Genomic DNA, 137,630 nt, shown 5'->3' with positions numbered 1-137,630 from the left:
CGAGACCAGGAGTGGCCTCGCCAGCACACAGCTCAGCAGCCGTGCCTCTCACACGCACACACCCGGCACACACCAGGCGCTCACCGGGCACACACCAGGCACACACCGGGCACACATCGGGCACACACCGGGCGCTCACCAGGCTCACACCGGGCACTCACTAGGCATGCACCGGGCACACACCAGGCACACACCGGGCACACACCAGGCACACACCGGGCGCTCACCGGACTCACACCGGGCGCTCACCAGGCACACACCGGGCGCTCACCGGGCGCTCACACCTCCCCCAGCCCTTGTCGCAGGGCCCCGGCTCCGGGCGCTCACCGGGCGCACACCGGGCGCTCACACCTCCCCCAGCCCCTGCCGCAGGGCCCCGGCTCCGGGCGCTCACCAGGCTCACACCGGGCGCTCACCAGGCACACACCGGGCGCTCACACCTCCCCCAGCCCCTGCCGCAGGGCCCCGGCTCCGTTCTCACCAAGCACAGCCACCTGCTCTCAGCCAGGCCTCAGCCATCTCCACATGGGGCCCCCGCCATGCCCAGGCCTCCACCTCCCGCCAAACGCCCCCACCCCAGGTGTCTCCCCCCGTGGGGGCATCACACATCTTTCACTCCTCAGCTAACTTTTTGGACCCCGTGGTTTCCTGCCATTTGCCCCAGAAGGAGAAGCTCCATGGGGGTCCCTGCAGCAGCAAGGAGCCAGGGGTGGCCGGGTGGGCAGACGGAGGAGAGCCAAGCTGAGGCCTCCTGGGGACCGTGGGCAGACGGAGGAGAGCCAAGCTGAGGCCTCCTGGGGACCGTGAGGCACCAGGAGGGGCCCGGCTCGGCCTCCGTGACCCCGGCCCGTGGGCTGTAAGGCCGCTCCTTCCGCCCGACCCCCCACCCAGCCCCTCCGAGTGGCAGCCCCGTGAGGAGGGGCAGAAAGCAGCCTGTGGGGACCAGGCCAGATGAGGCCAAGGGCTGGGGGGTGCGGCCCCACCCCGGGCCAGTCAGGAACGGTGGGTGGAACCCGCATCTCAGGGTGGGCTCCCCCCACCCCCCAGAACAGGTCACAGGAAAGGCTCTCGCCTGCCTCCCCAGACCGCGGGGCACTGGCAGCTGGCCTCTGAGCCCCCAGGCAGCCCAGGGGCAGAAGGCCAGGCCCAGCGACCACGATTCGTGGCCCATGTCAGTGGCCCAGCTTGGTGGCCGAGGCCACACTGATCAGCTCCTCGTTAGAGGCGAAGGGACGATCCCGCAGGTGAGGGCGGGGGGCTGGCTCCTAACTGGGGGGGCCGTGCCCGGGGAGTTGGGGCTTCAGGGAGTGGGGGTGCTGGGGCATAGAGGTGGGGAGAGGCCACAGGACCCCAGAAGGAGTCGGAGTCGGGGGAGGGGGTGGGTCCTCTGTAGGGAAGGGCTGTGGCCTGGGCGGGATGGGCAGGGGCTGTGTGTTCACCACCCTCCCGGGAGCCCACCAAGGAGGCGGCCCCTTGTATGGACGGGTGGGCGTGGCAGCCCGCCAAGCCAGAAGGAGCTGGAAACACCACCTGTACCGGCGGGCAGGGCCAGGGGAGCAACCCCCACACACACACCTCCCAGTCCAGGAGGGCCTCGGTGAAGGATGCGGGGAGGCACTGCCGTCCCGGGGGACCCCCACTCACACGCACCCCCATCCACCGCACCTCAGGACCAGGCGGCCCTGGGATGCAAAGCCTACACCACCAGGCAGGCACGCAGGCCGAGTCTAGCTGCCCAGCCGACGGAGTGTCCCCGGAGGGGCATGGAGAGCAGCCTACTGGGTTCGCTTTCCTCTCCGGCCACCGTGGCCCACGTGCTCACCACGGCCCCACTGCCCCAGCGCGCGCCCACCACTTACGTTGAACCTTCCTGTCACATGCTGTCCTCCTGCAGCAGGTGGGGCGTAAATAAGACAGATGGACAGAGGTCTGTCAGGCTCAGGCTGTGTGGGGCTCTGCACACTGGGCACTCCAGGACCTACCCTGCCCTTGGGGCCCCACCCTACAGGGAGGCGGAGAGGGGGCAGGAAGCTCCCACAGCTGCGGGAAGAGCCCAGAGGCCTCCAGAGAACACCCAGTGCCACACCTGGGGGCAGCCGGACAAGGGCCACCCAGGCCTGGGGCTGCCTGCCCTCTGGGACGCGAGAGCGCCCCCGTCCTTGACCTGACCGTGGGGCCGTCAGCACAGCCCCGCCCCAGTCGCCACGATGACGCTGGGCCTCCACTGAGCACCTCGGGAGGCTCCATGGCCCTCGGAGCCCCGGACCCCAGTCCCACCTGCGTCAGCCTCCCGTCACATCCTGGGCCCGAGGGTGGATGGCTGGTCCACGGGCAGTCTGCGGGCTCCGCCCCGGCGCCTGCCTCAGGGCAGCGGGCTGAGGGGGCACACAACTGGACAATTCCATCTTAAGAGCCGGCGTGGGAAGGGCCAGGCTGGGGCCCGGCCCCAGAGCTGCCTCTAAGTGAAAGCGTGTTTGGGGGAGCCCGGGGCGTGCGTGGGTGCGGCCCCCCCGCGTGGGGTGACGGCCTTGCTGTGCACTCGCGGGACAGGAAGGAGACAACCAGCCGGTCTGTGGCCCACACAAAGGCTGCGGCAGGTGAAACGGTGTTTGCCTGCTTACGGGAAGAGTGATGAGACTTTAAATGAATCGCTGACCTTTCTGGAATGACAGGTGACCCGAGCCATATCTGAGGTGGGTATCGAAAATTGCTGCTGCTGCCCGAAAATAAACAATAAGACAGCAAATGTGGTTTGAAAAAATTGACTCGCTTCAACAGCGGGGGTGGGGGAGAGGGAACGATTTCGGCCCCTCCCCTGGGGCGGCAGGAGGGAGGCCTTTCAGCCCAAGTCCTCGGGGATGGCCTGGCCGTGGCCGCCCTTCTACTGTTCCGGCCCCTCAGCCTGCTGCCTTCCAGGACCCACTGGAAGCGCACAGGTGGGCTCTCAGGGCCGAGAGGAAGTCCCCTCCCATCTGCAGAAGCTGAGCTCTCCAACAGGGGCTGGGGGGGCCCGGGGACGACGGGCCGGCATCCGGGGAAGGACGAGGGCGTGGAGCTTGAGCAGAAAGTGCTGGGCGAAGGTGCTCCCTTGAACCCCATCTGTCGCACCCAGGGAAGCAGAGTTGGCTGAACCCGGCCCCACCTCACCCACGAGCACCTGCCAGGCCGGCCACGCAGCCAAGGGGGGGCGCCCCTCTGCAGGGGACAAGGGGCCCCTCGGGGTCAGGGCCGCGGGCACAGCGGGCGGGAGAGAGAGCCGCCGCCGAGGCCTGTGGTGGCCAGAGCCTCGGGCTCTGCCACCTGCGTGGCAGGGAGGCCGGACGGGCAGGACCCAGGGGTCCTGGGGGCAGGGCTGAGCCCGTGGCCACGCACAGCACAGCATCTCCCTCCACTGTACCTCCTGCCAGCCCTGGTCCCCTGGATCCCGGCACCCCCGGCAGCCCCGCTGTGAGGCCGGCCAGGCAGAGGCACTTTCGCCCCCCCGAGTATGGGGCAGCCCTGAGAGAGTGGTCTCGCGCCACGCCCCCCAGGCTTGGGACAGTCTGGCTTTGCTTCGGCGGGTGGGACCCACCTCCCGGCAGCAGTCCCGGTGGGAGGCTCAGGCCATCCCACGGGGTGGGCGTCCTTTGCGCCCAGGGCTCTGCACACCTCTACCGCCACGAGATGTGACCCAGAGGGCCCCTCAGAAGAAAGGGTTGGAGCAACCTTAAGAGTAAGAAGTCACAACATGTGCCCCCCGATGCTGGACCAAGGCCCCCCGCCCAGGGCAGAAGCCACCAGGCCTGTGGCACCCCAGCGCTCCCCCCGCTGCCCGGGAGTCCTGGGTATTGCCGTATCGCCCAGCCGGTGTGTCACCCAGGCCACACGCCCTGGACCGCTCCGGGTCCAGCCCCCTGCTTCCACCTCCTCCGGAAGACCCCACTGTGCAGGCAGGGGAGGGCGGGGCCAGGTGGGGGCTCCAGCAGGGGAGGGTCTCTCCTGGAAGGGGCCTCTGGGGCCAGGGGTGTCGCAGCCCCGAATTCACACGGAGGAGGACACGGAAGTCACTGCAGGCAGGAGGGGGTGCCCGGGGAGGCAGAGAGCCCGGCTGGTCCCGGGGTCGAGGTGAGGCCTCCAGAGGAAGAATCACCCCCAGCCTCCCAGGCCAGCACATCCCCGCCCGACCCCGGGAGGCCCCAGGAAGTGCAAGGCATGCTTTAGAGTCTCCGCCTAAAGCCACATGGAGTGGGGCCTGCATCCAACCACACGCCACACGCCCCTCGGGCTGCACCTGCTCTCTGGGCTCCTGGGCAGGTTCTGGTTCCTCCCGCCTCCGCCTCTCCTCAGCCAGACCCTCCTCCTGGTGTGCAGACACCACCCCCCAGCCCCACCTGGCCCCTAGGCACATGGGCTTCAGTAGTTGTGGCACACGGGCTCAGCAGTTGTGGCTCGCGGGCTCTAGAGCGCAGGCTCAGTAGTTGTGGCGCACGGGCTTAGTTGCTCCGCGGCACGTGGGATCTTCCCGGACCAGGGCTCGAACCCGTGTCCCCTGCATGGGCAGGCGGATTCTTAACCACTGCGCCACCAGGGAAGTCCCCACAGAACTTGTTTCACCCTCTCATTAAAACCTCTGTACTTAAAAAAAAAAAACTCTGTACTTAGCAAACGCTAACTCCCCCTCCTCTCCCTCAGCCCCTGGCGCCCACAGTGCACTCTTGTCTCTATGAATTTGACTCCTCTAGATACCAGGGCAGAATGTCCTCAGGTTTATCCGTGTCATGGCAGGTGTCGGAGTTCCTTCCTTTTGAGTGTGAATACTATCCCACCGTGTGGACGGACTTCATTCATCCCTCCCTGGACACTTGGGTGGCTTCCATGTCTTAGCTGTTGTGAGCAATGCTGCTACGAAACAGGTGTACAGACATCTCTTCAAGACCCTGCTCTCAATTCTTTGGGGTATAAACCACAGAGTGGGGTTGCTGGATCGTATGCTAATTCTATGTTTAATGTTTTGAGGAACCTCCGTACAGCTGTACCATTTACATTCCCGCCGACAGCGCCAAGGGTGTCAATTTCTCCGTTTCCTCGTCAGAACTTGCTGTTCTCTGTTTTTTGGGCTTTTTTGGTTTGGGTTTTTGGGGAGGGTGTTTGTTTGTGCTTTGGGCTACACCACACGGCTTGCGGGATCTCAGTTCCTCGACCAGGGACTGAACCCGGGGCCACGGTAGTGAGAGCTCTGCGTCCTTACCGCTGGACTGCCAGGGAATTCCCTGATTTTGTTTTTGTTTTTGACAGTGGCCATCCTCCTGGGCATGAGTGGTATCTCAGAGTGGTTTTGATTTGCATTTATTTGCCTTATTATGGAAATGTTAATACGCACATAAAAGTAGCAAGATCTGTATAAAGGACCCCAAGTACCCATTGCCCTTCAACAGCTATCAATTCAGGAATCTGGTTTCGTCTCTACCCTCACCCACAGGTTATCTGAGAGTGAATTCTCCACACAAACCCTTTCATTCGGATGTGCTTCCGGTTGTATTTCTAAAAGCCAAGGAGACTTTCAACAAAACAAAATCACTAGAAATGACGACCGCCAATTCCTGACAGACTGGTGTTTCCCAGTACCTGGTGTGTTCACATAAGGCCGAAATTGATGGTCTCCTGATTCACACGCCGTGGGGAAATCGAGTCACCCCAAGCCCCCACTGTCCCCCTCCCACTCCCCGCCTCCGCCCGGGGCCCCGCCCCGTCACACCCTGAATCGTTGCTGCTGCCGTGGCCAGGGCCCCTGCCCCGCACGCCCTCCGCTCCGCGGGGTTGGGTGGAGGCCCTGCTTCCTGGGGACGGGGCTCGGTGAGTCGATGAGTCCACCCCAGGGGCAGGGGTGCCACGTGACCCTCTGAGAACCACAGGCCGGGAGAGAAGGAGAGTCAGACAGAACCCAGACGGGCAGACAGGGGGACAGAGAGCCCCCCAAGCCCGGCCACGGAGGCCGGCGGGACACGGAGGGCGGGCGGCACGCCAGGGCAGTCCGCAGGGTTCTGGGGCACAGGGAACTTAGCGCGGCCTTTCCACCCACCCGCCCAGGTTTCCGAAAGGGGACAGAGCCCCCGGTAGGGGTCCCATGCCAAGGGTCTGGCGGTGCCACCTGCACTGCTCCGATCCCAGGCCCCTCCCAGCACCCACCTGGCCCGGTGGGCGCACAGCAGCCTCCGTGGGGGCCGGGACGTTTATCACCGTGTCCTTCACCGGCCCCTGCGCCACGCCTGAGGGAGAGCCATTTGGACCTGCCCAAGCTGAACAATACAATATTCCTGTTGAGACGTGAAGTTGATTAATAATTTGGAAATGAAATCAATACGGCTGTGCTTTTCATTCCTGGAGTATCCCTGTGCCTAGGGCCACGGGCGGGGCTGGGGCGGCCTCCACGCACCTGCTGACCTGACTTGTACTCGCCTCGAGCTCTCTGCGGTAGCGGGAGGATCACAGGGCTGCGGGGCCGGCGCCTGAGCTAGTAAATGGCCAGGACCTTCGCCTGGGGTCCTTGCAGGGACTGTCTGTCCCCTGCCTGGGGCCCACCACCCCAGGACGCAGGGCCACATCTCCCTATATCCCTCGCTCTCACCGGGAGGCCCGGATGTGCACCCACCCAGCCTCCCTCGAAGCCTGGATTTTCGCTGAGGCTCAGCCACGTTCACCGTGGCTTCCCCGAGCTGTGGTTACCCTGATCCCCAGATCATGGCTACTGAGCTCCCTGCCAGCCCATCCGTGCCCTTCCTCGCTGCAGCACGCAGGGGCCCGCCCTTCCCCAGGACCCTCCCAGGGCCAGACCACTGCCCACCCCCAGTGAACAGAGCCCAGGGGCAACCGCGCCCGCACAGCTCCCCCAAAGCCCGCTCCCCACTCGGCCTGCCAGCTCTCTGCTCCTGGTCAGGGAGGGGTGGGGTTAGTCTGCAGATGCAACCCCCCAGGCCCAGAGCTGCTTGAGGGGAGGCCTGCTGGTTCATCCCAGGGCAGAGGGAGCAGGGATGAGTGTGGGCTGAGCCAGCCAGAGAAGGAACAGGTGAAGGGACGGGGGGATGAACTGGGCTCTCAGGAAGGACGTAAGGGCTGCCCAGCGTCCACGGGGGCAGTGACCTGAGGACCCAGGGGACCCCCAGTGTGGAGGACCGGAGCAGCAAGGGACACCCCAACGCTAGGCTGGGGAGGGGTCTGGAGGACACAGGGAGCAGAGGGCTGGGCAGCAGGACCCCCCTGCGGGGTGGGGGAGGTTAGGGGAAGGGGCGCCAGGCCTGAGGACGTGCCCCCAGGGCTCACCGTGTCCGGCCCTCAGTGCTCACGGTCAGCCGTCAGCGAGGGGCCACCGCCATGTCCCACCCACCCCTCAGCCATCGCAGAGCCCCACCAGGACGTGCCCTCCCCGCTGCCCAGGCTGCAGCCGTCTGGGTGCCAGGCTGGCTGTCCTGCCCCGTCCTACTCAGCACACCGGCCTGCACACTGCCCACCTCTGCCCCGCCCCCCCGGGAGCCACCCCTAACCCACGACAGCAGCGTTCAGCAGGGCCCTCTCAGCCGCCCAGAGGTCAGAGCCCCTCGTGCCTGCGGCATGGCTCTGCAACCTGCCTGTGGCCCAGCCCCTCGCCTGGGACATGGGGGCACAGGAAAAGGCCCCCGTGCTGTCCAGCGAGCGGCCTGGCGCTCGGCCCGGCCAGGCGTGTGGAAGGGGGCACCCCCATTTACTTGCTCAGACTGGGCCAGGGTATGGGGGCTGCGGGGTCCAGCCCTTGCGCCCCCCAAGACCCTCTCGCTGCCAGATTCCAGCCCAGGCCACTCTAGTCTGATGCCTTGCTGCCAGCGATCCGTCTACCCCACCGTCTGTCCCAGAGACCAACCCTCAGACCCAGACACCGGCTACGAAGGGCAGCTCTGGCCTGGCCCTGAATGCCTTTCACCAGCTCCCAGGGGGGTGACCCACTGGCCGGCACAGGTGGCCTGGGCCCGTGAGTGGGCAGCCGGCTTCCCTGGCTGTGTGCACCCTTGCTGGGCACCGAGACAGAGGGGCACCAGGGCCCAAGGGGACAGTGGCTACACCAAGCAGAGCAGGTCCACGGAGGGGGTCTCCTCAACTCAGGGGACGGCAGGCCAGTGCGGAGGGGAGAGGGGGCCCCCGCCCACCCCGGGTCGGCGCATGGGGAGGTGGCCCCCCAGTGGGCTGTGGGATGACTCAGCCGTGCCTGCCGTGGGAACAGCTCCCCGAGAGCCAGAGTTCCTTGACCCACGCTGGGCGGGGGAGGCGTTTTATAGGAGCCATTGACCAGTAGCATTGATCCCCGAGAATGTATCGCACAAATCATTTTGCACTAAACTGTGGAATCGATGGAGAAATCTCCCGGAAAATTTATATTAAAAGTCTCTGTTTGCCTAAATGAGTTCCCTGTGCCCCGTATTGAATATTTGGCTGATGAATTGAATGGGTTTAAATTTGAACATTGCGGACCCATTAAAGAATGAATTCTTAAATCAAATCCTGCCGTCTATGATTGAAATGAGATTTCCTCTGCGATGGACCAGCCGCCGTATAAATCAGCTGTGTGTTTTATACGCAACCATAAACAAGATATAATTCTTTTAAACACACAACAGGTGCCTTAAATCTTTTGATGCATCTTGTATTTATCTGAAGTGGGGATTGCTGTATTTACACCAGGTCACGTGGGGCGTCTGATGGCACTGCCCGTGAAGGTGAAGGTCTCTGTGCCGTGGGGGTCCCACACAGGGTCCCTCCGGAGAAGCCCACGAGGGGCCAGGTGACGCCAAGCCCGGGCGCCCACCGGTGCCCACAGCCAGGCCCCTCGACGCTCGTGCACACACAGCACACTTAATCATGCACACGTGAACACACGTGCACGCACGCACACGCGAAAGTGTCCACAGCACAAAGGTGCTTGTGCGTCTGAGCGTGCTTGAGTGACCCACGTGCACAGATGTTCGTGCAGGTAAAAGGAGCAGGTGGGTACGTGTGCCTGCCTGTGTGCAAGCATGAACAAGCACGCACACACCGGCACACGTGGCACGAGCACACGCGGATCCGCACACGTGGACGTCACCCCACGCCATCACAGACCCCCGTCTGTGCACACAGACACATGAGCACGCAGCGCCCCTCATGTACGCACGCTGTCCTGCAACAAACACGCCAGACACACACACGTGCACAGTGGCACAAATCCGATAACACAGGAATGCACACGCACACACGCACTCACCTCAAGGCTCTCCCCAGGACCCGAGGGCTCAGGCCACGCCAGGCTCTCTCCTCGAGCCGCAGCATCTTCTCGGCGCTGTGGGCTCCACCCGATCTGGCCTGGTTCTGGGAGCGGACAGAAGCCTCCCCGTCGCGGTTCTGAGCTCCCGGCTGCTGCCCGTGCCTGGCACCTACACACAGGTGCCCTCTAGCCCCCTCACACCTACATGACCTCCAGGAAGAGGCAGGCCAGGCACCAGGAGCCTCTGAGTCATTACAGATGCCAGCTGGGCATCCAGGAAGGCTTCCTGGGGGAGGCGACACCAGTGCTGAGCCCAGGGGATGAGCACAGTCTTCCGCCCCTGGTTTGGGCTCCAGGCCAGCGGGCATGTCTCGCATGGACAAACCCTTCCACAAACTCTCTCGGGGCATCTGTGCCCAGCCTCCATCCATGCCCACTGGCAAGCCCCAAGGGCTCCCGGCCCTCAGCTGACCACTTGGGCTGGAGGGGGCTTTGCTGCCTGCGAGCAGCAGTGGATCCCCAAGGAAGGGCCACAAAAAGCACCCTCACCCGGTGATATGAGTGTCGGGAACATCAGATTGGGAGACTAAGGCTGGGGGGAGGGGTGGGGCCAGAGCTCCAGACCCTTATCCAGAGGCTGGCACCTCCCCCAGGAAGGGATGGCACTGGGATCCCTCCCATCAGCCCTCCTGGTCACACGTGCTGCCCCCAGACGCCCACCCATTCTCTCCAGAGCCAGATCCCACCCACCCTCCGAGTCCTGCCTGCCTGGATGGATGGGTGGTCCTTACTGCCGGACACCACGCCCCGTCCTCCCACTTCTCAGGGACTCCCCTCCCTCGCCAGCAGCCTCGCAGAGCTCAGACGCACACACCCAGCGGCCACAGGCCCCCTGCCACACCTCTCCAGCATCCCACCCAGCGCCCCCACCCAGGCTGATTCTCTGCGGAAGACTGCCCTTCCCCCACCCAAGCCCCCATCCCTCCCCCACTGCTCCCCACGGCCAGCTGCCCAGCTGGTCTCCCACAGCTGCCCCACGGCAACCAGAGCAAGTGCTCAAAGCAGCATCCAGAAAATGCGTCCAAATGGGCCGAGGTTTTGTTTGTTCTTTTGGCTGCGTTCGGTCTTCGTTGCTGCGCGCGGGCTTTCCCTAGTTGTGGCGAGCGGGGGCTACTCTTTGTTGCGGTGCGCGGGCTCTAGGTGCGTGGGCTTCAGTAGTTGTGGCACGTGGGCTCAGTAGTTGTGGCGCACGGGCTTAGCTGCTCCACGGCATGTGGGATCTTCCCGGACCAGGGCTCGAACCCGCGTCCCCTGCGTTAGCGGGTGGATTCTCAGTCACTGCGCCACCAGAGATGCCTTTCCTCAAATGGGTGTTTTTGAAAAGTACCACCTCCCCCACCGAAGACCCCGAACCCCCCAGGCCTCTCTCACTGCCTGACACAGGCTGTTCCGGAAACAGAAGAGGGCAGTCCCTACCTTGTGAACCGAGGGGATGGCCCTACACCAAAATAAGGGCACACAGACGGCTCTGAGAAGAAATCAGATGTGGAGGGGATGTGTGCAGGCATGTGTGTGTACCTGTGTGTATGTTCAGATGTGTGGATATGTGTACACATGTGTACAGACGTATGTCCATGTACAGATTTGTGTGGCACGGGCACGTGCGTACAGGTGCGTGTACATATACAGGTGTGTGTGTGTGTGCAGACGTGTGTACACATTTGTACAGGTGCATGTACGTATACAGATCTGTGTGTGCGTGGGCAGGCGCGTGTGTGCCCATACAGGTGTGTGTGCAGATACAGACGCGTGTATGTGTGCAGGTGTGTGTGTGCACACAGGCATACATGTATGTACCACAAGTACATTTTCATTTTAAATGAAGCTCTTCTAATCGAACCCAGTGGTGTGTTCTAAATGACGCCTCGTACTTCGTGTGTCAAGGTGACTCGGCTCCATCGAGGGCCAAAGGGAGAAAAATGACACGAGCATCTCAAAAGATCAGGAAGTGTGTTTGGTAAAGTTCAGCATCTATTTATTGTTTTGTTAAATCGCTTAAAAACTAGGTATGAACGGGGATTGGATTATCATACAGAGAAAAATAGAGCTGCGTTCCCAGCTCAGGCCAAACGCAAAGATCTAGGCGCTGAGGCCACGTCAGCAAAGTTTTGGAAATTGATGCGGAAAAGCTGGAGGACCCAACAGAATAACTGGGCAGACAAATCACATAGGGGAGAGCCGGTAGGCTAAGCCGTTCACCAAGACGTCGACCCAGCCAGGAATCAGATAAACGCAGAATCGGACACACTCGGTGCCCTGCGGAATAGTGGGCTTCTGAGGTCAGCCCAGAGCTGACGCTGGCAGAGCCCGGCCACCGGAGTAGCTGCGCAGCAGGTCCCAGAGCCCGTGCGGATCCCGGGCCTGCAGCCCCACTCCCGGGCCCGCACCGCCAGGGTCCCGGGAGCCCCGCCACGGGCGGGCTTGACGTTTGCGGAGTCGGAGCAGCCAGACATCTGCCACCAGGGGAAGGAATGAGGGCAGTGGAAGTCGTCCCAGAACACTGGGGGCGGGGGGAACGCAGCCACAGATGGATTGTCACACAAAGGCCGTGGGAAAGGAGGGACGTACAGCCAGAGGCCACATCTGAGCCAAAGCGGCCCTCCTCGCTGCTCGTGGCCTCCTCGCTGCTCGTGGCCTCCTCGCTGCTCGTGGCCAGCGTGCTCTATCGTCGCCGGAAGCTCGGAATCTCTGGACCCGCAAGCGCTCACCCCCGGCTCCTGGGGAAACACCGGGCTGCTTCCTGCCAGCCTCTCGGCACGGCGTTTTCCCCGATGGGTCAACACAAAAGACCACTTAGTGAACAGACACCGTCGTTGGCTCGTTAAGCACTGACGCGGCCGGCAGCGCTGTCCCTCAGCCCGGACGGAGCTTCCCCGGCACACGGGTTCCTCGGCGGGGCACGTCCCGGCCACCCGCGCTCAGGACTCTGGATGTGAAGAGCCCTCGGCCGGGGGCCGCGGAAGCCGCAGAATCACCACCGAAATCACAGGAGCGGAAACGCGGCCCCGGAGGGGCAGGAAGAGGGCTCGCTCACGGGTGAGCAGAAGCGAGAAGGCAGGGCCCGTCCATCCGTGCACGTCCATCCGCATACAGCCTCGACGGCGCCGCGAGCGTTGCCGATGATGGGACAAGCGGGCCTTTGCCAGCAGGCGGACTCGCAAAGACAGGCTCTGCAAATACCGAAGACCGCCATCTGTCTAGAACCAGCGCCTCGCCCTGCCCGTCCGAGCCGGCCACACAGCGAAGACACAGGCCAGCAGGTGCCCAGGCCGGGGAGGGGCCAGGGGCCGGCATTTGAAGGACAGAGACCAGCTGACCGCAACTCAAGGCTCGAGCTGCTGGGCCTCCGGCCATCGGGCCAGGCTCCTGGCTCTGTCGTTCACCCTCCCTGGAGCGCTGGACCCAGGGGCGCCCCACCCGGACCCCAGGAAGACGGGGAGACGGGCTCCAACGAGGGAAGAAGGAGAGACTGGATATCAGGGGACAGTGAGACCAAAAACAAAAATGAGACAAAATAAAATAAAGTAAAACATAAGAGGCAGGCCTTGCACCGACTGGGAAGGAAAAGCTCCTTGAACTGCATGGGAGACTCTCAGCTCCGCATCTGAGGCTGGACGTGGGGGCCAGAACAACGTCACTTCCGAGATTCGGCTGTAAAAGACTGGCCTCCGTTGTGGGGCGCCCCCCTTACCCTCCGAACTGGCCCACTCACGCCGGGGGCGCAGCTGCCATGCCTGGTGGCAGGGGGAGTCAGGTGAGACCACAGCCCCAGCCAGCAGCTTGACTACAACCTCGTGAGCCCTCGAGCCAGAGGCCCCCAGTTAAGCCACACACAGACTACTGACCCTCAGAAGCCGTGAGATCATAAAAAGCTTAAAGCAAACAAGTTTTAGGGGTAATTTGTTATGCAGCAACAGGTAACTAATACACGAAGGGATCCCGAAAACAGCTCCTAGAACGGACAAATGGAGTTAGCAAGGTCACAGGTCAATACACAACATGCAATTGTATTTCTGCAAGCTGCTAGTAAACAATTAGAAAATGAACATTTTTAATCTATTTAAATTAGCACCAAAATAAAATACACGAGAATAAATTTAACAAAACATGTGCAAGACCTCCACACGGATAACGGAGAAAAATTAAAGGCAAGTAAATGGAGACACCGACTGTGTCTGTGGGTTGGAAAACTCAGTCCCATCGGGATGGAAATTCTCCCCAAACTGGTGTAGCTTTAGCACAAAATCCCAACCAAAGTGCCAATGGCATCTTTTGTAAAACATGTTTGAAACCTGGCCTGAAATTTTTGAAGGGAAGGGAAAGACTGATGTCAAGACTTACTGCAAAGCTGCAGTGGGACAGACGGACCAACAGACAGCAGGACAGAAAAGAATCCAGAAGTGGACGTGTAGAAACGTGGCGTGTTTACTTTTGACGAGACACCAATGCTTATTAATGGAGGAAGGAAAGTCTTTGGAAAGAGACGGACTCCCCTCCTTCCTCGTAGCACACCCCAAATTAATGCCACACGGGTCACGGGTCTAACCCGAAAGCCAAGGCTATTGGTTTAGGAAAAGCGCAGGAGAGCTGCTCCTCGACTTTGGGGGTCGTTTACGGATTCACCTTGGTGATTTTGAGGGGGTCCCTTTCCAGAGCTTCTGGGGTGTTATTCAGACACAGGGTACCCCCAAGACGTGCGCAAGCCTTGCCCCCTTCTGTCCTCTCCTGCCCCCTTTGAAACACTGCCATCTTCACTGTTTCCTTCCCGCTCACTGGGAACCACGTGGGCCGCGTGCAGTTTGGCTCCAACCATCACTCAGAATTCAGAGGACTTGGGGGACAGGGACCTTCATGTTCGCCCACCTCTGCTGGTCTGTCCCCGTCGCTCCTCCTGCTGAGGTCCCGGGCTCCTTCTGGTCTGCTGCGAGGATTTCCTTTGGCCCATCTTCTAGGGCAGGCGGCCGGCACAACCTTCCCTCGCTTCCCCTGCATTGTGAGGCCGACAGCGCCTTGCCCTCTGCACCTGAGCAAAGGAGGACCCCTCCCGCAAGTGCACCCCCGGGAGGGGATGCGGCACCTCGGGGAAGACCCCGCAGGCTGGTGACCCCGGCATCTCCCTGACCCATGAGGAAGTGATTTTGAGATGGGCGCTCCCACATCCAAACGCGCGTGGGCGACCCACGTGGTCCCGGGAGCGGGGATGGGGCGGGGGTGGGGGGGCGGCGACGTGGAGGGCAGGGACACTGCAGAGCACAGGGCCCTCAGCCAGGCTGAGCCCAGACGGGCGGGCTGGGTGGGGAGGCCGGAGCGGACCCGGTGAGGGGGGGCCTTCCTCCCCAGCTGGCTCGGGGGAAGCTCCACCTCACTTGTCCTCTCCCACCCACCGTCCTGTCTCCGCCTCCTTTTCTCTGTCCCCACGTTTCCTTACATTGTATTAAAAAACAAGTCGAGGGCTTCCCTGGTGGCGCAGTGGTTGAGAGTCTGCCTGCCGATGCAGGGGACATGGGTTTGTGACCCGGTCCGGGAAGATCCCACATGCCGCGGAGCGGCTGGGCCCGTGAGCCATGGCCACTGAGCCTGCGCGTCCGGAGCCTGTGCTCCGCAACGGGAGAGGCCACAAATGAGAGGCCCGTGTAACGCAAAAAAAAAAAAAAACAAGTCGATGCCTCATAAAAGCCACTATGTTTTCCAGTAATAGACCACAGCCAAGTAACCTTGACCTCAGCTGTTGGGTGAAACAGACCCTCCCGCTGTAGAACGCCCCACAGGACTGGCCCTGCGAGCCTCTGCTCTGTCCCGGAACAAGTGAGGCCTCTCTAGGAGCCGCTTCCACACACGGTGGATCCGCCTTGGTTCCTGCCTCACTCAGGAATTGCGCTGGCTTCATACGCCACCAAAACACTACCAGCAACAACAAAAGTGGCTTCGGTAAGTCAGGCGTTCACGTGTCTCTCATGAGACAAGAGTTGCAGGTGGCCAACCAGGGTGGTCTGGGTCTCCACAGTCATCAGAGACCCAGGCATCTCTGTCCTTCTTCTCCAGCTCCTTGCGCATGGCTTTCTGTCTCAAGGCCGCCTCGTGGTTCAAACTGTTGCCAGAGCCCCAGCCATCGCACCTCTGTTCAGGAAGCAGAAAAAAAGCAACGCAAAGGACAGGGGGTGCTTTTCCCAGGTGAGTCAGCTACTTTTAAGGAGCCCTCGAAAGCTCCGTCCAGCACTTTTACTCACATCTCCTTTGCCAGACCTTTGTTATTTGGCCGCACACAGCTGCAAGGAATATCGGGAAATGGGGTCCAGAGAGGATATCTGGCTCGGCCAGGATGGTGAAGGCCCAGAAACTTGGGATGGGGGAGCCCTGTGGGGCAAGTCTGCCCCCCAACCCAGCAGAGAGCGAGGACAGGGGCCAGGATGAGCCCCACAGAGTTCTGGCCAAGGACACAGACCAGTGCCAACTCCTCCCTGCGGGACTTGGGCGGGACTCATGCCCCCTCCCTGGCTGTCCCAAGGCCCCGCCTCCGCAGCTCCGAGACCCCAGCAGGGTCTTCAGGGACCAGCAGGACCCACGGATGGGGGCAAACTTCTGATCTCGCACCGTCTCTGTCACGGTGCCTGGGGCGAGGTCCAGCCAACCCTCTGCAGTCCACTGACTCAGGACACAGCTCAGCCTTGGGTCGCGTTGTCCAGCCCTTGTGACGGTCCAAGCTTGGGCCTGGACGCCTGGACCAGAGGCAGATCTGTCTGGAGCGGCCCTTCAGTGGGGCTCCTTCTCAGCCCCTGCCCATGGCCTGCTCCCCAACCCAGTGGTCCCCCAGGACGGCCATGCAGATCCCACCCACGCATGTTCTGCCTCGTTCTGGCCCAGCCCAGACACCAGCCCTCGGGGTCTCTGTGTCGGGCACCATGTTTCCAAGCGCCTCAAGGGCCCCTGGGAGCCCCTGCCTAGGCCTGGGGTCAGCAGGCAGCACCCTAGCCCTGGAGGGCCCAGGAGAGGGGCCGGTCAGGAGGTCCTACCCCCTCCCCGGCAGGTCAGCAGGAGGCGGGTGGAGAGGCCTGGAGAGGAGTTGCGCTTTGCCTGAGCCCCTCACCCCAAGCCGAGGAGAAGGCCCAACGTCATCCCACGGTACCGATGAGGAAACTGAGGCACAGAGCACAGAGGTGAGCTGCCCTGGCCACGTAGCTGGACGGCCTCCCGCCGTGGCCACCAGCCCGGCATCCCTTCCCCACCCTGAGAAGCACGGGGTAAGGCAAGTCCAGCTCTCGGGACTGGCGGTGACCAGGCCTGGGAGCCCCCGCTGCAGGACAGGGATGCACGGCTGCAGGCAGATCCCAGCCTCTATCAGCAGCTCCAGGGGGCCGGCCGAGCTCTCCGGGACCTGCTGGTCAGAGCTCTCCAGGGACGAGGCCCCCGCCCTGCCCTCCCGCGGAGGGGCAGCCTTGGTGCCAGCGAGGGCGGGCGTCTAGCTGCCCCCACCCCGCGCCCTCCCCGGACAGCAGGCAGAAGGCCGGCGGCCGCGCTCTCCCGAAGGCGCTCCCGTCCGCCAGTTTCGCGGAGTCCGCTTGGCCGCCCACCTTCCCAGGCGCCCAAGGCCCGCCGGCCCCTCCCGCAGAGGGTGGTGGCTGCGCCAGTGACCTTGTGGTAACCCGAGTGCCATCCGTCAGCGGCCGGCCGCCAGGCTCTGGAACGCTGCGGCAGCTCATCTGAATTCAAATTACCCTGGGAGACGCGCGCCGTGCCAGCCATAACTCAGCGCGGCTGGAGAAGCGCGGCCGCTGCAGATTGGACATCACCATACATTCCTAGGGCGTCGGACAGGGCTGCTAATGAAAATATCAATCAAAAACTCAGCTGACTTAATGGTCAATTTAAATTAATTAACTGGGGAGGAGAAAAAAGTCGAGGGGGCAGCGCTGACGGGCTCCGTCTCCGGTGGCCGCTGAGAAGCTTGGTGCCCGACTGGTACAGCCCCCAGCCCGGCAGACGGGGCATCCCCTCCCAGGGACCCCAGGACACCCGAGGACCCAGGGAAGGGGTGTTAGGCCCGGCCTCCCTGCCTCGGCAGCTCCCGGCCAGCTGCGGGCAGCCTGTCCGACTGTCCGGATCCCTGTCTGCAGGGATAGCCAGCCACCTCCTGCCGGGTCCCCCCGGTCACCAAGGAGCAGAGAAACCCCTTTGCCCGCGGGACGGGGAGTGGCTGGCGGGGCGAGGGCGGGTGAGCCACCGTCCGCTTGGGTCTATGCCTGGATGTCCGCCCACCCCCTCAGGCCTCATCTCCTTGTCCATGAAAGGGGGTGGCGGCAACCCCCACCCAGGGTGCTGCAGGCCAGGGCGCCCCAAGGCCCCTCGGGAGAGTCAGTGAATTGTCTTCCACATACAAAGAGAGAGGTCAGGTTCCCAGAGCGCAGCCCCGCTACAGCCAGGCAGCTGGAGTGCGAGCTGTTCAGTGTCCCTCTCAGCCGTGTGGCACTGGGAAAAGCTTCCAAGGCCCCAGGTGACAGGGGAGCAGGGCTCGAGGGACACACGGGGACCCGCCACTCAGTGAGGGAATGGAGTTTGAGAGGCAGATGCCACGGCCCAGGGGCACCGGCAAACCGTTCAGCTGCCAGAGGGGGGTCTGGGGGAATCAGGATTCCGGGCAGGACCCTCAGGGAGATGCCCACCGCAGGCCCCCACAGACGGGACTTTTTACATCCTCAGAAGCAATAACAGAGCCCTCCAAAAAGGAGGGAGGCGACAGAGCCAGGCTGGCCTGGCCCCCCGGCCCCGCTGCAGGGCACCGGCCATCTGCAGACCTCTCCAAGGGAAGGCTGGCCCTGGGGTTGGGTCCTGGGGTTGGGTCCCAGATGCCAGGCGGAATATTCCTTGCCATGGGCTCTTACCCAGCACCTTTCCTGCAGGAACTGCTCGGGGACATCGCTCACGGCTGAGAGGAACCCGCCATCCAGGGTCTCAGCGCGTGCGGTCAGGGCCGAGGGAGCCCAAGGCAACGCGGGGATTGGAGAGGAGGTGGGAGGCTGGCGGGGGGTGGGGGGGGGCAGTGAGGAGGGGTCAGGACCCTCGGAGGCAGCCAGGAGGCTGTCAGTGCCAAGTTCAAGTAATTTCACAGGAAGGGGGGGTGGGCAAGTCAGGGTGAGATGTGATGGGGAGGGCTGGGTGGGCATCTCGGGCTGGGGATTGGGGACCCGTGGGGGCTATCCCTGGGCTTCGGGTTCTGGTAGTGTTTGCGGTCAGCACTGGGGCACCACCAGGGTTCTGGGGAGACCCGGACAGTCACCCCCACCCAGCCCACCTTCAAGGGGAGGGCCCGCTGCCTCTCCCGGGCCTGGTGCAGGAGGGGGGCCTCATGTCCCCCAGCCACTTCTGCCCGTGCACTGTTAGGCCCCAAGCCCCCGAGGGTCCCCCCGACCCAGCTGTTACCTCTCGCGCCCCCAGGCCTCCTGGTCAGTGCCTGGCCGGGAAGCCCAGCCACCCAGGTCCCCGTGGGCCAAGTACCGGGGACAAAGGGCCCACCTGGCCCAGCAGGTGGAGGGGACACGAGCTCCACCTCTGACCCCAGGGCACTGCCGAGACCACGGCAGCTGCTCAGCAGGTGGCACTGTTCTTGACTAATTCCGCCCACCGGCGACAGCTGGTGCAGGTGAAATGTCTGCAGACGCACGTTTCCCAGGAGAGGTACGTGCCGACATCACTCCTCCAATAACTGCAGGATCGATGGTACCAGGGGCCCCAGACCGAGGGACCCTGAGGGGCCCACCCCGCCCTCCGCCCCTCCCACCCACCCCCACCGGGCCTGGGTCCCCTATGCTACTCGCCCTCCCGTCACCTGTGCCAAACTCACTGGCCAGACAGAGCCAGGGTCTAGGCTGGGCCAAGCAGCCAGGGGCTGCAGCCAGGCCGAGGCCGGGACGTGGAGAGAGGGCGTGAGGGATGGAGCCCAGGAAAAGGGGGTCCCAGGCCCTCACCTTTGGGCGCTGGTCCCTCCCAGGGTCTCCACTCAGTGGGGTGGCTGCTCCCAAGGTCACGCAGCAGGTTGGTGGGAGCCTGGGGCTTGAACCTCAATTTCCCCGGGCTCCCCCTGGCAACCCACCCACCGTGGAGTGGCCCCTGGGGGATTCGGCTGTGTGAGCTCTGTGGCCTTAGGCGAGTCCTGCACCCTCTCTGGGCTCAGAGCCCCATCTGTAACTTGCAGTGTCCACTGACTAGCGCTGGGTTCAGTAAGCCCTGGGGCCACGCTCACAGCCACTGGGGCCACACCCACAGCCACCGGGGCCACACCCACAGCTCACCCTGCCCCATCCGACCCTGGGCTCCTGCACTCCTGACAAGCCTCCTGGATGGCTGGCCTCCCTGGGGAGGGGGCATCTCATCTTGTCCACACTCCCCAGGGTGGCCAGCGCTCTTTGGGGAACGGCATTGATCCCCTTCCTGGACTCAGCCCTCTCTGGGAAGTAGAAGGAGCCACCAGAAGCCCTGAGGACACTGAAGTGGGGGGACTGACCGGGGGACACCATCGCCACCACACCCGGGGCCCCAGGGTCTGCGCCACCTCCACTCCCACCCCAGGTTCCAGACCACCCTCCACCCCCCCACCCCACCCCCACCCCCGCAGGCTCGCCCACAGGCCGGGCAGGCTGAGGTCTCAGCCACTGCCAGTGGCAATCTTTGCTGCCACCCAGCGACCGCCAGGGGCAGTGCAGGTGGAGCCTCCGGCCACTGCAGGACCACCCAGCCACAGGGGCCTCCAGAAGCTGGCCAGTGGAAGTAGAGCCCCTCTTTGGGCCTGGACCATGCACCCCAGAGGCCCAGCCAGAGGGCAGCTGGGGACCAAGGGGGTGGGGCTGAGTTCTGGGCAGAGCAGCCACTGCCTCGGTCTAGGGCCACCTGGCCCCGCCAGCTGTGGGGAGGTGAGCATCCATCCTCCAATCCCTGCACGAGCGTCCCAGTCGCCCCGTGAGGCCAGGACCCCTAGCCCCACACACTGAGAGCGTCCAGCGTCTGGACCCTCAGGCTTCAAGCTGAGAAACAGGCCTCGATCCAAGACCCCCGCCCAGCTTGGGCAGCCACAGTGCGATGCCCACGCGCAGCTGCTCCCCTCGGGCCCTCGGCCCCAGCCCACACCCTCAGGAGGATGGGGAGGGAGGCGCCCCCGCCGGCCCTGGGCTGTGATCCCCGTTGCTCTGGGCGCACCCGCATCCAAGCGTGAGCAGCTGGGGCATCACCGGCTGCACAGTGAGCATCTCAGGGGCCGTCTGCGGCACAGCCCTGACTGTGGGGGGCCTGTGTGGCTGCAGAGCCCCGGGGCAGCCCTGCCCCTCCCTGCCCTGGTCCTGGGTCTCTGAGCCGGGTCCGGAGGGCTGCGGAGGGCGGGTGGGATGGGCCGGGGAGCCCTAGGCGGCAGACACTGCCTGACAAGGTGAGGCCCAGCCTCTCCCTCCCTGACCCATGAAGGGACAAAGCCCCCCAGGCCACAGGCTCCGCCCCCCGGAGGCCCCTTTGTGCACTGGCCTGTCATCCGTCAGGTCCACCTGCAGCCTCCCCCGCAGCCCCTGGAGAACCGCCCGGGCCCGTCACAGAGCGGACCCTTGGCAGACGGGAGCCCGACGCCCAGGGCAGCCCTGCCCACACCCGGCTCTCATGGAGGGCATACTGGGGTCTCCCAGAGCAAGTGTCTCAGGCCCAAGCCAGCCCCCCGGGAGGAGGGAGCCAGCCCTGAGTCCCTGGTAGTCCCAGGGCTGCCGTGGCTGTCCTCACCACACAGACCCACCTGGGCCACCCAAGGCAGCTCTGAGATCAGGGCCCCCCCACAAAGGCCAAAACCACGACAGAGGGGCAAAAACCGTGGCCGCTCAACACCCTCAACACCCCGCCTCGCCCTCACGCCCCGGGTCCATTCAGACAGAGGAGGTACTATGCTGGGAGGCGAAGCCAGGCCCTGGGCCTGAGTGAGGACCCGCTGCCCCATGTCCCCAGCACCCCTGAAGGAGGAGGCCTTGGTATCTGTTAACGGACAGGGTGTCCTGCCGCCCGCCTGCCAGGGCTGGTGGAGGTCTGTGCCAGGACAGCAGGCCAGAGGACCCACGCCTCGCTCACAAGGGCATCAGCCACCCCTGCCAGCCGCCCTGAGCCAAGCTGCACCCACGAGGCGGCCGTGCTCCCAGGAAGCCGGGAGAATGGGCGTCAATCCCCATTGGACGGATGCTACGCTGGGGCCCAAAGAACTGGGGCTCCCGGGGGCCGGGCCCTGGACCTCCCTCCCCTGGTCCAGCACCCTGTGTCCTTCTGTCGACAGCGAGCACCACCAGGCTAGCGGCGGCCACGCATCCAGCCAGGCGTCGGTGGCGGGGCTGGGAGACTGGGAGAACTGGGCACCAACCGCGGGGTCCGCAGATTCCATAAAGCACCAGAGGCAGCGTTTCCCCCGCGTGGGCCCGACAGCCTGTGCGGTCCCTGCTCACCTCCGCCGCCCGACGCGCTTCGCTTCGGGAACAGCCAGGCCCGAGGGCTGCCAGGTGCCGAGCCTTGACCTCGTGGACACTTGACACTCAGCCCAGGACCCGTCCCCCGCCTCCCGAGGCCTCTTCCTCTCCTGCACCAAGGGCCCTGATGTGCGATTCCATTTCCGTGAAATGTCCAGAATGGGTAAATCCACAGAAGCAGAGCAGGCTGGTGGGGTGATGGCCAAGGGTAGGGGGCTTCTTTGGGGCCACGGGGTGAAATGCCTCGGAACTGTATGGAGATGGTGGCTGCACAGCCCTGTCAATGTCGTAACTGCCACTTTAAGACGGTTAATTTTATGTCATGTGAGTTCCACCTCAAAGCAAGTTTCAAAAAGACAATTAGATTGGAGGGATACAGAGACGATTAGCATGGTCCCTGCGCAAGGATGACACGCAAATTCGTGAAGCGTTCCATATTTAAAAGAAAAAAGACAATGAGATAACTTGGATGTATAGTAATATATGAAATTAATACCTAAGTCAATAAATCTCATACACTAACAGTAAAAAGATGTTTGCAATTAATTGTGTAAGACTTTTAAAATAATAATACCGGAGAGGGAAGGCTTTGGTCCTGTGGCCGCTGCATCTGCCTGGCCCCAGCCCCCCTCTAGCCCCTCACCTGTGCCCGCCCACCTGTGCCCGCCTGGGCTCCCCACAGCCTCGCCCCAGGGAGCTCCTGGCTGCGCAGGTGTGGACGACATGACCCTCCCGCACGGCGGCACCCACAGCAAGCGTCTCTGTCACCCCACATGTCCCAGGTCTCGGCCTGGGAGCGGCAAGGCTGGTGTTCATCCCAGATGCCACAGCACGCTCTCTCCACTGCAGTCCGTGCAATGCTGTGGGGTCTCATTTGTCATCTGTCACTGTGGTTTCTTGTTCCTGGAGTGAGTTCACAGCTGAAGGGGAGCTCCCTGGGGAGGGGTCCCAGCACGGGGCACATGCAAGACCCAGAGAAAGTTCCCCTGAGCTGAAAGGGCATTAATTGAGCAGAGGGCGGCCTCTGAGATACCCCATGACCCCCGCCTCCTGGGTTCACGCTGACTGTGGGCCGCACCCACACTTCCATCAGGCTCCACAGATGGTGGGGGTGCTGTGGCTAGCTGGCCCACCGAGGGAAGCCGGCTGCTTGCAAGTTTCCTTGGAGAAGCCCTGGCGGCAGGACCGAGGGTGACTCCGAGGAAACATGTACGGTGCAAAGGGCAACAAAGAGCCATCAGGGTGGGACATACGTGGGGACACCCACAGCCACTGACAGCACATGACAGGACTGTCAACGTCCTGGGGGTAAAACGAGGCTGCCCGTGCACAAGAGGACAGAAAGCCAAAAGGGCAGGGCCGGAATTAAAGTGACCAAGGTCCTGGTGTTGCGGGGGGAGGCAAAGACCTGGGTGAGCTTCAGACTTTGCGAGGTAAGGATACTCATTATGACGGTGGGGCACCCACTTACAGAGCAGAAACAGAACTCATAACATCACGACCAGGAGAGGGAGAAGCCACAGAACCCAGTAACGGAAGACTTACAATAAGTGAAAAAACACCTAATTCTCCAGGTAAAGCTGGAGGTGGGATTAAGAAAACCACTCTGGTCTGTTCACCAAAGACCTAACATGCAAGGCTACCGAAAGATTTAACACAAAAGGATGTAAAAATATACACCCAGTGACGTCCGCTTCTGGTCAGAATGCAGAGGATGTTGAAACCCTCGGCTCCCGACAAGAAAACTCATCACATTAAAGCCAGGGACGCAGGAAAAGCAGCGCCTGCAGGGCAGCCTGAAGGATTGAGTTACACAGAGAGACGAGCCTTTCCTCACGGGCACCTGGGGTGGGCACCTGTCTGGCACGGTGGGTCTGCCTGCAGCGGTGGGGGGTCAGCGGGCTTGGTCAACAGTCCAAACTATCAAGCGTCTAACAGGCATGGAGCTGGAGGCCCAGAGGGCAGAAGAGAGAAGACTACAGCAAAAAATCTAACAACCCACTGAGTTCAGAAGCTGGCTGAAACAGCAGCAACCGTGCAAGATAAATACAAAGAAAAACCATTCCTAGGTGTGGCCAACTGCTGAAAACCAAAACTAAAGAGAAAAGCTCAAACCTTCCAGGAAAAAAGAAAAAAGACACATCACTTACAGGGATTCAAAATAAAATCACTTCTGACCTCTCACCAAAAACTATGCAAGCCCGAAGACAATGGAATTGTTTCTCTAAAGAAAGAACGAGACAAACTAGAATTCCATGTATGGCAAAACTATCCTTCAAAAATAAAGGTGAGGGCGTCCCTGGTGGCGCAGTGGTTGAGAGTCCACCTGCCGATGCAGGGGACGCAGGTTCATGCCCCGTTCCGGGAAAATCCCACATGCCGCAGAGCAACTGGGCCCGTGAGCCACAACTACTGAGCCTGCGCGTCTGGAGCCTGTGCTCCGCAACAAGAGAGGCCAAGACAGTGAGAGGCCCGCGCACCGCGATGAAGAGTGGCCCCGCTTGACACAACTAGAGAAAGCCCTCGCACAGAAACGAAGACCCAACACAGCCAAAAATAAAAATAAATAAATTAGAAGAAGGCTCAACATTAAAAAAAAAAACAAAACAAAAAAGACAACAGAAAACAAGCGTCAGCCAGGATGTGGAGAAACTGGAGCCCTGTGCACGGCTGGCAGAACGTGAAATGGCACAGCTGCTGGAGAACAGTGTGGAGGTTCCTCAAAAAACTAAACAGTCACCACTGAACCCGGCAATTCCATTTCTGGTCACACGCTCAAAAGAACTGACAGCAGGGTCTCAGTGGGGTATTTGTACCCCCACGTTCATAGCAGCGTTACTCACAACAGGCAAAAGGTAGACACAACCGAAGTGTCCATTCACACAGTGGAATGTTATTCAGCCTTAAAAGGGAAGGAGATTCTGACACCTGCTACAACATGGATGAACGTTGAGGACATTGTCCTCAGTGACGTAAGTCAGTTAAAAAAAAAATACTGTGTGATTCCACTTATATGAGTCCCTAGAGGAGTCAGAGCCATAGAGACGGAAAGCAGATGGTGGGGGCCGGGGGAGGGGGACGGAAGGTTAGTGTTTAATGGGTGCAGAGCTCAGTTTGGGAAGATGGAAAAGTTCTGGAGATGGATGGTGACGGCTCCACAGCAACGCGAATGTACTTAATGCCACTGAACTGTGCACTTAAAAGCAGAAGTAGAGTCATGGATGTAGAAAACAAATTTATGGTTACCAGGGGGTAAGGGCGGGAGGGATCAATTGGGAGACTGGGATGGGCATAGACACACTACTGTATATAAAATAGGTAACTCATAAGGGCCTACTGTAGAGCACAGGGAACTCTACTCAATACTCCGTAATGGCCTATATGGCCTAAAAAAGAGTGGAGATATGTATAGGTAGAACTGATTCACTTTGCTGTACACCTGAGACTAACACAACGTTGTAAATCAACTATACCCCAATAAAAAAAATTTTTTTTAATGGTTAACGTGGTAAATGTTATGTTATACGTATTTTACCACAATAAAAAAAAAATTGGAGACAGGGTCTTTAAAGAGGTGAATAATGTAAAATGAGGTCCCAAGGGTGGGCCCTGATCCAATCTGACTGGTGTCCTTATAGGAGGAGGAGATTAGGACACAGACACACACAGAGGGACGACCCTGTGAGGACACGGGGAGGAGGTGGCCGTCTGCGTGCCCAGGAAAGGCCGCCTCAGGAGGACCCAGCCCCGCGCACACCCTGAAATGGGACTCGCAGCCCCCACAGGACTGGGGGGAGCAAATGCCTGTTGTCTGAGGCCCCCAACGCACCCTCCTCAGTCTGTAGTATTTGCTGCGGCTGCCTTAGAAAACTCATGTACAGATTAAAGGAGAAACATCGTATGATCATCTCAACTGACGAATAAACGAAAATTCAACGTTCGTTCATGATTTTTTATCATTAGCGAACTAGGAATAAAATTGGACTTCCTGTGAATCTGCCGGGTCTTCCCCGCGCTCTGCTCCTTGTCTTTGGGGTTGGAGGGAGGACCTGGGGCCACAGGACGAGCCCCACCCTCTGCCACCAGCACAAGGATCCCCAACAAGCCCTTCCCAGGCCGCCCGCCTGGGGGCCTCCAAGGTGTCTTTTCAGCCTGTTAACAAGCAGTCCTGGCCATCGAGACCCAGCAAGGGGCGCGAGATCAGGGATGTCGCCGTGAGCATCTGGGGATGCCAGCTCCAGCGCCCAGACCTCAGCCAGAGACCCAGGACCGGGTGGACAAAACTGGAAGGTGGACGAGGCCTGAGTCCCCTCCTGGACGCCCTTGACTGGACAGCCCTCGCCCGGCCAGAAACCACATAACATTCCCCACACGTGTGCGTGCACACACGTGCACGTGAGCACAGCCCCACACGTGCATATACACGCCCATGCATGCACACACACATTCCACATGTATACGGCCATACGTGGGCAGGCACACAGACCCAGGCATGCACATACACACACGTGGGCCCACAGGTGCACACGTGTGGGTGCACGCAGGTTCATGTGTGGGCACGTGGGTGTGCACGCTTGCATATGTGTGCACGTAGGTACACACATGCAAGCATGCCTCACCACATTCCAAACGGTGAGGCATTTATACGCCTCATTATTTAAACCAATGCAGTGACACTAAAAATTGCTAAAAGGATCTAAAAAAGAAGCCAGACGATTTGGAAATTCAAAGCTACTCTCCTAAATAACTCCTAGGTCAGAGAGCAAATGAAAGTTGCCGTGACAGAGGATTTTACAGGTGTTGGGAGAGAGACTGCACATCCCCGGGGCCAGCTTCAGGAAGTTGTCAGAGAATTCGCAGCCTTAAATGTTTTTATTACTGAGCAAGAGAGACTGAAAATAAATGAGCTCAACATTCGACACAAGGAGGGAAAACAGAACGATAAAGTAAATCCGCGGGAGGCAGGAGCGAGGAGTACAGATAAAGGCGGATTAATGAATTGGAAATGAGGAAAATGGGGGAACTCAAAAGTAAATCCAAGCGCTGGTTCCTCAAAATAAATAAATAAAATAAACAAACGTCTGACCAGGCTAATCAACAGAGCGGGAGAACCCAGACGCCCTGCGGGCCCAGAAGAGGGGACCAGAGAGCCCGGATTAAAAGTGACAGGTTAGTACATGGGATATTCTTGATGAAACTGACAACGTTCTAAGACGATATAAATTACCAAAATCAACTTAAATAGGTTTTTAAAAGCTATATCCACAGCTGCAGAAAAATAGGGAAAGGTGCATGATCGGCAGGCACCTCCCCTCCCACTCGACACCAGGGCAGAGGCCCACGGTCGGGATGGGCTGCGGGCACCCCGGGAGGGGGGCCCAGCTCAGTAGTGGGGTGGCGGAGGGGGTCAAGGTCAGGGGGCCCGGAGAAAGGGAGGAGGGGCTTGGCACCTACGGGCTGGTGGCCACTGTGAGGGGACCAGGGCCCTCTCCCTGCTGTCCGGAGGCCTGGGGTGGAGGCCAGGAGACGGACCCTGCTTGCCCTCGACCCTGACCACTCTGACCCTTGACCCCGACCACCGCTGAGCTCCACCCCACCCCCACCGCCCCTCCACGCCGTCGTGTCAGGGCCTCCCTGGCCACACTGGATTCTCGGGGGCGTGTCTTCTCCAACTGGAATCTCCTCCATCTTGGGTATTTTGTAGGATTTGCCCAAAGTCTTCTGGGGTGGGTGTGGTCTTTGCAGGAAGATGCTCAGCCACGGCCCGTTTTGTTGAGTGGTTGCAGGACTAGCCCTGGGTTCTGACTTCCGGCACTGGCTTCTGCACTATTTTCCTGGGAATTCGCCCTTTCCTCCCCGCCGCCCACCTCGCCCTCTCACCATCGGCAGTGGCCCTGCTGCCCTCAGGCTCCGTCCTCTCGTCGCCCCTGACTGTCCCTCTGGGCTCCGTCCCGCTCGGCCCGTCACCTGAGTCCATCAGAGGCAACACTCCCGTCTCCTCGCTCTGGCTCTGTCTCCTCGCTCTGGCTCTGTCCGCTTCCCTCGTTTCTGCTCTTACTTTACCATCGATTCCTCTTTCTGTCTTTGACTTTATCCTTTAATTCCCCGCATTCAGGCACCAGCAAGCGACCCCTGAACGGTGACTGCCCGAGAGAGCTCAGATGGATTTTCCACTTCTGCGGGGAGAAGACTGTACGTGACCCTCCAAATCCAAGGCCTTTACTATCTGGGGGCAACCAGCATGGGGGTCACAAGGCACTCACCTGGAAGAGGTCAGGAGGCTGGGAGCTGCGGAGCAGCGGTGCTCACCTGGGCTCCTAAAACGCCCCTCTGCGGCCGCCCAGACCTGCAGGCTGACCCCGAGCAGCTTGGAGTGACACAGATGTGCTCGGCCTGGAGACCCACAGCCGGCCCAGCTGGACAGGGTTGTGGGGAGCTCTCCCCTGCCCGCCCGCCACCTGCCCAGGGCCCCCCGGGGCTGGGCCCGGCTGGGCTCACTCCGGCACACAGCACTGCCCCTGCCGTCGCCGACCCTCTCCCGCGCTTCCCCGCCTGGGCCCTACAGTAGCCTTTGCCAGCCAGGGTCCCCTCCTCCAGCCCCTGCTGAAGAGCCATCCTGGGGGCTCTCCAGCCATCCCAACACCACCAGCACCACATCCCCTGCAGCCACCTTCCCGTCTCGCCCCCACCCCGGCCCTCTCGGCAACTTATTTTTGTTCTTTTCTCTTTCAGATAAACCTGGGCAGCTTCCAGGGCTTCCCTGGAGGTCCAGTGGTTAAGACTCCACGCTCCCACTGCATGGGACAAGGGTTCAATCCCTGTCAAGGAACTAAGATACCACACGCTGCGCGGCGTCGCCAAGAAAAGCCCAAAAAAGGGCTTCCCTGGTGGCGCAGCGGTGGAGAGTCCGCCTGCCGATGCAGGGGACGCGGGTTCGTGCCCCGGTCCGGGAGGATCCCGCATGCCGCGGAGTGGCTGGGCCCGTGAGCCATGGCCACTGAGCCTGCGCGTCCGGAGCCCGTGCTCCGCAACGGGAGAGGCCACAGCGGTGAGAGGCCCACGTACTGCAAAAAAAAAAACCAAAAAAACAAGAAAACCCAGGCAGCTTCCAAATCCCCGCTGTCCAGGTGACACCCCAGTTCAGAAAAGGCAGGAGGCCCCTCTGCATCTGTCTGCGGCACAGACATCCACCCGCCCCCCACTTCCCCAGGAGAGCAACCAGGAGCCCAACTGTGCCTCTGAGGACAGCGGGGCCCGCAGGCTGCCGCCGAGGTTTTAAGAGAAGAAAGATCTCTTCGACACTGATGGGAAAAGAAGGCTTTACCGCCACTTCAGTTCTGCAAGTAACTGTGTCAGAACAGGTGCTGCTGAGTTTCCCAAGAGGCAAGAGGAGGGTGGGTGCCCGGCAGGCGGCCGCGCAGCACTCAAAGACCCTGCTCCCCACCTTGCAGGGCAGGGCCAATGGGGGGCCCATGGGGAAGAGCACGCTTCCCAGCCTTGCCCGGCCCCCAGCTAAGCCCAAACCAGTTCAGAAGGCGCTTCCAGTTAACAACAGGGCCCCACGACCATTTTCTCAGGAAAGAAAAGCAGGAATATTTCTCCAAAGATTATAAACGTCTCCTTTCGCTATCGCAAATCCTTCCTCTTACCCAAAGTTCCTTAGATCAACGTGTTTGGTAGAAAACCTATGATTTTATTGTTAGAATGAACAAAAAGAGACGCGAGGCCAACCAGGCCTACGTGACCTGGGGAGAAAAGCGAGCGAGAAGCCACACCGCAAAGCAAATGAATGCCTTTTATTGAAGTGACAGAGCAGGGCTGCCAGGACCACGTCCTCACGGCCCGTCCCAAGTCCCCAGCGACGCGGCCCTGCTCCAAACAGCCCGGCACACAACGACCGCGTCCACAGAGGGGCCGGCCACGCGCCCGGTGTTTCCGAGCAGCTGAACCACGCGCAGTGCCCTTCACAGCAGGCGTTTCACCAAAGGAACGCAAACCCACCCCAGGGTCTGTGCACAGACCCTGTTAACAGAATGCCCTCACAAAAATTCACTTCAAAACAGAGACGCTTTCTCGGAACCGTAAACGCCGTAAAAATGCAGAACACTTCTTTAGGAAAGACTGGATCAAAGCGACACCTCGAGTTCAAAACAGCGCGTTCGCGGGGAAGAGCCGGGGCTCCCCCGCCTGCCGGTCAGTTGTTCTCGATCTGCTCCAGGTCCAGCTCGCCGCGGCCCAGGGGGAAGATGCCCTCCTCCCCAGCGCTGTCCCAGTCACTCGGGTCCCCGCCACTCCCGCCCTCGCCCTCACCGGCCACCCACCCCCGCCAGACCCCCGGGCTGGGGCCGGCGTCGCCGGGGCTGGGCGCAGCGGTGCTCATGGGGCCGTGCGGGTCGCACGGGGAGGACACGGCTGTCTTCACTTGGGCGTCTTCCTCATCCTCGTCTTCATAATCGAGGGAGCAAAGGCTTTTTGAATTTTTTAACGTCTGCAACAGAAAAGACACGGGCTTGAAGCATCTCCAGGAGGCCACAGGGGAGGTGGCATCCCACCAAGAGGGGTCCCCGAGGTCACAGAAGGCGCCCTCGGTCCCCTGGGCCCCGCCACACGCCCTCCCACCCTCGGGGCCACTTTCTCAGAGCCCTGCCTGCCCGCGCCCCTGCCTTGCCCAGGGCCATGGCCCCACTGAGACCCGGCTCATGGGGGACAGGGGCCCGGGGACTCGAGGCCGGAGGTGTGTCCACGATCCCATCAAACACCTGCGGAAGGACTGGCCGGAGGTCCGGGGTCCTCGGGCAACAACGGCCCCGCTTGTCAGCCCAGCCGGCGCCCGCCTCCACAGCCTGCCTCAGGGGACCCCCGCCAGGGCCCCCAGCTCCTGCCAGGCGAGCCCCACAGCCACCCCCGGGGCCCACCTTCCTCTCCCCTCAGCCCTCCCTCTTCCAATGGTTCCGCTTTCAACACCGACACGCCGCGACTGTCCTCACCTTAGAACGCCTGAGACGCACACTCTACACAGGGGGCCTCCCCTGAGCCTCCACCCCCTCCAGCCTGGCGGGCAGCTCCCCACCCCGCGCCCCTGAGAGCCGCTCTGCCGCTGGTCCCTCCCTGAACTCCTGGTCCCGCAGCTTTGTGCAGCGCCACGTGCTGTCCACGGCGTGTCCAGGCGTCACCCCTGGGCTGCCCACCCTGCCCCGCAGACACGTCACCACGTGTTTTTGGGCTTCTCAGGGCATTGGCAGAATCCGACGTGGCGACGTGTCGGGGGGGGGTGGCGGCCACGGGGCGAGGGTGCCCCCAGGCCTCCCGCAGTCAGGCTCCTGGACACACGTCTCCCTGGAACAGGCCCCGCAGAACCACACACGCAGCTCCCTCTGGAACCAGCGCTTTCGGGGGTGCCACTCAGCTCCACCAGACCAACGGCCTTATTTCGGCTGTTGTCCTACTGTAAAGAGTGAGCCACCAAGAAGTAACACTGAAGAATCAAGTCCCTGAAGATCTGACAACTGGCCACAAGCCCTGGTCACAAAATGAGGACGCGTGAGATAATTTCTTCTTCATTCAAATCAAGGCGGACGCCACAGTCAAGGTCACTTTCGTACGCAGACCCCACAGCACGGCGGGCCCGGCCCTCCACCCACAGCAGCAGAAGCCGACGTGTCCTTCCTCACATCTCCACCTACAAAATTCTCCTTCTGATTCAGAGCACGGAAGTCGAAGCCCTACCCAGACGGTAGTAACCTGACAGCTGGCAGGAGGACCACGGCCCACAGGTCCTCTCGGTGGCCAGGACGGAGGCCCGCCTACGACCACAACTGCGGCTCAAGCGTGAATGCGGCAGCTCTGGACACTCCCGGCTCAGGCCACGCACAGCTCGAAGCCACTGACACTTCACACTGAAGAGCCCAAAAGGGGCGTCACAAAGCTCCAGAGGGCCGGGCCTGACCTGACACGTGTGACCCTCGCTGCCGGACGGTCCTGCTCTGGTCTGACGGTGACCTGCATCTAAGCAGATGGACAGAAAATATCTTTTCAAAATCAAAGGTCAGGACTTCCCTGGTGGCACAGTGGTTAGGAAACCGCCTGCCAATGCAGAGGACACAGGTTCGATCCCTGGTCCAGGAAGATCCCACAGGCGGTGGGGCAACTAAGCCCGTGCGCCCCAACTACTGAGCCTGCGCTCTAGAGCCCGTGAGCCACAACTACTGAAGCCCGCACACCTAGAGCCCACGCTCCGCAACAAGAGAAGCCCCCGCAATGAAAAGCCCGTGCACCGCAACGAAGAGTAGGGTCTGCTCGCCGCAACTAGAGAAAGCCCGCGCGCAGCAACGAAGACCCAATGCAGCTAAACATAAATAAATAAATAAATTTTACAAAAACAATCAAAGGTCAAAACTTTGAGATCTGAGTCAGGGGCCCTCAGTTTTAGAGGGTCTTTCACCTTGTGTGCAAAACAGCCTAGGGGACGCGCCCACCACAGACCACCCAACTGACGCAGGCAAGAGCTCACGCTCAACCCCCCGCGGCTGGAGCGAAGAGGCCCCGTGAGACTGAGCCGCAAGCTTCTGCAAGAACAGACACCATCCTGCCAGCAAACGGCCGGCCCGGCCCAGCCGCAGGCTCGTCAGGTCTCTTCCTGGAAGCACAGCCCAGTGTCCATGCTCGAGACCAGAGCTGGCCCTGCCCACAGGCCATGGCCACAGCCCAGGCGGGAGCCCCCGGCTGCCCGGAGCCCCTGGAGCCCAGCACCCGGGTGCGGGTCCAGCCTGGGCTCCAGCCGAGGAGAGGAACCCGGACATGCACCGCGGCCGACCTGGCCGAGCCAAGGCCCTCCTCACCCGCCACGGGCGGAGGCCGGCCCGGTGGACATCACAGGACTGGGGGGACGGGGGGGGGTCCACCACGAGCAGGACACATGTGGAAACGGGGGCCACCTGAGGGTCGGCACCCCGTCTGGACTCCCAGCCTCCCCAGGCAGCACTGGAAGAGGCCTCTCTGTGGAACTGGGGGTGAAGACTTGGGGGGTCACAGCACCCCACAAAAAGCTCACAGCCGAAGGGCCACACCCAGGCACATGGGGCCGCCGATCAGCCTTTGGGTCCCCGTCTTAAACGCAGGCAGGCGTCCCAACGTTACCAAACACCTGGGGACAGCATCTTCTACGTAAGGCAGCAGTGAGGATAACCCAAAAGAGGAAGCAGTTTGGAGGAAACAGGCGATGCAAGACAAAGAAAACGTCCCCAAAACCAGACCCCCGACACCCAGGGATAAGATCCTCCATCTGCGAACCGACAAAGGGAAAGAGGGGACCAGTCAGGAGGCCACCCTCTGAGGACGGGGGCCCCAGAAGGCAGACTGAAGAAAATCACGCCCTGAAATCATCTCCCCAGCAATGTGGGAGCCCCCTGGACCCGACTGACCCCCAAGGACCCGGCACAACCGACAAACACAGACACACGAGGTCTGTCCTCACGAAATGCTTGGAGGACAGAGAGGGGATTGGGGAACCAGGACCAGACGGGATGGTGCGGGGCCCGGAAGCTGAGGGCAGCGTCTGGAGTGTGAAGGGGCCGGTCCTGGGCAACGGGAGAGGATGTGCAAGGCCTCTGAATCCATGCCACCCCCCTCCTTCCTCAAGAAGCCATGCGCTGAAAGAGATGGTGACAAGGAAGGCTGACTCCTGGGTCTCGGGGTTGGCGAGTCCACTCTGCAGTGGACGGCCACCTGTCTCTGGGTCTCTCTGGAGGCCCAGACACCGGCTGGGGGGGCCATCACCAGGTCGCACAGCCAGGACGGCACCACCGGGGTGTCTCCTGCTGGGCGGCCTGCAGTGCCCGGGGACCCTCATTTCACCAGCGAGAGCCCGTGGTGACCTCAGCGACAGGGCTGCGGGGGCCTTACGAACACAGCCTCTCTCATGCCTCGTGCCCTGGGCCCTGCGTGTCTGGCACCTCGCCTGACCCCAGCACTGACCTTCTCAGAAGAGGGGAGAGAGCATGGCCCCGAGGCCACTGGGCACACCTCCACCCACAGTGCCACCCACAGCGGTAACAGCGTCCCCTCCGCAAGAGAGATGGGTGTACCCGCCACGTGCGGTTTTTACATTCATCACCTTCCACGTTCGTCTAAAGCAATACGCTCACACGAGAGTCGGTCGGGAGAAGCGAACAGGTTAAAGCAGACTAGACAGAGTACGTCTACCATGACACGGTCTGTTTATTCAACTTGGGGGAAACTAAAGCACGAATAAAAAGGACGAAATGAAAGGCAGACACGAGCTGCTCAGAAAACGAACTTGAAACATGTGGACAGGGAACTAGCCTCACAAATACAGAAGCTGCAGCTCAACCACCACCACCCCGGGTCTTCCCCGCCTCTGCGGGACCCTCCCACGGTGCCCTCCCCCACCCCGGGCTGGTGGACGGACGGCCAGGGCGAGGCCCCCAGCCCCACCTGCTCACCCTCTGCCCCCCTCAGTCCAGGAGGCCGTGAAAAGGCCGCGACTGCCTGACCTCTCGGTGCCGGGCCCCCCGCCCTCTCACCGGCCCAGTGACATCCACACAAGACTTGGGAGTCAGGGTCCGGCCGCGCCTGTGGCCACTGGGGAGGCACATCAGCGCCCTGGCCTCGTGGGGGGCCCTCCCCAGGGAAGGCTCACAGCCACATTCCGGCCACAATCTCTAAGGCACTGTGTGCATGACACAAAAATAAGGACAAGAACCAAGAGGCTGCTTCTGTGAGAAAGCAGTGGGAACCCAGCTGACCAACAAGCTTCCAGGCCTGGCAGCTCCGGGCAGCTGCGGGCGGCAGGCCCGGGGGGGAGCCGGCCTTGGACAGTGTGGAGCCCCAGCGCTGTGTCCAGGGACCTGTGCACTCTGACCTCTCGGGGCTCCTCCCGCGCCTAGGAAGCCTCGTGGAAGGGAGACGGACTAAGGGACAGGAAACCTGGGGGTCTCCAGGTACAAACAGACAGAATTCGCCAGATGTCCAGGCTGAGCGACGGGCATTTCCCCGAGGCGACGTCCTGCGCGGAGGGGACGCCTGGTGACAGCGGGTCCTCTATGCCCCAGCCGCCCACAGAGCCCAGTGACCGCCGCGGCCAGCCCAAGGGAGGGACCGGGACCAGGAACTCAAGTCACTCCTGCAGACAGCGCTTGCAGCCCCGCAGCAAACACCCGCGACACTCTCAGCTCGCTCCTCGCACAGCGTGCCGAAGCGGGCCTGCCGCCCTACAGGCCCCACACCCCAAACGCAGGGAGGCCCGCACCTCGCCACTCAGACCCCGTGACTGCTTGGCCACTGTCACCTCACTCCCCTGACATTTGAAATAATCGCGTTTTCTAGGTACGTTGTAACATCGTGATGGAGTACGGAACATACTTGGTCTTCTTGCAGGTGCCTGGCTCAGAGCTCTAAACTCCTCGGGGTTCCCTGAGTGACAGGGGCGGGGGAGCCCCTTCCAACCCCACCCGAGTTCACGCCGACACGACTCGACCCCGCAGCAGCCTCAGGATGGGGGCTGGTCACCAGCGGAACCAAGCCTGGGATTCCAGGGTCGGACTTTCAGCCCACCCCACCTCCACCTCCAGGGACCCAGTTAATCACCAGTGGCCAATGGCTTAATCAATCACACCGATGCAACGAAACCTCCATAAAATCCCCTCAATGGTGGGGTTCCTAGGTGAGCTCGTCAAGGTGCTGGGAGCGTGGTGCACCTGGAGAGGGGTGTGGAGGTTCTGCGCCCTCCCTATGCCTTGCCCTACGCATCCCTTCCATCTTGCAGTTCCTATGTTGTAGCCTTTAAAATAAATGGGTGTCATAAATAAGGTGCTTTCCCGAGTTCTGTGAGCCATTATAGCAAATGATGGACCCTGAGGAGGGGTCGTGGGAACCCCCTATTTATAGGTTCAGGAGGCCCTGGACTTGGGGCTGGTGCCTGAAGTGGGGCCGTCTTGTGGGGCTGAGCGTTGACCTGCAGGGTCTGCACTAACCCCAGGTAGTTCGTGTCAGAAGTGAAGTGAGTTGTTGGACACTCGGCTGGTGTCTGCAGAGAACGGCAGGCGTGTGGTGGGAAAACCCAGGCATTCAGTTTCAGAGGCGGTGTGAGTCCACACAGGTCACAGTCACGTCGTCTGGTGAGGGATGGAGGGGCTGCCGACCGGCCGAGGGGCCCGCTTGGGCACTGACCTCTGCACCCGGCCCGGAACTGACCCCACGCCTCAAAATGGGGATCAGAACTGGCACGGGGGGAAGGTTCTTCACCAGACGCTTTTCAACAGGTGGCCGCTGTGATCTGTTTGCAATGTTCCTAGCCACACACACTTCATCATTCACATTAAAGATAAAAAAGTACAGACTACAAATTTTAAAGGCCTGAGAAATACAATGAGCAACTTTGTACCCAAAACTGAAACCTTAACTGTAACAGACAAGTCCCCAGAAATACTCAAAACAAACTGAAGAAACAGAAAACCCTACTAGATCCTGACTGGAGAAAGTGGGTGCGGGTCTGTTTAAATCCACATCCACCCCAGGCCCAGATGGCTTTCCAGCAATCCCACCAAACCTCCTCCACGTGAGGGAGCTGGGAGGTGGCTCTCCCAGCCCCAGTCCAGCCTTAGGTGCCCACAGCCCTGGCCGACAGCATGGCCGTGACCTCAGGGAGTCCCTGAGCAGAACCGGCCAGCTGAGCCGCTCCTGGATGCCCAACCCACAAGAACATAGCACAGACGTGTGCTGTTTACGCTGCTAGATGTGGGGTGTTTGTTACGAGGCAACAGATGACTGACACACTATCTTATACTTTCATTTCAGAGATGGCTCTGCTGGGGACATCAGGGTTGAATCAGAGGCAGACACCGATGAGTACGAGAGAGGTTGCCAGGAGCCTGGGGCAGGATGGCTGGAGAAGGAAGGGGACACAGGACGAGACTGCTGGGCCCGGGAATTGCGTGGTAGGGACACAGGGGAGCTAGCTCTAGGACCACAGCCACGCGCCCGTAACAGGAGGAGCCATCCTAGGAGACAAGCAGCCTCTGCCCTCCCCAGGCTTGTCCCTCTGGGGGGCGGCACCTCAGCCCTGTCCTGCCCACACCCCAGCTCCCGTCTCCTCTCTGCTCCCCCACCAGCCGCCCTGCACGGCAGCCTCTCCATCACAAGGCGATCATGACCATGCTTGGCCCAGAACTCAGCAACCCGAGAGTTGCCAGGCTGGGTCCACACACATCTGTGGTCAGTGGTCCTGACACCCTCCTCCTCACCCTATCCCTGCCCCCTCCCTGGCCTGAGGGGTTGGCACGCCCACCCAGCAGTGAGGGCTCCCCCTGCTTTGCTCCCCCTGCCTACTCTGGAGTCCCTGGTAGGAACGTCCCCACAGTCCTGCCCCCTCGGGGCCCGCAGACGCTGCAGTACACGGAGCTGGGGGGTGCATATCGGGCTCACGGCCAGCTTTCCTCCGTGGCACGTGGCAAAGCTCGGAACATCCCCTTCCTAAACCCCAGCTCTCCGCGGAAACTTCACAGCCAGCAAGTGTGGGTTGGGAGCTCCCTCCCCACCACTGGGAAGAAGCTTCCAGAAAACCCACCAGTCAGGAAAGGTAAAGCTGACAGTGAGGTCGAGAGTGGGTGTAGATGGCATCGTGCAGCCTGGATCCCACCTGGGTTCTGTGGACCACGGAGACCTCAGTCCCACCCTGCGGGCTCCTGCGCCCCCGCCAGGACCCCAGGCACAGCCGCCTCTGTGATGAGGGGGCCTGGCAGGCTGGCCTCTCCCTTTTCTCACACCACAGCCCCGTCCTTGCTCCTCAGCACCCCCAGAAGGTCCTGCCATCCCCCTGCAAAGATGCACAGGTCAGACCTCTGGAAACCGGCTCTTTCCTTTAACTCTGCTCTGAACTGCCCGCGATCAGAAAACAGCATGGGAGGGGCAGGCGGTGGCCCCGGACACCAGAATCTTCAAGCTGGTTCACAACCCAAACTCGGAACAACACCTTCTCCAAAGAGGCATCACTGGTGGCAGGCTCCGCGAGGGACGGCAAGGAAAGGCTTGGTGGCGGACGGCGCCCGCTCAGCCTCGGCGCCCTGACCGACGGCTCCTGTCTCCACCCTGCAAGGGGCAGCCCAGCCCGCGTGGGGGGTGGATCCCCCCATAAGCACCCCGCCCCGTGGAGGGGGTGCCTGCACTGCACGCAAGAGGGAGCCTCACCCGCGTCATTTTCAGGAAGTCCAGGGCCGGGCGCGGCCAGCGGGCATCCTCCTCACGCCTGCGCTTCCGCTGGCCCTTCCCGCCCGCGCGCACACACGGCTGAGAGCGGCAGCGGAGCAGGCCCCGACGGCGGCCCAGCTCGGGCGTGGACGCGGGCGTGGACGCGGGCGTGGACGCGGGCGTGCTGCCCGCTGAGGGTGGAGCCGCGTCCACTGGCAACAGGTGCTCCTGTGACAGGGACAGGCGGCGGCGCGGCGAGGGCAAGCGAGGTCCAGCGGGTTGCCGAGCCGGGCCCAGGGCCAGGAGGCCGCTGCTGGCCAAAGCCGAGGCCGGCCGGGGCGCAGGGGGTGAGGCGGAGCTGGCAGCGGGGAGGGCTCGGCCCGGCGACCAGGCGCTCCTGGCCTGCAGCGTGGTGCTCCCGCCACTGTGGCACCGCCTCTTGGAGACAGGAGCCCAGACTCTGGAGCCACCGGGGCGCCACGGGGACCGGCAGCGCGCCAGCTCGTTGGGCTCCGACAGGGAGCGGCAGTGTCGCTTGGTGGGTGGTGCTGAGGGCGGCCCTGCGCCGTCCCTGAGGTCCCTGGCACTGACCGCACCCAGGCTGGCGCTCGGGCCGCAGGGGCCAGGAGGGAAGGGGATGGCAGGGCCCGTGGCCCCCTGGCTTCCAACGGGCTGTCCTCCACCGACGACCTTCCAGGGGTGCTTGTCTTCTGGGGAAACACGAAGGAGAGACGGGTGAGGGGCGCACGCCCCCCGCGCCCTCAGCCCTACCTGGCCTCAGGGTGGGCCCAGCCCTGCTCGTGGGATGCCCCTCCTCCCCGCCCCTGCCCTGCACAGTCGCAGCTCACACCACGGTGGGGACGCCTAGGGGCACGGGGAACCTGACACCACAGACCCAGCTTCCTCGTCGTCAGACGGGGGCATAAGGGTCACTCGAGAGGCCGAGCGTACAGGGGTCAGCAGCTCGACACAGATGGGCTCACGCAGGCAGCATACCTGGGCAAGGGGGCAGCCAGGGGAGTGGGGCCAGGGCTGGGGGAGCCCAGAGCCCTGATGACCTGGCCCGGGGGCGGCCAGCAGCCCCTCCAGCCCAGCTGCTCTGCGGTCACCCCCAGCTGAGGGGCCTTGGCATGGAGGCCAGGACCCGCCGCTGGGAGAGGCACAAGCAAAGGCCCTAGGTGACCCCGGGTCACGAGGATGCACAGTCAGTCAGAAAGGACGGCAGGGCCGGCTCCGTGGCCTACGGGAAGCCCGAGGGGCTCCGAGCCAGGACTGTCCCTGTGTGGGACGGAGACGGTGCCCAGGGCCACGTGCGGGCCCATACCACCCGAGACCTTGGTGACAGCTGCACCTGAGCAGCCTGGAGGGAGCCGAGCACAGCGTCCCCGTGGAGGTGAGCAGGGCCGCAGGGGAAGAGCCGGATGCCACTTGGACTGTCCGGCCTGAAGTCGCACCACTAGCACCTCACTGCGACCACGGACACCAGCCACGGTTCGTCACAGGGGCCACGGCGCCCACGCTCACGCTCACGCAAACAGATACGCTCGGGCGGCCAAGCCTCCTAGGCCCATTCAGACCACAGGGCACACGTGGCAGGGGCGTGCAGTGCAGGGAAGGGGTCCGGCAGACCCAGGCCCTCCAGGCACGCACAACCCCGGCTCCCACCACCGGCCGGGTGTGCGCCACACCAGCGCTGTGGCACAGGCCGTGCGTACCGCCGGACCCCCGTCCTTTCCCTGGTGGCCACAAGACCCCACCGGGCGGGCCTTTCAGGTCTGCACTGCCAGGCCGCTTCCAGAAAGGAAGCTCTCCAACCCGCACCGCTGTCCAGAGGAGGGAGAGGCCAGCAGAGGAGGGGGCGCAGCTGGGGCCTCGCGCTCCGTGTCAGCCTCCCCGTCCAGCCCTGCTCACGGGGTCCTGGCCCACAGCAGCCCAGAAAGACCCGCTGGGGCTTTTAAATACTTACCGTCGGTCTCAGAAGGGAACGAGTGGCCACTTGTGTTCAGTTTCTGGGCAGAATACTGAAAGTGAAGAGAAAGAAATTTCAGTACTGTGGGTTTACACATGCGGATTCAGAAAGAGTTCCAACTCAAGAAACAGGCCTGTGTTTTTATCCCTGCAATAAACTTGTTTGTCCCCAACACTGTCTTTCTTGGTGATTAAAAAGAAAAACATGGGCCCCGGAATACATTTCTTTTCTTAATCAGGAATTTTAAAAGCCTCACAATTACTCAGTTGAGTAAAGGACATAGAGAGCCACAAGCGGACTTCCCTGGTGGCACAGTGGTTAAGAATCCGCCTGCCAATGCAGGGGACACGGGTTTAATCCCTGGTCCGGGAAGATCCCACATGCCACGCAGCAACTAAGCCTGTGTGCCACAACTACTGAGCCTGCATGCTACAACTACTGAAGCCTGTGCGCCTAGAGCCTGTGCACCACAACAAGAGAAGCCACCACAATGAGAAGCCCACACACTACAACGAAGAGCAGCCCCTGCTCGCCGCAACTAGAGAAAGCCCGTGTGCAGCAATGAGACCCAACGCAGCCAAAAATAAATAAAAGTTTTTTTAAAAAAGAAAGAAAGTGACAAGGCAAACCATGGGATAGGAGAAAATACTGGCAAAACACACATCCAAGAAAAGACTTGCATCCAGAATATACAAAGAGTTCCTACAAACCAGTGAGAAAAATGCACACAACCCAAAAGAAAGATGAGCAAAAGGACAGCAAAAAGGACATACAGACACCCAGTAAGTACAGGAAATGGCCCTGATCTCACTGGTCATCAGGGACACGCGGTCAGAGTCGTGAGCAGACGCCACCATTCCCGACCAGGGAGACGGCACGGCTGGGGCGCTGACGGGCCTCTGGGCAGGACTTCGCTTTACACAGTGGGAACAGACTTCCACAAAAGGCCTGCACGCGAACGCAGTCAGCGGTGTCATTCTTAACAGCCAGTCGTGGACACATCCCAAGTGTGTCCTCCTGGCAACAGGAGACGCGGACCATTCAACAGAGTAAAGGAACAGCTCCTGATGCACCGTCCACACAGTGAACCCAGGGGCACTCATTCGCCTTGAGTGGAGAAGCCAGTCTCCAGGAGTACACGCTGCATGTTGGCACTTCTGAGACAGCAAAGCCACGTGGGGCCACAGGGGACTTCCTGGGGCGATGGAGAGGTTTGCAGTGACGGTGACAAGGTTATCGCGTACACGACTGGAAAACTCACCCAATCCACACCAAACCCCATCTGCGCATTTTACTAGATGAAACGTACACCTCAATAAAAAAGTATTTTTTAAACTCAAGGCTTTAAAAGCTGAGCTCTCTGCCAACCCAACTATACCTGCACAGCCGGACGTGCTGGAGGACACACACAGCACGCTGAGGCTACGTCCACGGGGGCCAGCACACGCTGACCCTCCCTGACCTTGCACCCCCCCCTCACTCCTCCACCTGGCACCCTTCCCAGGCCCCCAGCACAGCCCTGCAGCAGAGGGGGCCTGCTCCCCTGACCCGAGTCATGGCCTCTGCTCCAGCCCTGGCCCTCACTGAGAACGGACGCCAAGCACCTGTCCCCACCAGGCTCGTGTCCCCACAGGGCTTGCGTCCCCACCAAGCTCTGGGGCCTGTGGGCCCTGCTACCCTCTCACTCCCGCGTCCGGCCCAGGGTCCAGCTGGCTCACCGCCCACAGCCTCTGCTCCGCCGAATTCCAGCCCTGTGTCAACTCCCAACGCCCCTCCCCACTCTACTTGTCCCCAAGCACGTCATCTGCTTCGCCTCGACCCCAGCGTCGAGAACAGGGTGCCCCGAGCCCAAAATCAAACAGTGATAGAGATGACGGGGACTTTCTTGCTCAGAAAGATACACTAAATTGTGTCTTTCACTATGTAAATTACACCTCTTATTTTCTTTTTTTTCTGGCTGCGCAGCTAGCAGGATCTCAGTTCCCTGAACTGAGGCCCTGGGGCAGTCAAAGCGCCCAATTCCAACCACTAGGCCACCAGGGAATTCCCTCCTCTTTTTTCTTTTAAGTGAACGTTAGAGCAGGTGCTCTAAGCCACGTCTATGCACCCACAGCACAGGAACCCCACGGACGCATCAGCAAGCCTCACCAGGAACTCAGTGAAACGCCCACTGGTACAGAAAGGCATTATTTCCCACACACGTGCATCCTGTACGAAGGACGTGTGGGGAAGTCACACAAGGTGAAATGATGTGTCACGACGGGAAGAGTTATAAGTGGGACTTTTCTTGTCATGCTCTCGCTACAGCGAAACCCGCTCGCGTGCCCCCTTCCCTGCAGGAACCACAGGCGACAACAGGCCGAGGGCTGGGTGCGGGTGACACGACAGCGCTGAGCACCCGCCCGGGGAGACGCTCAGGCACAGCCCCCAGCACCAGGCAGGTGCAGATGCTCAGCCGCCTCCCTCTGGACCTCCAGTTTAACCAGGCAGGGCGTGAGCTGAAGGCCATGGCAACACGGCCCTAGGAATCGGCTCCACCTCGGGCAAAGCTGACCCACAGAGACAGAATTCAAGAGGCGCTCTCAGGAGGGGCGGCGCCCGGAGGCACGGGCAGCGTCTGGTGGGCACGGCTGCCGACCAGGGTGGACGTTTGCCCACTCCGCACCCAGGACCATACACGTTGATGTGTAGCTTAGGCTTTCAAAGTTTGCTTTTAATGATGCTGAGAACCCACCATCACGACGCTGACGGGCTCTCGGGGCTGCGAAGGCGCCGGAGCCTCCCTGGGATACTGACCCCTCCCTCCTCACCTCCCCCCATCCTCTCCCCCAGCTGGGGCCCAGCCCAGGCAGTGGCCCCCAACACGGGCCGGGCAGCTCACCGGGCCGGCATCGTAGCTCTTGCGGGCAAGGTCATCCAGGCTCTGGTTCTGCAGCTTCTCAGTGATGAGGGTGACCATGGTCTGGGGCCCGTGCCCTCTGTCCGCGCCGACAGGCCCTGGGGTTCTGGAACATCAGGCTTCAGGAGGCCCGGGCCGCTGCTGGCTCTGAGCTAACCCTCAAGGGTACGTTTCCATTTTAAAGACGAGCGATCCATTTCCGAGGGTTCTTCAGAGCTTCGTGCCTGTTTCTGGCAAAGAGAAACAAACCATCATAAGGATTACAGGCAAAGCCGTTCAGCTAATGACTCTGTCACCCGCCAGTACTGCGTGTGTGAATATTCTGATCTCGCTGCCTAACAAGGACCCTCCCGCGTGAAAACTACCACAAGAGCTCTCTCCTGGAAAATGTAATAAAAGCAGCGGTCCGGGTGAAGGATGGCAGGTGGACACGCGTGAGAGCCAGCGAGGGAGGCCTCCCCACCCCTGCTCCAAACACAGGCGCCAGACGGGAGGAGGCGCGACCGCCACGCTTCGGACTCGAGAAGCTGCTGGAAACCTAGTCCTCAGCCAGCGGCAGCGAGACCCCGGAAACGAGCTGGCCATGAACGGCTGGACCCACCTGGCCGCTGACCAGTCACCGCTGACCACTGACCGCAGCAGTTAGACACCCCTCCGCCCCACCTGGCCAGTGAGGGCCCCGCCCCCAACTGAAGCTGGGGTTCCCTCCTGGGAGGGGGGCGGGGGTGCAGAGTTGGCAGCAGACCCACCTGGCGGCGGCCCGGGGAGGACACTCGGAGGACCCGGCTCCCCGCAGACGCCGACGGGAGAGGGCCGGCCACCTGCCCACCACGCAGGCACCCCCTTCTCAGTGGCCCGCTGCCGCCCGTGAGCAGCAGCCGAGGGCCCCCAGCCCAGGAAGCCACAGACAGAGGCGGACAGACAGGAAGACCCCAGCAACTGGAGAAAACAGATGATGCCAGAGGACGAGAGCTTCCGAGCGAGAAGGCGCCATACCTACACAGTAAGCTCGCTAAAAGGGAACATTTAGAGAAAACTAAAAGAGCTGCTGGAAATTAAACACGACAGCAGTGATGGAACCTCCATAATCTTCAGAGCCCGGCTCCTAACTGCCTCCCAGAGGCCGTGAGCTCGCCCCGACCAGAGGCACCATCCACACCCAGGACTGGTTCTAGGCCAGGAGAGCTGCTCTCCATCCACAGCGCCCACGTCTGCGCCCCTCAGCCTGAAGCCCATCCACGGGGTCTTCAGCACCCAGCATGCTTGGCGCCGACAGCACCCCTGGGCTCCCCCTGTCCTAAGTAGAGATGGCCATCTCTTCCAGCACAGCCGGGGACCCCAAGGCCCAGACAGGAGGGTCAGGGCCAGCAGCTCCCCAGGGGGCAGCTCTGCACCAGCAGTGGTTCTGCTTCAATGCGTTGCGAACCCGGGAACCGGATCAGAGCTGGCCACACCACACGCCCACCGCCAGCCCCCAGTCCCTGGGCAGGACCAGCCAAGCCACAGAACAGCTCTCCCTGCCGCTCCCCACAAAGCCACCTGGGCCCCACTCAGAAATCCCTCAAGAGAGGGGCTTACGAGGGCTCCTTCATCCCAACACGTGACAGATCAGCCTCCCTTGCTGCAACCCCCCGACGCCCACGGCACTGCCCTCTGACAGACGGCAAGGGGGCAGCGTCCTCCTCTGCCCTCTGCCCCGAGCTGACCGCTCGGGGGTCTCTCAGACCCTCCTGTCAAACCCTCTTGGTGGCACACAGCACACAAAACCCTAGAAAGGTTAACAGCAACCACGGCAAAATTTGAAAAAAATAATAAAACAACTAGTACTTTAAAAACAGGCCCCACGGTCCTTGGAGAGATGGCTGATGTCCAGGGCTGGGGCAGGGAAACGACCAGAGGAGGCTGGGGCATCTCCAGGTGCCAGAGCACCAGGACAGGAGCAGAGAGTGGTGACAGGTCCCCCAGGGCAGCTGCGAAGCGAACGAGGCAAGTGGACTATACTCCACAGAAAAAATAAGATGCACGAATCCACACTGAAGTAAATAATTGAAAAGGTGGGCTTCCCTGGTGGCGCAGTGGTGGAGAGTCCGCCTGCCGATGCAGGGGACGCGGGTTCGTGCCCCGGTCCGGGAAGATCCCACATGCCGCGGAGCGGCTGGGCCCGTGAGCCATGGCCGCTGAGCCTGCGCGTCCGGAACCTGTGCTCTGCAACGGGAGAGGCCACAGCAGTGAGAGGCCCGCGTACCGCAAAAAAAAAATAATGATAATAATAATTGAAAAGGTAAGGAAATTGGGGAGGGGGAAGCTCTTCCTTTTGGTAGAATGCCAACTAAGACATGTAGACGGAAGGACGGAATGTCTTTTAAATCACCACCTGAAAAGCACCGCATAAAGTTCCAGGCAAGAATCATCGCTGAAGTTAAAGCCAGTGGGTGGAAGCACGAGGAGAGGCAGGGTATCACGGGGCCCCAAGGGTCTCCCTGCAAGGTGCTCCATCGTGGACCACACAGCACAGGCGCCTGGAGGCCTCACAGGGCCCCAAAGGGTCTCCCTGAAAGGCTCTCTGTCATGAATCTCACAGCACAGAAGCCTGGAGGCCTCACAGGGCCCCAAAGGGTCTCCCTGCAAGGCTCTCCGTCGTGGACCGCACAGCACAGGAGCCTGGAGGCCACCGTGAAAGCCAGAGACCAAGGTGAGCACAGCCTGTTCCAGGGCACAGTGACAGCATGGGACACGGGATTCCTGTCAGAAACGCAGAAGCTGGATTTAGCTGTGAGGAAAAGTCAGACAAACCCAAATGAGGTGAACTGTGCAAAGTGACGGGCAGCAATCAGCAGTGTCAGGGCCGGGAAAGATGCACACGAGGGGGTCCTGCCCTGTTGATGACCCTGGGAGGACACGAGGTCCTGGGTCAGAAAAAGGGCTCCAGGGGACAACGCCCGACATCTGCATCAGCACGGCGGTCAGAGCCAGCACCTCGGGTCCCGATGCGACCCTCGCGCTGCGCCACGTCCGACACGGACGCCAGGAGCCACGCGGCCCCCAGGGGGCACGGCCAGCTTCCACGTGGAATGGTCCTCCGCCACCACTGCAGACGTGCAAGAAAGGCAACAAAACAGTGTCAGGGCAAACACGGCTCCCGGCTGCTGCGGGCCGGTGTGCGCAGGGCACAGCAGCTGCGGACAAAGTAAGAGACGCCCAGTGGGGACGCCCAGCTGCCCGCCCGGGGCTGGGGGTGGGGGCTGAGCACCGGGCAGAGGAGAACGACCGTCCTGGGTAACGTTTTCATTTTCGTCTTGGGGAAGGAACGCGTGCCACTCACAGTTGTTAATATGCAGATTCAAATCCCAGCTCCCCGGAGCTGCCCCCACGAAGAACCGAAAATGGGGGGCTTAGGACAGCAGAAACCTACTTCCTCCGGGTTCTGAGACCCAAAGCCAGAAGTTGAGGTGTCGGCAGGGTTGGCTCCTCCTGGGGCCTCCAAGGGGGGATCCGCTCCCTGTCTCCCTCCCAGCCTCTGGTGGTGGCCAGCGGTCCTTGGCATCCTTGGTTGTGTCGGCATCACACCCCCCTCCGCCTCCATCCTCAGGCAGCCTCTCCTGTGTGTCCTGTATCTCTGTATCTCTTCTTATCAGGACACCAGTGATTGGGTTGAGGTCCACCCTAATCCAGTATGACTATATCTTTTTTTTTTTTTTTTTTAAATATTTATTTATTTTTGGCCACGTCGGGTCTTCTTTGCTGTGCTCAGGGTTTCTCTAGCTGTGGCGAGCGGGGGCTACTCTCCGTTGTGGTGTGCGGGCTCTAGGTGCCCGGGCTTCAGTAGTTGTGGCTCACGGCCTCCAGAGTGCAGGCTCAGTAGTTGAGGCACATGGGTTTAGTGGCTCCGTGGCATGTGGGATCCTCCTGGACCAGGGCTCGAGCCTGGGTCCCCTGCATTGGCAGGCGGATTCTTTTTTTTTTTTTGCGGTACGCGGGCCTCTCACTGTTGTGGCCTCTCCCGTTGCGGAACACAGGCTCCAGACACGCAGGCTCAGTGGCCATGGCTCACAGGCCCAGCCACTCCATGGCATGTAGGATCTTCCCGGACCGGGGCACGAACCCGTGTCCCCTGCATCGGCAGGCGGACTCTCAACCACTGCGCCACCAGGGAAGCCCTGGCAGGCGGATTCTTAACCACTGCGCCACCAGGGAAGTCCCCAGTATGACTACATCTTAATTTACATCTTAATGTAAAGGTCCTGGGGTCAGGACTTGAGCAGACCTTTTGGAAGGACACACTGTGTCAACCCTCAAGGCCAAGCCAGTTCCCCTTATAAGAAATCAAACGATCAGGATGGAACCTCACGGGCACAATGCGTAATGCCCTGCACGTCCCTGCTCAACGGTTAGCATGACGAGCCAGGGCTGGAGCAGCTCAGGACAGCGTCCTGGCCCTGAGGGAGGCAAGCTCTCCTTGGGAACAATGCCAGCTGGTGGCAGGTGCTAGAAGGAAGCGAGCAGGACCCCATCCACGGCAGGGCGGCCTGTTGGGAGGACGATGGAGCCAACACTGAAATCTGAGCAGGAGGTGCCAGGACAGAGGGACAAACCCAGGACCCTGGGGGCCCAGGTGGACGCAGACGCCAGACGTGAGAGGACTAACCGGCCCTGCCGGCCGGGCGCTGAGGGCCGGGGAACAGAGGATCCGTCCCACAAGCCCCAGGACGACTGAGGCAGACGTGTGGCCAGGGCTCCTCGGCACCCCTGGAAGCACAGGTGACCTTTGACTCCACCCACAGCCCCAGTTCAGAAGCTCCAAGACCCCACGCACACACACTGGAGCATCCCCTGACCAGGGGACAGTCTCCTCCCGTGTGAGGCGGACCCGCCGCAGAGGAGGCTCGATTGTGGACACCTCGCCACTTTTCCTACCGTGAGAAATTCAAAGCCGCTGTCCTTCCTCCAAAGCCGCTGGTCCTTCTTCACAAGCAAACCAGTGACCCGGCTGCCCACCTCCCGGGGCTCCTCTCCCTGCCCACCCCTGTGAGCCTGGGCGGCCGCAGCAGCAAAGCTGTCCCTTCCCGTCCACTCAGCAGCCCTCAGCTGGCCCCAACAAGAAGTAGCCACAGGGCTCCAACCACCAGAAACACCCTGCGTGGCTGCAGTACAGAGGCCAAAATCCTCACTCTGGGCCTCCTGGCCCCTCACGTCCCCACACAGGCACCCTCCAGGCCCAGGGGTGTCACGCACACAGTAACTGCTCAACGGGCAGCCCCGCGCGTGGCCCGACCCAGACTCTGAGGGCCTCTCGGCCGGCCGCTCTGGCCCATCTCATCCTCTGGACCCCACCCTCCACAAGGGCGCCAAAGTGGCTCTGCTTTTCTGTTCTTTTCATTTCAGTTTATTGACATAGAGTCAGACAGCATTTGTAAAGCCATATATGAGTGTCTGAGGGCGGCCACACGCTGGGGGCTTAAGCAACAGACACTTACTGTCTCCCGACTCTGGAGGCTGTGCTCCCCCTGAAGGCGCGGGGGGAAGTCTGTTCCGGGCTCTGCCCCGGCTCCTGGTAGCTCCTTGGCCTGTGGCAGCCTCACTCTCACTGTGTCTGTGTCCAAAACCCCCCTTATTATAAGGACACCAATCGTTTTGGATTAGGGGCCACCCTCCTCCAGCATGCGTTCACCTTAACTAATTACATGTGCAACAATCCTATTTCCAAGGCACTGGCGTTTAGGATTTCAACACAATTCAGCCTACAACAAGCCACGTCTATCGTATCACGGCAACGCGTAGGTTTAAAAGCCAACACTGCTGCGTTTCTGTAATGCAGAGGACGGGCGCCAGCGGTGCCTCTGCCAGGGCACTTCCCCGCAGCTCTGCACTCGTACCCCGAGTCCATGGTGGACGGTGCATGCGCACAGCTGTCCTTGGTTGTCTCTGACTTGGGGAGCATCAGGGCTGAGGTCTTGCCAGCACGTCCCCACACCAACTCCCTGCCTCCCCCGCCTCCCAGCCTCCCAGCGCGGCCCACCAACACTTCCGTAAGTCATCGCCGACATCACTCTGTCATTGTAAACAGCATCCCCAGCCGAGCCACACAGGGAGCCCGTTTCCTCAGGTTAATACTTGCCTCCTTCTTCTCCTACGCAAAGTTTCTGCCCGATACAAACTCTTCCCTCAAACTCCCCCAAAGAATTATCAACTCGGCAAGCAAGCTTCATTTGGTCAAAGACGTCAGGACGGCCGTTAGCCCGTGCGCTCCTGGACCCCCGGCCTCTGCTCAGGCCGGAGTGGCGCTGGCCAGCTGGGCGCTGGGCCTCACCCTCACCTTGCGGCGTCCTGAGCAGGGTGCCTGGCGGGCGTGTGATGCCCGTGCCCCTTCTCTCCTCCCTGGACGCCTGCCGGACTTTCTGACTCTTCTGTCTCCCAGGGCTGGGAAACATACACAGGGCCTTGAGCAGGGTCTTCTTAACCAGGAACCCGAGCCACTGGGGCCTCGGAGGTTCGACGGCGTCACTGCCGAGCCCCTCCCGTCCCCCTTCCCCTGGTCTGTTTCAGGGACAGCCGGTGCTCTGCGCTGCGCTCCTGGGCTGGCCCTCCCCGATCGTCCGTCTCTGTCTCGTTTTTGTTGCTGTCGATCTGTTTCCACAATGGCCAACACCTCATCTTCCACGCCTTCCAGTGACATGTTTATTTCTGCTCCCCTGTTTAGCCCGAGGGCCCCAGCGCGCCTCGCCTCTGAGCGCCGTGAGCCTCCGTGTGTGCTCATCTATGAGGCTCTGACCCAGCACAGGGCTCTCCTCCTAACAGTTTCTTCGTCCTGTCCCTGCTATAGTGTCTCGGTTCCCTCAGCCAACTCTGCTCAGCTGGACTCAGCTTCAGGCCGGAGGTGTCCCCTGTGCCCATCACCCTGCTCCCCTTTCACGCTGGGAGGGGCCTGCACGGCGTCTCCATCGAGGGCCACCCGGCACTCGGGGAGGTCAGTGAGGACACGCCGAACAGGTGGATCCGCGTGGACAGCAGGCTGCAGACGGCAGCAGCCCGGGCTGGGGGCGGGGGAACAGGGCCACTGGAAATGCAGCCTCCCTCCAGCCCTCAAGCCGGACCCAGCCCTGGCTGCAAACCAGACCCCGGGCCCGAGCCTGGGCTCTGGACAGGCTGCTCCAGCTCCCCCGCCAGCTCCTGAAGCACGAAACGGGGAGAAAAGTTTCCAGGACCTGCTCAGTCAGTGGTGCCAGAGCGCGGGGAGGCCAGAGCCAGGCCACTTTAGACCCAAAAGCATCGGTTCTGGGGTTTTCACAGAAAAGACAGCACGGAGCCCTCAGCGCCGCAGACCCAGCAGCGTGTCCCCAGTTCCAGGCACGTCGTGCAGTCACAAGCTCGAGGCCGGCACAGTGGTACCACCCCCAGCTTCTCAGAGATTTTCTTTCATTTTCTCACCAAGAACACTCGAACAAAACTTGGAACCTGACTGGACATGAGTTATTAACTGGCACCGTTTGTGTGCTGGTCTCAGCGGCCCCCAGGAGAAGGTGGAGCTGAGGTGCCCCTCGATCGGACAGAGGCGAGGTGACCTCCGGGCGCTGCAGAGGCCTGGTGCCTTTAGGGACACACCCTGGAGGCACCACACACGGGGCGATCACAGTGACGGAGAGGCCAGCCACCCCGCTCCCCACGTCTTCCCAGCCCCGGAGCCAGAATGTCCCCCGAAGGGATGCTCAGCCCCAGCCCCCGGCCAGTCAAGCTCCTCCAAATTCCGGGCCCTGAGACCCTGAGCAGTAATAAATGAGCGTTGCTGTTTGAAGCCACACAGGGAGCCCGTTTTGGAGTGAATTTGTTGCGCCGTCATAGTAACCAAAGCAGTGACACTTAGCAAAGCGAAGGGAGCCGAGCGTCCCCCTCGAGCTGCTGGAGCCAGTCACGGTCCCCCTCCTGCATCACATGGAGGCTGGGAAGGAAAGGGGAGTGGCCATGTCCCCAGGCTGCACACAGGCCACAAGGGAAAAGTTACTGCAGCCGCCGCAAACGCCCGATGATTTTCAGTTGGCGGGGTCTGGGGTACGACTCCACGTCAGGGGTTCGGTGCCTTCCCTAACAGGGCACATTCGGTGCCACACTCATGACCCCTGGGAAAGTCTGAGGCAAAGACAGCCCCGTGTCAGTGCCACCGAAAAACTGTGCGCAAGGCCACCGAAGTCTTTTTGAAAAGACTTCAAAACAAAACGAGAAAAGAAGAAATCACCTGTCCTAACTAACCAACATCTTGCTAATATTAAAATACACAACTGGAGGGTTTAGACAACAGGAGTTTTAGTTTAAAGTTGCCCGGAAACCATGTTTGAACTGTGACCTTTGCAAGGCAACAAGGAGAAGAAACTTACATGATATCAATAAAAAGGAGACTATGCCCGTCACCTCCCTGCTAGTGCGTGCAGAGTGCACCGCGCTGCAGAAGAGACCCCACACCCAGAAAGATCGTTCTGAGAAAGGATGTAGGGTGGGCCCTGATCAGCTGGACAGAAGGCCCAGGGTCAGACCCCGGCTGGCCTGCTTCGGGCTGGGCTCTCCCAGGTCCGTGACGTCACGTCTCTGGGAAAGAACCAGCCACATCATGAGGCTGCAAGGAATCAAATTAAGAAACACGCGTGAAAGTGCTGGGTCCCCGGCACACGTGTGAAATTACGACCACTTATAACAAATGCTTAAAAGACTGTGAAAGTCCACTTTCCTTTCAAAAATATTACAGCAGAAAAAGCCAAAAGGGTTTATATAAAAATTTTAATTTGCTTTAAAAAAAAAAAAAATTGTTTTTGAATGTCTGCAATGCACCTGTAAAAAACACCAGACTGGGGCTTCCCTGGTGGCGCGGTGGTTGGGAGTCCGCCTGCCGATGCAGGGGACGCGGGTTCGTGCCCCGGTCCAGGAAGATCCCACATGCCGCGGAGCGGCTGGGCCCGTGAGCCATGGCCGCTGAGCCTGCGCGTCCGGAGCCTGTGCTCCGCAGCGGGAGAGGCCACAACAGTGAGAGGCCCGCGTAATGCAAAAATAAACAAAAAACACCGGACTGTTGCCCTGGTTCTTTTATCTACCAGCAAACAAACAGGCCTCCTCTGTGCCTGCTCCCTGTGCACCCATGAGCAAATGTCTCCATAACCAGGAAAGGTCCTGATGCACCCACTTAAAAAAGGAAAAAAAAGACAATAACGTTGGCAGCCTCTCCATTACACATTCCCAGCAGCTACAAGAACGCCTCTCCTCCCCCCAAATCCAAAGTAAGTCAAAAAAATGTAGGGATCCACCCAAAGAGCAAACCCTTTACACCACACGTGCCAGCCACCCGTGATCCTTAACCAAGGTCTAATGGTTCTCTGGACAGTGAACCACGGAAGGAGACCAGTTTAAAGAAAAGCCACTGTTCCTAACCAACTGCTATCTCAATTTCAACTGGGGGGTAATATTCCAGAACTTCAAAATCAAACTGTTTCCCGGCCTTCTACCATCAGACTGCTAAGGCTGCGCTTCCCTGTCCGGACCTGCTTTGATAAGACAGCGAGATGAAGAAGCAGAACCTATAAGCTCAAGTTAACTTTCTTAAATATTGTGAAACTGAAGCCATTCTTGAAGTCAAACTAACCTATCTAGAAAAGCTCTCAATACAAAGAGGTCATCATAAACTCAACTAAATAGTGAGTGACTGAGTTAAAAACAAAAGTAAAGTTGTGGAAGCTTAGAGTCAAGTACAGGTAGCCCATGACCAAATGCAAGCAACTGGAGTCAATTTAGCACAGACATAACACTTCAGATCTGCGACTGTACTTGGAGTAAAGGGAAAATAAAGTAGAAATAAAGAAAAACACACTCTACCTAACGCACCTCTCTCCACTCCCAGGAAAAGTCTGAGAGACTCAACCCTCGTCTGTGCAGAGAAAGCAGCTTCGGAATCCACTTCCAATCACCTTCCACAGTTCGCCGAGGAGGGTCTGGTCTCCCCCGTCGTGCGGGTCCACCTTTGGGCTCCCTTGACGCACAGTTTATCACGTCCAACTTCCTGCTTCTCCCTCGCTGCAAGATGACAGGCACATGAGTCCCGGGAACCGCTCAGGCCGCGCGTCTCGGCACCGGAACGACGACAGCTCGCAAAGGCGACACCCAAAGTCGGTTCAGCAAGTGGCAGCGCGCCCCAGGCAGGGCCCCTTACAGCCAAAGGGCGCGTAGAGTGTACGGGGCCCCGGGTGCGCAGGCTCTCGGGGCGCGCGGGGGTCCCGCGGCGCGGGGCTCTTGGGGAGCAGGGATTCCGGGGCGCAGGAGTCCCAAGGCCAGGGATTCTCGGGGCGCGCGGGGGTCCCGGGGTGCGCGGAGCTCTCGGGGCGCAGGGGGCCCGGGGCCCGGGGCTCTTGGGGCGCGCAGGGGGCCCCGAGGTGGGCAGAGTCTTGGGGTGCAGGGGGACCGGGGAGTGGGGGGCCCGGGGCCCGGGCCGGTGGGGGGGTGGTGCGCGCGGCAGGAGTCCCAACCCCAGGTCGCGAGCCCCCGGGTCCCCGCGCCCTCAGCGACCCGCCCGCCGCGCTCTCCGTGTGCAGCGGCGAAAACGCTCGGCACCGACGCGAGTGGAAAAGCATCGGGCCGCGCGGGCCGGGCTGAGCGCGCTGACAGGAGCGGGCACCCTCTGGCCCAAGTTCACGCGCGGCCCCGCGCGGGCGGGCGCACGCACGGCCCCGGGTGCGCGCACGCACGCCCCGGGTTCTCGCGGGCCACGCCGGGCCCTGCACCTGAGCTCGGCCGGGCGGGCTGAACGAGGGAGGCGCCGGCCCTCAGGCCGCGCTCCTCCCTCAAAGGACGTCGCGCCTCAGAGGCAAGAGGACCGCGGCCGGCGCCCCGCCCCCACGACACAAGCCCCGCCCCGCGCCACCGCCCCGCCCATCAGCTGGCCGGCACTCGCCTTCCCACAGCCGCGCCGCTCCGAGCGCATGAGAGGCGGGGCCTATGTCGTGGGGGCGGTACCTCGTTCGGCGAATGGGCGGGGACTTACGGCGGAAGGGGCGTGGCGTGTGAGGCGGGGTTTCAGCCGAGGGGGCAGGGCCTGCGCATGCCGGGGCTTGTTTCCGCGGCGGGCGGGCGAACGGCGCGTGCGCCGTGCTGGCCCCGGCCCCGGGGTCGGGGCTACACCCACCCACCTATCTGCGCGCCTGCGGGCGGTGGGCGTGAGCCAGTGTCCAGGAAGGCGAAGGCGGGCGGCGACGGCGACCTGAGGCAGCGGGAGGGCACGCTCGGCGCAGGGGCGAGTGGCCTCCCCGGCGCGAAGGGCTCGGCCCCGCCGGCGGCCCGGCCGTTCGGGGTCCCCACTCCCCACACCGTACGGCCCCGAGCCCTGGTTCGGCCTCGCCGCCCACCGCGCCCTGCCTGTGACCTGCTGTGTGACCTCGAGCAAGTCTCTTGCCTTCTCCGGTCTCCCGGCGACTCCGCCCTGTGCGACCGGCAGGGCGGCAGGGGCTCAGAGGCCGTGGTTAGCGCTCCTGGCAGGAGAGAAGTGTGGGCCTTCGTCCGAGCACAGTGACGGCTGAGATCGGACCTCTGGGAGGTGAGGCTGGCGGTCAGGGGACTGGCCCTTGGAAGGGGCCCTGCCTCACCCTCCAGCCTTCCATCCTGGGGGCCGGCTGGGGTCCTGACCCAGGCCCACAGGCCCACTGGCCCCCGCATCAGACCCGCCCTGCCGGCCCAGCTCAGGGGGCAGCTCTGAGGCCGGGCGTCTGCGTGGGCTTGTTTCAGACGAGATGGTTCATTAAACGGGTAAGGGCAGGCAAACGCTCCTCACTCGTGGGAGGGGGGGGGGTCACTGGGGCTGGGAGAGACCTTAGGGACCCTGTGGTCCACAGTTCCCCCGCTTGAGTCTCCAGGCCCTGAGCTTTGTGCAGGTAGTAAGAAGGGGTTCAGATGGGAAAGAGCCACCTGCCACCTGTGTGCTCACTCTTGGCCTGGGGGCAGGGGCATTGACGAGGGGGCTCCACGCTGACCAGGCCCTGCAGTGGGCCCTGAGGCCAGACAAATGCATGACAGGGATGGGGTGGTGGTTCTTTTAGGTGGAAAAGGGCGTGGCATTGGGAAGAAACCCCGAAGGAGGTGAGACTGTAAGCCTCCTGGGCATTCCTGGGGTTGGGTGTTGGGGGAGACATCAGGGATGTGGCCCCTGAGCGCCAGGCCAGGGCCTCCATGCAGTTTCTGGGCCTGGTGAGGCCTGTCCTATACAGGTTTTAGAGCCGAGCCAAGCCACCTGTCACCAGGACTGGCGGGGAAGAGTCCCCCTGCAGGCACCTGGAAGAACTGGAGCCCCGGCATAGCTGGTGCAGGGAGCAGGGCCAGCGATAGACGGGGGCGGGGGGCACGGCAATGTGGGCGCCCAGGCCGCTTCCACGGGCATCCACACCGCCATCCTTTAATCCCCTCCAAGAGTCAAGCGGTGCTGGCCAGGTTCCCCGAGGACAAGTGGCTCTGTGATCCAGGACGGAGCAGGACACAGACACCTGGGGGCACCTGTGTGGGGGAGGGGAGCTGGGTCTTCTGCTGTAGCCCATCTGGACCCGTGATGACCACCTCAAGTCACCAAGGTCACCTTTGTGTTTGTCAGAAGCCTCCGGACTGATTAAGTTGTATCCCCCTGCCGCTCAGCCCTTATTTGCATATTTACTGAAGGTTTCCAGTGGATCAAGAGAGGTAGTCTGTGCCCCATTAATGTCTCTCATTGGATTTAATGATTTCACATAAAACTGAAAAGCATCTCAGAACCCTCCTGCAACCGGGGACAAAGTTGTGGGGATGGAGTTACAGACCAGAGGTCCTTGCCAGCTCTTGCTGGCTCCGGCCGCTGTGGCTGTCCCATCAGGAGGGCTTGGCCCACACTAGTGCCCTTTGTCAGGCCTTGCATGGATTAGCCCGAGGGAGGGAAGGTGCTAGAACCGACCCTTTCAGATCGGGAGGCTGAGGCACAGAGCAAAGGGACTCGTCCCACCCCGGTGCTCTTCGACTCCCTCTGCCGGAGCCTTGTTAGGAGTGAGGACGAGCCCCCTCAGCCTGTGACCCCGCCCAGAGCGGCCAGGAGCAGCAGAAGGGGCACACCGCATGCACGGTGGCTCTTGACCTCTGCTGGGTGGGGGAGGTGCGGGGGCACCCTCCAGGAGGCGGAGCTGGAGCTGCCTTAAAGCCAGCAGCGCTTTCACGCTTTCACCAGGAGCCACAGGGCTGGGCACTGGGCACAAGGGCGGACGAGGGCAGATGCTCACTCTACAATGTGCCCTACGTAGGGGCCGTGAGGCCCGGGACCTGCCACCGGCCGGAGACACCCACGCACAAAAGGTAGTAACCGGTGCCCAGCCGCGATGCACTGTGGAGCGAGCTAAGGAATACAAGGGCGGGTGGGCTGGTGGGAGAGCTCCTAATCTGGGCTAGGAAGGGCCTGGATGAGGGGACGTCCCTTGGGGGTTTAAAGCCCAGTGGAAGTGAGAGGAGGAGCAGGCAAAAGTCAGGAGGTGAGCCCTGGAAGGAGAGTCTCCAGGAGGCCCCTCTCGGCCCCAAAGCCTGAGGGGACATCTCCACCCTCCACCCAGGGCCCTGCCCCGTCCCTCCCTGGCCTTCCTGGCCCAGGGTGCCCTTCGCTGACGCCCGGCACTCAGACTGGGCTGAGGAGAGAGCCTTTTAGACAAGCCTCTCTGGGTCCCCAGGGGCCTGGATGGCTTTCTGATGGGAGGGCGGGAGTGGAACCCCTCTTTTGACCCAGGGGCTAACCTCCAGTAGCGAGAGCCTACCCTGGGCTGCCCTGGCCTGCCGTCCACCAGTGTCTGCCTCTGGGTGTGGCCATCCTGTTTCCAGAGAGTCCTGGGTCCAGTCCTTCCCTTCAGGCTCAGCTCCCACTTCTCAGATAAGAAAACCGAGACCCAGGGAGGTTGTGACATTTGTGCCAGAGATGGGTCTGGAAACCGGCCGCTCAGAGCTGGGGTCCGGGTCCTCCTCCGGCCCAGCACCAGCCTTGACAGCCACCGGGGTAGTCTGGACCGACGGGCTCAGCAAGTCAGGCAGCCCGACTCCGGGGTGCCACTCATGCACCTGAGCCACCTGGTGGCCCCGGGGCCTCCCTCCTTCCAGAGGGGTCTGCCGGTGCCCAGGCCCCGAGGTGCTCCGGGCTTCGCGTTGGGAGAAGGGCAAGCCAGCAGGGCCACTGCGAGGAGGCTGCGTGGGGTGGCTGAGTGTCCCTGTGGGGCGGGGGAGCTGCCCCCTGGCTGGGCCGTCGGGAAGCCCCAGGGGAGCAGCTGATGGTCAGAGCGGGGCCTCACGAGCAGGGCCGAGGGCAGGGGTGGAGCCGGTCATCGGGCCAGGGCGGCAGGAGGCCAGCACGGGGGCTCTGAGGAGGTCCAAGCAGAGACCACGGGCCAGGGCCGGGCGCTGGGGGCGGCGGTGGGACAGCCCAGCCCCAAGTCAGGGGTGGGCTTCGAGGAGCAGCACGAGGCGAGACAGACGTGCAGAGACCAGAAAGGGGGTCACGGGCTGCCTGGGGCCGGGGCCAGGGCACAGCGGACGCGTGCAGGGCTCTTTGTGGATGTCAGACGTTGACTGTGGCGAGGAGCACGCAACTCTGTGGCCCTAAAAGCCACTGAATTGTGCACTTTGTGAACTGCAGTCTGTGAACCGTTCTCAACGATGCTGCTTAAAAGAGAGAGATCGGGACGTAGGCAGCCTCCCCAGGGGGCTCGTCAGGGCCAGAGGCACACCCTCCCCCAGCCGGACCAGAAACGCTCCTTTCCTGGACCTTAGAAGCAGCTGACGGACCCTGGGGGCAGCGCCCAGACCCCACGGGAGCTCAGTCCTGCCCGTTTCCCTACTCGGAGTCCCTTTGGCATCTCTGATCCCAGATCCTCCATCCCTTTCCCTTCCTTTCCACGCAGTTGCAGAGCCGGGACCACTGTGCCATCCCTGGAGTGGTCCACGGTCTGCACGTGGCTGCTGCGGCCTGTGGGCAAAGCCCAGCGCCGGCTCCTTCCTCTGGGTTTCCTGCCGACCGGCAGTCAGACCCAGGGCTTCAGTCAGACTCAGCTTTGGTAACTGGCCAAACTACAGGTGGTGCTGGGCAAGGCTGGGGCGGCTCAAATGCCTGGCTGTGTCACTTGGAAGTCTGAGTGGCCGTCCCAGGGGAGACACTCCACTGCCTTCTTTGTCACTGATCATCGGAGTCCTCGTGCAGACACCGTCCAGTGTGGGCCCCGCAGGGTGCAGCTTGGTCCGGTGGCCGCCGGAGAGACGCTGGGATCATCCCCTCCCACCACCGGCTCTCACGAGTGAGGTAGCTCCCACCAGCCTCCAGAAGTGGCCCATTTCTCTTTTTCCAAGGTATCATTCTGAACTCGTGAACTTAAACATTTTGATGGGTTTTAATCCATGGCATTTTTTATCCCCACTGAAGACCAGGTTGTCACAGTCTTGGCCAGTGAGGGGGTCTCTCCAAGCCACTGCCAGCTGCTTTGGACATGACGCTACTGGACCTCAACGCAAGGCCCCCGGCCTGATGCCGTGCCCAGGCTCGCGGTGGACACTCCTGCCCCATGCCTCGGACAGGCCGCTTCTGCAAGAGGCCCTCATCGTGAGAAATGCTATTTCAAGACGACGATGTGGGGCTTCCCTGGTGGCGTAGTGGTTGAGAGTCCACCTGCCGATGCAGGGGACGCGGGTTCGTGCCCCGGTCCGGGAGGATCCCACATGCCACGGAGCAGCTGGGCCCGTGAGCTATGGCCGCTGAGCCTGCGCGTCCAGAGCCTGTGCTCCGCAACGGGAGAGGCCACAACAGTGAGAGGGCTGCGTACAGCAAAAAAAAAAAAAAAAAAAAAAAGACCACGACATGGGGGCAAGGGATGGGCACTGCCAGGTTGCTTACTGTTTCTAGACCTTCAGCACAGAGCTAGAGGGAGATAAGGATGATATAGATATCGGTTAATATAGGTCACGTATAGATACACAATACATACATAGGATCTCTGGCAACCACTGATCTGCTCCATTTCTATAACTGTCTCTCCCCCAACGTTACACAGGAGGAAGAACATAGAACACAGCCTTTTAGGTTGACTGTTTCCGCTCAGCCTGACCCTCTGGAGATACGCTCGGGGCTGCTTGTCCTAACAGTCCATGCCTTTGTGATGTGGAGTATTGGGTGCTGGGGCCACCGAGGGTTTACCCTCACCCGACAAAGAACGCCGGGTCCTTACAGGCATGGCTGTTACAGGTGCGATGGTGCCCTCGGGGCTCCCCGTGCGGCCCAAGACCCAGAGCTGTTCCGGAAGATCTTCTCTACTTTCGACGTGTGCACTCTTCTTCAGCACAGAGGACCACACAGGAGACGCGCCGTCTGGAAGATCCATCCCACAATTACTCATTCAGTTTTCCCAACAATATGATGACTAAAAACATGAAGTGTTTTTGCACCTCTGCCCTCTCTCCCTACCCTCCTCCAGGCCGCTGCAGGCCCCACTCTCCCATCGCAGCCCTGCCGGCCCGGGCCCCGAAGTAGCTGTACGTGTGACACTGTCCTCGGTGCCCACGCTGACGCGTCTGATCACATCAGCTGCAGATCATTTTCCCGAAGATTCTCGGGAAGGGCTCACAGGAACAAGATCTCTGAATTCTGAGCTCTGCCACGTGGATGACAACTTTTCTGTGCCCTTTGTACTTGCAAGTGAGTTTTTTGGATATAAAATCCTTGGTGTACACTTTCTTCAAATATCTGAAACATGTTACTCCACTGTCTTCTGGAATAAAGTATTGTTGTCAAAAAGTATGATAGTCTAAAATCAAAAAATAGAATTTTTTTTAAAAAGTAAAAACAAAAATAAAAAAGTATGATAGCCTAATATTCTTTCCTATATAAGTAACATGCTTTTTTCAAGATGCCCAAAGGATTTTTTTTCTTTTCTCTTTAAAGTCCAGTAACTTTTCTAGAATGTGTCTGTGTTGGTCATTCTGAGCCAATATATCCAGGAACATGGTGTGCCCTTTCAGCATGTAATTTTGCCTCTTTTGTATTCCAGGAAAATTGTCACGAATGATCATCTCCCCCAGGATTAAGTCTTGCAAAACTCCAGTGCACTGTCGTAACCAGTGAGCGCCCATCCACACTGGGGGTGGCCTGGGCTTTGCTTGGCCACTGCCTGTAAAAGGACATGTGGATTGTTCTCGTCTGGGGCTGTTCCACACTCGACCGTTAGGAACATTCACACCCAGGTTTCTAGTGAACATGCGTTTTCAGTTCTGGGATAAATGCCCAGGAGCACAGTTACCGGCTCCGGTGGTAACTGTCCGAGTACCTTCCAGAGGGGCTGCACCACCTCCCCTGCCCGGTGTTCACCAGCCCTCGCTGTGTCCCCGCGCTGACGTCAGCACTGGTGGCTGGTTCTCAGCCACGTTTCCCTAACGAGCAGTCTCGCTGGACACCTTCTCACACATCCTCTGCCCCTGTGTCCTCTCCGTGACTTGCCTCCCTCCTCACGCCCCCTGCTCCTCCTCTAGCTGGACTGCTTTTCACTGTGACTTTGGGGAGTTCTCCTTTATCCCAGGCGAACCCCTGTCAGATACGTCCCCCGAGCCCACCACCTGTCCTTCCGCCCTCTCAGCAGGGCCTTGCCCAGAGCAAGTCTTTGAGTGGGATGAGGTCTTGTTTAACCATTTTCCCTTTGCGGCGCATGCTTTTGGTGTCCAGTCTAAGCACTGCCTCGCCCCAGAGCCCAGTTTTCTACAAGTTTTATACTTTTGCGCTTTACACTTAAGTCTGCGGTCTGTTTTAAGTTAACTTTCATGTAATAGGAGACTGAGGTGCCGGCAGACATCCAGCTGCCCAGCAGGGCCTCTCACGGCATGTCCCCAGGTGGCTCCAATGGCCCCTCTGCTTGAGGGTGGGCTGGCACCATAGCCCAAGACGGGACCCCCACCATGCCATGTCTGCTGGCACTCTCATTTGCTCTGGTGAAGCAAGCCCACCTGGCAAGGAGTGAGGGCGACCTCTGGCCCATGGGGCACACACTGACCACAGCAGTGGACATGGCTCCTCCCTGGTCGAGCCTTCAGAGGACACCCCAGCCCCAGCCGATGCCCTCTTTTTTTTTAATATTTTATTTACTTATTTGGCTGCGCCGGGTCTTCTATATGGCACGTGGGATCTTTAGTTGTGGCAGGTGGGATCTAGTCCCCTGACCAGGGATCGAAGCCAGGCCCCCTGCACTGGGAGCGTGGAGACTTAACCCCTGGACCACCAGGGAAGTCCCCCCCAGCCGACGCCTTGACTGCAGCCCCTTGAATGCAAGGACCCGACCGAGCCACAGAAGCTGGGGGATAAGTACCGTCTTGTAAGCCACAAGTTTGGGGTGACCTGTTCCACAGCAGCAGGTAACCAACACGGCTCGCGCCGCCTGCCCGCATGGGTGGCAAGGCCCCACTTGGCACTCCCGCCCAGGGAAGGGAAGGGGCTTCCTCTGCCTTCTTCCTAAGGAGCACAGCAAGGGCACCGATGGCCACCACACCTGGAAAGCCCCTCAAGATCGCACACACCACGTGCCCCTCGCATGGCTTGGCGTTCACGCAGGGGAGCGGCAAGCACTGGACTGGCTCCAGGGCCCCTCCCTGGGCAGACTGACCATCTCTAGGCCTCCAGGAAGCAGCTTCGATGCCCGTGTGTAGGGGGTGCCCACTTCCTAAGTGCCTGAGGCCCATCCCTGCCCTCCCGTCAGTGAAGGAGTTCGTGGACATGTGGGTTTTGTCGGCACCTTAAATGGGGCCGTCGTCCAGCATCATTAGCTCGCGGCATTCATTCTCTCCTCTAAGCCTCAGAGCCAGCCTAGGAGGTAGCTGCTACTGCTCCGGTCTTATCCACGGGGACGTGAAGGCCCCGTCACACAGCCGGAAGAGGCAGAGCTGGCACCGCAGGGCAGGGCCGCATCCCACATGCCACACGTTGAATGCGCCTGCGATGTGCCAGGCGACAGGCTCTGGCTACACTGTACAGGGTCGGTGCCTTTTGGAAGGTCAGTCACAGAGCCTCAGTGCCAGCGTCAGAGGCTTTGCTTCTTCCACCCTACACTGAGGGAGCATTTTTCCGGAAAACTTCATGTGCATCTTCGAAATGTGAGTTTTCCAAAGTGGCTTTGATCCCATTAAAGTCTGCACGTTACAAAGCAAACAATGACAACAGAGCAACAAAACTCCAAAATAAAAAACCCTCAAGACTCTTTTGTTTTGTTTTGTTTTTTGGTCACGCTGCGTGGCATGCAGGATCTTCATTCTCCAATCAGGGATCGAACCCGAGCCCCCTGCAGTGGAAGCACTGAGTCTTAACCACTGGACCGCCAGGGAAGTCCCCCCTCAAGATGCTTAAACGTAAAATATACAGACTGACGATCGAAAAGGCACACGTCCCCCCCTCCCCCCGACCCAGGTTCCAAGAAGACACATTAACTGCAAGGTACTTCCGGTTTGTCAAGTAGCGTCACATGACTCTACCTGAGCGGCTTTTCGAGTTTGCCTACACGGGCAACCACGCTCCTGTAACCCCTCCGTTAACTAGAAGAGCCACCCACACGGGTGGAAGAGCAGCCTTTTGGTTCAGGTGGGCTGCTGACTCACCTGGGAGGATCTGTCACCATCTTCCTCTCAGAGGCGGAGGGACCAGCAACCTGATGTCAGGATCCCGGCGGGCCGGCAGGAGAGGACGACATCACGGCACAGCAAGGAAGCGAGTTGGGGATGGACGATGACAGCCCTGATAAGCTGCCCACATCTGCACTCAGGAGACAGGAAAATGAACCTCCACTGGGAACGAGATCGCGACCAGCCTGGCACCGTGCAGAATTAATCATGCTGGACAAACGTAATGGAGTTCTGACACCTCTGGGTTCAACGTACGAGAGTCAAGAATAAAGACCCCTCAGTCCCAGCCGATGGGCTCCTTGTTACACTCACACGGAAGAACCAGCTTACGTTAACAGCACTGAAGAGCAAGAACTCAAGCCTGAAGACTGACTTCCTTGGTGCTTAAGAGCATTCTAAGAATGTAGGTGTGAAGCAAAAGCCAGTAGCCGGGGTGATTCTTCCAGAACCTGAGTCAGATATCATGGCCCCTGCTCAAGAGCCCCTGGCTGCCCACCCCAGACTGCACCCGTCACTCCCTGCTCCAGCCAGCCTAGCCTAATGCCCACTACTTAGGGCCACCGCAGTCCACGCTCTGGCCACAAATGATCTACGGCCTTCCCGAGGCCCCCAAGTCTCATTCTGCGTCAGCACCAGCCCGACGTCCCGATCCCGTCACAGGAATAGGCTCTGATGGAGGAGTCCCCCAAACACAGCTCCTGGGGTGAAGGTCCTCTCGGTCTGAAGAGAGACAACTTACGTGCGCTCTGTCCCCAGGACCCGCCACACACACACCAACATACGATGGGCCAAGCCTGGGGTAACTGCTTCGGCCGCTCCTGTAGGGGCAGGGGGTACGGGGGGAGGGCTGGGCAGGTCTCAGTCCTGCTGCATCGGTGACTCTCCACGCCTCTGGGATCCACCTGTGAATCACGCTCCCTCTTCCATGAAACGCAGCCTGTGTTCGCAGCTGTGTAGTTTCTTCAACCTGCCTCCTGACACTAGAATCTTGAGGCTCCAAAGGCCTCTTTTCATTCTATACTGCCCGTCCATTTCAGTCCAAGCTGGCAGTGTTTCTGCCAATACGATTCTTTCGAAAGCTTTCTGAGTCTCCTGTGACTCTTACTGCGGTTCGATTCATTAGACAAGAGCCACACGCACAGGTCTCCTCAAAATAAGCCCTTCTCTGCCTTGGGCTACTGGGGGACATAAGCTTCTTAGACGTCCTGTTGTCTGATACAAAGGCTCTCGAACTTCCGGGGTCCTAACCAAGCATTTGACAGCCACGGCCTCAGCTTCACTGCAGACCCGTCTCCCCCGGCATCCTCTGGGTTTGATCTTCGCTCTGAAGCCGTTTCTTCACGTTCACCTTGCTTGCCACCCAGGAAGGTGCACATAACTGAGACCACAAAGGGCTCCCCCCATTCCCGCAATTAAACAGCCCTTCCCTCTGTGTTCTCGCCTCTCGGAATGAGCCATGGGAAGTCAGAGGCAGCTCCGAGGGTCTGCCTAGAAACCCTACCAGCCCATCCAGGCCATAGGTCAGTGTTTTCCACCACCCTGTGCGCAACAGGGCTGCCAGCGGTCACTACGCAGCAGGGGTCCACTTTGCTTCGGTTCCCAGTGTTCTCACCCGTCCTGGGCAGCCTCCTCCAGGCCCCGAGGCGTCCCCTGCCCCCCTTCACAGCTCTTGTCTTTCTCAAACAGGCTCCAGCCCACACCAGCTGCCAAGCCTCTCCCATGTCGGAGCACTGCTGGGGTTCTGTACACCATATTCCTACCCCAGGGCCTTTGCACTTGCTGCCCTCTGGGGTGAATGCCCCCGCCCCACCCCGGCAGCACATCTCTGCTCACACACCACCTAATAGGGCATCTCCCAGCCGCCCCCTGCCCTGCTTCGCTGCCCTCCTACCCTGTAACCTGACACCATATTTGCTATCTTCTGTCCCCAAGAGCGTGAGTGCAGACTTCGGGGCACCCTGTCTCCTGTGTCCCAACATCCACGAGGCTGCCTTACGTACTACAAGCTCAACACATGTGTGAAGCCAACAGGAAGGGCCTCTGGCCTTTCAAAGCACCTTGAACAAAGTGACCGATGCCCACCCCTTGCTTAAAGGGAGCTCAGCATCACTTCAAGGGGGTGTCCACAGGGCACGAGCTGCCAGGGGCTACGCGTGCCGCTGTGGGTGGGGCAGCCCCTCAAGCGGGCCGTCGGCTCTGGCGTGGACTGCCCGGCCCTGGTCTGTCTCAGGACACAGGGAAAGGCCCTGTCACCCCAGCTGCCAACCAAGCAGCAAGCCGAGGCCCCTGGCTTCCTAGTAAGTCTGTGGGCACACACTCCCTTTAACCAGGAAAGCCTGGGTCCAGGGAAAGCACACACCGGGCCCACCGCTGACACCAGGTCTGGACCCGGCTCCAGCCCAACCAAGACCCCAGGCCAGAGCTGCAAACCTATCAAAATGTAGGGCTCCTCGCCGGGCAGGGCGGGGCCACAAGCCCGGGCACGACGCTCCCACCACTGCGTGCCACCCTCCCTGGGCACAAGCCAAGGGCAGGAATCACCACAGCAGGCAGCCTATCTGGCAAGGTAGTAAGTCAGTTAAAGAAGGTCCTTTTTATTTTTGCAATGTCATTCCATACAAAAGCAACAGAAACATAACAGTCTTAACAAGAAGTTTACAATTGAATATTTGAACAGAAAATCTGTACACATTATCATTTACAGCAATTGTACACGGTAAATTAACTGACCATAAAAAAATGTTCTTTCTAAATCCTTCTGCTGTCTTAACTCTTGGAGTAGTATAGGTAGAAGGGCTACTGAGTGCTATTTACAAGTACCAAATTAAGACCGTATAACTTACATAAACCCCATTAACCTACCAGCTCAATTTAATATCTGACTATTCAGTGCTCTGTACGAGGAAAAAAACCCATCTTGACATACTGACAAACGGCCCAAACCCTAACCCTTTCCATAGATATTAAAGGTATCTGATTATGAGAACACTCGGCCAGATACCAGTAAAGAAGACCCCGTGAACATATGCTGAAACCCAAACCAGCCCTCTGACAAGCAGCAATTAACGCCTAAAAAACTTGTGGAAAACCAGTTACGGTACACTTGTCAGGTTAACTTCAAGGATGTGGAAATTAAACAATTAAGATTGTTGCAAGATTGCCTCGAGTTCAATCTTCCTCGGATTTAGTTCCATTTACAATTTAAAACATGCAAAATGCATTCCCTATACACAAAATTAACGTTTCTTAAGAAAATAAGGCAAGAACATCCATTCACCAAGAGACTGTACACTGTGACAGAAACCCCCAGTTACAAAGGCAGGACGCATGCTTGGTGGGCCACCCCGCCCGGGGAGGCAGCGCTGCTCCCAGGGGCCTCCAGGTGGCGCCGGTTAGCTCATGGCTGAGAAGTCTTTCAAGGGTTCAGTTAAACAGGCTTCCAAGTCAAACTCATCCCCCGCGTGGCAGTCCACGTGCCTAACTTTCGTAGGGGTGCCACAGTACATGTCCTAGAAAACAGAAGCACGGTCACAGCCGGTCCCTCGGGCACACTGGACTTGCTGCTGGCGGTGCTGAGCAGGGGGCTGCGCGCCTCCCAGGAACGCAGGACATGCCCGGGAGAGCATCCAGCAGATACTGACCGCCAAGCTTCCCTTCAAGCATCTGTCAAACTCCCACCCCCCGCCCCCGCCCCATGAGTGACCAAGTGACCTTTAAGGCCCCTGAGCCACAGCCGCTCACGCCTAACAGGAGCCACCGTGTGGACGGGACACGCCACCGTGGCTCGTGAAGCAATCACGTCACACCGCCAAGCACTTGGCGCTGGCGCTGGGCTGAGGACCGCCCCACCTCACCCCCAAAACGGGGGCCAAAAGGTTCCACCTGAATCTAATCCTCAAGGAGACGGTACGACAACTCCCAACTGAGGAACACCCTGATTCATAAAAACGGGCCTGAACCCTTCCAAAGAGGCCAGCATCCCGGGGGAAAGCAGGAAGACTATTCCAAACTAAAGGAAACTTAAGAGACATGGCAATTAAACGTGTAATCCTTGATTAAATTCTGGGCCAAAAAAGAGAAAAAAAGACCCGTGACAAGGACATTATCGGGACAACCGGGAAACCTGAGCGCGGCCTGGTCACGAGGTAGCCGTGTTTTACCACGGCTGCGTTTCGTGAGCACAGCAGTGAGGCTGTGGTAGTGGCCGGTGCTCGGCGGCGAACGCACTGCTCCCAGGTGCCTCAGGCTCGAGCAGTGCAGGCCCAAGCCGGGGGGCTCCGCTTCGCCACCCGGCCTTCTCTCCTGTCCCCCGAACGTCCCGCCAGCTCCCACCTCTCCTCAGCGCCCCAGGACCCCCCCCCGCCCGTCAGGACCGCTGCCTCTGATCTTCAGGGCCTGGCCCCCGACCCGCCCGTGCAGTCGCCACCCCCTAACTTCTGTGACCACGAGCGGCACATTTAGACTCGGCTTCTTGAGCCGGGACAGCGGCCACTCTTAATGCACACCAAGGATACCACCTGCTGAGATCGTCGTGGGTTTTAGTCCTGCCTGCATATAAATACCCACAAAACTGGGATCATCCTGTGGTTAGGTGTCCTGTTTCTATTTATCTTGACGACTTTCCACGTTATCGGTCTTCAAAAACAATCTGGAGTAGCTGTATTTCTTATGAATGTAATTTTGTCATTCCTCTCTCTTGGACATTAGTGTTACTTTTTTTTTTTTTTTTGGCCACGCGGCTTGCAGGATCTTAGTTCCCCGATCAGGGACTGAACCCAAGCCCGCTGCAGTGGAAGCGCTGAGTCCTGACCACTGGACCTCCAGGGGAGTCCCTGTGTTACTTCTAACACCTCGAATAGTCACAAAGAGTATGTGGGATGCAGATGGTCCCCAAGACTGGAAGGGCACGTCCCAGGCTTATCAGGGTGACACAGATGGAAGGCAGGCAGGAAAAGGCAACTACGCACTTTCATTTTATATGTTCCTGAGCTGTTCAGATACAGTACAGGTTGATCTTCTATAAAGCATGAGTTTTTCAAACAAATATTTATGAGTTCTAGTTTTTAACCTGTTTTTTTACTTAATGCGCAGAATATTTCCACACGTAAATACTGGGGCCGTCTCTTTTAAAGTAACGAAGGGATCCTCTCACTGTAAAGTGCTGCTGTGCATTTGGCTTGTATACGTGCAGAGAAGTCTGGAAGAACGTGCACCCAACCCGTAACTAGAGAATTAGAGACGAGGCAATTCTGTACGTCGCTTTTCATCTTTGGAGGTTTTTTCTTCCGAAAACACGTAATTTTTTAAAATTGGCAAATGTGGGGAAACCCCTAGGCCCAAAGCATTCCTCCACTTATAACAACTAGCAGATGATTCCTATACTAGCAATTCACCAGAACTAGACAGCCTAAAATTAAAAATAGTGACAAAGCCTGCGAACCAGAGAAGAAAAGGCCTTTTACTTTTAAATGAAAATGGTGGTACTGATTAGTTGGATTGAACCCAAAATCTAAAATAAGGCCACTACCTACGAACTCCATCAAATCTGACACTTCAATAAAGTCAGAGAAAGGGGTAAGGGAGCCCCTTTTTCATAAGTATCAGAATCAAATTTCAGCTTAAACCTCAGTTTTCAGAGGGGCATATGTTGTCAACAATTAACCTGTAACACTCACGCGCAGAGATGAAACAAAGGAAAGGTACTTACAAAGTTATCCTGAGAGCTCGTCCGGGACTCAGAGCTGCTCTCCGCAGATTCCGTCTCCATCTCCCCGAGGTCTACAGGACGTCTGTGCGGTCAGAACAAGCACGTCAGTCACCGCGGAACAGAGCCAGGAGAAGGCAAACGCCACCACGGCCTCGCTGCCCGTGAGTGCTGACACACATCTCCTCTGCTCCCTGAGGGACCCACCAGCTTTCAGCGACTCCCCGTGTGCCAGACGGACCCTCTGTCCGATCACCTGGCAGAGGTAAAGCAGGCCCTGCAGGCAAACAGGTCCACCGGCTCGGAGCGCACAACCACCTGCCCGCTCCTGCCCATGGCCCACTATCTGTACACACCCACAGGCATCCTTCCAAGTAGGAGCGTCAATAACAGAGCCCAGTTTTGGGGGGAGACAGACGCTGTGACAAGCCATACTACACACCATCACTCATCTGTCCAATTTCCTACCCATAGACAGAATGGGACAATAGTGACACCGGGAAAAAAATCAGTGTGTGTCTGTGAGGCCAAACTTCTTTCTAAAGAATTTCCCTAGCACAAAGCAGAAACTCCAACACTTGAATGAATAAATGTGTCTCTGAGGGCAGGAGAGTCTCAGGTCGAAGGAGCTGAGAAGAGAGGCCGCACAGACAAGCCTCTCCACCTCCGCACTCAACCGGCATCCCGACCACGTGGCAGAAACTCAGGCCTGAGACCTTTCCAACTAGACACAGTTTAAAAAGATAAAAGCCTTCCTTAGATTAAAAAAAAGACCTTTCATGTTTATAGCTCAACATAAATTACTCACATGCTTTTTAAAATGTTATCTTAAAAACAAACAAACCCCACATATCTCTAGGTTTCCTAAGATGAGTCTGTCCGAGCTACAGACAGTAAAGCCAGCCCAGGAAGCACACCCCTCCCTCCAGCCTCTCCCGGAGCCCGCCTAGCCGGCTTTATACACTCGTGCAGAGAAAAAACACACACGAAGCTGTGACCACAGGCGGACGTTATGCACGATAACCTGCCACACAGTGACAGAGCCACTGCAATCACCGCCCGAACTGCAGACACGGAGGACGAGAATGCGATAAAGACATACATTTCTTGCAAATCACATCCTTCTTCCGCTGGAGGATCCCAAAAATGCAGAGCCACCTTCCAGAGTTTGATCTGCTGGTCCCACGATCGTCGACTATACTTCTTGAATTTGTTGGGGGTTTTGGGATGAATGCCAGGCTGTCGAAGGTGCCTACCGGGACAGAGGGATTATCCTGGCACATACCATCCACATTTGCAGGTGAGCTTAAAAGCACTACCTCTCTGCCTCTGCTTTCCTTCGCAGTCCATGCCCCAGAATAGGACATCTGCACTTCAATCCTGCCAAGCAGCTGGTACACTCTCTAAAGCTCCCTTTGTATCTTTGCGTACGTGGGGGGAGGGGGGATGCTGCTTACACAAAACAGGGCAAGACTCATACCTTTCTCTAATGAAATCTTCACAATCTGTAACTTGAACTTTACATTTTCCCATCATGTGTTTTAATAATCTTACATTTACAAGACAGCTATGAGTCCTGAGAAATGAAATGTCATCTAACATTCTAAATTATGAAAATGTTATTTATCTTCACGTCCTTGGTTTCTCAGTCACCAACCCATTCTTCTTTATTTATGTAAGTGCCTGAAAGTCATTAATAATTAATAGTATACTTCTTAGTAGAACTAGGCCCAGAATCAGATTTACCACCAAAGCAACTCTTTAGACGGCAATGCCACATGACCTGACCAGGACATGCTGGCGAAACAAGACTACCTTGGGACTTCTTTAATATAGCGATCGTAGGCAATGGTGTTCTTCCCATAGTTGATCTGCTTCTGTCTCCTCATCAGGACACTTTCATCGGTCTCTAAGTCGGCTGGCAATGCTGACATAGACTCCTTCGAATCCGAACTGAAGAAAATGAAATGCACGGCACAAGCCTCACTTACAAGATCACGACGTAGGAAAACGTCTGAACATGATACAGGAGTATCTGTGCTCTGGATTCCAAACCATACTAACCCCACGACAGTCCAGGATCTTTGAATATATGGGAATTTAGTACACGATAGATACACGTTTCTAATCAGTGAAGAACAGAAAAACAGTAAATGCTACTGAGACACTTAGCATCTCATGTTCAGTTTTTTTTCATTAATAAACTACAGATCTATTAAATTAAAAAAGAAATAATTACACAGCATTTACCTTCCTGATGATGATTTTCTCTCTCTTCCAAAGTCATTTATGAGGAGTTTCCTTTTATATCTGAGAGCAAAGTAAATGTTGCTGTTTTTAAAAAGGTATAGAAATGAACACAAAGCTTTTAGAGCTAAGAGAGCCACAGGGAACAAAGCCTCCCTGAGACTGCGGTCTGGTAAGTGGATTAAGTAACAGTAGGTGGCTTCTTTTATTTTCAACCTCCCTCAATCACCTTTGAGGCAAAGATAAAGGTTATGTGCCAAGATCATACAAGGTGCTTAAAACAACCAGGTTCTAAAAAAAAAACTACTGCCACCAGTTAAGTAGTGAGACCCAAACGACATAGAAATTTACATCCCTCTAACCCGGAAGGCTTTAGAAAAAAATAAACATGAGTTGAGATACAAAGCTTTTATTTCTAATACCACGATTACTTATTAATGAGACGTGTGCCTGTTGGGACTACTCACCTTCTTAGAAAGACTGCACACCTTCCCCCCTCCCCCCATCCCTTGTGGATTTCACCGTGCATTTGCCTTCTATCACAGCAATGACCAACACCCAACTTTGCAAAAGTACGTCACCAAAAAAGCATAGTGCAATCTAACGTGGAAACCGCGAACCACCTCTAGCTAGAAGCTCACGCAAGTGTCTAAAAGATGTCACGTATCATGGTGCCGCCTTCCAAATCTAAAATTCTCAACCTTCCCCAAGTTTGCTGGGGCACCCCAGTGAAGCCTGGATACCAGGAGATAATGAACCACCCCCTGAGAACTGCGAAACTAGTCCCTGAAATCATTTTCTGTAGAATTTCATTCTTTCTGGAACCCCAGTTGAAAAGACTGGCTTCAGGTATGACTAAAACCCATTTTCAAATTTTCAGGCCACTGGTGTAGTGTGTGCTAGCCTCCCTGGCATACAGTGAGCTGAATTCTTACCTCCCCGCTTCCTGGTGGGAAGTAAGACAGACCACCATCATCAAAAGCTCACATCACTTGGGTCTTATCAAAAGCAGCAGCTTTCCATCAGAAAGGGTGTGATCCACAGAGCGGCCCAAAACAGTGCTCTGGACAAGATCAGGCCTGCTTTGCAAGGTAGGACAATTTTTAGAAAGGAACAAAGAGGGGTCCACCAACAGGAAGGTCAAGACAAACAGGGGTCTCCCTGCAGCACGTAGGAGCTGCAGACAGTCCCCAGCAAAAGGTGACACTGGGGGTCCAGATACACAAGGACATGATGAGAACTGTTATAACCCTTGAGCAGAACACAAAAACTGCATAGACCCAGTCAAACAGCCTACCGTTACAGCTGGGAAAAATCAAGATCTATATAAACACGAGAACTCATTCAAAACACTGAAGCCCACGGCTGTCAGCTGCAGTTCACCCTTCTACCCAGGCATCCTACTCACCCACACACATGCATTCTAATGTCTGAAAGGAATTAAGTGGTCACAACCAACCCCCACGTGTGTCCGAGCCTTTCCAAAGAAGGCAGCTCTGGGCTTCCCTGGTGGCGCAGTGGTTGAGAGTCCGCCTGCCGATGGAGGGGACACGGGTTCGTGCCCCGGTCCGGGAAGATCCCACATGCCGCAGAGCGGCTGGGCCCATGAGCCATGGCCGCTGAGCCTGCGCTCCGCAACAGGAGAGGCCGCAACAGTGAGAGGCTCGCGTACCGCAAAAAAAAAAAAAAAAAAAAAAAACAAAGAAGGCAGCTCTAAATACCATCGACCACTGCAGAGGGGGAGGAAGCAGTCTGACCCTGCTTCCCTGCTGACAATGAGGACATATTTTCTCATCAGAATTAAGAACAGACTCTTGGTTCAATATACTTCAATTAATTTCGAGCCACAACATTTTAACTCAACGTTCATTCCCTGGGTTGGATGGCATCTATCAAAGGGAAGAAAGGCCCCAAAACACCAGGGAGAACGTAATCCAGGGGAGTGAGCGGTGGTGAAGGATGCATCACTGAGGAAGAGGAAGTGGCTTGGAGTCGAACTTGAATACACAGCTCTGGGTACGACTGCAAGGGGTTCACAGACCCCAAGTCAGGGACCCGTCCCCGCACGCACTCTGGCATTTCTGAGCTGTTAGCAGCGCCACCTCCCACTTACTGCCACCCTGGAAGGACAGCCCCAAGACACCGGTTCTCAAATTTCAGTGAGCAGACTCATCTGAAGGGCTTAAGCCAGGGCTGGGCCCCACCCAGTTTCCCATCCAGCAGGCCTGGGGTGCGGCCTGAAAACCTGCATTTCCAACAAGTTCCCAGGAGCTGCTGACGTGGCTGGTCTGGGGCCCACCACTCTAAGGTATGCCTCAAATTTAATATATAATTTAAAACACCAGAGATAACATTTCAAACTGGCCTGAAATGCGTACCTTGCAATTTCTTTGTTAACTCTAGTCCTCATTTCATCTTCTTCGACTGCACTTGCCCAGTCTGAACATCTAGAACGGGGCTTAGGGCCTTCGGGAGTGGTAAAGCTGCAATAAAAGGAAAACGCACATTTGAACCATGACACAACTTTCAGTTTCCTTTCAAACCGCGCATCAGGAAATGCTCTGAGGCTGTTTGGAGAGTGCCAAGAAAACGGGCTCCAGAGAAATCTCTGCTCCATGACTTACTGACTCACCAGACAGAGTCAACAGTTATCATCGGCACCAAGAAGTGTACCTACCTAGTACAACTTCTTTTATTTACAAAAAGAGGGTTTTTTTTTTTTTAGGATTTTAAAAAGACTTCAGCTAATACATTTTTAGAGCTAAGCAGAGTGACCAGCACCTAATAAATGTGGCTACTATTTACTTCTAGATGCGCACAATTAATGGCTCAGGATCTATCACATCATAGTTAAAATGGGGGAGATAAAAATGTACTTCAGAGTTCTTACTGCATTAGGACTTAGTCTACAGGTAAAGGTGCCCCCTAGAGTTGGGTTAAATTTAATCTAGAAGCTCAGTTCTATCTAGGGCTCAAGGAAATCTTTAGTCAAGTTCAGGCAATTTGAACTTGATGCCAAGAACTCTGGCAGTTAGAATTGTTGCTACATCTGTTAGTCAGAGATTAGATATAAACTTACATTTTTACTTTTCCTCCTCAACTTTCTACTGGCCATCACTGGTATATCAAAAGTGGAAACTAACTTCAACTGCGTCAGTAAGCGACTTTATACATTCTAGCTGGAAACCCAATGACATGCTTCAAAAATGCAACAGCAATAACGAAAAAGTAATCCCTTTACGTAATTATCATTTCTCCCCTTATAATTACTCCACCCACAGAAACTCAAATTGGATCCGCAAAAATAAATTTCCACAGTCTAAATATGGTTGGCAGGGTCTGAAATCAAATTAATGAACAAATTAAAATGACTCAATGACTGTATGGTAGATACAGAAGAGAACCAAATGGAGGCCTGTCTAGGGTTAGACGTCAACATCCTCACTAGTGTTATCAAGAGGTCCAGGTCTGAGTTTCCCAGCCGTGACAGATTCCTGAATTTCTAAAAGGTGCTTACAAACAACCTTTCACTCCATCTCATGCTTTGGTAGCTTGATAAAAACTACCTTGCGTGGAACTAAAATTCATTTCTTAGATTAGGCAAATTATATTCACCAACTCACCCTATCTTAGGACAAGAGTACTTCTGGAAAAGTGCTCAAGTAGAAAACAAAGCCTATTTTACACCATGAGCTAACGTCCCTCCAAAGGAACCAGTTCTTGCACCCGCGGAGACGTAAGTGGCTCCACTCACCATGCACCCCGTGTACTCCCCGCTGCCACCACAGGGGGTTGTGGGAATAAAAGCACATGCACAGAACGAAGAGCAGGGGCAACGTGCCTAGGACCGGGCATTCCTGTCAGAAGAAGGAGGCCTACGGGGTTGCTGTGAGCCGGAGGAGGACACAAAGGAATGCAAAGCAATGCAAGGATTTAACACCTCGTCTGCAGCTAAGACAGAGGCCACCGCAGGGCTCAGAGCAGGAACTCAGAGATACCATTCGATCACCTGTTCTTCACATCTAGCCCCAGGGCTGTGAGGGCCTCTCCTCCGTTCCCATCTTTTCCCAGGTAGTCTCAAATCCCAAATCTTTAAAAGCCACGTATATGCTAATTTAACATCTGCGCCTCCCCGACCAGACCGTGAGATCCTGCCCGCTATTTCCTCAACATCTCCTCTTTACTCACCTGAAAAGCTTCTTAAGCCTAATCACCAACCCCTTCCCCAGAGCAGGTCTGCTCCACCCCCATCCTCTTCATGGTGGCAAAAGACTCCACAAATGAGGAAGGTCTCCAGGCCAAAAAGCTAGTCACCCCTGAACTCCTCCCAGCTCCCACCCCTAACCCATCGGTAAGTACTTGACCTTGGCAGCTGTGCCCCGCACCCCTCGCCCTCCTCCCCGCGGGACCCCCTCCCATCTCGTCCCGACAGGGCCCTTCCCTGACCACGCTGCCCTTCACCGGCCGCCCCCTGCGCGTGCTCTTCAGCCGCTCCGTCTCTGAGGCCCTCGTCTGACTCGCTGACCCGTGTCAGGGTGCAGGCAGAACAAAAAGGAAATCTAGGTTGACACGGCATCTTGGCCTCCCCGACACACTGCTCAGCCCAGAAAGCACTCAAGTGAGCGCGTAAACACGTACATGCTGCGACCAAGACTCGCCAGGAGGGAGGCGCCTAGGGAGCGTCAGGGTAGAAAGAGAGGCGTGGAGCCGAAGTCTCGGTTTGCATCCTGGCGCCCACCTTGTGACTCTGCTGTTGACACCCAACTTTCCTGAGCTGACTTTTTAAGGGTCAGCCTAACTGCTCTGGAAAGTTCTAAGTTCGTGGTGGCCCCCAACGCCATCCCTGGAACACAGCAGGGCTCGCTGACTGAGACTGAGCCCGCTTTCTGTTGACACCGTCACTGAGACACCTCACGGCCGTACTGTGAGGCACAGGTGCCGGGACTAGTCAGGGGTGGCGACCCAGAGCCATCCCCACTAGTCACGGGTACTGACACAAAGGCACCCTGACTAACCGGGGTGGTGACCCAAGGGCGCCCCGACTAGTCGACAGTTGCTGGTGACCCACGGCACTCCCTAGTCAGTCGGGTGCGGGGACCCCACCCCCCGCTCCGGACCCCGACGGCCGCGCCGGGCCCACCTGTCGGGTCTGCGGTCGCCCGGCGGCCTCGAGGGGCCCTCGGCGTCCTCCGGCTTCCGGCGCCTCCCGTCGGCCGTGCGTTTGCGTCCGAGGCTCCATCTTGAGGCGGGCGGCGGGCTGGCGACAAGACACCACGTCAGGGCGGGGAGGCCAGGGACCCCCGCCCGAACCCCGCCCGCCGCTCTCCAGCCCGGGAGCCCCCCGCGCGCGGCCCGGCCTCACCTGGCGTCGCCGTCGCGGCGGCTCCCGCACCCGTGGGGACTTCGCGGCCGGCAGGCCATGGCGACGCGGCGGGCGGGACTGTGGGGGACTGGGGTCCGGCGGTGGCGGCGGCGACGGCGGCGACTTCGGCGACTTCCCCTTCTCGCGACGCTGACTGAGCGCGCCCCGCCCCCAACAGCCTTTATGAGCCGCCGCCCCGCCCCCCGGGCTCCCGCGCGCGCCGGGCCGGTCGAGACCATCGGGCCCGCTCCGGGGGGAGCCTCTCGGAGGCGCGCGCCCCGCAGGCCGTCCAGGCCGGGCCGGGAGCCGCGAAACAGCTGCCCCGCGTGCTGCCATCCGGGAGGCGAAGGGGCGCCGCCGGGTTGACTGAGGCGAGGCCCTCAAAAAAAGTTGCCCCCTCCGCCTTGGAGGCGGCCAGGCCGCCGCGACCCTCGGACGCTGATTGGCCGCGCCTTCGCGGGCGGGGATAGGGGTATTGGCGGGAGATTCGGACGCTGGCGACGCGGGCGCGCCAAGGGAACAAGGGACGCGTCTCCGATTGGCCCGGCCCCGGTTTCGGGCCCTCTCCGATTGGTCGGTTCGGCGAAAACTGTGTCCGCGCTGGCGGGAACCCGGAACCCGGAAGGGGAGGCAGCAGAGCAACATCGGGCTGCAGTCTCCAGGCACGGAGACGCCGGCGGTAACTCGCTGCCCGCGACTGATGCCCGGCGCCGCGAGCCTATGTGAAGTTCCCGCCGCTGAGCTCACTTCTGCCTCTTTCAGAGCCGCCTCCTGCGCTAACCGCTCCCCCCACCCCGCACACGGCCCACGGGCCCTCCGTGACCCCCACCGGGTACCCCACCCGTTGGGGCCCTGGGCCAGTCTCCACGCGTTAAGTGGTGATGCTGTGTGCAAAAGAAGTAAAGAGAAGGACTGAAGTCGAAAGAACGTCAAAGATCTCCGGGATGTAGAAAATTCAAGACTGTGTTATCTTTGTTTGTTTGTTTGGTACGCGGGCCTCTCATTGTTGTGGCCTCTCCCGTTGCGGACACGCAGGCTCAGCGGCCATGGCTCACGGGCCCAGCCGCTCCACGGCACGTGAGATCTTTCCGGACTGGGGCACGAACCCGTGTCCCCTGCATCGGCAGGCGGACTCTCCACCACTGCGCCACCAGGGAAGCCCTACCTGTGTTTTTTAAATGGGTTGCATGTACCACTTTTTAAAAACGTTTGGGGGCCAGCACCAATATAAGACAGCAGGAAGCACGTGCCGTTGAGGAGCTCCCCGACCTGAGCTGCTCTCCTGGGCCACCCAGGCATCCCATGGGACACCCAGACATCCCATGGGACACAGCGGAGAGCTCAAGGTTGGAGGCCGCGACGAGCAGGGCCCACCACCTTGGGCCACCAGTGTCCCCTGTACCTGGAGCACCTGCATGCTGAGCCCCCCTACAACCCCCAAGACCCTTCAACGAGGGTGCCCTGGAAATGGGCTTTCTGACCCCAGCTGGGAAATCAGAGAAAGATTCCCGCATAGTCTGCCTCCCTTCTCTTATTCTGAGCAAAATGTGCACATTAAAAGCTGCCACTTCTAAGATGGCATCTCCCCAATTGTTACCAGAGTTTGAGTATCAGGAAAAACAAAATATTCCAATCAAGAAAATATATAAACTCATAGTAACATTTTATTAAATAGTGTATCACTTCACTACAATAGATTTATCTTTATAAAACTAAGTAAGTTTCTTTTGTAGAAAAGATAGCCCCAGGCCTGGCTCTCCCTTGCCAAGGTTTGCAACTCCAGGCTGAGGCTGGGCATGGCTCCCGCCTGCCCCTCTGGTGGCCTTCATCTGTGGGCACCCCCGAGGACCACAAAGCTGGGCTTCTCACTTCCAAATCCCTGGCTTTGGTGCAGCCTTGGGTGAGATGGGCCAGCTGAGTCCATCTCCCCTGCTTAGAATGACCAGGTTTAGGGGGCTTAGGGCCCCTCCAACAGTCCCATTTGTCAGAGCTGTACCCAGGGACCTGGCACTTGCCTCCCTGCTCCCCTCCTGCACCAGCAGGAATTGGGAAGACAGCTGCCATTGTCCTGACTGCTGGGCACTTCCCTTCCTAAGTGGGTGGACCCTGCGGGGCTATGGCCAGCCCCGTGCTGAGTCCTAACAAGCCTGTCATCCGGATGTAGGACGCTGCTGTGGAGCATGGTCTTCAACTCAGTGCCCTCGCTAGCAGGAGTCTGAAACTTGGCCCTTTCCCTGGACTCGCAGGAGCGGCAGAAGGCACGTGGTTACAGGCCCCTCCAAGGGGTGGGCGGCCCCCACAAGCACGCGGCTAAGAGAACGGCAGCTGAAAGCAGCCAGCCCCTGATGGGAAGCCCAGGGTATCCCTGGGCAGGGAGCAGGCAGGGGCTACACACACCCCTCCCCCCCGAGGAGTGGGCTCTTGGCTGCCCACAATCACCAGGAGACCCTGGGCAGCGCTCTCACCCTCCACCAATTAGCTCTGCGCCAGGTCCTCAGAGCAGCCTCGGTGGGGAGAGTGGAGGGTGCCAATGCCACAGGGCCAGCAGCCGGCTTGGGGACAGGAGCAGGATAGACTGCAGTCTCGGACAAATCCGAGTCTGTCGTGTAACTGACGAGCAGTTAAGGTTTATGTGCCCCATACGTTTAAGGCAAGTGGCTTAAGTTAGGGCCATCTGCGGCAGACGACGGGGTCTCCCAGAACACAGCTCAGGGGGCCCCAGAATGCTCTGGAGATGGACCCAACACCACGTTCTGCGTGCCCAGCATCTACCCCCTAATCGGAAGCACGAAGAGTCGGGGAGACAGAGGCACTGAGGACCCATCCCGCTGCCGCAGACAGAACTCAACAGAAAACTTCTTTTTAAAACCAAAACCCCAGCCCTACTGCAGCCTCAGCCCTTCTGCACCGGTGAGTCGCCACACCGGGATGAGCCACCCATGACAGCCCAAACCAGGGCCCAGAGGCCCAACTACTCCCCAAGGCAGTGGCGGGGTCCCTCTGGCGGGCTCAGCGCACGGCACACACGTCCAGGATGCAGAAGCGCGCGCGGCAGGTGGGGCAGGGCACACGGCTGGCCAGCCAGGTGTCGGGGCGCTGTGGGTCCTGGCGGCTGGCGAACCACTTGCCCATGCAGGTGAGACACCACATGGGGCGGCAACAGCACTGCTGACACTCGCCCTCGTCCGCCTCCTGGCAGGTCTTCACCAGCCTCACGCTGGCCCGGGTCTGCATGCAGCCGATGCACGCCTCCAGGTCCTGCAGGCGGCCCAGGCGGTCAGAGGGAGCCCTGCCAGGCCGCCCTGGGGGGCCCCCACCGCAGGAGACGTGGTCCATGGGGGCCCAGCTGGGGAACCCGCCACCCCTGCCCAGCCCCCCACCTGGCTGCTGGGGACCGAGTAGGCCGGGTTGACCTCTACCAGGGAGGCGAAGGTCTCCAGGAACAGGTCGCCCAAGCTCTGGTGGATGACCACGTTGGCCGCGCTGCGGATGGGCGCCCGGAGCTTCTCACACAGCTCACCATACTCCGTGGAATTCAGCCTGCACGAGGTGTTTGCTGCTGGGTGGGGACCACCGGGTGCGTCTACGGTGCAGGGCCGTGGTTCCCAGCGGGCTGGCAAGGACCCCGGGGCGGGCAGAGAGGCCAAGGCTGCGCCCCAGTGCCCAGGGCGCCCACGACCACACAGACGTGGCAGCTCAGGCACAGCCCAGCAGCCAGCAGAGAGGGCCCTGGGGCCGGAGCCCACAGACCCAAAGCTGCCCGCTGGCCCCCCACGACGTGGGAGGGCAGGAGGGCGGGAGGACTGTAGTTGAGAAACAGAGAGCCTAGCCCTCGGCAGGTTCAGGCCCAGGGCATGTCCCAGGAGGGGCAGCGCAGGCCCGCCACAGCCTGAACTAGACGGGAACCCCTGGGCTCGGGCCCAGGCCTCAGAGCCGAGGGAGCTACCAAGCCTCTGTGCGACACGGCGGCCCTCAAACATCCCCCGCGTGCTCCCCCCGACGTGCTGTGGAAGACGGCTCAGAGCAGGGTGTGCAGAAAGGGGAAGCGGAGAGTACCTGGGGGGGGGGCCGGGGGGATGGGGGTGCTGAAGGAGGGGCACGCTGGAGGGGCGGCTGATAGGACCAGCTCCCACCATCATCACCTCCTCGAGCAACTCAAAGACCAGAACTTGGGCGCTGGCTGGCCACACCCCCACCCAGCCGCAGGCCCGCCTACCGGATGTCGAAGGCCGGCACGGCAGGGTTGGCACTGGCCACGCGGATGGTAAGCAGCTGCACGGGCAGGTTCGAGTCTGGGGAGAGGTCGTGCTGCTGGGACTCCGTCACGGTCAGGTGCACGTCCTGCTGCTGGGCCACACGCACACGGTACGTGGTCACCTTCATCACCCACGTGTCTGTCACAATCACACGGGCACCCGGCGCCCCCGTGGCAAACTTGTCGATCCGCCGGAACTCGGTGTCCACGGAGGAAGCGACGGCCCGCCAGCCTGACTGCGGGAGGGCATAGTGGGCCAGGGTGCGGGCCAGTGGGTGGTGGGCCCACCGGTCCCGGGACCAGTAGTAGATCAGGGTGCAGGCGATGGTGGGCAGTGTCAATGCCAGCAGGAGGAAGACCCGCCAGGTCTCCGGGGCCTGGCTGGGGGAGTACAGCCGCTTTTCTGAGGCGGCGAAGCACATGCCCACGTAGTAGCCTAAAAGGAACAGGGCAAACCTCAGCAGAGGTTGGGACTGCCACGCTCATCCTCCTCAGGCGGTACCCACCAAGGTCCACAGTGCTGTTCCTGACCCTCCGGGGGCGGCGGGGGGGGCACACTTCCTTTAGCCCCCAGGCCTGGGCACGGCCGTCTGCCCTAGTCGGCCCCCAGAGCAAGACCACGGTGCCCCAAGGCAGGTGGGCCTCGCCCGCCTCTACAGCTGACTCACCTCAGTCCTTGCCCTGTTGGCAGGAAACATTTTTATCTTACTACTTTATGTACAAACGACATATAACTACCAGAAATAAAAGGAGAAAAACCTAGAAAAGCAAAAGTAAATACAAGGATCTGGCGTCACCCAATGCAGAGCTGCCCACTGGCCCTCCTGGGGCCGGATCTTGGCCTCTGGACCCCACCTACTCTGAGGAGGCGGATCAGAGCATGGCCCATCCCAGAACTGGGATGTCCTGCACCGAACAGTAAGCAAAGAATGACAGGAGCATGTCACAAGGACACAGGAGCCAGCTCCAGGGCTCCTGCTGGCCAGATGGGGGCCAATTTGCATGTCGAAATTAACGAATTAGACAGTGACCTGCAGCACAGATTCGAGATTGTGAAAATAATAATAAATGTTGTTGATCGAGTTGATATGCTTTAGGTAACTCATCGTGTAGAAATAAATAACACATCTCTAAACATTCAAAGGTATTTCAAAACAAATTTTAAAAAAAGCAGACTCCTTGTCTGACCACAAGGCCAGGCTCCACCCCATTTCCTCCTCGAGCAGCCCCCCTAAGTCATTTGGCTCACCTTCCAGTTTCCCTGTCCATCACAGGATGGTGGTGGCCCAGCCCCCCACAGCCTGGTGGGAAGATGCAGTTAGAGGCTCCATAAAGCTGCAGAGATCCTTAGTTCCCAGGGAGGAAACCCAACACACGACCCTCAGGAGAACCCAAACTCCTCCTATGGGAAGCCGGCTGACGGGCATCCCTGCCTCCCTGGGGGCTCAGCAGAGCTCCCAGCTCACCACATCGGCCCTGCCTCTATGTTGGTGTGGTCTCTCCTCTGCCGCCTTCCACACAAAGCAGGCAGCCCCCACGCACAGGCCAGCCTCAGCCCAGCCCGCTCCTGGCCACTTTCCATGCCCTGCTGCCAGCTGGAAACCCTTCCCTGTGTCCACCGAGCTGCACATGCTGCTGGCCACCGCCACCGCCCTCCCAGACCTAATTCTGACCCCAAGTCCTCAAGAGAACCCCACCTAGTAACCCATCCAACCAGCCAGCCTCCCAGAAGCCAGCTAGCACCTGGATCACCACCCAGCACAGCCCCTGACAACGTCTGAGCATCCACATACACACACGCCTTCCCTGGCCTCTGCACCTGTGACACTCCCAACTGGCGTCACCCTCTACCTGCCTTTCCCGCACCCACCGTCCAAGTTGGACTGGGAAGGGTCACCCCTATTTGCATCAGTTAACTCACGCCCCTCTCCTGGGAGCTAGCCCTCCCCCCCACGTGACAGCTCACCACCCGCCCCAGTGAGCAAAGCATCCCTTCCCCCAGGGTTGAGCCCGCCTTTCCGCCAGGTACCTGCAAGAGGCAGCTGCCGCCAGCACTGTTCTCCCCACTCCTGGGAGCACACGGGCGCTTGGCCCGCAGCCCCGGCTCTCCCGCACGGGCGCCCTCCGCCGTCCCTCCCCACTCCGGGGTCCCGGAGCTCGGTCTCGAGCGCCGCCCACGCCCGCCGAGCTCACCTAGCGGCAACAGCGAGTGGCACAGCACCGTGGCGGCCGTGCGGCGCAGGTGGTAGGGCACGAAGGCGGCGTCCTCGCTGCCCAGCCAGCCCGACAACAGGTTCTGCACCGTGAGCCCGGCCGAGTGGAACTCGGTGGGGGTGAACACGAAGCACACGGCGAACACCACGTAGGCCAGCGTGAAAGTGACCTCGGGGCTGTCCATTGCGCCGCCGTCGCCTCCTGGACGCCGCCCCGGCGAGACCCACTGCCCCAGCGAGAACAGGCCGCGGCGTCCGGGTCCGGAAGACGCGGGGCACTCTGGGAAATGGAGTCCCCACCCTCAGGCCACTCGCGGGGCGCTCTGGGAGACGGCGTCCTGCGGGGCACTCTGGGAAATGAAGTTCCCGGTTGTGAACTGCCGCGACAGTCCTCGAGAGGGTTTGGATGCTCCTCAGGACCCGCCTTGGTGGTGGTGCTGCACTTGGCCCCACTGCACAGCTGGGGAAACTGAGACTCGGGCGAGCGGCTCTCAGGCCCTGACCTTCCCGCGCAGCCCAGGCGCGTCCGCAGCAGAGCCCAAGATTCCCGGGCGACGGCGGGCACCGCAGTCACTGCCCGCCCGCGTACGGCCTTTCCTCTACGCCCGCCTGGCAAGCTGCGGTTACCGAGAATTCCAGCGACCGCCGCGCCCAGCGTGCCGTCACCCCGGAAGCGGAACCTCGTGGGCGTGACCTGTGACTCGACCTCCCATTGGCTGGCGGTGCCCGTTCGTCTCTCCCCAGCCACGCGCTGATTGGCCGCGCGCGCCAACCGTCGGTATTTGAATCGGCGGCGGGCAGAGGGGCTCCCGGACTCCTCGCCTCCCGCTCCCTTGGTTCCGTGCGGCGGCCGACAGGTAAGGCGGTGGTGGGGTCCGGGCTCGGGGCTCCGGTCCCGCCTCTGGCCTGGCCTCGGGTCTCTGCCTGCCGTGCTGGCGGCCACCCTGGATGTGGGCCTACGCCCCCTCCGGCTCGTCCCGCGGCTCCGCCCTGCCCGCCGTCTGGGCCCCTCCTCAGGGTCCTCTCTCGACTGACTTCGTCCCGCCCGCCCGGGCGCAAACGGAAGCGGAGCCGATGGGCTCCCGCCCCTGCCTCTAGAGACGCCTGGTGGCTCCTCTGTCGCCCTCCAGGAGGCCCCTCCGGCCCGCTGCGCCGGCCCCTCCTCTCCCTATCCCGGTGACCTCGTCCAGCCGCAAACCGCCCGTGGCTGTGACCTGCAGAGACACGTCTCCGCCTCTGAATACCGCGGGCTCGCAGCTCTGCGCCAAAGGCAGGCCTCCTAGTTCCGGCCCCTCCTCTGGGCGCAGCCCCACCTGAGAGCCTTCACCGACTCCTGCAGCACCTGACTCCTGACGCACCTGCTTTGGAAACCTGGGCTCCACGCTCCCCGCCCCGCTGATTCCGGAGAACCCGCTCGCCCCCGGCCACCAGCCCTCCTCCCCGCCTGGCCCTGCTCCCTCTGCTCAGGAGCCCCCTCCGTGGCCCCAGCATTATAGAAGCCAAACCCCTAAAGGCTGCTGTCATTGCTCTCCCACCTTCCCCAGGCGACGGGGGTCTTCCGACATGATGTCTCCCTTCTGTGTCCTCCAGCCATCCAGCCCCTTCCCCGTTTTACCCCGTTGCTCAGGCCAAACCTAACAGTGACCCTTGGCTTAGGCTTACCTTTCCCGCTTCCACACGGCAGGTGCGGGCTGCTCTCGAGCCAGGGCAGACCACTCCACCCTGGCGCGGTGCCAGAGCTCTGGCCGCCCCCTTCCCTGTGAGCCCTCCCTGTTCACGCGCAGCGCCCTTCCAGGCGGCTTGTCACCCTGACCTCCCACGCCGAGCTCACCTCTTTTCAGGCCACCCTTTCTCTCCCTGCCCCAGCCACCTGGTCTCTTCCAGGCACAGTCCCCAGGGCCCCCACTGCCAGCAAGGACCTGTAGTGCCCCCGGGCAGGTCAATGCCCAGTGCTCTGGTGTCTCCGAGGTTGGGAACGCCACGGTGTTGACCATTATGAGGGCTTCGGAAGGAGAAATGGGATTGTTCTAGAACCTCCTGGGCCCCACTGGAGGCCCCTGGTGCAGAAGCTCCTCGACTCCCCCCAAGTGACTCTGCACCTGCTTCTTGTTACTTCCTCTAGCTCCTCCTCTGAGCCTCGGCCCTCCTGACGCCCTAGTCCAGTCCCTGTTTCCCAGCCCCGTGGGTGGAGAGCAAGCTGCTGTGCCCTTCTGCTTTACTTTTTTTTTAAATTCTTTTTTCTTCCTCCTCCTCGTCTCTCTTTTTCTATTTTTTTGAAATAGCATCTTACTGCATTATTTTTTCATTTATTTACCTTGGCTGTGTCGGGTCTTGGTTGCGGCATGTGGGCTCCTTAGTTGCAGCATGCAAACTCTTAGTTGCAGCTCGCATGCGGGCTCTAGTTCCCTGACCAGGTATCGAACCCGGGCCCCCTGCATTGGGAGCGCAGAGTCTTACCCACTGGACCACCAGGGAGGTCCCCCCTCCTGCTTTTGTTGTCCGCTAACTTGGCAGCTGCTCCACCTCTGATGCTGAGGCCTGTGGGGAGGCCCAGGCTTCCTCTGCCCCTTGCAGTTTTGCCACAGATCAGCCCCTATCTGTCTCCCAACTTTTACCCACAAAGTTCGAGTTATTTCGAGCACTTGGGTCTTCCTTCTTGCCCTGTGGGCTGAAAGCCCCTCTAGCTCTTGCTCCTGGGAGGTGGCAGCTCCCCCAGCGCAGGATGGGGACTGCCTGGCAGAGGACGCACTGCCTGAGGTGTGACCCACCTGTGCAGGAAGGCGGACGTCCTCCTTGCAGCACTGTGGGGTCAGCTGTCACATTCACATATGTGCGTCCAGACAACGCGGGTCACTGCCCTACTCCTGACACAAAACTCTCTGCTTTTCAGAATGAGTCTGCACGTCTTCAGTGACGAAAATGTCACTGGTGACAAAAGTACAGAAAACTGCGACTTCCTGTTTTCACCACTGGAACTTACCGGAAGATCATCTGTTCTCCGTCTGTCACAGAAAGAAAACGTACCACCTAAGAGCACAGCCAAAGCTATGAAGGTAAGCACGTCTTGCCTCTGCGTACTATCCACCGTGCGTCACACATGAGGTCACCTGCTTTCCTGGTGACTTACTGAGCTGGCAGGGCAGGGCATGGTGCTGCCAGCATGGTGCTTGAAGACTTGAATTATTGAACAGGTGCCTTCCTCCCTCCCCGACAGGTTACTTTTCAGACACCTCTGCGGGATCCACAGACACACAGGATTTTAAGTCCCAGCACGGGCAGCAAGCTTGAAGCTTGTTTTGCTCTGGGCGACACCATTGGATTAGAAAACTGTCATCAAGTCTGGACCCAGAAAGAGAAGTAAGTATTGGCGCTGTTTGATGTACTGCAATTTGTAACCTCTCCGATGGACTTGGCAGGAGAAGTCTGTTTCACCCGCCACATCCGGTTGGGCTCCTCCTGGTCTCCGCTCTGGGTCTGTGTAGTGCGCGGCCCAGAGCACCGCCGAAGTCGTTCGTTGTTGGAAAAGTGAATAATAAAACAGGAAGTTTAAACTTCACATTCTACCCCTCTGTTGTGCTCTTGCCAACAAATTGGCCTTGGTTTTGTTTCTCTAACTTCATGAAATGTCCTGGCCGAATCTCCAAGGAGGGACGCTCTGTGGTTTTGCTTCTTTTTTAGCATTCCACTGGGGTCTCCTGCTTGCAGGTCCGTCTCCTGTCCTCAGCGGCAAGCCCTGGAGAAAGCTTACAGATAGCTTTTACTGCTAAAGGCAGAGGAACCCGTGTGTTGTGTAATCTGACCAGAACACGTGTGGCCTGACGAGTCAGATTTGAAACACTTGACTTTAACCAGCAGAAGCTTCTTTGCAGCCTCGCCTGGCATTAGGTGGTTGGCTTGCGTGAGGTGGTCGACAGTGGGAATGCCAAGGCTTTTCCTGCCTCTGTCTGGAGACGAGGACCCTGGCGGCGGCCCTTCACCCCCAGATGAGGCTGAGTTAACCTGGCTGGCGCCCCCAGGGACCCTCTACACCCAGAGCAGGAAGGGGCCTCGCTGGCACATTTCGTTCTGACTTTCGCTGACTTAAACTGTTCAAAACTTGCTTTTTCTTTTAAATGGATTTCAGATGTGCAGAGAAAGGTATAAAAGCAAAAGGTCACTAACATACCTTTCACCTCGCTCCAGTGAAATGTCCTTGGGCCGAGTATCTCCCCATGGCTGGAAACTCCTCAAACCGGAATCTCCCCCTCTCCCCAGGTTTCCTTGCTACTTTTCAACTTCAATTTTTTAGTTTTCATTTTGAGATTCAGCTGAGTGAGATTAGAGTGACTCAAATACTGTTCTTTTGTAACAATCCCCAGGAGGGAAGGGAAACCCAGCCGTTCAGATGCTGCCTCCTGGCCCCTGGGTCTGAGCTGCTCCAGCCACAGAGCAGGGGCGTGGAGGGGCCAGGAGGACCCGGGCGCTGGGCCCTGCTCCTTGTGAAGCCAGCGTCCTTGACCTGGCCTTTCCTTCTCCAGCGGGAAGCCTGACCCTGGTGTGCCCTGACTGTCCCTGGCCGTGTAGCTGGTGGTCCCCAACCAAAAGGGGAAAATAGGCCGGCATGGAGGACCTCAACCTTGGCTGTTGTCAGTCAGGTTCCTCCTCTCTGTCACCTGTGTCTCTAGGTGGCCCGCCAGCGTTGACTTGTGGGAACGTACTTGTGAAGGTTAATCTTGAGGAGAGGGTTGGCCAAATGCTCTTTTTTTTTCCCCTGTATTTAGCTAATGTTTTCACGTGGACTAAAATCTAACTAAAAACCTAACTGGTTCTTTAGTGTTAACTACGTCTTTCTAAAAAGCCAACAGTTCACCAAGGAAACAGACACTAGAACGACCAATGGAATTCTCCAGAAACCAGCAGTGGCCGACGCCAACCCCCCTTCAGAGGACATGAGACCAGCCTCTGACGACAGGCATCGCAGCGGGCCCTCCTTGGCTCCCCAGGCCTGCCTGGATCCTGCAAGCTCTTCCCAGATGCCCGAAAGTGTTGAAAACCCAGAGGCATCTCCGGGACAAACGTCAGGCAGCCCTGAGCCCACCCAGGAAGAACACGTCCATCCTCATTCCTTAGAGGAAAGTGCTACCTCTACTTCCACAATTCTAGAAGACCCTCCCGGGATGGCATCCCAGGACAGAACAGAGGACCCGCTGAGAGCCACGGGAGAAAACTCGAGCGGGGTCGCTGCGCCCTCTGCCGGGGCCGCTTCAGCTCCTGGTACCCACCCCGGCGGAGCCCACGGAGCAGAGCCCCTCGTGGACCTGCCTAGCGAGGCCCCAGCTGGCCCCGTGGAGGCTGGAGGCACCACGTTCCCCAGTCCTCAGAAGGAGGAGGCCGAAGGCCAAATGGCCGACTCTTTGAGGAGTGAGCCCATAAGGCTGGAATTTGACTTTTCTGATGTCACCATCAAAAGGCCGCCCCCACTGAGGAAACGAGGGAAGACCCCGGCTCTCAGACCTCCCTCGAGGAGACCAGAGGCGAGGCAGGAAAAGGAGGAAAAGGCCCTCGTGGAGGCGGGCGAGGGTCCCGATCCCCCTCCCCGCGGGTCCAACAGCCTGGACCGGGACAAGCTGGACGACCCAGACTGTAACCCCGCCGGAGGTGACGGAGAGGCCCAGCCCCCAGACCACCCCAAGAGCGGGCCGGCCACAGAGGCCTCGTCTCCAAGCCGGTGAGCACGGGGTGGCAGTGGTGGGCGCGAGACCAGAGGTGCCACCTGCAGCCCTGAGCAGGGGCCCCAGGGCAGCTGCCACAGCTCTTGGGGAATAGCGGGGAGGGGGTGCCCACGCTATCTGAGATGCGTTCCCTGTGATGCATCCGGAAGGCCTAGCAAGATACCTAGCCGAGAGCCCCAGGATTCCCGCAGCACAGCTCGGGGGAGCCGTCTCCCGGCGTGCTCCCCGGGGACGCTGCTCAGTGGCCGAGGGTGTGCCCAGCCGTCCAGCACCGGCTGCTGTTGCAGTTTCTTGGTAAAAAGGGTAAATGGATCCTTGTGGTTTGCTTTTTCTTGAGTTGAAATGACCTCAGAGTGCCTTGTCTGCTTCTGAGGAGCGATGCTCTTGCAGGTGAGGTCGGGGGATGGCTTTGCGTGGCCACCCGGCTGGGCCTCAAGCCTGGCTCCTGGGCTGGGGGGTGGGGGTGGGGCGCTGGTGGCAGCTCGGTGCGGGATGGGGGGAGGTGTGGGGCACGGGCCCTGCTGACCCCGTCTCTTTAGGCAGGTGCTCTTGGCCTCGGCGGATGACACACCGGGGGTGCAGACCTCGGCAGGGACCGCAGAAGCGGCGGGCGAGGTACGGATGTGGGCGGGCGTCCTCATGCTGTTGCCACGTGTGTGGGTCATCACGGGGCAGAGGCAGGCCGGTGGTGCCCGGGGCTGGGGGGTGGGACACGCTGCTTCCCCTGCTCCCCCCACGCCCACTCATCTTGATGAGCCCCTGCGGTGACCCCAACCTCCCTTCCAGGAGGGGACCACAGACGCTTCGGGGGCATCGGCTCCAACCAGCAGCCCAGGCAGCAAGCCACCAACCGTACCCACTGACCCCACACCCGCAACCCCCCGGGGGCCTGAGCCCGGCCTGGACCTGAGTGGGGAGCACTTCTGGGACCCCGCCGAGGGTACGTCATTCACCCGTCCTCGAGGCCAGGGTGCTAGAACCGTGTTCCGTGGCGCCCGCAGGCGGTCATTATGCGGGCAGCCCCGTCCCCTGACTTGAGTGATTCACATGGAAATTTCTGGTTTATCAACTATGGGCGTTTTCAGGAGAACAGGACTAAGATCTGTGATTTTAAAAATATATTTTTTTTAAGCCAACTTAGAAAAACAGGCAGCAGGCCTGACTGACCCAGGCGGTACAGATACAGACACAGGAGGCAACGGGAACTCGCTGAATCGAAGTGCTGTTTAAAACGAGACCCCGTAGAGATAAAAGGAGAAGCCCTGCCCGTCCACGCACCCTGGATGAGGGGGTGGAAGAGTCGCGGGTCTGAGCTGCCTTCAGTGAGGACTTCCAACTGAGGTGCTTTACAGGACAGGAGGCAGCACGCCAGGATCTCAGTTTTGGTTACTTAAAACCCCCAGGCCTAGAGAAGGCAGGAGGCGAGTGTAGGGTTTCTGTGTGGCAGGGCCATCGTGGGGTCCTCGCTGTGCGGGCGGGACCAGGAACCGTGGGTCAGCTCCACTGGGGCAGCCTGCTCCCCGGCCAGGGACCCTAGACACGTGACTCGGGGTTTGTGTCCTGTGATGTTTCCAAGTCCCTCGTGTCGCATTGCGTGAGGACTTCCTTTTATGGCTGAGTAATATCCCCCGTGTGGATAGACCGCATCTTGTTTCTTCTTTTACCAGTTGATTTCCACTCTTTGGCTCGTATGAATGAGGCTGCTGGGAACACTCACGTACACGTTTTGTGTGAGCGTACGTTTCCCATCTTTTTGGGGCAGACGTACCCTGAAGGGGACGTGGTAACACTGTGTAACTGTTTGTTCCCCGCGGGGTCCGCACCCTCTACTCTGCCCCGGCATGGTTTGAGGGTCTGGGTCTGCACCCCACCGTCCCGGTGCAGTCTCGGCGTGTTTGGGTCTGTTTCCCTGCTGACTGACGTTGACCTTTCGTGTCTCTTCTTTGGAGAAGCATCTGCTCGGGTCCTTTGCCTGTTTGTTAATTGAGTTGTTTTTTTTATTGAGTTGTAAAGATTTCTTGTACAATCTGGGTAAGAATTCTCCTTAGGGTACATGATTCACAAAAATTCTCTCTTTCTTTCTTCATTTGGCTCATCGGGTCTTAGTTGCGGTACTCGGGATCTTCATGAGGGCACCCGGGCTCTGTAGTTGTGGCGCGCGGGCTTAGTTGCTCCGCGGCATGTGGGATCCTAGTTCCCCAACCAGGGATCAAACCCACGTCCCCTGCAGGCAGATTCTTGACCACTGGACCACCAGGGAAGTCCCTCTCTTCACTTTCTCGATGGTGTCCTTGGAAGCACGAACGTTAACTTTCCAGCCCCATCTCTTCTGTTGCTGCTTGTGGTTTTGGTGTCAATTCTAAGAAATCATTGCCAAATCCAGTGTCACGGAGATTTGCCCTCGCGTTTCCTTCTAAGAATTTTATGGTTTTAGCTCATATATTTAGGTCTTTGATCCATTTTGAGTTAATTTTTGTCTATGGTGTGAGTTACCCTTAGGTTTTTTAAGCAAAGGTCATATTATCAGAAATTAAAGGACTCTTCAGCGTGGTTTTACACAGTGGTTCTCAACCCCGGGCGATTTGGACCCCAGGGGACACTTCTGGTTGTCACGCCCCCAGGAGTGCTGTCAACACCCTGCGGGACACGGCACGGCCCCGTGGAACCATACAGCCCCAAGCGTCCTGAGCCTGCGGACAGCAACCCCGCTCTATAGCAAAGGGCCGTCAGTCAAGGGTGGACGGGGAGGGGTGCCACTCCGAGCGCACAGCCCGAGTGCTGGCAGTGAGATGCAGCTGGCGCCTCCCTTTCAGTTCTAGGCACGGGGGCCGAGGTGGATTACCTGGAGCAGTTCGGGGCGTCCTCGGTAAGTTCCCGGCGCCTTCGCGGCGGCCTTTCCTCAAGTGCCAATCTCAAAAGGGGCTCTTTCTAGAACAGCCCCGGGCCGCGATTCCTCAACCGCGAGCACGTGTCCACGTCTGACCGGATGTGGCGGGCGGCCCGGCTGCTTCTGCCGCTCTGCCCCGCAGGCCACTCGGGTCAGGGCGGCTCCCGGGCGGGACGTGGGGCGGGGCGTGGAGGCTGTCATGTCGGGGGCACCGGTGACCCTGCTTCCTTCCCTGCAGTTTAAGGAGTCGGCCCTGAGGAAGCAGTCCTTGTACCTTAAGTTTGACCCGCTCCTGCAGGACAGCCCCCGGGGGCCGGCGCCTGTGGCCCCGGAGCCCAGCAGGTGCGCTGCGGCGAGGCCGTGTGACGATGGGAGCACCCTGCCGCAGGGAGGGGGGCAGAGACAGTGGCCGGGCCCCAGCTGCCCTGGCCGAGCTCGTAAACAAGTTTGTAAGCGGGTCTGTGCTCTTCTGTGCCCGTCCAGCCCCTCCGACAGCAGAGGTGGGCAGCCTGATGGGCTGCATGGCCCACGTGTCCAGAATATTGACCCCGTGGCCCTGGGGGAGAGTCCGGGCCGACCCCTACGCACGCAGACAGCATGCGTGTTCTCTTCTGGTCTCAGTGCACGGGACACAGACGCGCATTCCTCGGGAAGCCCCCCGGAGGCCCAGCTGCTGGACCTGGACTTCACAGGAGCCCCGGACGTTCCCGTAAGTGGTTCGTCCCCTCTGGGGTGTAAAGAGACACTTGTTCTAATGGCCCGACTTTCATGTACTGTGGATCTGAAGGCTTAAGGGGTCCGTTGGGCCGAGGGGGGCTGCACTGTGCCATCTGGGGAGCCGACGGGGCAGAGAGGAGTGCCAGGGGAGCTTGCGGCCCAGCTGGTCTCTGTCACCCTGCAGACGCTCGGCCCAGCTCCTTGTGACCTCGGACCCAGGGCTCCGCTGCTGCCCGTGGGGCCCATTGTGGACGTGCTGCAGTACAGCCAGAAGGACCTGGACACTGCGGTGAGGGCAAGGGGGGGTGAGGGGAGGTGCCCAGCGAGCGGCCCCCACCTGCTGGCTGCAGCCCTGGGCGTGGCACCTGCAGGCTGCTCTGAAGAGCCTCGGGGAGCGGGGGTGGCAGCTCTGTGCGCTGGCCTTTTGCTCACACCGTGCAGGCAGGATCGCAGGCGGCCACTCACCGACCCCCGAGCCAGGCGCCCAGCCAGCTGAGTGTCCTGCGTTTCCACCCAGTGTCTCTTGCAGAACCTGTTCGCAAGCAAGGGTCTGGGTGTCCGCTCTGAGCTGCCCTGGGTAGCGGGGGTAGCGGCCCCCAAGTCCCCTTGCCGCCTTGGTGATGCCCTGGGTGGCGTCCGGCTGGTCCCCTCTCAGGGAGGCCTGTGCGCCGGGCCACGCTGGGCCCAGGAGCTCCTGGCCCCTGCCCGCCGTCTTCGGGCGGCGTTCTCTCTGCCGCGGGGCTCTCCCCCGCACACTGCTCTACCGCCCCGCCTGTGTCGGGAGGTGTCCCACCCGTGCACCCACCGCACGCCGACCCCCCAGCACTGCGATGTCTGCTGAGTGGGGCGGGAGACCCCAGCACGGCAGGACACTGGCGCCAACTCAGGTGTGTGGTCTGCACAGGTTGGGGCGACGCAGAAGGAGAACGAGGCGCTTAGGGTCAGGTGCACGGCGCTGCAGGAAAAGATCCTGGAGATGGGGTGAGTCTGCGTGCTGGCTGCCGAGGACCCCACAACGCACTCTCGGGGCTCACAGCATCTGCTCTCCTCCCACAGGAAAATCATGGACGCGTTTGAGGGGACCGTGTACCAGGCGATGGGTGAGTTCCTGGGCTGGGGCAGCTGGCAGTCAGGGAGGCCGGGGGGTGCAGGGCCCGGATGCTTATCAGCCCTCAGGTTGGCCGGGCCCCGAGGTGGCATCCGGGGCTGTGGCGGCGAACAGACTGGGTCCCTCCAGTGGGCGCCGCACCTGCGGTCTGACCCCTGCCCCGAGGGCCGCGCGTCCAGCTGCAGCCTCCGTGGGTACTGGGCACCGGGTGTGTCTGGGCTGGGGCTGGAGGCCCTGAACGTGGGATAGGTGTGGCCTGGGTTCATTGTCCGCTCCCTCAGCTTCCGGGTAGAGCTGGTGTTGAGGAAACAGCTGTTTTTGGGGCACTTGGGGCCCCCAGGTCCTGCCCTGGAAGGTCCCGAGAGCAGGGCTGGTCAGCACCCCAGGGGGCCCTCCTGGCGCTGGTCGTCTGTGGCGCCACCTGCTGGCCGCCCGCTGATCCCGGGTACTGGTCTTCCTTTAAGAGGAGGCTCAGAAACAGAAGGAACTTGCCAAAGCCGAGATCCAAAAGGTTCTGAGGGACAGAGACCAGCTGACTGCAGACCTGCACTCCACGGAGAAGTCGTTCTCCGACCTCTTCAAGCGGTTTGAGAAACAGAAGGAAGTGATCGAAGGCTACCGCACGGTGGGTGCCCGGCCGGCAAGAGGCCCCGGGGACGGCGGGGTCGGCATCGTTGCCAGTGGGGCAGCACGACAAGCAGGGACGGGGAGAGGCTGGGGGCCCTGCAGGAAGAGGGGGTGAGCTGAGCCTTGGTGAGCCTACTGCCGGATGCGAGTGCCCGCGAGGCTGTCCCTGCGTGGCCTGCGCAGAGACTGCTGTGTCCAGATGTTCCCTGCCGCTGCTGTCTCCCTCCTGGGGACCTGGAGCCCGGCCTGCTTTCCCCTGAGGTGCCTGGACCTAGGGCTCTTGTGTGCCGGGCAGGGTCCCCTCGGGGGTGGGGGGTCAGGCCCTGCATCCGGAGGCCTCCTGAGCCGCGGGATGAGAGGAGACCTGGGGCTGTGTGAGTGCCGGCGTCTCCGGAAGGAAACGGGAAGAGCTCTTCCCCTGTAGCCTGGCCCACTGCCGCTCCACGAATGACCCAGAGAGCCTGGGCCCTGAGCTCGGGGCTCAGCGTCTGCGCTTCCTTCCAGAATGAAGAGTCGCTGAAGAAGTGTGTTGAGGATTACATAGGCAGGATCGAGAAGGAGGGCCAGAGGTACCAGGCGCTGAAGGCCCACGCGGAGGAGAAGCTCCAGCTGTGAGTGTCGGGCAGGAGGGTGCAGGGGGCTCCCTCGGGAGGGGTCTGGTCCCCAGTGGGCTCAGCCCCGCCCCTCTGCTGCTCCAGGGCGAACGAGGAGATCACCCAGGTCCGCAGCAAGGCCCAAGCGGAGGCCCTGGCGCTGCAGGCAGTCCTGAGGAAGGAGCAGATGCGCGTCCACTCGCTGGAGAAGGTCGTTGAGCAGAAGGTGGGCACGGGGGACCCTCGGGTCCAGGCGGAGTGGGGGAGGATCAGCCCTCCTGGTCCTAGCGCTGGGAGAGCGCTGGGAGAGATCCAGGGATTTGATTCTCCTCCTTCAGACTAAAGAAAACGATGAACTGACCAGAATCTGTGACGACCTCATTTCCAAGATGGAGAGAATCTGATGTGGCAGCCTCGACCTGTGCCGTCCCCCCGTCTATCTGTGTGTGTGTCTGTCTGTCTGCCTGTCTGGGTTTTTCTTCTCTGTTAACCTCAACTCGTTTTTAAACTAGGTTGCTTTAGGAAGAACAAATAAAGTTTCCCTTAAGTCTAAGCAGTAGAGCTCTCCTGGTCTTCGATAAAGGGACAGTTTCCGGCTGAACCAACCACAGCTGCTGTCCCCTCTGTGCCTTTGGCCCTTCCCTGCCCCGCACCTCACAGCTGCCCGAGGGGTAGGCGGGTGGCTGGGCGGGAGGGCAGCCCCTCCCGGGGGTCAGCCGAGTGGGCTCCGGCCCCACCCCATCTGCCTGGTCGGCTCTGTGGTCAGGGGTGGGGGCTGTGTCTCTGCCTCGGCCACAGATCAGAATCCAGACAGACTCAAGTCTTCGAGGAAGAAAGCCAACCAAGGCAGCCACGCGGCAGTTGGCTTTGTGTCACCTGGCGAGGCCGCAGCCCCTGGTAGTCGAACACTCACCGAGATGTTGCAGGGTGTTTGTAGCCATGCCGAGTTCACGCCTGCCGTGGTAGCACCGACCTGTCCTCGGCGGTGTGGAGGCCTCCTCCAGCCCTCGAGGGAGGAGGGGTCCGTCTCGGGACCAGCAGCTCCCGCCTGCGTTTCCAGCCTGCCGGCCTGCCCCCCAGTAGGACCCCACAGTCTCCTGAGACAGAGCCGAGAAGACGGAGGGGGTGAAATGTTCGAGGGCAAATGGGTCTCCTCTGGCTGTCTCTCTGGAGAACCCTCCATGGACAGACATTCGAAGCTCCTAACAAAAGCTCTGCTTCCAAAGGCTCCGAGGTAAGAACGTCTCAAATGGGGGGTCTGAGTGTACACCCCCAGCCCCAGCAGGCTGCGCCTCAGCCCCTCAGGGCCTGCTCCAGAGGAGGGGCCCGCAGTACATGCTCACTGGACCCTTGGACACTGGCCGGAGCACTGTCCTTGTCATGGTCCCTTGCTCACTGAGGGCGGGGGGAACGCCTGGAGGGTGGAGGTGAGGCCCTGGCATAGGTGCAGTGGGGGCCAGACAGCCCCCGGGAGACCCTCTGAACTGGGCAGGTCCCAGCCTGCAGGGCATCAGGGGACCCTGGACACAGGCGGGCAGAGAGCTGGCCAGAGACTGGTCTCTGAAACTCTGAGCCCTGAAGCCTTTCCTCAGTCTGCATGTCCACCCTATTCCTGGGGGCTGCTGGAGTAGGAAGAGGACACCAGTCCCGAGGGGAACCTCCGACACAAGGGCGCTTCCCCTCAGGGAGCCCCCGCACCAACCACCGCCTCCACCCTAGCCCCATACCAGAGGCCCTCCCCCCCATCTGACCCCCAGCATCCTCCCCTCCCCCGCATCCCGCCCCCCAGCATCCCTGCCCCCACATCCGGGCCCCCTGCATCCGCCCCCAAGCATCCGGCCCCCGCATCCGCCCCCCCCCCGCATCCCGGCCCCCCGCATGCCAGCATCCCGGCCCCCGCATCCGCCCCCCCTCGCATCCGGCCCCCCGCACATCCCGCCCCCAGCATCCCAGCGCCAGTGAGGGACGGACCCGCGGTGGGCTGCAGCGACATGCTGGCCACCACCAGGGGTCGCTGCCGGCCATGGGCTGCAGCACGGGGACAGGAACCTGATGACAGTCCCACTGAAGAGCGCCCCCCTCCGTGGGCCCCCAGGGGCACACAGCGCATTTGTCCTCAGCACGTTCAGAGTGACAAAAGGCCAGGCAGGAGCCCAGGCTCCAGGCCCCCCACGGCCCCCTGTGCTCCAGCCCCACCATCTCCCCTGTCCCTGTGGCACCTCCTGTCTGGTCTCCTGGGACCCCTCTGGGTCCCCCAACTGCCCCCATTCTCAGTACAACTGCCAGAGGGTCATTTTCTAACCAGAGTCCCACGCGGTCCTCATGTGCTCAAGAACCTGTCGTGGCTCCTGGCTCCCGGGGTGGGCCAGCAGGACTTTGCCGCAGGGCCGTCACCTCTCTGCGTAAAAGCCACTACTTGGAGGAGCATCCTTGACACCCCCGACCCAGCCAGGCGTGGCTGGGGCACTGGCTCCGGGGGCCCTCCACCAGCCCTGCCCAGGCCAGCCCCAGGACTGGCCCCTCCGGAAAGGAGGCTGGAGGCCCTCGAGGCCTAAGCATACGTGCTCTTCTTACGTAGAGGCCACCCCTCAGCCTCCTGCAGGCAGGCCCGCTGCCCGTGATGACCGGCTTCTCTGCTCAGGGCTCTGTGATTCCTCATCACGCTGGGCCCCCTCCCCAGAGTGACTCAGCCTCCTGCTCTCCGTGTGCCGCCCCCAAGTCCTGGAGCCCCTTCCCCACTCCCACCCCATGCCACGCCTCTCTGCATAGGAACCTCCATTTCACCCCCTGCCTCAGCACAGGGGCCCCCATCCTGCTCCCGGGTAGGCACCCCCCATCTCACTTCCACCCCAGACAGAAGTGGGACACACTCCCACCCGGGGGGAGTTTAGAAGCTGAGAAGTCACCAAAGCCTGCGGAGGACGTTTCACAGATAAAGACGCTGAGCTCACAGGGACCAGTGGCCAGCAGCGGGATGCGGGTGTGGGCAGCCCCTCTTCTGCCTGGGAGGAGCCACAGGGGCCTGGGTGGGCAAGAGGCAGGACGGGGCCTGCAGCTCCCGGGCCCACCCGCCACCCCGCTGCAGCTCCCCGGCGTCCTTACGTCCCTCAGGTGTGCCTGGCCGAGAGGGCATGGTGGCCACACAGCTGCAGGGACGCACTGCTGTTTGGGGAGACAGGGCCTGGAGGGGCAATCTCCGCACCCAGCTCAGCCTGCCTGGCCTCTCTGGCCACTCCAAGGGCCGCCCAGGGCCCCGTCCCCAGCTGGGGCCTCTGAGCCAGGCCAGGCGTCTGCCCAGAGAAGGCCACAAGGGGCGGCTGGCCACGCTGAGGACACGGGCCGCCGGGCAGCGTCCTGGGCCAGGAGCCTCGTCCTGGACAAAGAGGCCTTGTGTGGCTGAATGGGTGTTTATCCTGGAGGCCGAGTCAACTTAGGGCTGCAAGGCTGGGTGGGGGCCCTGGCACTGGGCTCCCGAGGGTAAACATGACCCGAGCCGGGCACGCAGCCGCGGCCTGGGCTTCCGCACCCCTGCGCCCCTGCACATCGTCGCCGCGGGCCAAGGGGCCTCCTGCCAGGGCGGGGACGGCGGAAACGGAGCTGTCCTGGGGCCGCGGCCCAGGCCTCCTTGCTGAGCGGGAGGGAAGAATTATCAGATACAGGGTCAGCGAGCCCCTCCCCGCGGTGTGGTGGGGACCTGGAACCCCACTATTAAGGAACAGATGTTTGTGTCCCCCCAAAATTCACGTGTGGAGGCCCTAACCCCAAGGCGATGGAATCAGGAGGTGGGGGAAGATTAGGGCTGGTCCCCGTGATGGGGCCAGTGTCCTTACATGAAGAGGAAGAGACCAGACCTCTCCGCCCTCACTGTGAGGGCACAGCGAGAAGGCGGCCGTCTGCAGGCCAGGAAGCAGGGCCTCGCCCTGAAGCAAACCGGCTGCCACCCTGATCTTGAACCTCCAGCCTCCAGGACTATGAGGAAATAAACGTGTGTTGCTTCAGGCCCCCAGCATGCGGTACTTTGTTGTGGCCGCACAGCAGACTAAGACCCCCGCCACCACTGGGGCCGCCTAGCCCGAGGCCCCCCACTGCCCGCCTGTCCTCACCGCGAGCTGGCGCCCCACCTCATGAAGAAGCCCAGGTCTGCGGGGCATCACCGCCCACCCCTACCCCCTGAGAGCGTCCACCTGGGGCCACCCTGGTTGGTCTCGGTCCTTTCAGTGGGCTTCGCCTGGGCCCTCTGTGGCCAGGGGCTGCCAGCCACGTGGCTGAGTCCCCGGGGTGGATGGGAGCACGGGGGACTGGCCAGAGCAGACGGACCACCGGGCTGCCCCCCGAGTCCCACCCTCCGGCCCCCGCCTGCCGGTCCCCCGGACTCTCTCCAGCCACAGCCTCCCCCAAAGTCAGGTGATGCCTCCACTCAGTGACCCCCAGCCAAGGCTGAACCCCAAACTCCCCTCGGCCCTTCCTAGTCCTAGCGAACAGGGCTGCGGCACGGCCAGGCAGGGGCGCAGAAGGTCTTTCTCAGGCCAGCCACCCCGCCCTCTGGGAAGGACCCACGGGTGGCATCTGTGCCCGTGTGTGCCTGTGTGACCTGGGCATGCAAACCCGGAGCCCCGCCCACTGGCCCCTTGGGCCGCCCTGGGCGTATCCTACGGGAGGTCCCAGAGGGGATGGCCCAGCAGAGCCGGGGCCGCTCGGGAGGCAGAGCATGCTGGGGAGCAGCCAGGCCGCAGGGGCTGCACGAGGTCAGAGCAGGGGCACCCTGACCCAGCTGAGGCTCTCCGGGGCTGTGCTGGGCCGTGTCCACGAGGTGGACGGCACACCTGCGGGGCTGGGCGTGTGGGGACAGGTATTCACTTCCCGGCCCTGGCTCCCGGCCCCAGATCCCAGGCCCCCTGTGCTCCCCTGGCCCGGCTCTCCTGACCCCCAGGTTCCACGATGCCCCCAAGCCCCGACCCAGGCTGTCGTGGCCGCCTGGGAGCCTTTGAGCGCAGGCGGCCTGCAGGGGGCGCTGTGGGGCCGGCCTGAGACTCCGGACTAGCATTGACCACGTCGTCAGCTCCGTCCAGCCTGGCCCCCTGCGCCCGGGTCTTCCGGACCCTCACCGTGGGGAGTCGAGGGGCCGCCTCCTTATTGCCCTGCCCAGCTTTGGGGGGTGCCTGTCCTCCCCTCCCTCCCTCCCCCCTGTCCTTCAGACCCGTGTGCCTGGCCCAGTATCCAAGTTTGTGGAGGGCAGGCCCAGCCACTACAGAGGGGCCAGCGGGCAGGGCCCCGGCCCAGGGCAGGTGGGGGGCTGGCCACCCCAGGCAGCATCACCGCTGGGGGTCTGGGCAAGCCCGGGTGGGGCTGTGAAAACGTCTACGGCAGGACCTGCCCCCGCTGCCTCCTCCCCAGCCCCGTCCCTGTCTGGTGGTTTTCTGGGCTACCCCACGGTGGGGTGGATGCCGCACCCACCATCCAGGCACACGGAGTGCTAGACTCGTGGCCCTCACTTGCCTAACACCCCAGGAGTAGGCCAGACTCCACGGAGAAACTGCCCCCACCCAGACCTGGCGGTGGGCACCAGCTACACAGTACTCGGGTGTTTGTAGAGAGAATGGGTGGCTGGACGGGCACCCAGGGCCTCCCTCAGCTTCCCCGGCTCCAGGGCAGGGGCTAAGGGGAGTGTCAGGGCTCCTGCCCGCAGCAGACGGGATGACGTGACGAGTGCCTGAGGAGTGGAGGGGTGAAGGGGTGAATGAATGAGCGAGCCATCAGGGAGGCTGTGCCTGGTGTGGTGGCAGCCAGGTCCCCACAGGTGCTGTCCTCTGAGCGCCCCGTCGTGCTGGAGGACTGTCCCTCTCCTGTCCCACTTTCGTGCCCTGGCTCCCCTCTGTCCACCCCTGGTGTCCACTCCTGAGTGGGGGTTAAGGGCGCTGCCCAGGCCCACCTGGCTCGGGGTGGAGATGGGGGCACCCTCAGGTATTCTGACGGGGGCGCCAGCATGAGACCCAGAGCCCGGGCTGGACCTGGCAGGAAGCGCCCCTGTGTGGGGCAGGGGGCTGCCTTGGGTGTCTGCGGGTGGGTGGCTGGACAGCACCTGGCCTGCTCTCTGCCCCCCACACACCCCGCTCTCCGTCTGGACCGGGCCTGCCTGAGGGCGTGTTCTGGCAGGAGCCACTGTGTGGGCAGAGTCCAGGGAGGGGTCTGAGGCAGGGAGGGTGAGGGTCCTGCAGAACGCTGGGGTCACAGGGAGCCCGAGGCGTCCCACAAGAGGGCGCCCTCTCCTGGAGGGCCGGGCCTGGCGGGGTGAAGGCCAGGCGAGGACAGTGCCCCTGGCTGGGCTGCAGTGTCTTGGCCTCCCAGCTGTGATACAGCAGCAAAGGGGCCCTGGGGCTCCCACCAGGGCGCCTCGTGACCTGCCCAGAGCGAGGCCGAGGCCGTGCCCGCCCCCTCCCAGGGCCCAGGGGGAGAGGTGGGGCAGGGGCCGTCAGCTCCGGGTAGACCCCCATCCAGACCCCCACCAGCCACCAAGCCCGTCGTCGCCAATAGTCAGTGAGGGGTGGGATCCTGAGACTCCAGGGCTGCTTCACACTCTTGGCCATTCGTTCCTTTATTCACATGACAAACATGTGCTGAGCACCTTCTCTGTTCCAAGCACTCTTCCAGGCCCTGGGGGTCAGTGGGGGACAGACTGGTCCAGTCCCTGCCCTGGTGGAGCCGACCTTCTGGCTGGGCTGGGGTGGGGGGAGCAGAGTGAAGGAATAGACAAGCAGATAGGGAATGTGTCAGGGGAGGGGGTGACGGTGCCACGGCGGGGGGACAGAGTAGGGGGAAGGGGAGTAGCTGCATCATGGCGGGAGGGGGTTCCAGACACCCCTGCAGCCAGTGAGGTCCAGCTGCTTCTTCACAGCGGCCCCCACCCCGTCCCTACACACGTGTGTCAGGCTTCCCGGCCTGGGGTGCTTGCTCTCCACGCAGGCCAGCGGGCAGAGGGTCCCTGGTGTGTCCAAGGCCAGAGCAGCAGGCAGCACAGGGGAGGGACCAGGGTGGGCTTACCTCCACCCGGGGCAGGGGGGCTGGCCAGGCTCGACCGCAGCTGGCCCAGCAGCTCCTGTGCCCTGGAGAGCGGTTGGACTCGCACGGCACTGCCCCTCACCCTCTCCGCACTGCACGGAGGTCACGGGCCAACGACCTGCAGGCTCCTTGGGCCTGGAAGGCGGCCTCACACCAGGGTCCAGCCCACCCACTGCAGCCACCGACGACCCCGCAGCACAAGGCCCGGGAGGCGGGCTTAGGGGTTCCCTTCACTGCCCATGAGCAGAAGGCGAGGAGTGCGAAGGCTCCCTCCAGGGCGGCAGGCTCGGCGTCCAGGCCCGGCCACCCCGCGCTGCCCAAGAGGCCCAGGCCGGCCACTCAGCCCTCCTCCCGGTGGGCGCCCCGCTGTGGGCCGGCCCAGTGTCCGGGGGCTTCCCCGAGGGGCGGGCGTGCCAGGCAGGGACCTGTCTCCTAAAGGCGGTATCTGAAGTCCCGCCTGCCCACCGCCAAGAGGGTGGCCGTGTCCCCTGGGGAGGCCGCGCCCAGCCCGAAAGCCGCCGGCCCAGGCGGGTGCGGCCAGGTGTGCGCCCGCCCCGACGTGCCCACCGCGCCAGGTGCTGGCTCGCCTGCCGGGAGAGTGATCTCATCGCCCCCACAGGGGACGAGACGTGCCCAAGGTCGCGTGGCCATGTCCCCACCCTGCCTCATCACCCGCCTTCCTCCGCTTCCTGAGGGGTCCCGAGTCCACGCGTCCTCACGCGGGGGCAGTGACAACCCAAGCAGGGCCCTGACCAAGGAGCCGAGGGCGGTGGGGTGGCTGGCAGGCACGGTGGGCGGGGTCACAGGCTCCGTGGCACCCGAGGACGCAGCGCCCCGCGGTGCCGGGGGCAGAGGACTCGGGGGGCTGCCTTGTCTGGTCTGGATTCTGGAGGGGAGGCCACCCCGAGCCCTGGGCGGAGGGAGGGCCAGGAGGGCGGGCGCTTACGGTTGTTGCTGTTGCCGTGTGTCCTGCCGAGCAGGAAGTGCCAGGGGCTCTCCCCGCGGGCTGCTGGCCAGGCCTCCTCGGTACTTCTGGGAACCCCCTCTCCACAGGCTAGGAAAGCAGGAATGTGCCCTTGCCCTGAGCCCAGGCTTGTCTGGCCCCAGGCGCCCCACTAGGCCCCGCTGACACGCCTCTCTCCTGGCCAGGGACAGCTGAGCGAGGGCAACCTCCTGGAGGAGGTGCCCTGGGACTTGCCAGATGCCAGGGGTAGGCTGGGGGCGAGGACTCGGTGAGGGCTGAGCTTGGGCGAAGTGGGAGGTGGAGGGCGCCGGGAACCGGGCGACGTGGCTCTGGGGCCCAGACTGGGGCTTCTCCCTCCAGCTGTCCCCTCCTCCATGCCAGGCTCTGGACCCTCACACTGAAGTCCCCAGGCTCCTGACCTCCAGCTGCGGGAGGGCTCGTGTGGTCCCTCCAGGCCAGCGGTGGTGACAGGGACAAGCACTGGGCAGGCCAGCTGTGCCCCCTGCTCCTGCCTCCAGTCCCTGCACGCAGACCCTGTGCCCGCACCCCCTCGCCGAGCCCTCACCTGCCGGGGGCTCTCAGAGGAGCCCCCCCCCCCAGAAACGCTCAAGCACTTCCTGCTCAGGAGCCCCCGGCAGCCCGAGAAACTCCATCCCCACTTGCCAGGGAGGCCCAGTGTGGGCTGGGCGGCCAAGACAGTGCCCTCCGGGCCCAGCCCATGGAGATGCTGGGAGGGCAGTGGGGACCCCGGGCGCGAGGCCGCGGGCTCCGGCGCAGGGCTGGGGGACGCGGGCTGGGAGCAAGATGGGTGCCAGTGACTGAGGATCTCTGAGCCCGCACAACCCCGGGTCAGGGGCCGGGTGGCACGGCCACACAGGCCGTGCGCTGCCCCACCCCAAACCTGGAGAGACGGCTCGTCCTGGCCACGTCCAGCCTGCGCTGCTTGGACGAGGGCCAGTGTGCTACCTGCCCCCAGGGCCTCTTCCCGACAGGAAGAGCCTCCAGTGTGCTACCTGCCCCCAGGGCTTCTTCCCGACAGGAAGAGCCTCGGGGCAGGAGGGCAGGGGCCACAGCCAGGCCGCAGCCTGTCGCCCATTCTGTGGCTGAGCAGGCAGTTACCCAGCCTGGGCGCCCGCACTGGCGGTCCCGGGGCCAGGTTTCTGGGGGGCCCGGAGCTGGGCAGCCTCTCCGGCCCTTGCCCCTCCCCCGCCCTGAGGGGCTGTGATGGCAGAGCCTGCAGTGACAGGAGCGGCAGAGGCTTTGGGCGAGGCTCTCCGGCATCCTCCAGGTCACCTCCGCCCCATCCCCAGGCCAGGGGGGAGGCAGGCGGAGACTGGGCCTGTGGCTACCTTGCGCCCCTGAGGGAAGCCAGCCTGAGGGAGGGGCAGGGAGGGCTCCCCAGAGGGGGAGGAGCCCCCCAGGGCCCACCCCACATCTGCCCCTCGGGCTCCACCAGCAGGAGCCACCACTACCCAAGAGTTCGTTGAGCACTTCTCAGCCCCTGGATCCCTGGAGCCCAGGGGTTTAGCGGACCCCTGGGCTGGGGGAGCAGCTGGCCTCAGCCAGGCGGGCACAGCTCTGAGGCCTCCTCTCACCCCAAATCCGCCCTGGGCCACACCAGCCTTGGGAACAAGATGACCCTCGAATCTCCCAGATGGGTCGCTTCCAGGGTGGGGGGTGAAGCCTGGAGGATGAAGAAGCGGGAGGGAAGGGTGCTCCTGGGGGGGACAGGATGGAGCTGGGGTCTCACTGTCCACCGCTCAGCAGGACGCCCTGTCGGCGAGGGCAGGCTCCTTGCCTGGGGCCTGGGAGCAGCCGGTACAGAAGATGCCCTCACGTGGACGGGACCCCTCGGGACGAGGGGCAGGGTCACAGTGAAGCCCTGGCCTGGCGGGCCTCCGAGAATCCCCCTGTGGGCTCTGATTCAGGCACGACACAATCTGCTGCTCCGGGCCCAATGTCAGAGTGATCCCGTTCCATAACCAGCCTGGACTCCTCCCCAGACAAGGAAGCAGCATAAAACCCCAATGCATTTTAATTATATCTTTGGGGGCCACGAGCACAATCGTTTCCAGATGGGGACCCCGTTGGCAGCCGCTCTGCGCTGGGCCTGGGGTCGGGGGAGGAGGGAGGGCGGGCCAGGCCCCTCTGGGGTGACAGTGGTCCCGGTGGCACAGGGCTCACTGCCCGCTCACTGCCCATTCACTGCCCGGATGGATGGGAGTAGCCATCACCGGTCATGATTTCCATTCTATAGATGGGGAAATGGGGGCTTGGGCCTGCTGGGCGCAAAGCCTGACACTGAGGGGTCGATACCCTGACCTGGGGGCCCTTCCAAGCTGGGAGCTGCAGGGGTGGGCTGACCCAGAACCTGGAGCGGGGGCGCCAGCAGGAGCCCAGCGTGTCAGGGCCGTGGGCCGTTCACCAAGGCCTGGGGTCAGGAGGGGCCTGGACCACACTGCCCAGGAAAGGCCATCTCCTGGCTCCAGAGCATCTCCCGCACATCTCCAGCAGCCTTCTCAGTGGGGAGCGAGAACCGGGGCCCGGGCGAGGTGCAGGCTGGCCAGGACCTGGCCGAGGGCACTGAGGGGCAGCGGGAGGCCCAGCCCCCAAGGGCAGCGCGCGCACACGGTGGGCCGTGAACGAGGCAGGTCGCTGGGCACTCAGCGATGGGGCTTCGGAGAAGTCTACCAGCTAATAAGATCTGCCCTCTCAGCCTTCCTGGCTCTTCCTGTGGAGATGGCGGCCCGTGTCTACCCGGAACGCCCCACTTTCTCCCGTCTGGCTGCATCTCCCACCCCAGCTCAGCCCTGCCTCAGTGGGCAGGGCAGCCACGGCCCTGGCTCCTTGTGCGGTGATCAGGGGATGGGCAGGGTGGTGAGGGGCCTCGAGGGGCTGAGATTTCATTTCTGCTTCTGTGTCCGCCTGTGCACCCCCAGCCTCACCTGCACTCGGCTGGTGGAGACCAGTGGCTCTGGGCTAGTGATGGCAGTGAGGAGGGTGGGAGGCGGACAGCCCTCACCCTCCAGGGTGTTGGTGATGGCCAGGCTGGCCCACACTGGGAGGCAACCAGCCCATCAAACCAGGGGCTCTGGAGCCGGAGCCATGGGTAGTCAGTCTCTGGCCCTACCAGTGCCCGGCCTGTAAAATGGGCACCGGGCAGAGGGTCCCTCCCAGAGTGTCCAGGAAGGTGCAGAGGGCTTGCTGTGGGACCCTGGCATTCTGGGCACCCACCTCTGCCTCCTCTGGCCCTGCTCTGACCCCCCACCTTCTGCCACAGCCCATGCCCCTAGAGGTGACCCAGCCTGGCCCGACTCCTCACAAGCCCCCCCAGAGGCCCAGAGTGGGAGACAGGCTTGGCCTGGGGCCAGGGACTCGGGAAAACCAGGTGAGACTGCCCAAGGAAACAGTGCCCTGCCTGCTCAGTGACCTTGGGGCAACCCGAGTGAGCAGAGGCTGGCAGGGTCGAGGCGGGGACCCTGGACTGTGCGCCTGCTGCCAGACCCCGGGGCACCGCCTCAGCAGACGTGACATTATCCTTTGGCCTCGCACCCGCTGGGAGCGGCAGCGGCGGGGGCATCCTTGGGGCCCGCTGGGCAGGCGCGGGCGCTCATCCGCTCTGGGCTACCCCAGGCGGATGACTCCCCACCTCCCTGCCCCAGCTCTGCTCCAGGCCGTGGACTGTGGCGGGGACTCTGGCCTCCTGGCGCTTCCTTCCCCGGGACCCCCGCACTCACGCCGGCGGCCGCCTCCCCGCGCAAGGCCCGCTTAGCCCAGGCAGGGGCCGCGGCCATGCTCTCCACACGCAGCATGGATCAGGCCAAGCTTGTCTTCCCCTGGGACTCTCGCACCTTCCTGACAGCTCAGAACGCCATACGTGCTCACCCTCCAGAGACTCAACCTTCCACCTTCCGTCCACAAACCGCCCCCCCGGGTGCCCACCGGCCGCTCCCGTGTCCTCACCTGCAGTGTGCACTCAACCACCTGCGCCCCACGCGGCTGCACAGACCTACAGACTCACCAGGCGCCCACGTCCCGCTCCTCTGGCCTCCACTCCGTCACTCTGCATCCTCCCACCCCGCCACTGGACCCATCACCCATCGAGGGTTTCCCGGTTCCATCTGTCCACTTGACACACGCTGGCTGACCGTGCCCGCGGTCCCAGGCACAGTTGGGGACCAGAGTTTCCACCCTGGTGGGGAGTCCGGCGGGGGCTTCCGTGGGCAGGCAGCACAGACGGCAGGAGTCAGGTGAGACTTGTGGGCCGAGAGCAGGGTTGGAGACCTGAGGAGGAAGTGGCGAGAGCCAGTCCTGGGACGGACGTGGTGAGCGCCTGCCGTGTACTGGGAGAGTCTGAGACCCTGAGGAAGGTGCTGAGTGAGGGCTCGCCTTGGAACGGCTGGGCCCGGGGTGAGGGAAGGGGACAGTGTCCCTGTCTGCTGAGGGGCCCTGGGCAGGCCTGAGAGGACCCCTCCTGCCTGTGTCTGCCTCCGGCCCCAGAGTGAGGTGGGAGACCACACGGAAGGCCCCAGCTGGAAAGAAGGCAAGCGGCACAGACCCCCAACCCAGCACCGCAGCCTCGGGTTCTGGGAAGGCCCGGGCGGGACAGGCCTGATCAGGTGCCAGGAAGGCAGGCGCAGGTGGCAGGCCCACCCCCTCCCATCCCGCTCCACCCCCCACCCTCCCCCTGCCCTGAGCCGCAGGCCTCAGGCCCTCCTCCAGCTCTGCCATCGCTCCCTGCCTGGAACCTGGTCCCCCGGCCCCGAGCTGGAGCCCATTCCCAGAGCCACCTTTCAAGCCGGGCACAGAAGGAGAGATTCAGTTTGAAGGGGTCCCCCGAAAAATGGATTTTGAGGGTGCTGGCTGAGGAAAGCTCCCTCCCCTCGGGAGAGCTAAGCGGCCCGGGGGGTAGGCAGTGGACACTGGGGCCCCTCCCCGTGGTGCACCCGGGCTGGAGCTGCCAGCTCGCGTGACCACAAGGCACACGCGTGGCAGCTAAGTGGACACGCGGTGGAGTTCAAGGCAGAGGTGCGGTGAGGAGGCCCTTCTCGGCCTTCCCTTCCTCTGCTCGCAGGCCCGCATGAGATGGAGCAGGGAAAAGAGGGTTAAACCAAGGACAACTGAGCCGGGACTGGACCAAAGTCCCCAGGGGAGCAGAGGAACCCGCAAGGCCCTGAGATGGGAAGTGGGGTCCTGGCGAGACCCCAGGACCCAGCCCAAACCGGGCCCGTTCTCCGCCCCTCGTGAGCACGGGGGAGGGGAGAGGGAAGCCCCCCTCTCACATGTTGTCCTCCCCAGGCCACAGAGCAGTTCCCTGGGGAGAAGGGGGCCCTGGGACCCTCCTGGCTGGCTGGCCCTGCAGGGGCTATGCAGGGGGCTGCTGGGCCTTTGGAGCCCACCAGGCTTTTCACCACTGGGGAGGGTTGAGGCCTGAGAAAGAAGGGCCCGTCCAGGCCCCCTGTGCCTGGTCCCAGGGCCCCACCCCAGCCAGGACACCGCTGTGCCCCTCTCCCCAGGCGGAGATATACCGCGTGACTGAGGCACAGATAAACTTCCCCGCCCAGGGCCCTGATTCACGGCAAATCCCAGGAAGTCCCCGCCCCATCCTGAAACCCCATCTACAGCCTGGCTCAGCGGGGCGGTGATCCCACCCATCCGGGGCAGGCCTGGCCCCAGAGGCCACCTCCACTGGTACGCCCAGCTGCCCTCCCCTGAGGCCCCAGCCTTCCCCACCCAGTGGGTGTCATGCCCACTTTAGGGACGAGGAGACCGCAGGGTCCAGGGGCCGACCCTTCCTCCACGGGCCTTCCCCACCCCAAGTTTGCTCTAAAATAAGCGAAAGTGCCCCTGGGGCCCCCTGTTCTTTGGAGACCAAAGAGGGGTCCCAGATCCTGCTGTTGCTGAGCCAGGGCCCCGTGAATGCCCAGGGAGCTACCGGGCTCCCGTGGTGAGGGGTTGGTGAGGAAGCTGACTCCTGGTTTCTTGAGACACTCCCCGTCTCAGCCTGCGGCCCCGCACCCCAAGGTCCCCACCAGGCTGGACTCAAACCTTGAGGTGGTGGGGGGCTGTGCAGGGAGGTCCCGTGTGGCCCTGTAGATAGAGACTGGGGAGCCCCCTCCTCTCGGGTAGGCGCGACGGGCAGAGACCAGCCCACCAGGGAGGCCCCCAGGGGATGGCGGTGGGGGGACATCGGGACCAGTGTTGGGGACAGCAAGAATGGCAGCTGGGGGGCACGTGGACCTCCCCACTTCCTTCGAGTGAGGCGACCCACCCACCCATCCCGGCCAGTTCCTAGGGCAGCACCCCCAGCTCAGACCAAGGCTCAGGGTGTGGGGCTGGAAGAGGGTCAGGAGGTTATATGGGGACAGTACAGCCCCGGCACTGGGCTCTAGAACAGATGGGGACACTGAAGCAAAGGGGCCTCGGCTGTGGTCCCCACGGGTCAGCAGCAGAGCTGGGACGATGCCACGGCACCTGGGCAGTAGAGGCCCCACGGCAGGGTGGGATGGGCTGGGGCAGGCACCCCTGACCATGGTGGGGGACCCCGAGCCTGGCCGGGGGGCAGGGGGCTGGTTGGGCTGCGGTGGCCGCAGGGTGTGGCCGGAGCAGCCCTCAGCTGGCCAGGGGACGTGCGTGGCGCCAACGGGCAGATGACTTAATCACAGGCTGGCTTTGTCCATGGGCGTCCGCCCCCCTGCCCGGGTCCTCCGCCAGCCGCACGCCCCCACCCCCGCCCAGCTCCTAGCAACCTTCAGTGGAGCGTGGGCAAATGTGAGGGGGCCAGGGGCTCTCCGCCACGGGCCTGGGAACAGCCCAGGGGTGGCCAGGGGTGCGGCCCGGGTGGATCTGTCCCAGGCCGGGCTTGGGGGACGCCTGCCCAGCCTGGCCCATGCCAGCCCCCTAGGAGGGCATCCTGGGAGTGGCTCCGGCTGGCACCCTGGCAGTGGAGGCTCCAGGGCCGGGGGCTTTGTATGCTGTGCCCCCCACCCCTTCCTGGGCCCCCACCCGACCGATCCTGTCAGAGCCTTAGAAAGTGAGACAAAGGCCCGGGAGGCCCTGGGAGGGCTGGAACCCAGGCAGGAGATGGGGGTTTAATGACCCAACTATAACGGTGGGAGTGGAGACAGCTCCTTAACCCTGCCGGGCCCTGGCCCGGGGCCGCCCACACTGGCCAGGCCCCCATCACTGACCCCATGAGACTGGGAGTGAAGTAAAAAAATCTCTTCTCCAAAGAGACCCGGGTCACAGATGCCGCATGCCCAGGCAACCCGTGCCCAGCCCCCTGCCAGAGGCTCTGGGTGAGACGGAGGCCCCGGACCGCACCAGACAGTAGCCAGCAACACCCCTCCGTCCTGCACTTTCGGCTTTCCTGCTGCCTGGCCTCGGATGAGGGGCCGAACCCCAGCTGGGCATCACCTGCAGTGTGGGGACTGCCCTCCTCCCACGTGACACCCCCCCAGCGCACACAGGTGGAGGGAAGTGGAGCCCTCCGTGGACCAGAGCCGTGGCGTGACACAGTCGAGATGCCAGCTACCAGCTCATTCCACACCATTCAGGGGCCTCTTCGCCACCCCCGCCTCGGTTTCCCCACCTCTAAGATGGGCACATGAGCAGGGAGGAAGCTGGGTGTGGGTGGCTGTCTCCGATACCCCTTGGTGAGTGACAGGCTGGGGTCCTAGGCGGCAGGGGTCCAACCCAGCAGAGTGTGGCCTGCCCGCGTCTCCCCGGGGCTCCGCCACTGAACAGACCACGGGGGCCAGGTGGACACAGGGCACCCAGCGAGGGGGGCCTGCGATGGCCCGGGAGAGTGTGGAGGGGGCCAGCCGGGTGCCCTGGTGGTTAGAGAGTGACAAGACTCAAAGAGGACTCGGGGTCGGGCCTGAGAGCTGGGACGGGAGCCAGGACCCGAGCTGGGCAGGGCTTGGGGTCAGGAGCTGGCTGTGACACTGTCAGGAAGCGCAGTCAAGCTGTCCACTGCAGGCCCAAGTGCAGACATGAGTAGGGGCACAGCGTCTATGTCCACGTGCCTGTCTGTGTGTCCTGTGCACGCCGTGTGTGCACGCCCGTGAGCCTGTGTGTGCCGACCCCAGAGCTGGGCCTGGGCCCCCAGACTCCACCACGGTAGGTCTGTGGCAGAAGTATGTGCCCGTGGGTCAGGGGCAGCAGCCCCCTTTAAAAGGACTAGTCACAGCTCAGGTCCTCCATGGGAGCCCCTGAGTTCTGCCCACTATAGCACGCCCTGTCGCCAGGGTCCTGGGCTTCAGCCTGTCTCTAGGGCCCCCCGACCCTCTCGGGGGGCCTGGCCCCGTATGGGCACACTCACCCCTTCCTCCTTGGGCTGGGGTTCCTGGGATGGGCGGGAGGCCCTGCACAAACCAGCCATTCAATGAACACACCATGAGTGAAGCCGTGTCCCGGCTGCGGGCAAGCAGGCCCTAGACCTGGAAGCTTCCAAACAGGACGACGTTACCGGGACATGATCAAGTCCCTCTCCTCTGGGCAGTCCGTATTCTGGGAGGAAACTGAAGACCGGCTGAACAGAGGAGTGATGCTGCCCTCACAGCGGCCGCCTGGGTCTGCTCACCCGTGGACGGGGCGGGCCAAGGGGTCTCGCCGTCCGGGCGGTGGCCGCGGGCGCCCAGAGGCACAAACAGCCCGGCTTGTTTTCACCCCAGGGTTCCGCGGGGTTTCCGCACATCTCAATGGGGAAGGCGGCTGGGCGGCCGGCCGGCGGGGGGGCCGGGATAAATGGCCCCAGTCATGCAGCAGGGACCCAGCGCGAGTGCGCAAAGCCGAAGCTATAAATTACCCAGCCGGGCCAGCGCCACCGCAGCGGGCGGGCAGGGGGGTGCGGTGCTCCGTAAATCGGCCCTTTCACCACTGGAGGCCGCGCACGAAAGAAAAACTTTGTTTTATTAAAGCAACATCAGCGTTGTGGCCGCCCGGCCAGGAGGCGCCGACAGCCAGGCTGGGCGCTGGGCGGGCGGGGGGCTCCGCCGCACCCCGAGCCTCAGAGAAAGGCCCCTTCAGGAGGGACCGGCTCCAGCCGGGGGTCCACGCGGCGACTCCCCGGGCAGCCTCGCCCGCCCTCACCCCCCAAGCCCTGAGACACGGCCCGGGGCCCCTGTGGTTCCCTGAGCCGGCCTGCGCCCGGCCCGAGGGGTCTGCGCCCAAAGCAGGGGTCCTGGGCAAGCCGCCTCTCGGGGTCCGGACCAGGCGAGGGCGGGAGGGGAGACACTGGCCCTGTGCTCGGCCCCTGGCAGGGTCAGGCCCCACTCAGTGGCGCGGCAGCTCCCGCGGGGACCACGACCACAGGCCCTCGAGTGTCCCCAACCCCCGCGAGGCCTCCGTCCTCTCCTGGCTGCTCCAGCTCTGGGGCGGGGGCAGCCAGGAGGCTGTGGGAGCTGCCTGGAATAATATTTAGGCAACTTAAGTGGAAATGAATGGGAACTTGGGGCTTATCTCCATTCCCTGCACAGCCAGGAGGCACGGGGTCCCGCAGACCCTGGCATGGTGGGCAATCGGAGACCCGGGGGTTGTGAGCGGGGGCTTCTGCTATCACAGGTCACCCCTCGAAGGGGGCCCTTGGTGGCCTATGGCCCTGCCACCCCAGGTGCTTGCCCCTGCAGGGGCTCCCCAGAGTGGCATCCTCTGCCCACCACCTACTGTGCTCCCAGGCTCCTCCAGAGCCCCACAGAGCACCTGTAGCCCCACGAGCCACAGTGGGGACTGCAGCTTGAGGCCCAGCCTCCCCCGCCCACCCCACCTCTCTGCACCGCTGCCGGATGACAGGACTGATCTGCCTCTCCTGTCCCTGAGTCCCCACGCAGGACAGCGCCTGGCTTGTCCGGGGTGAGGGGTGGCAGCGTCTCTGGTGAAGGTGCCGCTGGTTTTGGTCCGTGCCCTCTGGGCTTTCCAGACACCTTGGCTGAAAACAGGGCCTGGTGGGCTTCCATGTGAGCTGAAGCCCACCTCTCTCCTGAGTCCCCATCAGGCTGCAGGGACGTCCTCCTGCTTCAGCCAGACACCCGCCCCCTGCACCGCAGGCCTGGCCTAGGACCATCCCAAATCTTGTCACCTCTGGCTTCCCTGACCCCTCTCGTCCTTGCAGCCTGCGGCCTCCTGACCCCCAGCCCCGGCTCTCAGGTGAGTGCACGTTCTCAGGGGCACAAAGAGCTGAATGAAGACGGGGCCCTGCAGGAGGAGGGGCTGTCAGGACCAAAACATGTGCCCCCGCAGCTTCTCGTCTCCAGGAGCCTCGGAGAGGGCCGGGCAAAGCTCCAGGGACAACCCAGGGTCCCCGAGCCCACCTGCCAGGCTTGGTTCACACTGCCCCCGCCTCTCACCCTCACACCCAGCGCGGAGGAAGCCCCCCTGAATTGACCAGGCCAGAACGGGGCGCTGAGGCTCATACTGGCCACAGCCCCCCTCTGGGCCTTGTCCCCGTACCCTGCCTTCGGGGGGATGGCGGAGGGGAGGGACCTTGCAGGCAAACCCCACGGTGGGCCTGGGTGTGGTCCCCACGCTGCAGCCCCACTCCATGCTGACCTCGGCCGGCATGGGGCAGCCCGGTACCCGGATGAGCACTCGGGCGCCTGCCTCACTCAGGCCTCACTTATTCTCTGTGGGGATTTGGAAATGGGGGGGTGGGCTCCCCAGCTGAAGAGATGGGCTCCCCTGGGGTCACACAGCCCTTTGCAGGTGCCAGCCCTATGGGGCACCAACAACTGACATCTGCCCTCCTCCTCTGGGTGGGGGTCCCAGGAATGAGACGTGAGGCCGGGTGCCCAATGGAGACAGACCACGGCATGTGAAAAGACCCCATGTGAGTACAGCTTCAGGTAGTCATGTGAGGGCAATGAGGGGTCAGAATGGGCACCCTGGGGAGGGCACTTTCGGGTTGAGCCCTAAATGATAAGGAGGAACCAGGCCTGAGGGGCCGGAGGGGCCGTGGGAGCTTTGGGGCACAGGGCTCCAGGGACCCTGGCCTCATGGGCACTACAGGGACTTGGCTTTGACTCAGAGGCCCCAGGAGCCACTGCCGATGCAGAGGACAGAACCGAGGCTGGGCAGGGGCGCCAAGTCCTATCAGGGTGCCAGGGGAAGGGCCTGGGAGGTGGCCGCACCCCCGGGGACCATCCAGCCCCCAGCCTGCCACCCAGGAGACGAAAGGCCTTTGCCCGTGCAGGCCCCACAGTGCCCTTTGAAGGCTGTGGGAATGCCCCCAGGGCAGTCAGGTGCCAGGCACCGGGAGGGGGGCTGCTGGTACTGTGGCTGTGACCCAAAAGGCCTCCTGGCTGAGCCCTTGCCACCCTCCCGAGGCCACACTATCATACCCTTGTCCTGCCTGAGACGCCAGCAGGCAATGGGGCTCAGGACGCACCACCCTCCTTGACCCAGCCGCCAAGAGCAAGCCCTATGATCAGTGCCTCAGTCTCCCCATCTGGAATGCCAGGAGAGACAGAGCTTCCGGCAGGCAGCACGAGGGGCAGGGAGGCAGGGCAAGACTGCTCGCCACACAGCCCTGCAGGGTCGGCCTCACTGACTACCGGGGCCCGGGAGGCCCCTCCTTAACCTTCACTCTCAGGTCCAGGGTCCAAGGACGTGTCGTAGAGCCACCACCACCACCACCACACCACTAAGTGGTCACCACAGAGACTCCAGCCAGAACTGGGGTGCTAAGCCTGTTCCCTGCCCTCTCTGAGACAGGCACTGTGACCCGGGAGGGGATGCTCTGCCCCGGGAGGGTGGGCAGCCTCCACCGTCGCTCTGCTCTGACCCCCTGATGGCCTGACCCGGGCTGCCATCAGGGATGGGGGCAGACGCCACGGACCTGTGGGAAGGGGCGGGGCCTGTTGCTCCCCCGGGCTGGGCCGGGGCTGGAATGTTTGCATTCACTGTTTGCCTGAGGGGGGTGCCCGCGGCCCCTCCTGGGGCACCCCTCCCCTCGCCTCGCCCGGGGGCCCAGGCCCAGCTGAATCTACAGCTCGGGTCAGCTGGGGAGGAGGAGGGACCCTGTGGCTCGGATGGGGAATTCCAGGCCGGCTCCGATACAAAAGGGTCCTCCTGCCTTCGGCCTGTCTCCTCGCCACCTCCAGGCCCCTTCCGACCCGTGGACTGGGAGACCCCAGCCCAGAGAGTTGCTCAGCTGTCTCCTCCCCCCGCCCGGGGCTTCCCAGCCCGGCTCGGAGATTATGCAAATCCCCGCCGGCTCCTTAATTAAATCCCTAACGAGGCGCTGGGGCCGGGCCAGGGGCGGCGCTGAAAGCCGGGGTCACGCTCCGGAGGGGCCCGGCCCGTCTGCGACGTGAGGCCCCCGCGCCCCTCCCGGGCCTGGGAACCGCCGCGCCGCCGGAGGGGGCGGACCGGCCAGCCCTCCCCGCGCCCGGCCAGCCCCCTCTCCCCCGCCCGCCCCCGCCTCGGTCTCCCCAGCTGGTACGGGGCGGCCCGGGACGGCCCTTCTCCCCCGGGGCGCGAGGGCTCCGGGGGCGCGGACGCACCTGCGCCCCGTCTTGCGGGCTCGGGGTCCCGGGGCCGCCAGGGTCGGGGGCGGGGCGGCCGGGGCAGCGGCCCCCGCGCCCCCCTTTCAGACTCCTGTTGTTGGGCCAACAGCCGGAGCCGCGGCCGCCTGAAAGGCCGGGATTAGCGAACATTAGCGGCCCTTTGAGCGGCGCCCGGGGCGCCCCTTCCGCCGGCCCCGCCCCCGCGCAAGCCGGACCGCGGGCCGGAGAAGGGGCGGGGGGCGGGGAAGAATTGGGGGAGGGACGCGGCGAGATGGGGGAGGGGCGGAAGCGGGGGAGAAATGGGGGAGGGGCGGGGAGGGAGACGGGCGGGGCGGGAGCGGAGACGCCCCCGCCGGAGCCTGCGGGCCGCCAGCTCGCCCGCGCTCCCCCTCCCGGCGTCCGGCCTCGGTCAGGGCTCCGGCCTGGTTTGGAGCCGAGGGGCTGCCGGGGCAGGAGGTGGACCTGGGTGCCCACCCCGCGGATCCGCCGTTCCTGCTCAGCGCTGGGGCAGGTGTCGCCGACGGGGAGGGTCCCCCCTTATCCTCCGTGGCTACCAGGGGTCGACGGGGGGAGAGCCCCAGCCATCTTCCAGTCCCAAGCAAAGCCTCTGGCTGGCGGAGGGTCCCTCAGCCCCCACGGAGCTCGGTAGAACTACCGCAGGGCCGTTCCCACGCCCACCTCCAGGGTCTTGCTTCCAGCGTACTCCCACCACCCCAAGCATTGCCTCTCCCAGCCGCCTGCCTGGATTTTCCAGGGCAGAGCTCCCCGACCCTGGGTCCCTGAAACCTTCTCCTACTGGAGTTCCTGCCTCCGGGATCACATGGCTGGGTTAGCATCCCTCCCCGGGCACCCAGCTGGGTTCTCAGCCTTCTCTGAAAAGAATTCTTGGGCCCTGGGGTCAGTGACTCCTGAGGGGGCCAGAGAGGAGGCTTCAGAGTAGAGAGGACACTGTCCCCAGATGGAACTCGGGGAGGACATAGTGGCTTAGTGCCGTCTACCTGCTAAACCTTATGCCGGACACCTGACTCAGGTTAAATTACAAGGAGGTGTTACTGTTATCCCTATTTTACAGATGAGGACACTGAGGTGCAGGGTGGGGAAGCAGCCCCAGGCCACACTGTGGAGCGGGCACTTGCCCCTCAGCCCCCTCACCCAGGGTCTCCTCCTCGTTCTACCCAGCCACCTGCCTGTCTGCGGCAGCTCTTGGCCCAGGGGCCTAAACATCTGCCCAGCATGACGGGGGCCTGGGGTGGGGGTCCTGCCGCCCCGGGGTGTGGCCTGGACTGGGCCTCCCCTCTCTGAGCCTCCGTTCCTGCCCATTGCCGGGGGCCAGCTCAAACCCTACCTGCTTCCTGGGGCCTGAGCACTGGGACCCGCAGAGGTACGCACGCACACACATGCACACACAGGTACACGCAGGCACATGCGCTGCAGCGAGCACCCCCGCCCTGGGAAGAGTAAACATTTTCGTGGAGGAAGCAACAGGCCTGTCTCCCGAGAGAAAAAATGTGGCCAAACCAGACCCAGGCGGCCTCTAGGCCCCACTCTTGCCACCAACCCCGAGTCGGGATGGCCTCTCAAGTCTGGCGGTAAAACACTGACGCCCTCCGCCCCCGCCCCGCGACGGGCCAGGCACCCACGTGGGCGGCTGTGGGGCAGGCCGTGGCGCTGGGGAGGTGGGCACGGCAGGTGCTGGGGTCCGAGCGTGCCCTGCACTTGGGCCGCTGTGAGTCCCTCCCTGACCCCACTCCTCGAGGGCTGACTCTTGGGGCCTATAGGGCCCTCAGGGCCACCCCGTCTGCTCCTGGGATCCTGCCTGAGAGAAGACCCGGCCACCAGCATCGTGGGCCTGGGGCTCTGCTGCTGTGTCTCCCTGGGCACCGCCCCCCCTACAGGGCCCCTGGCCCCAGATGGCTCAGAACCAGCTTCGGGCAGGCGTGGGGCCTGTGAGGCTTTATGGGGCACCCTGAGCTGCGGAGGCCCGAGACAGAAGCTCCCTGGGTCCCAGGCCCTACTGGGATGACGCTGAGTCCTGGAGTCCGGGCTTTGCTGGCTGTAGGGGTTTCTGACCGACCCTGAGCCCTTGGCCTCTGGAAAGGCAGGAGAGAGGCAGGCCCCCACCCACCAGGCCAGGACAAGGACGGGCCTGGCCAGATCCTATGACTCTGGAGAAACCACACGGAGCCTGGGGTTTGCAGCGAGAAACCCGATCAAGTAATGACAGGGTTGGCGCGGGGGTGACCGGCTGAGGGAGCCACCGCACCATGGGCCTGTCAGCAGCAGAGGACCCCCGGGCCCTCCTCTTCCCACGGACAACGGACGCCAGAAGCCAGGCCCCAAGGCCTCATGCACCAGCCCCCCCGCCCCCCGCCTTTGCCCTCCTTGTGCCCTCCAGCCTCTCAGCCTGGCCACCTGCCCGCCTGGGCCAGCCCATAGCAGGGTCCCCCAGGAACCTTCTGGAACTTCTGGAACAGCTCTTCCGGAGTCCACCCCGGGGGCGGTTGTCCGGCAGAGGGGAAGCCGTGCCCCTGCATTGTCACCTGCACCCCTCCTTGGGCCGGTGGGGCCCCTCTGTCCCAGCCTGAGCTGCCTCCAGGCCCCAAGGCTCCGAGGTAAGGGCCTGGGACAGAAGGAAACCCAGGCGAGGTCCAGGGGAACCAAGGTCATGGTGTCCTGCAGCCGCCTAGCCAGGCCTTTGGGCAGCTGCTGGGAGGCCGGGGCGGGTCCCCAGAGGGTGCTGGAGCGGCTGGCAGCTCACTCCCGCCTCAGAATCCAGATCTACTCATGAACCTGCTCTCCCCGCCACCCTGTGAGAGACCATGTCAGCCCACCTTCCAGAAGGGGACACCGAGGCAGGCCCCGGCGCGCGGCCATTCCCCAGCCCTGGGCCCTGGGCACGGGGCGCACACTACAGTCTGCCGGCGGGCGGGCAGCTTTAATTACCGCTGGCTGCGCCCATTGAGCCGCGCTAATCCGGGCCGCCGCTGCGGACGGCTCGGGCGGGCGCCCCCTCCCCCCGCGGCCCGGGCACGGGGTCCCCGGGTTCTCACGTCCTGCCGGCCCCAATTAAAGCGAGCTTGGCGGGGCTGCCGCTGTGCTAATGAGCTCCGCGGCCGCTGGGCTTCGCGCCAGGGGGGCGCAGGGGCGGGGGTGGGGGGTGGGGGGGGTGGGGCGGAGCTGGCTTGGGTGGGGTGACTTGGGACCATTCCTGAGGAGAGGCCGGGGACTCCCTATCTGTGCCCACCTGCCAAGTGGAGCTCCATGACCACCCCCACGAAGCAGAAACACCTGACTAAGGGAAGGCGCCCTCCTGGTGCCAAGCTCCCAAGCCCCCGACTCGCCGCCCCCGGCCCCCCCCCCACCCCGCCCACAGCCCGTGGGAAATGCCCTCAGAAGTCAGGATGCCCAAGTGCAGGGCAGGAGCCGGGCAGGGGCTGGGGTTCAGAGAGCCAGGGGCAGGGGTCCACAGGGATTAGTGGTGGGGTTGGTGGCCTGACCAGGTCATACTGCCCTGACTGCTCTACCCTTCACCTGGACAGCAACCTGGGGCAGAGGTGACAGAGGCGCCCACCCAGGCAACTGGCTGGTGTCTGACACCTTGTGCGGCTTAGACACGGGGGGTGGTGCCCCCTCCCAGCGTTTCACCCAGAGGAGTGGTCTGGGGCCTGGGGGCAAGGGGCCAAAGGGTCCAAGGCCCTGGCACTCCACGCTCTGCAGCCCAGGGGAACTAGAGGGGCAGCGGCAGGACCAAAGTAATTTGCCAGAAACTTCCAAGGCCCATCTGGGGTGCACGGTTCAGACTGGGTAGGGTGGCCCTGGGAGGTCCCTGGGGGCTCTGTGGGTTTTGCAAACCTCCTCCCACCCAGGGCTTCAGGTCACTCGGGAGCGGTGGCCCAAGCACGGCCCTGGCTCAGAGCTGAGGCCCTCTCCTTGGTGATCGGGGTCCTGGTACAGCACGCGGCTGGGGGGATGGGATGGTCCCTGGCCAGACTGCGTGCCGGTGGGCTGTGAGAGACGGCTGGGGAGTCGCCACCCCGTTTGCCCCCCACCCCGGCGTGCTGTGTGACCTCAGAGGGGCGGCCTCTCTCTGGAGGCCAGGCTGGGTGTGTAGGAACCCTGAGGTCTGGGGCTGCAGGCCGGGAGCTCTCTTCCCTGCCCCCAGCCTGCCAGATAGGGGGCTTTCAGCGCTGGGGCCTCGCGGTCTGGCTCGCCGTGCGGCCCGCACTCCCACTCCCGCCCCAGCCAGCTGCGGACCACGGCCACAGGGCCCAGACTTTGCAGGGGGGTGAACGGGGCCTTGGCAGGCAGAGGCCTCATCTCAGCCCACAGAGGCCCAGAGAGGAGTGACAGGCAGTGCGCGGGTTGGTTAGGAGCACAGGCCTCGGCTTCCCGGCTGGCCAGCAACACGACCCTGCTGACCCAGCCACTTAGGGTGGCCCCGGGGGCCCAGAGCCTGATCAGCAAGTCCTACCACCGGCTGCAGCTGCTCCCTCTGTGCTCACAGGCGTGCAGGCACACGGGGGCGTGCACGTGTGAGCGTGTGGCCCCTGGGCAAGCAGAGGCCCGGGGCAGAGTTGGGGCTCAGCGGAGAGTTGCGGGCAGCCGTGCAGGAGGCCGAGAGCCTGTGCAGAAGGCTCTGGAGGCCATGCGATGCCCCCGTTTGCTGGGGGAGTCAGAGCCAGGCAGACAGCCCAGGATGGGCCCGGGCACCAGGGCGTTATCAGAGCCAGTTCTAGGCCATGCCGGGCGTGCGCACCCAGATGCAAGTGCCAAAGGCAACGATGGGGGGACCCGCAGGGAGAGGCCAGCCTGTCTCACAGGGCGGGAAACTGAGGCTATGGTGGTGCTGCAGCCACCAAAAGAGCCCCTGCTCGCAGGGCCAAACTGGCGTCACGAGAGCCCGGGCGGTGCCCACCGGGGGTCATCTGTAGCTGGGCTGGGCACCCCGAGCCTCCCCTGCCTTCTCTCTCCGGCCACTTCACTTAATCTGGGTTTGGGGCCAGTCAGGTGCAGGGATGGTGCGTGTTCTGTAGACGAGGGGACGCCCTTGGATCCCCTGCCCCATGCCCCTCCAGGAGGGCCCCTCCCTGCAGTCCCCTTGGGGCACTAGGATTCGGGGCTCGCCACTCGTGAACCAGAAGCGGGTTGAACCCCTGAGTGGAGGTGATGGGAAGGCGGCAGGCTTCCCATTTCCCACTGCCCCTCCCTGGGGCCCTGGCCCACTGTGTCCACCTCCCTGCCCAGCTGGATCCCGGTGCCAGCCCTTGTTCCCCGGACAGCCGGTGAGCGCTGGAGGTGCTATCTGTGACAGCGGCAGAATGGGCCCGTCGCACCCAGGGCAGGTGTCGGCGCCTGGGAGGGGGCCAACTGGAAATCCAACCCCGCCCGCCCCCCCACCTGCTGCAAACCTGGCCAGCGGTCCCCGGAGACTAGACTAGCAGGACCCTTGTCCCGGCCCCTCCCGGGTCGATCTGTCCCAGATCCAGGCGGGGGCTGGGCCCAGGGGGCCTAGAGTCAATTCCAGGGTTGGGTGTGGGCTGGGGAGAGGCAGTGGGAGGGGAGGGGGCTCTCAGGTCTCGGTCCCCCATTTGCATGGAGGGGCCCCCACTCTCAGTACCCGAGTTGGGGAGGTGCAGTCTCAGATCCCAGCTCCCTTCCTGCTCAGATGGCAGCAAGATCTGGGTCAGGATGGGGGCCGGGAACAGTGGGGCACAGAGGTGTGGGCTTACTGCTCTCACACCTGTCTCCCCCGGGCACCCCAGGCCCAGACCGTCCCCAGGGGTGACCACGACGGGCCAGCTCGCACTCTGCCTGCCGGGCCTGTGGCCAGCTGTGGCCTCCGCCTGGGGCCCTCCTCTGTCTTGTATCACTCCTGCTGCCCACCCAGGCACTGCCCCTTCGCTGACCATACGCATCCTCACTTCTGAGACCCTGGCCCAGCTGTGGCCTGCTCTGAACCCCTGACGCCAGGCTCTGCCTCTCCGGCCCAACCTCCCGGCCCTCACTGCCCGTCATGGGGGCTCCCAGGGAAGGCAGCTCCACCTCGGGGTCCCGTGCATGGGGAGTGGGTTCTGATTCCCCGTGGCTGAGTGAGGGCCGTGGGGTGGTGGGCCCGGGGATAGAGTGAGGTGTGCCTGGCGAGGGGCCCCGGCCCATGGGGCTTGTCTTCCTGGAGCCTCCCAACCTACCCGGGCATCTCCATCCCCAGGGGCAGCCTCCCTGGGACAGGCTAGAATGCTCGCAACTCGCCCTGCGTCCACAGCTCTGCCGCCGGCCCCTGGGTCCGGCCACCTCACCGGCCACCTGGATGGCGCGTCAGAGTCTTCCCTGCTTCTCCACACGCCGCAGCCGATGAAGGGACAGCCCTCTGTGGGGCCTTGCAGCCCCAGCTGCGTCTTCTGCTCGGGGAGCCGCTCCCATGCCTCCCCTTCGTCCCCAAATGTCTCCCCCAACTTCGGCCACGCACCCAGTGGGGGCTTTAGGGACACTGCCCCCCAGGTTGACCAAAGGTCTCCCCTGGGCTCAGCTGGCTCTCCCAGACCTGCCTCCAGGACACAGGGCAGCCCCATGCGGTGGGTCCCACTGGCTGTCAGCCATTTCTAGGCCCAGGGGACACCTGCCTGCAGCCCACAGTTCAGCTCCCACATCCCCGAGAGCCCCGGCCCACTTGGGCTCTGGGCCCGGATGCCAGTCTGAGCACATCAAAACCACCCGGCTTTGGTTTTATGAAGGCGCCTCCTGGGCCAAGTCAGGGGATGGGCTGAGGCTGTGGCTGAAGGGGACAGGCTGGGGCTCCAGGGGCCCCAGAGGGTAGAGGTCATGGCAAGACAGGGCCACCTGGGACCCTAAGGAGGTCACCCAAGGGACGGTGCCCACATTTCCCCCATGGCCCCTGGGGTCTGAGACGGGTTTCTTGGCTACGCCATAGCCAGCAGCCAGGCCCTGGGGTGGACGCAGGGCTGACCATTGCTGGAGGGAACAGCTGTGCACGTCAGCGCACCACACGAGAGCGGATACCCTCGGAGAGAGAGCGACCGTGAGCATGCAGGTCTAGGGGACGCTGGTGCGTGAGGGGCTCACCCCCTGAGGTCCTCGGACGGGCCCATCAGCCTCAGCGTCTGCGGGGGTGCAGGGGTGCTCCAGAGGGAGCTGACCCCTGGGACTTAATTGGGGGCTCTGGCCTCCAGCAGGGCAGCCCAGCGGGGCCTGTGTCCCAAGCTGTGCCCATGCTGAGGGCGGTCAGCACTCCCTACGAGATGACCGCCTCTACAGGAGCAGGTCCAGCCAGGGACCTAGGGCCTCTTTCCCTGTCCTCCTCCTGCTGCCTCCATGCAGCCTGCCCACCCAGAGGACACGGTCACAGAGGCTGAGGCCGAGGCTGGAGTCCAGCCACCCTGCGCCAGCCGGGCCCAGACAACCCCCCACGGACAAGATAGACAAGTGGACCCTGGACGGAGGTCCCAGGCCCACACCGCTGCCCTCACCCTCCGCCAGGCCAGCCGGGTGACGCTGATGCCGCCTGACTCCTGGCCTCCTCGGCCTGTGAATGGGTCGTGTTTGTGTCTGGGGCAGGCACCGGTGGGAGCAGTGCCTGGGACGAGGTGGCCAGTGCTGGGTCAGCATCGCTGGCTGCCCTGGGGCAGGCAGGGGGCCCCTCCCACCCTTTCCCCACCCCCACTGGGCCACGGGCCCAGGCCCAGCCCGGGAGGCAACACGCCACCCACCCCAGCCTGTCAGCCGTGCTTCTCCATCCAGCCACAGATGCCTCCACCAGGAAGCTCTCCAGGAGGAAGATGGCCTCAGTGTCCCAGCTTTGTCCGACGTCAGCCCTGAATCTGAGCAGGCACGGTGTGTGGCGGGGTCCTGACCGAGAGACTTCATTCCACTGGGCAGCTGGAGAGGCCAGCAAGGAGGGCTCAGCCAGCCGGAGCCCCTCCCTCCCCTGCTCCCAAACGTGCTCCCGTCTCTCCGACACCCACAGCTAAGCACGCAGCGCACTGGGCTCTGCCTTCAAGACGTTCCAGGATCTGACAAACACCTCTCACTCTCAAGTACCTCCTGACCCAAGACTCTTCCCCTCCCGCTGGGACCATGCACTCACCTCCTCCCTGGCCCCAGAGCCCTCTCCTCCCCACAGAGCCCCAGGGCTCCTGTCTTACCCCAGTAAAAGTCATTACAGTAACCCCCGCCCGGGCCGCCGCCTCCCTCCCTGTGCCGGCCGGGCCCCAGCCTCGGGGCCCTTGCAGTTGCCCTGCACACCAGGGTCGGGCAACTAGCGGTCAGGGACCCGGCCGAGGGCCCTTTGCTCAGTGTCTGCTCTCCCGCCCTCAGCTGGGAAGGTGAAGGCTGCGCGGCTGGCCGGCCCAGTGAGCACAGCAGCCATGGGCACTAGGATTTGGTCTTCATCATCCTCCCCTGGATCTGTGTCCCCTGCTCGCGGGTGTCCGCCCCTCTCAGAGGGCTCGCGGCCAGGCCTGGGGCGCGAATGCTCGGGGTCCCCCCCCCCCCCCCCCCCCGCAGGCTCTGCTCTGGCCGCGTGCCCCGCCCCCTGGCCCCCGGCCTGGACCACTCCCCCACAAACACACACTAGACTTTCCTCAAACACAACTTCATTTCCATTTGTGCCATTGATTGTCTGCGCGGACAAAGGCCCCTTTCAGGGACGTCAGAGGTTCAGCAAATAAATAAATGAATGAAGTCTCAGCGGAGGAAGAGGTGGTGAGAAGGGGCTGGGGGGCAAGCCAGCATCCTCCGTCAGCCGGCCCCGCCCTTGGAGGGAGCCCAGGCTGGGGACAGAGAAGATGGTCAGCAGTGCCAGGGGACATGCCCGCCCAGCCGGGGGGCCTTGGGCTGCGTTTGGGAGGGCTGGGGGTACAAGAGCGAGGAATCGGGGGTGTCTCACACAGAGGGCTCCACAAAGGCTAGGGGCTGGCTCAGTCTGGAGATTGGGGTGTCCTGTGGGGAGGACAGGATTGGAGGCCCCAGGCCCGGGTGATGAGAGTGGCAGGCCCGCATGTGGTCCCCTATGCATCCCCGCAAGCCGGGTGCTACCCTTGACTGTGTACCTTCCTGGGTTCCCAGCTTGGACCCGGAGACAACCCTTAGCGCAGAGGAGAGACTCGGCTGGCGGATCTGAGCTTCGTGATTCGGGGGCCCTCACATGCTGCCTTTCCAGGGTGGGAGACCAGAGAGGCATCCCTAATCCTGGGAGTGCCCTCCCCCCCACCCACCGTAAATCCGGAGCTCAGGGGACATGTGACTGTGCACCAGGATGCTGGCCAGAAGGGGACTTGTGCACAGAAAGCTGCATCAACTGAGAGCATGGCCCTGAGCCCTCCTGCCCTCCTGCCCGGACCCCTGAAGCCCCTGCAGTGGGGCCCAGGAAGGGTGAGAGCTATGTTTCACAGAGGGGCCTGGCTCAGCCAGTCTGGGAGAAAGCAGCCTGTGCGTGAGGCCCCCCGAGGCCAATAGATGCCACAGTCAGGTCCCAGCACCGGCAGGGACGCTGTAGGGGGTCCTGCTGTCCCGCACCCCAGGACAGACAGAATTGGAGCTGGGCGGCAGGCAGAGAGGGCTAGAGGGGTCCAAAGAGGGCTGCCTGGAGGAGAGGGTGAGGAAAAGGGCTACAGGAGAGAAGGGGCTGGCTGGCTCAGTGGGCTGCTGCTCCAGTCCAGGCCGGGTCCAGGCCCCAGGGCAGCGCTGACTCCTGGCCATTCTGGGGACAACAATGACCAGCATTTAAATTCCAATTGAGTCGGCCTGAGTGGCCGCAGGCGTGAGAACGGGAGCCCCCACCCCCACCCCCCCCCCCCCCCACCCCCCCCCCCCCCCCGTCTGAGCCCCGCCCGCCGCATTCCTGCCTCCCCGGAGATGGCCGTGGCCGGGCGTCGCCAGGGGGCCGGACCGCAGCACTCAATGGCCAGGGACAAGGGGCCATTGAGCGGTGACGGGCGGGATTGAGCCGTCAGCACCCCTCCACTCGGGACCCCCCTCCTCTGTCCCAGCCCCCTCCCAGCGCTACCAACGTCAGCTGCTGGGATGGACCCTGCTCACGCCCTCCTGGGCCCAGAGCGGGAGTGGGCTGGGACCCACTGACCGCAGGCCTTGGTCCTCTCACCCCCTCCCCGCCACAGTCAGAGAGCCTGCATCTTAATCGGATCATGTCACGCCCCTTCCTAGAGCCTCAGGGCTGCCCTGTGCCCCAGGGAGCAAAGGCCCACTCCTGCATCCACAGGCCAGCTGCCCGCCCGCCCCCGGCCTCCGCCCCTTCGCTGCCTGGCCGCCCCGGCCTCCGCCCCTTCGCTGCCTGGAAGCACCCAGTAGGCCTCCCCTGCCCGCCCGGCCTGTCACCTGCTCTCATCCTGCCCTGCCATCTCCCCTGTGTGTACCGACTCGTTTCATGTCTGCCACCCCACACTGCCAGCCCCACAGGTGCTCTGCGCCCAGCACCTGTCCCCAGCCCGGCACGCGGGGTGTCCACACATATCTGAGGAATCCAGTTTTCAGTGCAAACGGGCTGCCGGCCACGTCCCCAGGACCCCAGACGGGGCACAGTGCCCTCGTGCAGCCCTGCGGAGGGGAGGGCGAAGAGAGCACGCCGGCAGCCCCGTCCTGGCCCCCCTTGGGCGCTGACGGCTGAGGCCCATCCCGTCAGGCGGCCCAAGGCCGCCATCCCCTCCTTGGATGTGCCGTCTGCCCGCGGAGGCTCAGAGGCCAGGTGCTGGCCAAGCGGTGCCCATCAGCGTCCGTCTCCAGCCAGACAGGGTCACCAGACGGGGCCCTGGTCCTCAGTGTGCTCTGTGGCTGGGCACGGCCTTGCCTCCCTCCAGGCCGTGCCAGGGGCCTTGTCTCAGGCCACGGCGGGAGGATGTCAGGCAGGATGCCAGGGAACCTGAGCCCAGGAGGGGTGGTCCCAGGGGGCGTGGGTGACCAGGAGACACAAAGCGCTGGCTGCCGGGCCCCCGCCCGGAGAGGACTTGGGAGCCGGAGAGAGGCTGGCGCGGTGCCCACGGGCAGCACGGTGCGGACGCCTCCTTCCGCCCTGCTTGGGAAGATGAGCTCACCCGCCTGTCTCCTCGGTGTCGGGGAGCTGCCGGGGGTCCAGAGAGAGTGAAGGTACCCTTGGCCAGGATGGGCGGCCTGCCAGGTCTGGCGTGTATCCCACGTGGGCACAGGGAACCCCTCCCCCAGACAGGTATCAGGGAACCCCAGGCAAGTAAGGTGTGATGGTTCAGGGGGCAGGGTCTGGGCTTCGTGGGTGCCTCCGGGGAGATACAGAGGGGAGGTTTCCAGGCAGGCATCCCCTCAGGCCCTGGCCACACTGACCACACGGACCACCACCCCTGGGGCTCCCCAGAGTGGCCTGACCACGTCATCCTCACCCTCCAGGCCTGACCCAGGGCCGAAGGGCCGAAGACAGGATAAGGAACCCTGCTGCTGAGGACCGCTGCCTGGGCCACCACTGGCCCCCTGCACAATGCATCCAGCATGCAGCCCACACCCCAGAAAAGCCGTTCCAGCCTCCAGCCTCTGCCCTTGCCCTGAGACCACCCGTCAGCCCCTCCTCAGCTCTGGACGCCCCCACGGCTGCCATCCCGCTGGAAAGAAGCCAACTCCCCGGCTTCCTGGGCCCGCCACCGCCCTGCCCCTCCCCTGCTCCGCCACACCCCTTGGCCCTGCGTCGGTCCCCGGCCTGGAGCTCTGCTCCCTCATCTATGGGCATCAGCAGTCAGCACCGTGTGTCGCCCTTCCTTTCGGGCTGCGGCCAGAGCCCCACACTGCCCTCAGCACCTCAGGGCTCGTCCTGCAATCTGCCACCCACGTGACTGTCCAGCCCTGCAGGGAGGGCCTCGGTCTACGTCGCTTGTGTGAGCCCCCGGGGCCGTAAGCAGTGCTGGGCACACAGGAGGTGCTCAAGGGGTAGTTACAGAATGAATGAATGACTGACTCCTAATTCCCAAGTTTGGAGCTGAGGCTGAGGCAGGAAGTGTCAGGGAGTGGAACAGAGCGGGCAGCTCTCAGGGCCCCCTGTGAGTCCAGGCCTGACCCATCGCTGCCCCCTTGTCCGGGGGACACCGAGGCCTGCAGCAGTCACCTCTGCCCTCACCCTGCACAGGCAGCCCGGCTGTCCTCACGGGCTCACGGGTCCAGGGACCCCTCACCAGCTCTGTTGTTGCTGTTGTTTTTAAATAAATTTATTTATTAATTTTTAAAATATTTATTTATCGTTGGCTGCGTTGGGTCTTCGTTGCTGCCCGCGGGCTTTTCTCTAGTTGCGGCGAGCGGGGGCTACTCTTCGTTGCGGTGCGCGGGCTTCTCACTGCAGTGGCTTCTCTTTCTGTGGCCCACGGGCTCTAGAGCGCAGGCTCAGTAGTTGTGGCGCACAGGCTTAGTTGCTCCGTGGCATGTGGGATCTTCCCGGACCAGGGCTCGCACCCGTGTCCGTTGCACTGGCAGGCAGATTCTTTTTTTTTTTTCATTTTATTATTTTGTTTTTAATTTTTATTGGAGTGTAGTTGGTTTACTATGTGGTGTTAGTTTCTGCTGTACAGCAAAGTGAATCAGCTCTACGTATCCATACATCCCCCCTTTTTTGGATTTCCTTCCCATTTAGGTCACCACAGAGCACTGAGTAGAGTTCCCTGAGCTGAACAGTAGGTTCTCCAACGGTTCATTTTAGTTGTTAGGTTTGAGCAGGCGGACTCTTAACCACCGCGCCGCCAGGGAAGCCCCACCAGCTTTGTTTTTGCCGGGAAGCCCTGGACCAGCTGGGCCAGCAGAGTGGGGTGTGAGCCCCCAGGAGCCGCTGCCCAGGGGCCCCTGCAGGCCTCCGTCTCGCACACCTCAGCGGGCGGGCGGCCGCAGGGGTGGCAGCCGGGCCTCGGCAGTCTGTCGAGGTCGAGGTCGAGGTCAAGGATGGGCTGCAGGCGCTCCTCTGGCGCTGCCCACCCTGAGGGGCCCCAGCCTCCTGGGCCTTGTCCTGGGAGCCCACGCGGCCCGAGGCCCATCGCTGCTCGGCGCCTCAGGGTTGAGCCAGGCTCCTTACTGCCGGCCTCTCACCCCTCGTCCCTTCCAGCCCTCGGGCCCGCTCCACACCTCCCCCACCTCAAGCCCTGTGTCCAGGCTCGGGGGGCGGGGTTAGGGGGCTCCCTGGAGGTGAGCTGTCCTCGGGGGCGCTTGCCCCGGGCTGAGATGGAACGGCAGTGGCCTCTTTCGTTGAACAGGTGGCCCTGGAAGAGCCCTGAGCGGGTGAGGTGGGCGCTGGGGAGGTGGAGGGACAGAGTGGGCAGGGCCCAAGGTGGGGCGAAGAGGCCCAGATGTCCGTGTCAGGCGGTGATGAGAAGACACAGTAGCCAGCAGAGCTGGACGCATCCAGGGGGCCCCGCCCCACCCACCCCCTCACGCCCAGGCCTGGGCCAGCTCCCTGAGCCCCAGACAGCCCTGCTCAGCGACCCTCAGCTCCCCCTTGCCTGGGGTGGGGTCCAGGCCCCAGCTGGTCGCGACCTCACAGTGGCTCTGCTCCTCTGTTATCGGGTCACTGAGGTGTCTCCCCGGTCCCCTCCAGGGCACACCTGCAGGGTGGGGCCCTGGTCTCAGTCCTGGGAGGGGAAACGTGGCCACGGATGCCTAGGGACCCTTCATCTTGCCAGCCGGACTCTCCCATACTGCTTTCTTGGGCATGGAAATCCACAGCAGCATCTTCTTTCTCTCTTTGTCCTGGCTGCTGGGGAGCTCAGGATAAAGGCAACGGCTCAAGTGCAAAAACTCTCCCTCCATAGGTTCAGGAGTATTTCTCTTTTTTTGGCCTAAATAAATCCAGTGTGGGGACTTCCCTAGTGGTCCAGTGGTTAAGAATCCGCCTGCCAATGCAGGGGACACAGGTTTGATCCCTGGTCCAGGAAGATCCCACATGCCGCAGGGCAACTAAGCCCGTGCACCACAACTACTGAAGCCCGTGCACTCTGGGGCCTGAGTGCCGCAACTACTGAGCCCACGTGCCACAACTACTGAAGCCCACACACCTCGAGGTTGTGCTCCGAAACAAGAGAAGCCACTGCAATGAGAAGTCCGAGCACCGCAACAAAGAGTAGCCCCCGCTCGCCGCACCTAGAGAAAACCCGCGTGCGACAGCAAAGACCCAGAGCAGCCAAAAAAAAAAAAATCCAGTGTGAAAAAGGTGTGTTTTCTCAGCAGCATTTTTTTTTTTTTTTCCTGGCCGCACTGCATGGCATGTAGGATCTTAATTCCCCGACCAGGGATCGAACCTGCACCCCCTACATTGGAAGCGTGGAGTCTTAACCCACTGGACCACCAGGGAGGTCCCTCTCAGCAGCTTAAAGCTCAAACCTGCACAGCAGACGTGCCTGGTGCCTACTCCCCCAGATGCACTTTCCTTCTGTCTCGGCCCCAAGGTCCAGATAAGGACCCAAGCGGTCCGGGCCCTCATCCGAGCTGGGCTGGGGGCAGGGCGGCTCTGAGCCAGCCCGTGTTCTTCAAGCCCGGCCAGCCCCCAAGCCCCAGATCCTGTCCCGTCCCCACACAAGTACACAGGCCACCTGCCTGCACAGGTAAGGATCTAGGGACTTACCTGAGCCCTGAGTTGCCCCCTAGGAAGTGGCGTTCCGTGCAGCGGTGAGCTCCCTGCTCCTGAAGGCTTCGAGTCGAGGCCACCAGCGTCCGAGACATCAGCAGAGCTGCAATGACGAGTGCCGGGCTCGGTGAAGTGTGGCCCTGAGGGCGGTGGCCCTGACGCCTGGCATCCCACAGGACTAGCTGAGGTCTGCCCTGCCTGGGCGCTCCCGGAGGGCAGGGCCCTGGGTTTGAGGGGACTGGCTGGGGGCTTGGTGGGCCCGGGGCCTGACAGGCGTCCCAGGGAAGATGGCCATGCTCAGGCCACCGTCAATGGGCCGTTGTGCCCCACTAATCCTGCCCACCTGGCAAGACAGATGTGCCCTTGCCGGCCCGCTCCAGCTCCAGCTGGCAGCTGCACACGGCCAGGGGCTGGTGCGCGTCCTGGGGGCTCTGGGAGCTCCGCCCAGGCAGAGAGTGAGCCCTGCACTCTGCCACCCTGCACCCGGCCAGCTGTCCTCAAGGCCACGCTCCCAGCCATGGCAGGAGGGCAGGCGGTGGCTGACTACAGCCTCACAGCTGCTCCTGGCCTGAGCAGCCCTTGCCCTTTCCTGGGTCTGCAGGTCCTGACTCTGGGGCCAGAGCTCTCCTGTCCCAGCTTGAAATCCCCTCCAGCGGCCCCAGAGCACCTCCACAAATGCTGGGTTGGGCAGGGGCTCAGGAGACTTGGCCAACCCCCGGCCCCCCAGCACCTCGGGCTCCCCACCTTGGATAAGGGGGTCCCAGTAGTCTGGGACTGAGGATAGAGCCCTGGGGGGCAGCACTAAAGACCTGGGGGTGGGGGCAGGGTGGGGTGGGTGAAGGAGGGACTGGCTGAGATCCCCGGAGCAGAACAGACCCTCTTCCAGGGCTGGTCTTGGTAGCTGAACCCACACTTGGCCACAGGTTTCCAGTCCATGGGTGGGGTCAGCCATGTGGAGAAGGCCAGGGGCCAAGACCGCAGCTATGGCAGCGTGACTAGTAATGTCTGCCAGGGAACAGGCTGGCACATAGGGGTGGCACGCACGCCACATAACTGCCCCCCTGGGATGGTTTCTGATCCCCCAGATCTAACCCTCTAGGGTCACAAATACACACCCCGAGACCTCAAAGGCTCTGTCCCAAGGGCCCCTGCCCAGATTCTCCCTGGCCGGGGTCTCTGAGTCAGTCCACCTCATTCTGGGGGAGCCAGCTCTGGGCTGAGGGGACTCTGGCAGAGGACAGCCTGCAGGGTCTGACCCCATGGGAGCGATCTCTCCAGGGCTGAACTGCAGGGGGTGCAGGAAGGGTCTGAGGCCAGCCCCTCCCCTGTGTGTCCGGCCACCTCGACCTATGCATCGCCCCTTTACTGTCCCCGTTTCATAAACGCGCTTGAGGCCACTCACCAAGCTCCAGCAGAGCACCTCCGGGACGGGAAGGGTGGGGCTGCGGGTGACCAGAGGTGCGACGCGGGAGAGCGGCAGGTGGTCACAGGCCTGGCTCCCTGCTCCTGAGGGCCATCTCGGGGCTGCGGAGGACCGAGCGGAGAGGCCCCAGGGAGGGGGCTGACCCCGTCGAGTCTCCACCTGCCCAACCAGCCAGATTTCTGGCGCTACGAGTTCTGTGAGCTCAAAGTAGCCTGGAATCCTTTAAGCAATTTACGAGGAGAACGGTGCCTGCGCCCTGTGCGTGTGTGCGAGCGCACGTGTCTGTGTGTGTGTGCGGGGGAACGCAGGGGAAGGAGCGCCGCTCTGAGTCCCCAGGTCCTGCAGCGCCGGGCGGCCAGGGGCCTCCCGGGAGTGGTGAGGGCGCTGCAGAGTCGCAGGGAGCCTGGGCAGGGTCAGCCTGCGAGCGGAGCTGGACGGTGGCCCTGCCGCCCGCCTGGGATCCCTGGAGGGGCTGCCTTAGCTTGCGGGCTGGACAGGGTGAGGGCAGGGATGGGGGCAGCGGGGGAGGGATAGTTGAGGCCACACCAACTCTTGGTTTTGAAGATTTGCTGCTTTCCCTACCCTCAGCGGGACGGGTGAGGCAAGGGTGCATGGAACGGGAGGCCGGGCCAAGCACGCGGGGCTGCAGCCACCCCAGCGGGGTTTGCAGACAGCCCCATCCCCTGGCCAGCCGTGGTGAAGTCTGTCCCCCAGCCCCACGCGGCTGTGAGGACAGAAAGTGTGGGGCCCCAAGTGGGGGAGCAGTGGCGGCACCCGGCAGGGCAGCGGCTGCAGCTCTTCTCCTGCGATCTGGGGCCCAGGACTCCTCACCCAGGTGGGGCTGGCCTCAGGGGCGGGCGCCTGGACCTCGGCCCTGACGAGCCTGTGATGCTACACCTGCGGCCCTGGCCCCCGGGGGAGAACCCTTGAGCAGCAAGGCGAGCCCCAAGGCCAAACCCCTGGGGACTTCGCCGAGGGCAAGCGTTATCAGAGGGGACTTGGCCCGCGCGGGGCAGGGCAGGGAGTCTGGGAGGAGCAGGAAGTCATGGCCACAGGCGCGCAGAGGAGCGGCCCTTCTGGATCTGCTGTGTGTCCCAGGGTGGGTCACTGCCCTCTCTGAACCTAGGAGAGTCCCGCTACCTGAGATCATTCATCTCCTTAGCCCCAGAGATCCAAGGGGCCGGGGGGTGGGGGGAGGTCTTGCCTGAACTGGCCGGGTTGGCCACCCTTTGTGGGCTAGTCTGGAGTCTGGCCCATGGGAGCGATCTCTCCAGGGCTGAACTGCAGGGGGTGCAGGAAGGGTCTGAGGCCAGCCCCTCCCCTGCGTGTCCAGTCACCTATGGATCGCACCTATGGCTGAACTGAGCTAGCCTGGAGTCTGCAGTGGCCAAAGGCTGCCCTTGGCCAGGTCAGGGGCCTGTGGGCATGGGGACACCCAGAGCCCTGAGCAGTGGCTGTCAGCTAAAGCGGAAGACCCAGTCCATGCCCCCAGGGCACACACACGCGTGAGTGCACACATACGTGTAGACACATGTGCGCCAGGGTCGGCCTGGGTCCAGGCTGTGCTGGGATCTGAAGCCCCTGCCCTCTCTGGGTGCGTGCTCGGGCAGGTGTGGGGAGCCTGCCCAGCCTTGCTCTGATCCAGTTTCCCAGGCTTGGCCTGGCCCTCGGTGCCTGAGCAGGCAGGCGGGTGGCCCTGGCAGAGGAGCTAGCTGGGCTGGTCGGCAACATAGAGGCCCGGGGCCCACGGCAGCTTGATGGGGGCACCCACTGGCTCGACGGGTTGAGGGCTCAGACCCAGGCTGCTCCCTGGGAAACCGTGCGCGCGCACACACACACACACGCTCGCATGCAGATGTGTGCGAGCATCCGTGTGCATGTGTGAAAAGCCCTGAAGGCTCCAGAGGGAGGACTTGTGCAGTAGCGGATGCTTCTGCCTCACTGAGGCCGCCTCCAGGCCCACCTGTGTCCTACCCTTGCGCCTCGACCTCCGGCTGTGGTCACCCACTGTGCTGCCCACCCGGTCTTCTACCTGGGGATGAACCGAACCGTGGTCCAAAGATCAAGCCCTGTGGCCCTCTACTACTGAGGTTGCAGGGTGCTTCCTTGCCACCCGCTCCTGGAGGCCGGGACTCTACGGGGTCGTGGATTTGGGGCTAAGCCAGAGAGCCACAGGGCCTTGGAAGGCCTCCAAAGATGTCCCGAGGAGGGCGGGGGGAGGGAGGAGCGGGGTGGGCAGGGAGGTGGCAGGACCACTGCGGGAGCAAAGAGGCCTGGGGGCGGGGAGGGGAGGGTGGGGAGCGGTGGCTGGGAAGGGAGCCCTGGCCCGATAAGCCCCCTTGATCCACGTTGAGGTAGCACAGACCCTCATCCTGAGATAACCTTGGCCTGGGGACCCTGGGGCTCCAGCCTCTGGAGGGCTTCCCACCCCCACCCACTCTAGCCCTGGGCTGACCCTGGCCCAGAAGGTGACTGGTCCTCAGGGCAGGGACCCTGGAGGCTGGGGCGGGGTTGACCCGAGTCAAGAGGCCGCAGGGACCCCCCGTGGGGTGGGCCTGGCAGCGGGAGGGGCGCCTGGGCTGCTCACCTGCCCACGAGGCCACCCCCACCCTGACCTCCCGGGATCCAGCCCTCTCTGGCCCGGCCTCTAGCTCAGCTCCCTCCCACTTTCACCCTGAGCCTGCTGGGTGGCCCTGTGTGACCTGGGTTACAGACCAGGGTGGGCACAGGTATGGACCCGGCGACCGCGGCCTCAGTCCCTGCAGGGCAGGCCAGACGGACTCCAAAGCTGTCAGCGGCCTTGGGCGCTGGGGCCAGCACGCAGGGGAGGGGGGTTTTGGGAGGCCCCTCAAAGACGTCTCTATTGGGGGGCCGCAGACCCTGTCCCGCCCGGGGCCTCCGAGAGCCTGGGGGAGTGGACCAGCGTGGGCAGAGGTGGCCCTCAGGCCCAGGGCAGACACGGGGCTCACTGTGCACCAGGGCCCCCTGTCGGCCCCTAGGAGGGCGGGCCCACCAGGCAGAGGAGCAAACGGAGGCTGGGGCCTGGGTGGTGACGAGGGGTCAGGGCATCTGCTCTCCCTGCCCTGGAAGGCCTCCCTCTGAGGGGGACTGCCCTCGGCACCACTCTGCCCCAGGCCTCGAGCACACCCTCGGCAGCCAGTGCTGGGATAGACCCCTCGTGAGGTGCTCCAGGACACTGTACCTCAGTCCCCATCTGCAGGACAGGGCAATGCTGACGGCCTGGGCGACTTTGGGGCTTAAATCCACATGCCGCCCCAGTGCCCACGTGCACAGGGGTTCCAGGCATCAGGGTTTGGGGAAGCTCAGGGCCTGGGGTCCCAGAGAAGCGCCGATTTCCCGGGAGGTTAGGACTGGAGCAGCCTTCCTGCAGGAGTGCGGTCTCGGGCCATCACGATGCCCATGCTACCCAAGACCCCACGCGAACAGCAGTGTCTCTCCTTAAAGCCCCTGCAGGGGAGAGCCCTGGGCTCGGGGAGAGGTCCCCAGGGAGCAGCCACCCCCCATCTCTCCTTGCAGGGGGTACAGGTGGGAGATGGGGTACCATGGGGGTCTGGGATCAGGATTGGCAGAGCCCTCCCCTCCCCCAGAGCCAAGCCCCCACTCTGGGATGCCCAGGAACCCCACGGGCCCATATCCCCCCACGCCCGTGCCCCCTCGGAGCACCTTCCCAGCACCCCTCCCTCCTCCCTGCCACCCTTGGAGCGGGCACTATTAGTGCCCCTGGACAGATGGGAGACCCAGGCCCTGGGTGAGCGGCCACTTGCCCAACACCGTAGAACTGGGCTGCAGGGCTGCTGGGCCTGATCCAGGACTCTGCCCCAGACACCAGGCTTTGACCTTTCACCCCCAGCCCACTCCCAGGCCAAGAGCTGCTACAGCCTCCAGCCCGACTGCCCAGCGTCAGTGGTGTCAGCTGGGCCTCGGGGCAGCCTACAGTGTCCACCAGGCTGCGTTCTCCTGAGCAGATGGCCCGGCCAGTGGCGGTGGAGGGATCGTGGCTCGCGGTGGGCCTGGCTGAGGGGTGCACATGGAGAGTGGGACCCCTGACAGTGGCTGCCCGGCGAGCCGGTGGTCTCTGCCCAGTGTCAGCGAGTTCGCTCTGCAGACAGCCCCTCCTCCACGCAGCTCTGCTCAGCCTGTGGGCCGGCCCTCCCTACGACTGCGGGGCACCTGCCTGAGGCTGGGGGGCCTAGCCTGCTCTCTGGGTGCCCTACACACTGCAGAGAACACCCACCTTTCCCAAGCTCAGCAGAAAGCTCCCCAGGACAGGGCAGCTGCACCCACCTGGTCACAGTGTCCCTGGGCAGGCCGTGTGCCTGTGTCCCCACCTGTCAAACAGGGCTGATGACGGGGCTGGTGTGAGGATCCGGCCCCTGCGGGTTCTTTGTCAGGAGCCACCATCACCTGAAAATTCAGTCTTTCTGTTCCCAGACCCACAGGATGTGGGTCGCCCCAACCTGAGCCTTGGGGGGATGCCCTGGCCCCAGCCTGGGCTGGATGGTGTCTCCAGCCTCCAGCCAGTCGACGCTGAGGCCCCCACTATCCACTGGACCCAGCTGGCCACTCTGACCTCACAGGCGCTGGCTGGAAGCATGGCTGAGGTTTGTCCACGGGTGACCTGTGCAGGGGCTAGCAGGGGCAAAGCGCAGGGGCTCGAGGCCCCGGGGAGGGCATCTGAGGCTCAGGGCAGAGCTCGCTGGGGTTCCTGGAGCAGGTGACACCCACCCGGAAGGGTCAGCAGGACCCAGAGGAAGTGGCATCCCAAGAAGGGTAAAAGGCTGCTCAGTGGCAGGGAGGAGGGCATGACGTGGGGTTGGCCTGGTGGCCTAGGCCTGGATTCCTGATTCAGCCGGAGCCTGTGGAGTCAGCCTTGTTTATTCTTGGCAGCAAGGCTGGTGCTGAGGGGCGGGGATGGGGGGGCGGGTAAAGCCTTTTCAAAAAATAATAATCATAAAAACGCTCATTTAGAAGGCTCCCAAGATGTGCTGAACTCCAAAAGGGTCCTGGAAAAAATGCTGAGAAGGTTTAAGTGTAAATGGACCCAAAACACCATAATTAAATTTACCAGAGTTTGGGGTCAAAGAAAAAATAAAACTTAGGGAAAATACACTTGAGGTTTCAGGCAAATGCCAAGTGCTTAGGAAAATAGATTTCTGAGCCGCTCAGCGGCTACCGGCCTGGCCCCCGCCAGCCCCGGGAGCTGTAGAGGCCTTAACCCCTCCCTGGCCAGCGGTGGCCGCCTCTCCACTGCCCTCATTCCCAGGCCCACCCCCTTGGGGGCCTCCCCCACCCCCTGGCTGGCCCTCCCCACCCAGACTCTCCCCCCACCAGCACCTCCTGCCCTTCTGCACTGGGGAGCAGCCCTCTGTGCCAGGCTCCAGGCCGGGAGGTGGGCCCCCTGCTCCCAGCCTGGGGTGGTGCCCAGGAGAAGCCTGAGCTTTCATCCCCACCTCCCCCACACCACCACTCTCCTGTGTCTACAGACAGCACTGGTCTCCTTTTTTTGCGCATCTGGGAGCAACCACATTTTCCAAACCTAAAGTCAGGATTTGAGGTCTAGCAATCTGAGTGAACCAAAGGGCAAAAAGGCCAGAACGTTTGGACTGGGGCTGTCAGAGCACATCTGAGAAGACAGGCTCCCGACCGCACATGATTCATGGTCTTGCCCTTTTTGCTCAGCCTGCTGGGAAGCTCAGAGCTAAAATTAAGGATCTTGTACAGCAGTTAGTGTTGGCCAATGGACCTTGGAATATTTTCTCTTCTCCATGTTCTTTAAAATTTCTGTTACAATGAGCAGATCAATTGTGCTTTTTCTTTTAATCCTCCTCAGATTTTCTGAGAATGGATCAAAAAAGCAGAAATTACCCACAATCCACAACAGCCATGGTGTCTCTCAAATCTGCTTATTCTTCTTTGGGGGGAGGGGGCCGCCAGCTCAGCCCAGTTCAGCCGGGGGTCCTCTTCCTCCATCCCTTGGTGACCTGTCCTGGTCCCTGGGGCCCAACTCCTGGACCCTGACAGTAGTGGGGAGCTCCAGGAAGACCAAGCAGCCCCCCACTGGGGGTCCCAAGAGCCTCCTGGAGAAGTGGACTGGGCACAGGAGACCTGAAGCCCCCTTGGGGCCTGAGTCTCCCCCATCCCTGCACTGAGCCTTGTGGCAGGGCCGAGAGAAGCTCCCACCAGCAGCCCCTCCCTGGGCCAGGCACTCCATCCTGAGTCCCTGAGGGGGGCTCAGCAGGAAGCTCTGGCCAGGGCTCCCCCTGCCCCGATTCCCAGGCCTGGCTCCGGCCTCGATGGGCACCTATCGGGTACCGTGGCGACCGCGGCCTGCCAGGAGCGCTGAGAATGGCAGGCGGGGTGGAGACTCCAGTCCACACCAGGAACATCCCCATTGCTGAGTGCACCACTGCCGTGATCCCAGCGTCAGCCCAGGCCTGGAAGGGGAGGTAAGGAAGGGCAGATGCAGGGCTGGCTGCTGACAGCCTGCTGTGATCCCAGCGCCCAGGGCACACAGCAGCCCGCTCACCACCACAAGCCCCAACAAGCCAGGCCGCCCAGCTCTGACTCACCGACCAGGCTGGGCTGGGCTGGGCTGCCCGTCAGACCCCCACTCTTGCCTCGCCCTCAGCCTCACCTCTGCTCCCCGCGCTGCGGTCCTTGGGAGATGGGGTGGGGACTTCGCGGGGGAGTGGGGGGCGTGTCAACACCACACCTCGGGCTCCAGTGGGCCCGAGGAGTGCCTACCGCACCGGGGTGCCAGGAGGACTGAGCCAGGCCATTCCAGAAGGGTCTTGGGGGAAGTGCTCTGTCAAGAGGGCCATGATGAAACAGTGGCTACTAACGGCTCCTTTAGCGGCGGCTTCGGAAGGCCCTGCGGAACAACTGGCTGCAGCTGAACGGGCTGACTTGGAAACAATAATTGTGAACAATAAAATTATTTTGTCAAGAATAATAAAACCGCCTTCAAGCAATTCCCTCCCCCCGGTGGCGAGGGTGGGACAAAATGGGCAGCGACTCCTCCGGGGTTCACAAGAGGCAGTGCTCAGACCCTCTGGAAGCAACCGGGCAGTCAGCAGCCTAAAGCCGTGCAAATGCTCCTGAACTTTGACCTAAATGCCACCAGACAGTGCCACTGGAAACAGGCCGTA

General features: G+C 61.9%; 4 protein-coding genes and 1 pseudogene across 6 annotated transcripts; 2 read left to right on the top strand and 3 right to left on the bottom strand.

Moving 5' to 3' along the window:
• The first annotated feature begins 22,123 nt into the window (after positions 1 to 22,123).
• On the top strand, positions 22,124 to 22,219 carry LOC136124011 (U6 spliceosomal RNA; annotated as a pseudogene).
• Positions 22,220 to 29,971: 7,752 nt separating this feature from the next.
• On the bottom strand, positions 29,972 to 42,908 carry FAM53A (family with sequence similarity 53 member A). Its single transcript, XM_065877295.1, has 5 exons — positions 42,760 to 42,908; positions 39,225 to 39,447; positions 38,862 to 38,976; positions 37,981 to 38,690; positions 29,972 to 30,265 (listed from the first exon to the last, which is right to left on the bottom strand). The coding sequence occupies exons 1-5, from the start codon at positions 42,906 to 42,908 to the stop codon at positions 29,972 to 29,974; spliced, it is 1,491 nt and encodes a 496-aa protein (XP_065733367.1).
• Positions 42,909 to 65,893: 22,985 nt separating this feature from the next.
• SLBP (stem-loop histone mRNA binding protein) lies at positions 65,894 to 75,873 on the bottom strand. 3 transcript variants are annotated; one of them, XM_065877974.1, is made up of 8 exons: positions 75,815 to 75,873; positions 75,593 to 75,709; positions 72,831 to 72,935; positions 70,456 to 70,515; positions 70,021 to 70,158; positions 69,308 to 69,457; positions 68,209 to 68,290; positions 65,894 to 66,010 (listed from the first exon to the last, which is right to left on the bottom strand). In XM_065877974.1, exons 1-8 carry the CDS (start codon positions 75,871 to 75,873, stop codon positions 65,894 to 65,896), a joined length of 828 nt encoding a protein of 275 aa, XP_065734046.1. The 3 variants fall into 3 exon arrangements, with proteins under 3 accessions (XP_065734046.1, XP_065734047.1, XP_065734048.1); XM_065877975.1 differs by lacking the exon at positions 72,831 to 72,935; XM_065877976.1 differs by lacking the exon at positions 75,593 to 75,709.
• A 2,950-nt stretch (positions 75,874 to 78,823) lies between these two features.
• Positions 78,824 to 82,467, bottom strand: TMEM129 (transmembrane protein 129, E3 ubiquitin ligase). The gene is made up of 4 exons (XM_065878285.1): positions 82,263 to 82,467; positions 80,031 to 80,505; positions 79,195 to 79,354; positions 78,824 to 79,072 (listed from the first exon to the last, which is right to left on the bottom strand). Exons 1-4 carry the CDS (start codon positions 82,465 to 82,467, stop codon positions 78,824 to 78,826), a joined length of 1,089 nt encoding a protein of 362 aa, XP_065734357.1.
• Positions 82,468 to 85,173: 2,706 nt separating this feature from the next.
• On the top strand, positions 85,174 to 94,329 carry TACC3 (transforming acidic coiled-coil containing protein 3). Its single transcript, XM_065877989.1, has 14 exons — positions 85,174 to 85,335; positions 85,497 to 85,639; positions 88,533 to 88,608; positions 88,780 to 88,933; positions 90,807 to 90,859; positions 91,119 to 91,222; positions 91,502 to 91,589; positions 91,782 to 91,886; positions 92,502 to 92,578; positions 92,654 to 92,697; positions 93,170 to 93,330; positions 93,837 to 93,943; positions 94,031 to 94,151; positions 94,264 to 94,329. The coding sequence occupies exons 1-14, from the start codon at positions 85,174 to 85,176 to the stop codon at positions 94,327 to 94,329; spliced, it is 1,461 nt and encodes a 486-aa protein (XP_065734061.1).
• The last annotated feature ends 43,301 nt before the right edge of the window (positions 94,330 to 137,630 follow it).

The sequence above is a fragment of the Phocoena phocoena genome, chromosome 5 (genome assembly GCF_963924675.1).
Source record: "Phocoena phocoena chromosome 5, mPhoPho1.1, whole genome shotgun sequence".
Lineage (NCBI taxonomy): Eukaryota > Metazoa > Chordata > Mammalia > Artiodactyla > Phocoenidae > Phocoena > Phocoena phocoena.
Note: the sequence above shows the minus strand (reverse complement) of the source record. Positions and strands in the feature narration are given on the sequence as shown.

What these genes read in the sequence shown, in the direction of transcription:
- SLBP (XM_065877974.1), bottom strand. Translation starts at nt 75,873, where the DNA reads ATGGCCTGCCGGCCGCGAAGTCCCCACGGGTGCGGGAGCCGCCGCGAC. An exon ending in GGCGACCGCAGACCCGACAG is followed by an intron (nt 72,936 to 75,592) that starts GTGGGCCCGGCG and finishes CTTTTATTGCAG; the next exon opens with CTTTACCACTCCCGAAGGCC. An exon ending in AGAAAATCATCATCAGGAAG is followed by an intron (nt 70,159 to 70,455) that starts GTAAATGCTGTG and finishes CATTTTCTTCAG; the next exon opens with TTCGGATTCGAAGGAGTCTA.
- FAM53A (XM_065877295.1), bottom strand. Translation starts at nt 42,908, where the DNA reads ATGGTCACCCTCATCACTGAGAAGCTGCAGAACCAGAGCCTGGATGAC. An exon ending in GGGGGAGAGGATGGGGGGAG is followed by an intron (nt 39,448 to 42,759) that starts GTGAGGAGGGAG and finishes CCGTGGTCGCAG; the next exon opens with TGAGGTGCTAGTGGTGCGAC. An exon ending in ACTTCCTGAAAATGACGCGG is followed by an intron (nt 30,266 to 37,980) that starts GTGAGGCTCCCT and finishes TTTCTGTTGCAG; the next exon opens with ACGTTAAAAAATTCAAAAAG.
- TACC3 (XM_065877989.1), top strand. Translation starts at nt 85,174, where the DNA reads ATGAGTCTGCACGTCTTCAGTGACGAAAATGTCACTGGTGACAAAAGT. An exon ending in GTCTGGACCCAGAAAGAGAA is followed by an intron (nt 85,640 to 88,532) that starts GTAAGTATTGGC and finishes CCGTCTCTTTAG; the next exon opens with GCAGGTGCTCTTGGCCTCGG. An exon ending in GAAAAGATCCTGGAGATGGG is followed by an intron (nt 92,579 to 92,653) that starts GTGAGTCTGCGT and finishes CTCCTCCCACAG; the next exon opens with GAAAATCATGGACGCGTTTG.
- TMEM129 (XM_065878285.1), bottom strand. Translation starts at nt 82,467, where the DNA reads ATGGACAGCCCCGAGGTCACTTTCACGCTGGCCTACGTGGTGTTCGCC. An exon ending in GTGCCGGCCTTCGACATCCG is followed by an intron (nt 79,355 to 80,030) that starts GTAGGCGGGCCT and finishes CACCTCGTGCAG; the next exon opens with GCTGAATTCCACGGAGTATG. An exon ending in ACTCGGTCCCCAGCAGCCAG is followed by an intron (nt 79,073 to 79,194) that starts GTGGGGGGCTGG and finishes GGCCGCCTGCAG; the next exon opens with GACCTGGAGGCGTGCATCGG.